General features: G+C 43.8%; 1 protein-coding gene across 1 annotated transcript; it reads right to left on the bottom strand.

Annotated features, from left to right (window-relative positions):
- Positions 1-64648: 64648 nt before the first annotated feature.
- HUS1 (HUS1 checkpoint clamp component) lies at positions 64649-125955 on the bottom strand. Its single transcript, XM_077491786.1, has 8 exons — positions 125782-125955; positions 125424-125551; positions 111787-111963; positions 99046-99153; positions 97312-97386; positions 86179-86278; positions 74799-74930; positions 64649-64960 (listed from the first exon to the last, which is right to left on the bottom strand). Exons 1-8 carry the CDS (start codon positions 125831-125833, stop codon positions 64878-64880), a joined length of 855 nt encoding a protein of 284 aa, XP_077347912.1. The 5' UTR covers positions 125834-125955; the 3' UTR covers positions 64649-64877.
- Positions 125956-144179: the final 18224 nt, after the last annotated feature.

Below are 144179 nucleotides of genomic sequence, written 5' to 3'. Positions count from 1 at the left end.
GGACTGCCTCTGACCTTGAACTTTTGAAGCAGACAAGGTAAATGTTTCAGCAGATGAAGTGTATAGATCAGGGTACATTGATCCCTTGGCGCTATCAACTTTGGAAGCTTTGATTCCTCCTGAGGCCTTATACAGGTGATCCAGAACTCATTACCAAAACCATGTAGTTCAAGGGCCTGCCTGATTGTATACAAATTGAAACTCTTAAGGTTTGACGTCATATTATATGGTTTTAGTAAATCTGAAGACAAAAATCAGCAGAAAATCTAATAGTGAGTATGGGGCTTAAGTCTATGAAAATCAAGCATTTCACATTTGTCTGGTCATGAGTGTACACACACGTTTATTGGGGAGGCACACATTGTTTTTTGGCAACAGGTTATCTTATTATTTATTTGGCTATGAGTACCAAGTTCTGAAACTGTGGTAGGGGAAATGTGGTATCCTTTAATTTTAAGGATTAGGGGAGTCAAAAACCTTGCAAAACTCAAGGAAAACTTACTTTTTGTTTGTCAGGAAGAAGAATGAGCACCCTAAAATTAAAGGGGGAGAGGGTTGGGGGGGGGGGGTAGGGGTTGGTCAGCAATAACTGACAAGCAGAAACAGTTCATATTGGGATTTAAAAGACATGCAGAAGTATAATTCTTCCCTGCGCCAATTCCACCCTTGCATATGGTGCAATTCAATGCCGGAGCTGATGGGTTTTTTGCAACTGAAAAGTGATCACACTTCTGTCCGGTACCAGACATGATGTTACAGTCAGAAAGGTTACTGTACCTTTAGGCTGGTTTCACACCTTTGCATTTTTATTGCAATAAGATGCTAACCAGCTATGAGTAAGCACTAGCCTTAGTACAAAACGTGTCAGGTGTTAACATCTTTCGCTGTTATGTCATTTGCTGTGTCCTAAATATTATTTGAATAAAGCATAGTTTTAGAATTGGAGTGCGGCCGTCCAGAGTTCTGTCATTATCCACACTAGAATGAATTGCAAACTTGATTCGGTGTAATGTAAGTAGAGGATACTCAGCAGCTGTTTATACATCTCGACTCAGAAGCACTAGTGTGGGACACCAGAGCACATTTTTTTTAGAGTGACCCACACAGGTGCTCCAGTGGATATTTGGGGTGTCTCCATGTGTGAAACTTGTCCAAATAAGGTAAGTATTCTAGCTTGGTTAAGGGAATTAATCATGTCTTCAACTTAGAACTCTGCCCAGACAGACAATTGTACGCCCCTTCCAAGTAATGTTTTCCATTCATATTTCTGTCCACAAATATCTGTGTGTTAAGTATACCTTTTTTTCATTCTCATAGGGGAGAAAAGACTCGGTCCGTTGGAGGACAACAGGAACCCCCCAACTCAGAAAGAAGGGGAGCAGAGGATTGTGGTACCTCAGGATGTGGAGGAAGGAGAGGTGGAAGAAGTGCTCGAATTTGGCACCACAACAGGTCAGTGTCAGACACCACAGATTCAGGTAATAGATGTTGTTGTGAATTCATTAAGAAAAAATAATAATAATAATACATTTAATATTTACTGTCAGAGAGGTGAGATTTGTTTAGGCCTCAAGAACAGATGAACCACAATTTTGCTATCATTGAACTGTTAGGCCGCGTACACACAGGCGGACTGTCTGGCCAACTAAGTCCGTCAGACAATCCGACAGACAGTCCGTCCTACTTTTGAATGAACGGACTTGACCACACACGATGAACAGACAGTCCGCTGAAAGCTTGCGCGATGACGTGTACAGCACGTACGACGGGACTAGAAATACGACGTCCAATACACTGCAATGCAACCTTCGGCCGTGTAAATCCTTTCTGAGCATGTGTCATACTTAGTCCGTCCAACTTGCCTACACACGAGCGGACTGTCCGCTGAAACCAAAGTTGGACGGACAATATTACGGAAATTCCGAAAGACTTAGTCCGCCAGACTGTCCGCTGAAAAAGTCCGCTGAAGCCCACACACGAGCAGACTGTCCGCTGAAACACGTTTCAGTGGACCAAGTCCGTCAGACAGTCCGCCTGTGTGTACGCGGCCTTACCCTCTTGGAGAACGCAAAATACATGATCTCATGTTTACTACATCAACTATTGAAAACTTTTACAAGCATGCATTGAGACAGAAACTCGCTGGAACAATTGTGTATCTCGTCACAAAACAAGGCGATATTTACCTGGTGTTAATGGATAAACAGAAGCGACAAATAAGAGCCATGAAGACAAAAGGTTAAACTATCGTGTTAGAGTAGCTAACACAACTCATTGTGTGAATTCTTAAAAACTGTTTGGACAAACTAAGTCCTCTTTAAACATCCATGGGACTGCTGAAAGTCCATCTCTACAGATGGTGTTAGAGAGATGTGAGAGGAAGATACAAATCAGACATATTTCAAAAATACTTCAAGTGATTAAAACTGTCTGTGATATTTGTGGGTCAACAAGGAGATATTGTGGTTTGGTATCTACTGATCTGGGGAACTTTGTCATGGAGAGATTATATATGAAAGTGTGATCATAAGTAGAAGTGTTTTAGCAACAAATTAGTATTATGAAAAACATATAATCATGATTATAACTGTATAAGAATTTAACCTATGTTTAGATAAACAAATATTGATTGGATACCCGAATTATACATGTATCCATATAGATAATAATTGTATGTGATATTGTTTGATATATATCTAACCTGGGTCCTTTCTAAATGGACTAAAGATTAACAGATATACATTGATATACATATATATCAATTGTTTGATATATATCTAACCTACATATATATCACTATTTTATGCAAGTGATTATTCTAAATTATGTTAAGCGTATTTTATATTATGCCATCATTCCTGAACACTCGAGATATATTCGTTAGAACATATATAAACAAGGAACGCATATTATAGAAATAAAAATATTAACTTAAAGAAATAAAACACCAAACACATGTGAGATACCTGGTGGTTGAAGGTGCTATTACCTTAAAATCACGAGACTACTGGGAAAGGTGATCATTAAGTCTGCCTGCCAATAGGAAAGGGACACATACCCTCTGGGCAGAACTTAGTATAATTTTATGATATTTTTGAGGATATTTAAGAAATGAAAAAGGAAAAAAAAAGAGAAAGCTGGGAGGAGAGCTGGGGGAAAGAGCTCAGGGGGAAGCTTAGGGACCCCCCCTTGAGAAGGGACACTGGAAGACTCCCAGACAGACTGACCCTCATGCACCATGCATGAATACACATTTTTACATTCATGAAGATCCCTGCTCCTTGGAACTCGGAGGTCACACAAAGTAATTCCTCTGTAAAAGGATCCATGTTGAAGCCACGGGCCATCTTAAACTTCCTGGTAACCAACACTGCACACTAATAGCCATATTGGAAATGGGTAAATATATGTTTATCATCTATTCTATGTTCTCTTAAATATTGATTTTCTTGAATATTCTATTATTGAAAATATTTCTCCCGAATCAATAACCGCCTTTTAGATTTTTCTCTAAATTTAATTTTTCATTATAAAATTCTTTTTTGCATAGATGTCAATTTTATTGACAAACAAATGTCTAATTTATTTCACATTGTTAACCACTTACTTACCTGCAGTATAGTAACGGTTGGACGTGTGAAATACAGACATTCTGTTTAATTGTCAGTTATCAAAAGGTTATTGATTCTACTGAGAAGTAATAATGGTGATAATTGTGTCCAAGGTACTACTACGCCCAGTTTGAGGGTGTTTCCATTAATTGTCAAAATGATCAAGTAATGCAATCTTTTTTTAATATTTCATGTAAATATTTGTCTTTTGTCAACCAATAAATGCAACTATTTTGTATGATCACTCGTCTCCGTGAATACGTTTCACATGTATAGACTGTGTCATATAGATTGATTTTGTATCTTAAAAATATCTTCGTTAAAAATTACTTAGTAAATATTGTGCGGGAAAATGTCCTTAAAAAGCACAACAATGTATTCCTGCATATTTATAATACACGGTGTGTATTTTTATTTTAGGTGATGTGCAGGTTGTGGTACCAAAATCGAGTCATTTCACCAGTGACAGTGCACAACAGCTTATCCAGGAAATCATGTCTTGTAGTCATGATTTGGACCTTATCAAAGAAAAAACCAAGGAGATTGAACAAAGACTGAAGAACATGATTGATGTACTAGGGAGAATCTAAATCTTAAAATTATTCCTGGGTTTTTATTTTATTTTTATACTAATTTTATCTAACGTTTTAATACAGTTTAAAAGTGAAATTTGGAAGATGCACACAGTGTGTCTGCCATCAGGGAATTTCAATGTACGCATTTTGTGGGTGCAACCCCTTCCCCCATGATGGGAAATAGCACATGTTGACATTAGGCCAACATCAGAAAGGAAATCCCCATTTTGACTCACAATTTGTGTGCATCTTCTAAATTTGGCTTTTATAGGGGTGACTTCACCTCATCTGATGATGGCAAGATCAAGACCCTTTTCACACTATAAAATGTCTGATGTTGCCTTCTTTTTTGCAATATTGAACTTTGTAAGTTCCAGAGTTGTGTATTTTATGTTTGGAAACATGTCTGTTTCTGTATTTTTTCAAAAATTTCAAGGTAAAACTTAAAAAAAAAGATGTTTTTTTTTACCACCAAAGATTTATAATGCACATGTGAATGTGCACGGAGTAAAAGGCTTTCTACTCAACAATGTCTGGCTTCTTCTTTCAATGCTCAACAACATTTTTTGTATTAAGTTGGTGACAATGGGTGTTCTTTAAATAATGCTAAAACCACTTGGCACTACAAGTGCACTAGGAGAACCTAGGAGACAGATAAAAGAAACACAAGCAGTAAATCCAAATCAAGATTTTATCATATCAATTTTTTTATTTGAAAAATAATTACAAATTAGCTGGCATAGCAATGGTCCCCCTACCTGTAAAATATTCTACATATTTTTCACACACTTCACGGGCGCTTTGGGGGGGGGGGGGGGGGCAAGCCAGGACGGACAGCTTCCAGGGCCGTCAGTGTTGATTCACAAAGTCCTGCCTCAGGCCCAACTGAGGCTATATAATTTTGCATTTCTTTTTAAAAAGTTGTGCAAGATGCAGCAGCATAAAACAATGTGATTCAGTTTGTACTCCACTAGGTTGATTGCCATTAGAAATAGGCGGAACCGGCTGGCCATTATCCCAAAGGTATTCTCCACAATTCTTCGGGCTCTGGCCAGCCAGTAATTAAAAACTCTCTTTTCTGGGGTGAGGGTCCTCTGGGGGAATGGTCACATCGCATGATTGGCCATTGGCTTCATCATCATCATAAAAACAAACAGAAGTCCTTCGACGTTCTCTTCCGCAGGTGTAAATCCTAAGCCACCACTCTGGAGACATCTGTAGAACTCGGTCTGGGCAAAGACTCCACCGTCCGGCCATTCTTCCCCACATCCACACAGATAAACTTGTATGTCGCAGACATCACCGCCATCAACATGATACTATGAAATCCCTTATAGTTAAAATAGTATAACCCCGAATGGGGTCATGGGATGTTGTGGACGTGCTTTCCATCTATTGCCCCTCCACAGTTGGGAAAGTCCCAAGGATGGGCAAAGCGGGATGCCACAGTCTGCCATTCCTGTGGTGTTGAAGGAAACTGTGGAGTCCAAACAGAAAAATAAAATTAGTAATTTTGCACATAAACATTGCAAGCAGATTAGACACGAACATTCTTGGCCAACATCAGTATAACATTGATTTTAATGCATATTTAAAGACAAAAAAATAAGGTCCACTTATCAGATTCCTCTGATGGCCCATTGTCCAATTTTTTTTTTTTTTTGGGGGGGGGGGGGCGGGGTTCTAAATGAGTTTGTGAGTGCAAAAAAAGCCTCTGACACTGCATGAATTTAAGGACAACAATAACATTTGTACACATTATAGGGGGTGTTTAGGGTAAAGCAGTACAATGGAGCTGCCAAAATACATTCTTAAGTGACTAGGCTAGGTGTGTATGGGCCCAGGATAGCATGCTGGAGAGGTTAGTGAAGGCAAATATGCATATAGTCCAAAAAAAAGCATTAAAATATTCCAGCATGCATGAGGATGAAGGGGACATTCACAGAATATTACAATCAGGCTAATTATGGAATGATGAAAGAAATACAAAACATTAGCATACATTAAATACATATAATGTGATTTTAAAGGATAAAACTTACCCTAATATAGTCCTTCTGCAGGACCTGAATAATAGCAGAACCGGTCTCTGGAATAATGATCCCCAGAGCCTCGGGGGGAGATTCCTGTAGAGAACTTGAGGTCCTGTAGACTTCTCCCGATCGCCAAGTACTGCAAGGTGGCGACTAGCCTCTGCTCGGGAGTGATGGCTTGCCGCATGCAGGTGTCCTGCCTGCTAATATAAGGGGTGAGCAAATCCAACAAATGATGAAAAATGGGGTTCGTCATCCGGGCAAAATTCCTGAAATCATCAGAGTTATTCTCCTGGATCTCTTGCAGCAGAGGCATATGAGAGAATTGGTCACGCTGCAGTAGCAAATTCTTGGTCCATGAACTCCTCCCCACCCTGTTCATGGACTGGGCTTGGGTCAAAGTAAGAACCTCAACACCAAGCCCCGCACAGCACGAACTGTATGACGAGTACGTAACTGCAACATGGCTTCATAGCGGTCAGCTGGTCAGAACGAACTAACCGACCACACAGAAGAACAGCAAGGCCTGTGAAGAGCGAGCTGAAAATCAGAAATGAGCGGACAAGAATGCACTGAAAAAACAGATACGAACTGACTACACACACTGAAAACCAGATACAAACCCACAAATTAGACAGCAGTAAAACGATTGGAATAAGTATGAGTCTGAAAAGTGCGAATCGTCTCTCACCAAACTTCTACTAACACGAGATTAGCAGAAGGAGCCCAAAGGGTGGCACACTGGGTATTGAACTTACTTTTTTTTAGTCCCTGTCGTACACGTTGTACATCACCGCGTTCTTGACGGTCGGAATTTGGTGTGACCGTGTGTATGCAAGACAGCTTAAGCAGAATTCCGTTGGAATTACCATCAAAGATTTTTACGACCAAGATTCCGATCGTGTGTACGTGGCATAACTCAATCACAGTGGTGTTAACAAAATGGCCCAGCCTCACAGGAGGAGCATCGGAAATTCCAAAAGATTGCTTTGGTATAGCAGAGCCAAGCCGTCAGAAAGAAAAAAAATTGCAGGGTTGAGCTAGCCTGGCTGATAGAAATTCAAAATGTGGTGTGGACACAAGCAATTAAGATCTCCACAAGTAGTGCCCAGCTATTGACAGACCATACTTAGTCCAACGCTATAATAAAGAAGCAGGTTCTCCTATTAAAGATCCCCAGACACAGTGCCCATCCCTTTAACAGGCCATCTTCCACAATAGCGCCCAGAGTCAGTGACAGGAGAACTTCCACAGCTTTGGTTCCAAAAACTCAGCAAGGAATTCCAAGACACATTGGTCTGACCTTTGAAGCAGAGTAATGTGCTAACTGGAACATAGATAGGTTGTCACTGCCAACCACAGGGCCGTTGCAGAGAAGACAACAATATACTGTACATAATGAACTAGGAACACCTGCGGTCCTTGCCTAATTGGAAAAATTTCCAGGATTTACAGAATCCAGCCTGAATCAACTATTAGCTGTTGACAGCAGAAATAGTCCTGCAATCAAGTGAAAAATGTAGTAGAAAAGAATGAGACACATCCTAAGCACACTAAGGCTCCATTTCCACAAGTGCGGCTTGTCATGCAACTTTGGACACAAAGTCACATGACAAGTCACAGCCCATTGATTTCAATGGCAACTTTGATCCAGAGACTGTAAAGTTGGATCAAAGCTGCACTCAAAAGTGACTTTGGGGTCGCAATAGTGGAAAAGTAAAATATATGAAACTAAGCAGGTGGGAGGGGTTAGAGCTTCAAGGGGTCTAGCCTTCAGTTTTCTATGTGCCAAGTGTCCATATCTTCTGAAAATAGTGTAAAGCTGGCCATAGACAAGTCGAAATTAAGCCAGTTCGGCAGGGACCAGTCGAATTTCAATCAATGTGTAGCCTTTCCTATGTGACACAAGTCGATCATTAGATCAGCTTCTGTCACGTACCTGGATCGCGAGCCTGAAGTAAAGGGGAGAGCCTCTCTTGCTGCACCGGCTTGTGAGCTCCTGAGGTTGGAACAGCAGCCACAGAAGCATGGTGATGCAGGAGTGCCTAGGTTCAGTCCAGTATCGGTAATGGCTGGATGCTCGTGGCTGGAGGTGCAGCAGGCAGACCGGTAGACCGGACCATGGCATACTGGATCGCAGATGGATCAGGAACAGGTGCAATTTGCAGAGCAGAGTTGCAGCAGGCTGGAGGAGTAGATACAGAGTCAGGCAGGCCAGGTCGGTGACGTTCTTGTGGATCAGGCAGAGCAGCAGGCAGAAGAGAAGTCCAAGAAACAATCCAGGGTATCAAGCAGACAGGGTTAGTAAGAGCAACCCGGGTCAAGGATCAGAGGTCAGCACGGATAACAGGTTTCAGGACACACAGAAGCTGCAGACCAAACAGCAAGGAGTCTTTGGTGTATTCACTTTAAATAGCCCCTTTGGCCCCAACATTGGTGACAGGAGCACGTGTGCTGCATGGCACGACCATGCAGCAATTCCTGCTGCCATTCGATCTCTCCCCTCACACTGTACAGATCTGTACACAGAGAAAAGAGAGGAACCGTCATCATGACGCCGGTTTGTTTACAAGTTATAAATGCCGATGGGTGCACCAAGATGGCCGCCGCTCCGGAACTAGGCTGAAGCCGTGGCCTTTGCAAACACAGAGACTTTGGCGCGTGCCGATCCAAGCGGGGTGACCCGTTCGGCTCACGAATCGGCGACGATCCGTTGCACCCCTAACATCCAGGGATGGTGAATCTTCCAAACAGAGGTACAGGTGTTCTAATCCTTCTCCACTCTATCCAAAACAACAACATACTGTTATACTGTTAAGTTTATCTGTATCCACATGGTTCCCCTTAGAATCTGGAGGCCTGAGCAGATGCCCATTCTGCCCTGATTGTAATCCATTGTTAGCACATATAGCTTGACAACAAAGTTGTCAAACTATACAACAAACAAAAAAAGATTTTTCTGACGGCTCCATGTCAGCACAGCTGGGTATAGGCTCCACCCCCATGCCTCCAGGACTTAATTCATATAACTTTGAGCCCACCCACAACCTTGGTGTTCTTCTTTTTTCCGCCTATGCGCAGGACCTATGTGTGCATCTCCTGTCCATCTACCTGGCTGGTGAGCTTGCCGGGCATGTAGCTTAGGCTGGATACAGTCCCCAGTGTCTCAGCTAAATGACCCATAATCCAGGGAGCTCTGCTGTTGGTCCTTGGGTGGCTTTTATCAGGGCTAACAGCCTGGTCTGGGGTCCACTGGGTCCATGTTAAGTGGGCAGCGATGTTGGCAGAGTCTCCCATATGCACACGCACCCGGGCTGTGCCGGTGTTTACGATTGGATGACAGAGGAAGGGTGAGACAAATGTGAAAAATGCTTTGTATCCAAATGAATGCTGCATTGCTGGGTATTGTTGTGCCTTTCTCCCTGCAGCCACTATGCATAGCCTGAGCTCCTCCACAGGGAGTACTCTGCATAACAGGAACACTTTGTCTGTTCACACATGGCAATAACCTGTTGGCGGCTTCTCATGTTTGCTTTACTGTTGTACCATTATGCCAACCCCCTCAAAAGACCAGCATTTCCAGAGAAGGTAGAGGAGTCACCTGTGGATGACTACTGGTCCAGCCATGGCCAGTTGAGGTATGGGATATGCTTTTATATTTCTATGTGCTCTCCGGTTTTTCATAAAAAAATAAATAAAAAAAGATGCATGTTTGAGGTCTACAATTCCCTTGGTTTGTGTACATTGCAGAATATTAGTGTAATTTTGTTGCAAATTCCTAACTTTTTTGTTGCTGTTCTGAACAAAATTTTTCATTATGTCCTGATTCCTGGCAGGGCAATGTTTAGCTCATTAACCATCAGGTGAATCAGGGCTGTAGATGGAGGCATCAGTCTCCCTCTAGCAGTGGTTAACCCCTTAAGGTTTGTTACTAAGCAAGCTATTTTACTGCATTTAATTATATTTTACAGGCTGGTTTGTTAATTGGCACACACAACCCTGTGGAAAGGTTATCTATTGGTAATTACCAGTCTCAGAACAAAACAGTCCTCTTCAGTCTCTTCAATAAGGAAGATGTGGATGAACACGACTGTGTGAATCATGCTTTGACTAAGCAACCAGAGATGAGGATGATGATACCTAACAGGTTGTCTTATTTATTAAACAAGTGGCCAATATACTCAATGGAGTTATTCCCACTTAGCCTGTGAAGAGGTTAAATTATTTAGCAAGGAGCAGTCTCATAGCTTTCCCAAGAAAACATCCCTCTTCAGACTCCAGAAGGGGAATACATGGATGGGCATGACAGTATGTATCCCACTGGCACAAGCAGCCAGGGATAAGGATAACACCTAATAGGATGTGACATTCAATAAACACATTATCAATACAATCTAAAGGAGTGGTTTCTGCTCACCCTTTGAAAGGATTATCTGCTCTGGCAATGAGAAGCTGCCTAGCCATACCAGGAAAAACAGCCCATTTTCTGAATTTCCAAATGGACATGACTGCATAAATTCTGCTTTGTTCCATAAAGATGACGACACCTAACAGGTTGTCACATTCATTAAGCCTGTTGTCAATACACTCTAAAGGAGTGTTTCACCCACCCTGTGAGTTACCGAGCAGTCTCCAAGCCTTCCCAGGCAAACAATCTGCTTCAGATTCTTCCAAAGAGAAGAACGACGAACATGATTGCAAGAATGTTACCTTGTTCAAGCAACCTAGGATAAAGATGATGACAACATCTAACCGGTTGTCACAATCATTAAGCATGTGGTCAATACACTCTAAAGGAATCTTTTCCACTCACTCTGTGAAGGGGTCATATATGGTTCCAATGAGTAATCTCAGAACCTCCTCAGGCAAATTAACCCTTGTCAGCTTTATCCCAAGTAGAGGTGAATAAACATGTGATTCCTACTTTCTTCAGGCAGGCTATGATTAAGATGATGGTGACCAAGTTGTCACAATTAAGCATATGGCCAAAACACTCTTAGCCCCTGTACACACGGTCGGAGATTTCGACAACCAAATCCGTCTGATTTTGTCCGTCGGATCTTGTCCGAAACTGTTGCATACACACGGTTGGACTAGGTTGTCGAAAAATCTGATCATTCAGAACGTGATGACCTAATTTCGTTACGATGGGACTACGTTCAGGCTAGTAGCCAATAGCTTTGATGTAGGAATTTGATCTGAGAATGCGTGGCACTTGGTCCGATCAAAATTCTCTACACATGATCGGAGTATGTCCGATCGAACCAGTTGGTCGGGAAATATTTCCAACATGTTGGAAAATTGGGTCCGACGGATATTCCGACGAAATCAGTCCGATGCATACCACACACAGTCGGATTATCCGACGACGCGGTCCGATAGGACACATTCCGACGGATTCTCCGACCGTGTGTACAAGGGCTAAAGGAATTGCTGAACTTACGGCAAGGGCCATCTATTCTGGCAATGTCCAGCCTTCTATTCAGGGCCTTCTCAAGCCAATCAATCCTCGTCAGTCTCTTCTGAACATGAAGATGACAACCTTTGTCCAGATTGTTGAAATGCCTTTGAGTAGAAGTGAAGCTTTGGAAATATTTTAAGTACCCTCAGAGAACAGCTTGACAATGTCCTTTATGTTGGATCGATCAAGTGCTTGTTCTACAACATTGGAATATTTTGTCACAGCAGGATGTCAAAGTTATGCCCTTTTGAACTGAAAGATGTCCAAGGGTTAGGATCACCCCTCTGGTCAGTGTGTGTGTGTGTGTCCCTTTTGGGATTGGCAAAAACATGACCTTACCATCAGAAGATGTTGTGGCCTTCAAGGACAAACACTATCACTGCATTTTTCTTGATCATAGAAGATCAAGCCTAAATTTAATAGTGGTCAGTTTGGCTTCCTGCCTCAAGATGAATGTCTGCCGAGTTAAAGAAGACCGAAAACTCAGGAGTCCGCTTCCGCGCTCACTCTTACTAAAGAGAGCTTAGCTTCTGCATTTCTGGCTGGGAGTCCAGGAAAAACTGGGAAGCAAACGCATAAACCAAGATGTCAGGATGCTTTCTGTTATTTTGGGATTGTGCCACCCACACATGCCTTATGGGCACTATGTGGCTCCTCTGTGGACATAGGTACGGCTTTGACACATGGTCCATTAAGGCAAGCATTTTAGGCCATATTTGGAGATATTTCATTCTTCATGACTTGCTCCAGCAGCTCTGGTAGGCTCCATTTAACTCTCGCTCCTGTTCAAGTCGGGTTTCTGGACCAGTGGCCTAAACTTATGGTTGAAGAAACGAAACGTCTACAATGTTCTGGGGTAAGCCTGTCCTGGTAAAGTTGCACAGCGCAACAACTGTGGCCAGGCCTGGATTTACTTCCTTTGCCACCCCAAGGCCGGGTCCTTCAATGCCGCACACACACACCACCATTCACGTCCTTTATCAATGACTGCTACAATAGATCAATTAAAAACATATCTCCACACAAGAGAACACTGCAGAAAATGCAGTTTAAAGATTATAGCAGTAAGAAACTCTGTACAATTTTTTAGTTCTAACTTTTCTTTTGGCAAACTCATCGGTAATATCTTTTTAGAACAAAGTATTTAAAAGTTATGACTCAATGGCAAGTAAAGCTAAACTGTTTAGTCTTTCTTGACCCAAAGATGATTGATAACGCTGCCACTGTGCCCATTAAATTTTAAAACTCTCTACTTTTCCAGTTCTACACATGGGGTGTAAAAGCCAGGAGAGGAGAAAGAAGACCTACCTTGTCCTCCTGGCCAGCTCAGCTCCGTATCTGATTAATTTTTCCACACTGATACTAGTTTCACTTGACCCCACTCCATTCTGCGCCATGGTCAGACTCCTCCTACCGAGGCCTCTGTTCCTCTGAGTCTGATCTTGCTTGCAGGTAGCATAGCAAGGGGCGGTGCCAGAGCATCAGTGGAGCTTAAGGCCCCGTCCACCCATGGCCTGCTCCTTGATCAAATAAAAGCAGCACTGGCACTGCGCGTGTGTGCTGCTCATGCCGGCTGTCTGATGACTGTCTGTGTCAGACAGTGGGGATTTTCAGCGCCGATTTGTGGGCAGCTCATGTGGCCAGGGCCTATCTAAGGGTCAGCTTACCAACTCCTCCCCTTTACAAATGTTTCTATGGCAACGGCTCAAACACAGAGATGCTCCTCTAAGTAGTTTTCATTACCCTGTCATGATCTTTTAACAATAAAGAAAATACAGGAAGAGCGTACACTAATGAGACCTGGAGGGGCGTCTCTCTGATGCACACAGAGAGGGCTTCTGTTAGAAAGAGCCCACAGACATAGTACAGGAGATGATCAGAGACTGCAGACATACTACAGGAGACGGCCAGAGACTGCAGACATACTACATGAGACGGCCAGAGACTACAAACATGGTACAGGAGACGGCCAGAGACTGCAGGCATGGTATAGGAGACAGCCAGAGACTGCAGACATGGTACAGGAGATGGCCGGAGACTGCAGACATGGTACAGGAGATGGCCGGAGACTGCAGACATGGTACAGGAGATGGCCGGAGACTGCAGACATGGTACAGGAGACGGCCGGAGACTGCAGACATGGTACAGGAGACGGCCGGAGACTGCAGACATGGTACAAGAGACGGCCAGAGACTGCAGACATGGTACAGGAGACGGCCAGAGACTGCAGACATGGTACAAGAGACGGCCAGAGACTGCAGACATGGTACAGGAGACGGCCAGAGACTGCAGACATGGTACAGGAGACGGCCAGAGACTGCAGACATGGTACAGGAGACGGTCAGAGACTGCAGACATGGTACAGGAGACGGCCAGAGACTGCAGACATGGTACAGGAGACGGCCAGAGACTGCAGACATGGTACAGGAGACGGCCAGAGACTGCAGACATGGTACAAGAGACGGCCAGAGACTGCAGACATGGTACAGGAGACGGCCAGAGACTGCAGACATGGTACAAGAGACGGCCAGAGACTGCAGACATGGTACAGGAGACGGCCAGAGACTGCAGACATGGTACAGGAGACGGCCAGAGACTGCAGACATGGTACAGGAGACGGCCAGAGACTGCAGACATGGTACAGGAGACGGCCAGAGACTGCAGACATGGTACAGGAGACGGCCAGAGACTGCAGACATGGTACAGGAGACGGCCAGAGACTGCAGACATGGTACAGGAGACGGCCAGAGACTGCAGACATGGTACAGGAGACGGCCAGAGACTGCAGACATGGTACAGGAGAAGGCCAGAGACTGCAGACATGGTACAGGAGACGGCCAGAGACTGCAGACATGGTACAGGAGACGGCCAGAGACTGCAGACATGGTACAGGAGACGGCCAGAGACTGCAGACATGGTACAGGAGACGGCCAGAGACTGCAGACATGGTACAGGAGACGGCCAGAGACTGCAGACATGGTACAGGAGACGGTCAGAGACTGCAGACATGGTACAGGAGACGGTCAGAGACTGCAGACATGGTACAGGAGACGGTCAGAGACTGCAGACATGGTACAGGAGACGATCAGACTGCAGACATGGTACTGCAGTTCCTATGGTGGTTAGTAGATAATGGCAGATTGGCCCTTTCACCTGACCCAGCAATACAGCAATGGTTCCTCTGATCAGGAGTCATCTCATGCTGAATTGCCCATGGTGACTCCACTGGGTAGCCCCAAGATCTGTATTCCTGCAATGACTTAATTCCTTTCTCTGCCAGGGATGGCACTAGGCCGTGTGGCTTTCTCTCTGGTGGTGCAGGGCAGCGGAGTTCTCTCTCTCCCTTTCTTGCTCTCTCCCTCAGTACAGACCCCTCGAGGACAAATCCCCCTTCATTAGTACAGACCTTCCCCCTCCATTTGGGTACATAAAAACACTGGGTGGCAGCAGGAGAGGATAGTGTGCAGCCACACCGCCCGGGTGGAGAGCAGTTGTTCACAGCAGGCAGGAGAGAGACACAGAGGAGGAGGAGAACATCTCAGGCATGGACTGCCCTGCCCCCTACGATGTCACTGCGTAGCTGCCACTGGTCTCGCTCCACACAGAGACCAGCCTCTCTGCCTCCGATCTCCCCTTGGCTGCTCTCCTCCTCTGAAAGGAGGAGGGAGCGGGGAGGGGCTTGAGCAGGAAACACAGTGGTGGTGAGTTGCAGAGAGAGCCGTCTCTGAACAAACAAGAGGAAAAAGGAAGGGAGCACTCTGGTGCTTCAGCGCCTCCACCTCTCTGGCGCCGGGTGCACTGCACCCCGAGCAGTCACCTAGGATCGGCCCTGCATGCGACGCTGCTCCTGCACCACTGCTGCCCCAAGGCCTTGCCTTGGTGGCCTTGTGGGAAATCCGGCCCTGACTGTGGCCTACATCTGGAAACAAGGCTCAGCCTCTCCTTTCTGAAGAAGGCTTTTTTAATTGTAGAATCTGTCCAAGTCAATCTTCTGCAGCTATCTGCGGACTGTGTGTCTGGTCAGAAGAATCTATGGGCAAACTATTTATTTGTCCAGGACAAGTCTGGACGACCATGAATGGTCCAGACTACTGCTAGTCATTCGAGAACAGAGCTTTGTATTTTTCTTCCAGAGGGAGACTGCTCACATCCCCAGTCAACACCAAGTTGCTGAAGTTCCATTCCAGGGCCCAGAATCCACAAGCATTTGGGATGGAGGTGCTGACTGCAGTGTTGACCTCCAAGACAGCTTATGCCTTTCTGCTGCTCCCTCTGATTCTCAGCTTCCTTGCTCATCCTTATAAGTGTAACGGGTTGACTCCCTCTGTATGTAAGATCAAATCTTCTCCAAAGTCCCATTCATTCAGCATCCGACAGGCTCAGGCTGATGGCCTGGGTCTAGAGAGGCAGAGGCTAATGGATTTGAATGCTCTGTGAAGATTGTAAATACTCTTACGAAAACAAACAAACCGTGCCTATAGTAGAATATAGTATAGATTCCCAGTATTATTGCCGATCAAGATTTTATGCTGGACTCTTCAGAAGTCTGTTCTGAAATGCCTGCAGGCGTGGCTTGATTTATGTCTATGCGTAAGTATGTTATATGCATACATTTCAGCTATCTCTGCCTTCACCGACATACAGTGGGCATCCAACACCTAATTATACTGTTTTTCAAGATGCAATTTGGTTGAAACCTCTAATTGTTTCAAAAATGGGATCTCCCATTGCTGTTGGATGTTATTGCATCAGATGCCTTCAATCACCCTGTGGTACCTCTCACTGAAAACTGCTTTACCGTTGGCAATAATATCAGCCAGAAGAGTCAGCATTGGTGGCCTTGGGGTTTAACCACTTGCTTACTGGGCACTTAAACCCCCCTCAGTCCCAGACCAATTTTCAGCTTTCAGCGCTGATGCACTTTGAATGACAATTGCGCGGGCATACAACACTGTACCCAAATGAAATTTTTATCATTTTTTCCCCACAAATAGAGCTTTCTTTTGGTGGTATTTAATTACAGCTGGAAGTTTTATTTTTTGCTAAACAAACAAAAAAAAAAAAAAAATTTGCAAACAGGTCATTTTTCTCCTTCATTGAAGTGCGCTGATGAGGCGGCACTGATAGGCTGCACTGGTGGGCACTGATAGGCTGCATTGGTGGGCACTGATAGGCATAGTTAAGGCGGCACTAATAGGCACAGGTAAGGCGGCACCGATGGGCACAGATAAGGCGGCACTGATGGGCAAAGATGGGCACAGATAAGATGGCACGGATGGGTGGCACAGATGGGTGGCACGGATGGGTGGCACTAAGGGGCACTGATGGGTACCACTGATAGATGGGACTGATGGGCACTGATAGGTGGCTCTGATAGGTGGCACTGCTAGGCACTGATGGGCGGCACTGCTGGGCACTGGTAGATGACACTGATGGGCACGGATATGTGGCACTGGGGTGCAGCACCTTTGTTGAGGCAGATTGTGGGCACTGCTGGTTGGCACTGTGGGCACTGCTGGGTGGCACTGACGGGGGGCACGTATTTTTGTATCATCTTTATTGATGAGGGGGCAGGTGGGCACTGGCAGGGGGCAGGTGGGCACTGGCAGGGCTGGCCGTGATCGGGACTAATGTCCTGATCACGGCCGCCGGTGATCGCCTTTTTTTTTTCTCCTCGCGCTGTCAGCGCGAGGAGGAATAATAGCCGATTACCAGCTCCGTTATATCACATGATCAGCTATCATTGGCTGACAGCTGATCACATGATAAGGGGTCGGGATCGACCCCTTGCTCTGATCGGTGATCAGGCGAGTCTCATAGACATATGAGTCTCATAGACTCATAGCGCAGGCCGCTCGTGCACGGGACTACGCCAATAGACGTAGTCCCGGAAAAGGAGATCCGCGCTGTAGCCGTCATTCGGCTATAGCGCGGGTCCCAAGTGGTTAAAGAACCCATACTCGTGTACTTCCCAGACAGGGTGGTACTCATGTCAGTGCTCAAATATTGTGCCTGAACTGACCTTCAGAGTCCATATCACACGAAGTTGTCCACCTATGTTCCTTTTGGGGAGTACTCAAGAAATTATCCCATTGGATATGGGCCAAGCTTTAAAATGTTTAATCAAGGCGACTTCTGCCATAAGGAAGTCGGAGCATCTGTTTGTCACTCCAGGTGGAACACACAATGATTTTACGGATTCCAGCAAGATTATTGCCTCTTGGTTGGTAAAGCTCATCTCCTTGGTCTACAAGTTGAAAGGGTTAGCCGTGCCAGGAGAATCACGGGCACCCTTCACTAGAAGGGTCTCCACCTTGAGTGGCAGCAGGCCGAGTGTTTGAAACTTTTTACAAGGCAGCTACGTGGGCACCAAAATATTCATATTCATGGCTTAATGACAGTTGAGTTTAGCAGAGGCATCCTGCCTTTTTTTGTCAGAATTGAGGAGTGTTTAACATTATCCCTCCCCTGATATGGCTAGTTGGTTCCCAGCTGTGCTGATATGGAGCTGTCAGGAAAATTGAAATTTTAATTCAAATACTTACTGTCACTTTCCTTTCCTGACAAGCTCCATAGCAGCACAGATCCCACCCAGCTTGGTAAGACTAGTTACAGAACGCCAAGGCTGTAGGTGGGCTCAAATTTATATGAGTTAAGTCCTGGAGGCATGGAGGGGGGGGGGGGGGGGGCTGTACCCATCTGCCGCCATTGAGCTCGTTAGGAAAGTAAAATTACGGTAAGTATTTCAATTCAATTTTCTGTTATGTTTCCTGCATAATACCAAGCAAAAAGAAAAGAAAATGTAGAATGCTTCCCTCTTGTGGCCAAATAGCAGAAGGCCTTTGCATTTTTAAGCACTTATGTGCATGTTTAATAGCTCCTTTTCCCACTCGTGCAGGTCCGTAGGAATGCAATTTGATGCAGCTTAGAAAAGGGTCAGAAACACCTGTGAAGTAAATGCAGATAGTTTTGAAAAATATCTCAAATGCAAGCAGAATGCACCTGAAAGAACATCTAAAGTACATAGTAAGTTAGTATGCCAATTTAATATCTGAATGGGCAACTAGCTGCTGTTAGTAGGGACAAAAGCGTCACTGTTGACTGGGACTGTAATCGTATCATACAAATCACAAACAACAATTAGTGCCAATACCTCCTGAAAAGATTTGATCAAAGACAGACCTCAGAATCTCTACTTGGACAGAGGTGCCACTTCATTCATATCGCAGCCAACGACCCCTCACATTTAATTAGGGAGGGGCAGTAACCAAAAACTTTACTTTGAAACCAAACAGTATAAAGTGTGATGTTTGAAATGCAATAACTAATAACTGTTCCTGATTCTGGTCACCCACCCAGTAAGTAGCTCGCTTTATGGCGGGTCAGTGATTGTCTTGTTGTTCTCTGCACCTTTGGCCCTACGTTATTTGATTTGTGCTGTGAGTAGCTTGCGCACTGCCCTAGGCATAAAAATTGGCGCATAGTTTGTGTAGCATTTTAACATGATTTGCAGTAAGGAAGGTTCTAAGTTCATTTCTGGCCTGGAAGATTTTATTGCTAATAGCTGGTGGGGGGTTTGATTTCTTTACTATTTCTTTCTTTCTTTTATATGAAGTATTTTTTTTTTATTAAACATTTTTAAATACAATGATGATTATAAAGCAGTATTGGGACAACCCCAAGAGTAGCACCCTATAATATACAATAATTTACATAAATTAAATGGAGACGAGTGAGGCTAAGATGGCCCCCACTCATCTCTATACCAAAGGAGGGCGGAAGCTACGTCAAAACGTCACTTCTGCCCATACCTCTTAAAGGAACATTTTTTCAATGTAATTTTTTCAAATGCCATTTTTTTTATTTTTTATTTTTTATTGCATTTAAGTCCAAATATAAGATCTGAGGACTTTTTGACCCCAGATCTCATATTTAAGAGCTTCATGCTTTTTTCTATTACAAGGGATGTTTACATTCCTTGTAATAGGAATTAAAGTGATCCATTTTTTTTTAAACAGTGTAAAAATAAATAAAATCAAGTAAAATAAATAAGAAAAAAAAAGTTTTTAAAAACACCCTATCCCGATAAGCTAGTGCGCAGAAGCGAACACATGCGTGAGTAGCGCCCGCATATGAAAATGGTAGTCAAACCACACATGTGAGTAATCGCCGCCAACGGTAGAGCGAGAACAATAATTCTAACCATAGACCTCTTCTGTAATGCCAAATATCTTATCTTTTACGGGCCAATGACAACAAAAGTATTGGTAAAGCAAATATTTACAAAGAGGTGGCAGCCTTGGTTTTCCTATCATTTACAAGTTCATCAAGTTCATCACAGCATAACCCCACAACCCAGACAAGACTCATTCTGAGAGGTGCAGGCACCGGCGTCAGTGGTAGGGGCTGTTCTGTAAGACCTTTGTGAATCCTTGCTTGCCCTTTGACAGCAGGCACTTTAACTGTTCCTATATACCAATAAGAAGAAACACGAGTTTCACTCCAATTTTGAGACACGTTTTCAGCCAAGGAAGCTGCCATCTTGTCCTTGTAAACTTGAAAAAATAAAATATTCTGTACCTTTAAAGCATGTTATACAGCACAGTGCTTGTGCTGTGTAATTTGGCCCCTTTTAACACCTGAAATACCTGGCTGATCCTACAAGTTTCTGCCCTCCACTTTGTAAACTGACCACAGTGTACTATGGCTGCTGAGCCCTGACACAGAGGTAAGTTTACGTGAATATTTTATCCGCTGCGTCTTCTGTCTCGCTTGTCCTCCTCTCTCCCCTCCCTGCTTGTCGGCTCCTGTGTCAGGGCCCACCCCCTCCCGCTGCTAAAATAGAAGTATATATGCCAGTAGTGCCCAACCAGTGGCCCGGGGGCCACATGTGGCCCGTGGAGCTCTCTGATGTGGCCCGCAACCTCCTGCTCTGGGATGGTGGTTTGACAAGCCCAGATTGCAGGTTGCCGACCCACCATCCCAGAGCATCAGTGTGGTGAATGAAGCTGGCGGTAGAGAAAGCAAAAAGCTGCAGAGCAGAGCCTTACAAGCTGATGGTTCTTGTATAGTGCCAGCTCCTGTCAGAGTCGATACCAAATGCACTCTGCCTGGGACAACAACAGCCGAGGAAAACTGAATGGAAGACTGAATGGAAGACTGTTATTAAAGGTGTGTTTGTTACTGAAATAAGTGTATATGTGGGCATATCTGTTCTTCATTGGTTACTAGGCTGCTGTTAAACTAATCCTGCACCTGCGGGTTATCTGCACTGAGCCATAGACTTCTGTTATTACCTGTGGGTTTGGTGCGCTTTCAGAAAGTGCACTACACCATCAGTATATAATAGAATTCTATGGCAAAGTGCAGCTAATCTGCAGGAAAACCACAGGTGCACGTGGCGCATCATTGTCAAAGACACCTTAGGACCCAGTCGGAACTCTCCATTTACCTCTATGTCCATTTACCTCTGCTTACCTTCAATCCGTCCCCTTCCGTCAGATTGAATTGGAGGGCCCATAGAGTAGCATGGGCTGTGTCCATATCCATTCTGCATATGCAGCATAGATACAGACCTGTCATCCGCTCATTACACTTATTTTGGAACGCGACTGGTTACCAAGTTGCTTTGATGGCCCTCGCTCTTCAAAAGATTGCGCACCCCTGATATAGGCCATTTCATGTTGTCCGTGCTTTATAAAAAAAAAAATGCCAATTATACCCAATTTCAGAGCATCTCTCAGCGCTCATGTGACCGGCCGGTTCTCTCCTTCCAACCAATGTCAGTGGGGGAATCTCGGTCCCGCCCACTGCATCTACCAGATGGAGTAAAGAGAGAGCCGGCCGGTCACGTGAGTGCCTAGCAGCGCTCTAAAATGAGGTTTAATCAGCATTCAAAAAAAAAGAGGACACAGGAGCACCTATCCTTAGGAAACGGACAGAATTATATGACATTTTTACAGTGGGTTAACAACCACTTTACCACTTAACCACTTGCAGACCGGACCATTTTGCTGGTCAAAGACCAGACCATTTTTTGCGATTCGGCACTGGGTCGCTTTAACTGACAATTGCGCGGTCGTGCGACGTGGCTCCCAAACAAAATTGACATCCTTTTTTTCCCACAAATAGAGCTTTCTTTTGGTGGTATTTGATCACCCCTGCAGTTTTTATTTTTTGCGCTATAAACAAAAATAGAGCGACAATTTTTAAAAAAACGCATTATTTTTTACTTTTTGTTATAATAAATATCCCCCAAAAATATACAAAAAAACTTTTTTTTCCCTCAGTTCAGGCAGATACGTATTCTTCTACATATTTTTGGTAAAAAAAATCGCAATAAGCGATTATTGATTGGTTTGCGCAAAAGTTATAGCGTTTACAAAATAGGGATAGTTTTATAGCATTTTTATTAATAATTTTTTATTATTTTTTTTTTTACTAGTAATGGCGGCGATCAGCGATTTTTATTGTGACTGCGACATTGTGGGGGACCCATCGGACATTTTTGGGACCATTGTCATTTATACAGTAATCATTGCTATATAAATGAAGTGATTCCTGTGTAAATGACACTGGCAGTGAAAGGGTTAACCAGTGGGTGGCAGTGTAGGGGTTAAGTGTTCCTAGGGGTGTGTTACTAACTGTGGGGGGGTTGGGCTTTCATTTAGTGAACACTGATCTCTGCTCCAATCACATGGAGCAGAGATCAGCATCACTAGTTTCTAGGCAGAATGGAGAAATGTTGTTTACACGATCGACTCCGCGGGTCCCGCGACCGGACTCACGGGGGTCCCGACCAGCGTGGGAGCGCGCCGCCGACGGCGCGCTCCCGATGGCAGGGTGGCATTGAATATTGGACGTACCTGTACGCCAATATGCCTGCCCGTGCCATTCTGTCGACGTACATCGTCGTGCGCTGGTCAGGAAGTGGGTAAAGAGGGATTCCACCTACAAAAAAATTATTAAAAGCCAGCAGCTATAAATACTACAGCTGCTGACGTTTAATAAATGGATACTCACTTGTCCCAGGGTCCAGCGATGTCGGCAGCTGAGGCCGATCAATCTCTCGGCTGCTGCTGACTGCCATGATGCTGCACATGTGATCAGTTATGACACCAGCCATCGGATGGTTTTACAGTTTGGTTGAGAGCACAACCAATGTGACAGTTAAATTTCCAGCATGTGCCGGGTTCACTTCCGCCTGAACTAAAAATATTCAGAATAATTTTTGAACAGAAGCATGGGGCGGTGTATTTTGATCATATTTGAAGATCTGCTTTAAATTATTAACTACGGTGTAAGAGGCACAATAACTCATTGGCTTCCCTCAATCTACTCTCTTCTCAAGCAATAAGGGTTCTATAGCAATGTATTTATCCCAGGATTCCCAAAATTTTACTGATTCATTTTTTAAGTGAGCGTTAAAGCTAAACAACGGAAGTTCCATGAAAAACACTCTTGCGGTGATCCCCTGTGGCTAGATGAAAGGAGCAATACTCAACTTATACCTTGCCGTGACAGGCTCCTTCCATCTGTATGTCTGCCCACCTCATCCCCAAAGCCTTTTCTCTGAGGTACTCTGGCTGGCAGTCACATACTGAGGTCATCAAGTACAATGCAGGACAAATAGCCCTGCACTGTATGTGCGGATGCCCAAGATCCACCCATAACCTATGCAGCTTATTCCTCTACCCTCAGACTCACCAAGTTCAGCTATAAATTACTTTTGAGTAGAAAAATAAAAAGGAGGGTTAGCGGGGACAACAAATATATTTTTCCTAAGCGTCATTTCAATTTTTTTGTTCTGCTGGGAGAACCACTAGCAGATTTCTAAGGACTGAAAATGTTAAATGCTCCCAAAATGTTATGAATAAATAGCCCCCCCCCCCCGGGCATAAAGGTCAATTATAGATTTTTGTACCAGAAGCATGTAGCCTTAACCCCTTATTAAAATGGTAGCAAACACCACTTTGTGACTTATACCTACAAATAAGATCATAATATACAGGTACAAGGAATATCTCCTAAATGCACATGTAGTTCTACCCCTGCAGGAGTCGCTTAAGTATGTTTGGTTCTGTACTCTGCCTCTCAACTCCAAGAACAGCCGCTGCTCCTCTGGCACACCTGGCAATAGTGCAAGGACCAATGAAAACACACACATTATGATAAAAAAAACACAGAAAGTGCCTTTACTGCAACATTTCTGTGGAAAAGGGTAACAAACAATACAGTATATAGTCAAGTAATCCAACATGGAGAGCAATAACTAAGATCAAGAGCAATATAGCTCAATACTGTACTCAGGCTGCTTTCAGGGGATTCCAAACCTGAGATCCCCAGGAGCAGAGGGACTGTAGTGGCAATTTTATATCAGACTGGTTACCTCTATATAAATTGGCTCTATGAGTCCAGGCAGGAGGAGAGCAGAGAAATTACCCTCTCTTATGTCAAACCTCTCTTCTATCCCCTGACACCACAGGCCCATCTACAAACACTGTACTCAAATCAGCATTAAATGGATCAGCCCCCAAGGTAAATTATCCCACACACCCACTAATACAAAGCCCTAAGTCTGTGTGGTGCATGCCCAAATGTCACCAGTAACTTCAATACCTTTTAAGAAGGATGAGGCTATAGATCTTCGGCTAGCCACTTTAGTTGGTGCACTTAAATTACTGCTTAGCAAAGTGTATCTGTGGTATACTGACAGTATCTGTATAACAAGGCAGACACTGTGACTGCTGAACAGGCCATTAACAAGACCCAGGTTCTGGTAAGTGTAGTCAAAAGTGAGGCCGCGTACACACGCGGGGACTGTTCGCCCAACTTTGTCCGTCAAACAGTTTCAGCAAACAGTCCGCTCAAAATTAGCATGGACGGACTTGCCCACACACGACGAACGAACAGTTTGCTGAAACCGTGCGCGATGACGTGAACGGCACGTACGACGGGACGGAAAATACAACGTCCTATACACTGCATTATAACTTTCGGCGTGTAAATCCTTTCTGAGCATGCGCGGAACTTAGTTTGACGAACAAGCCTACACACGAGGGGACTGTTCGCTGAAACAAAGTTTCAGCGGACAGTTTTACGGAATTTCCGAAAAACCTTGTTCAGCGGACTGTTCGCTGAAACTGTCCGCTGAAAGCCCACACACGAGCGGACTGTCCGCCGAAACACTGTTCAGCGGACAAAGTTGGGCGAACAGTCCCCGCGTGTGTACGCGGCCTGAGGCAACTCTGTCTATGTGCAGTGTGTCCTTGTTTCCTGCAGATGAGCACGTGCTTCTCACCAATCCTACAGTCAAGGCCCAATGATTGTCCTGGAATAGGCAGGCCTTCTGGTGAACCAGCTGGTCACCTCACACTGTAATGCTTCACACCGTTGGTGCAGATGGGCAGGGATCTGTGGATGGCTGAAATGTTGTGGTGGAGTGACCTGGGAGGCAGCACCTTTCCCGGGAGTCCAGTCTTTTCTCTTGCCACGTGGTGTCCAAAATCCCTCAGATAAGCAAGATGGAGTCTTTTGTTCGCTTACCCCAGAGCATGCTGGCTCTTGTAGTTCCTGCCCCTTTACAAGGATCCCAGGATCCTTTGCAGCTGCTGCTAAAGTTCTTCTGATTGGCTCCTGTGCTTGCTCCTGTAATTGGCTCTTCTACTCCTGCCAATAGGGTCACAGGGGAGGGAGCAGTGCAGGCGAATGCCTATGCAAGTCAGTGAGAAGAATAAGGGAGAGGGGAGAAATCCCTCGCAGACATTAACTGTCTCTCCCCCTCAGGAGAGCCTATGCACTCATGGCGGCCCGCTTCACAAAGCCGTGTAAAAAGTGGAGCACCCACTGCACACAGTTTAGGATATTCAATATTTCTGCAGCTGGTGAGGTCACTGTCTCATGTACACTGCGCTCTTAAGTATGCCATCCCTTCAGAGCGCTGTGCCATGATCGTGACTCCCGTGTGCATGCACAGGATTGGCATCATTGCGGCTCGGTCACTCATACATCCAAAGCCCGCAAACCCGAAGGAAAAAAACGTATGAAGATGGAAGACCTATCAGTGTGTGTCGTTGGAAGGCCATTATGCTCTTGACTTGTAAGGGTTCCTCCCTTTCCCTCTTTGCTAACTTTATTACCACTTTAAACTCTTGTTTTCATAAATTAGTTACTAAAAACATAATTTGCGGGGGCGTGGCTGCGGCATGAACGCGTGAGGACATGTGTCTGAGGAGCTCCGTCTGCCCGTCAGCCTAACAGCTTCCACAGCAGCCTTTTTAGGGGGAATTTCGGGCCCAATTATGCCTCCTAAGCGGCGGACGTCCCCGTAACCTCAACAGACGTCCCGACAATGATCTGGATCGCTGGATCTGTACTTTGCTGACCGGAGCCACGCCGCTCCGGAGAATTCCAAGATGGCGCCAATGGGCAAGTACAAGGCCGCCCCTATCCCCTCACCACAGCCGCCCTCTCCCTCACTCCCCCCTCCTGCCTCACCAGCCAGCTCCATGGCCCCCATGACTCTGGGTGAAGAGATGGGAGATGCAGATCTTAGGGCTCACATTCTGGCCCTACCCACAAAAGCAGACTTATGCCCCGTACACACGAGCGGACTTAAGTCCGACAGACTTCCAAAGGAGTTCCGTCGGAGTTCTGCTGGAATTCCGACGGAGTTCTGACAGACTTTTCGGCCGAACGGACTTGGCCACACACAATCACACTAAACTCCGACGGATTCGAACGTGATGACGTACGACTGGACTCGAATAAGGAAGTTCATAGCCAGTAGCCAATAGCTGCCCTAGCGTCGGTTTTAGTCCGTCGGAGTAGCATACACACGAGCGGAGTTTTCGAAGGGGACCGGGTCCGGCGGAGTTCCGTCGGGAAAATTTGAAGCATGCTTCATTTCTAAAGTCCGTCAGACTTTGGCGAATCAAAAGTCCGTTGCAGCCCACACACGATCGGATAGTCTGACGGACTCGGTCCTTCGGACTTTGGATGTTGAAAAGTCCGCTCGTGTGTACGGGGCATAAGAGCTATTTGCTACTAGGTTAGAGAAAGCCCTAATGCAGGACATTGAAGAACTGCAGGCGGACACTGCACACATTGGGGGCAGAGTGGAAGAGTTAGAGGCAAATTGGGATGAAATTTCACCAGCCCTACAGGGTCTCCAGGAGCGCTGCAAGAGACAGGATCACAGGGTTTACTTCCTCTTTAATTACCTTATCAGAGCAACCTTTACCTCTGAGGATCTCCTCCTCAAGAACCACAGTTGTCACATTGTCTGATAGGACTTGAACCTCTAAACCCTGAATCCTGTCTCAGAAGGCTCTCAATGCCTGGCCCACTGCCAGGAGTTCCCTGTGGTTGGAGGAGGTCCCGGCCTGAGAAGCAGTCCAGGCCCCTGGTGCCTGGATATCTGCCAGGTGAGCTCCCCAACCCCAAGCACTGGCATCTGTAGTGATTCTTGTAGGATTCCACTTATCCCAGCGGCGACCCAACGTGAGCCTGTCCTGAACCAGCCACCAGTCTAGGGAGGCCTCTGCTGTTGCTGGAATAGACACTTTTTCATCCAGTGATTCCCTCTTTTTCTCCCAGAAGGATAGAAGGAAGAACTGCAGCTCCCTTGAGTGGAGCTGAGCCCAGGGGACTGCTGGAATACATGAAGTCATCGGGCCTAAAACCCTCATGATATGCCTGCAAGAGAAATCCCTGGCTTCCTTTAAAGAGGAGACCGCTGTCACCACTTTCAGCCATTTTTCCTCTGGAAGAAACAGTTTCTGAGCTCCTGTATCCACCAGATATCCCAGAAACATCTTTACTTGTGATGGTGTCAGAGAAGATTTCTCTCTGTTCATTATCCAGCCCAAGGTTTCCAGGGTAGAGATCACTCTCTCTATGTCGAATTCCACCTGCTCTTGAGACTGGCTGTATACCAATAGGTCATCCAAGTAGGGTATAAGGGACACCCCTTGTAGATGTAAGTAAGCTACAGCCTCCGCCAGGACTTTTGTGAAAATCCTTGGGCTTGCTGTCAATCCAAAAGGGAGAGCTCGGAATTGCCAATGTTGAATTCCTCTGCTCGTAAGGACTGCAAACCTCAACAGGGACTGGTGTTCCAAGGCAATCGGTATTTGGAGGTAAGCATCCCTGAGATCTATCGTGGCTAAGAACGCATCCTTTAATAAATGCCTGCGCGCCATGTAGATATTCTCCATCCGGAAGGACTTTTGTCGCAAAAATTTGTTCAGCTTCCTGAGATTTAATATCAGATGAAATTTTCCTGAAGTTTTTTGAATGACAAAAACATGGGAATAAAATCCCTGGTAATGCTTTTGCGGTGGGACAGGGACAATAACTTCTTGGGACGCCAGTCCCTGCAGGCTGTCCAACAGCCCTGCAGCCCTTGCGGTCTCCTTGGGGAGACGGGTCAGGAAAAAGTTTTGAGGGGGAGGGGAGAGGAGTTCCAGACGGTAACCCTCTGACAAAATCTGCAAGATATAGGGGCTTCCGGAGATCTTGTTCCACTGAGGGACAAAGTGAGCCAGCCTCCCCCTACCCTGATGCTAGCGTCACTTGGACTGCTTGGTGGCATCTTTAGGTCCAGAAAAGAACAGGCTACCTCTTTGTGCGCTCTTTCCCTTCCCCCACCTTCTATTTGCGTCCTTTTTGTCTTTGAACTGACCTTGGTTAGAGGAGGGACGAAAAAACTTCCTGCACCTCTCTCTCTAATGCCGCGTACACACGATCGAACAATCGGGTGGAAAAGTCCGGCAAACTCAAGTCCGCCGGACAATCCCCCCGTGTGTAGCCTCCGGCGTACTTTTTTGACCCGAAAGTACAGCGGACTTAGAAAGTAGTTTGCACTCCAATCTTCCCGCCGGACTTGCATTTCGGCAGACAATCCGGCCGTGCGTATGCCAGTTCGCCGTACTTTTGAAATGAACGGACTTTTCCCGCCCGGAGAAAAGTCCGCTCATTTTGAGCACGTCTCCAGGTAGGCGGGGCCCGCAAAGGTTTCGTCGCTGGCCCCGCCACCTGGTATGGACTTAAAGGGGAACCCCAACGGCGAAAAAATTGGCGTAGGGGTCCCCCCAGGTCCACATCAGACCCTTGTCCAAGCACGCTACCCGGCCGGTCAGGAAAGGGGGGGATGAGCGAGCGCCCCCCTTCTGAGGCGTACCAGGCCGTGTGCTCTCAACATGGGGGGTACCCACCCCAAAGCACCTTGTCCCCATGTTGATGAGGGCAAGGGCCTCTTCCCGACAACCCTGGCCGTTGGTTGTCGGGGTCTGCGGGTGGGGGGCTTACCGGAATGCGGGAGCCCCCTTTAGTAAGGGGGCCCCCGGATACCGGCACCCCACCCTATGTGAATGAGTATGGGGTACATTGTACCCCTACCCATTCACCTGTAAAATAAAGTACAAAAAAACACAACACACAAGGGTTAAAATAGTTTATTGCACAGCTCCGGGGGTCTTCCGTCTTCGGGGGTCTTTTCGCCGGACTCTTCCGCTATCTTCTTCTAGCTATTTTACTAGCGGAGGAGCCCGGCTTTCTTCTTCGCCGTCGCCCTCTTCTTCCGACTTCGCCACCACGCCTTCTTATAGCTCTTTTACAGGCGGTGGCACGGTCTTCTGTCGCCGCTGTCCTCGCCGCCTTCTGTTCTTCTCTTCAGATGTTGCCTCGTCGCATCCTCCGCTCACAATGGCTCCGACGTGACGCGCAGTGACTTATATAGGGACATCACCGGATGATGTCCCCGCCCATTATGGTGTCACAGTCCCAGAGGATGCTGGGACTGTGACATCATAATAGGCGGGGACATCATCCGGTGATGTCCCTATATAAGTCGCCGCGCGCCCGGTCCCCATCATTGTGAGCAGAGGGAGCGACGAGGCAACATCTGAAGAGAAGAACAGAAGGCGGTGACGACAGCGGCGACAGAAGACCGGGCCACCGACTGAAAAAGAGCTATAAGAAGGCGCGGTGGCCTGGCAGAAGAACCGAAGAGGGAGACAAGACCCCCGAAGTCGGAAGAAGAGGACGGCGGGGAAGAAGAAAGCCGGGCTCCTCCGCTAGTAAAAGAGCTAGAAGAAGATAGCGGAGGAGTCCGGCGAGAAGACCCCCGAAGATGGAAGACCCCCGGAGCTGTGCAATAAACTATTTTAACCCTTGTGTGTTGTGTTTTTTTGTACTTTATTTTACAGGTGAATAGGTAGGGGTACATTGTACCCCATACTCATTCACATAGGGTGGGGGGCCAGTATCCGGGGGCCCCCTTATTAAAGGGGGCTCCCGGATTCCAATAAGCCCCCCACCTGCAGACCCCGACAACCAACGGCCAGGGTTGTCAGGAAGAGGCCCTGGCGTGGGGGTCCCCCCCAGGTCCACATCAGGCCCTTGTCCGAGCACGCTACCCGGCCGGCCAGGAAAGGTGGGGGCCGCGCGCCCCCCCTTCCCCAAGGCACCCCCCCCATGTTGAGGGCACGCGGCCTGGTACGGCTCAGGAAGGGGGGGGTGCTCGCTCGTCCCCCCCTTTGCTAGCCGGCCGGGTAGCGTGCTCGGACAAGGGTCTGATGTGGACCTGGGGGGGACCCCCTCGCCGTTTTTTTTTCGGCGTTGGGGTTCCCCTTTAAGTCCATACCAGGTGGCGGGGCTAGCGACGTCTCCTTCGCGGGCTCCGCCTACCTGGAGACGTGCTCAAAATGAGCGGACTTTCCTCTGCGTGTGTGGGCGAGTCCGTTCATTTCAAAAGTACGGCGGATAGTACGGCGGACTTAGTACGCTGTATTAGTCTGCTGAAAAAGTGCCGTGTGTGGGCAAGTAGCCCGTTCGGAAAGTCCGGCGGACAGTCCGGCGGGAAGTCCGTTGGACTAAGTCCGCCAGATAGTCGGCTACGTGTGTACGCGACATTAGCCTTAACTGGGAACTTTTTTCCCTTTTCTGCTCACCTTGATAAGACCTGATCCAGGTCAGGTCCAAAAAGTTGAGAGCCCTCAAAGGGTAACCCGCATAGTCGCGATTTGGACAAATGGTCTCCTTCCCATGACTTGACCCAGACAGCCCGTCTTGCAGAGTTAAGGAGGGCCGCAGACTTAGCCGTGTTCCTTACAAATTCTACAGCCGAATCTGCTAAATATACCACAGCTTTACTTAGTTCTAGTGAATTTGTGACTTCTTTCGAGTTACTTCCTCTAGGCACATGGCTGGAAAGTCTAACCATGCATCCACATTTCTTGCTACGCAAGCTGACGCCAAGGCAGGAGCCATAGCTGCGGCATTGGCATCCCATGCTCTTCTCAAGAGCATCTCAGCCCTTCTGTCCATTTGGTCTTTTAAGTTACCCGAGTCCTCAAAAGACAAATCAGATTTCTTAGAGACCTGAGACAGGGCTGCATCTAACTTGGGGGTCTTAAAAAACTTCTGTTCTTATTCCTCCCCAAAGGGAAACCTTCTCTTCCAAGTCTTGAGTCTAAGAACCTCTCTTTCTGGGTCTTTCCATTATTTTAATATCACCTCCTTTAGAGCCTGGTGGACTGGGAACACCCTGGTTTGTGGCTTTCCCAATCCCCTGTACATCTTATCCCTGACTGTCGCCTGAACCGGCAGTTCTGGGATATCCTCAGGGACATAGATTGCCCTGAGTAACTGCCCCATATCCTCCAAAGGAAAGATGTGGCTAATAGCTCTAGGACGGTCACTATCTTGGCTCTCAGCCTCCGAGTTCTCCCCCTCTTCTAACTAGTCCTCCTCAGACTCCTCAAACTCCTTGAAGTCCTCTACCCCTGAAGTCACCAAGGATGGGGTTTTCTGCGAGGTTTTCAGACCCTTGTCTGAAATACCTTCCTGAGAGGAAGTATCTCCTCTAGAGGACAAGATTTCTTTGCCATCCGTTCTCTGCACTTCCTTAGTTGCTATAGCTGTCTTGAGAGATTGAAGGGTAGCCAGCATCTCAGACTGTACTACAAGGAAATCCTTCATAACCTGTGAGATTTCCTTACTTGTCAGCTTATGAATGAACTTATAACAAAAAGTTTTAACATGGTCTGGTGGGAGCTTATCACTACAGTTCCCACACCTTTTTGTTTTGGGGAGGGGGATTTTTTTCCCCTAGTCTTGTGAGCCCCTTGAGCAGAGCCGCTAGGTTCTAAGGAGACAAAAAGACATAACACCCTTAGTAGTCTACATAGTCTCTCTCCTGCCTCCCCCCCCATGGTGTAAGTAAGAGCCCTCTTACCCCACCAGTATACCAACAGGAGAGAACTCACCACCTGCAGTCTCTTCCTGGGTTAAGGGTGCGACTGTCTCCTCCTCTCTATCCATACCAGTTGCTGCTGGTTCCGTACTGAGGATAATCCGTGAGGAAGGCGACTTTTGTGAGGACTCCACCTGTCTCTCCAGAGTCTGGCTGTGTCTGCCCCTCAGATGCTGGTGAACAGCGCCATTTTGTCGGAGGGCCGCCTTCGGAAGGAGAGTTTTGCCTCTAGTGCTTCTTTTGGTGTATACCGGAAACCGGAAGTGGCTGCACCCGGAACCGGAAATGGTTTTCCTTGCATGTCCCCCTCGGATTTACAGGGACTGCACTTCCAAGTGCACTTGCAGTGCACTTGTAGCGCAAAGTGGATTTTCCTTTTGTAAATAACCCCCAGTGTGTTTAAGGGAAGAGTTCTCCGCTAAGGCATGTACATATATCATCAAACTTAGTCTCTAGCACATCAGTATGTTCCCCCAATTGGTCCAGTTCTCCCCTCAATTCCTGAGATCTTTTCCCTACCTCCTGAGCATTGTTGTGGGTTATTCAATGTAAAAGGGTCTGGAGCTTTTCATCCAGCAGCTAAGGGGTTAAAAAGGATTGGGATGCAGGGATCTGTGAGGGGGTGAAACCGTGTGTGTGTATGTGTATCTCCCCTGCCGTGCCAGCATGATCTTGCTCGGTCGGGTCTGCTTGTGAACTCAAGGCCGGGGATGCAGGCTTAGTTAGGAAGTGATCCATGGTGGCGGAGGGCCGTGGCTCGGATTGAGATCAGGGAGTGGGTTTTGGGTACCCGATTTTTACCATGAGGTGTGCGGGTAAGGTTGCCACAGTTTCTTACTGTCAAACCCGAACACTTTAGTGACGACAATTTTGTATGTAGTATACACTATAGGATTGCAAAAGACCTTAAACACCTTATAATAATGCAGTGTGCTACACGCACCATGGCTAAGTGCGTGTATCCAAACTGAGTTAACAGATGGCAACAGATTTGTGTGTGACTATCTCTGTTACTTTAGAAGCCACAGTTCAATCTGAATAATATGTCTGGGTTTCAGGCGGATTGAAACTCAGACACATACTTTAAAACCTGGACTGTTCTAGTAAATTCCAGAGATGGGTGGCAATCCTACATGGTGCTCCAAACTTCCTTGGGTCGCTCTAATATCCATGGGTTACTCTGTTTATTGAGGCATTCTAAACTTCATGGGTCACTCTATATCTATGGGGTACTATGCCTATGGGGCATTCCAACCTCCACTCTAGCATCCATGGGGTAATCTGTCTATTGGGTTACTATAGCATCCATGGGGTGCGCCAAAGGTTATGGGGCGCTCTAATCACACCATGGGTTGCTTTGTCTATGGGATGCTCTAGTGCAGTGATATGCAATTAGCGGACCTCCAGCTGTTGCAGAACTACAACTCCCATGAGGCATAGCAAGACTCTGACAACCATAAGCATGACATCCAGAGGCAGAGTCATGATGGGACTAGAAGTTTTGCAACAGCTGGAGGTCTGCTAATTGCATATCCCTGCTCTAGTGTCTATGAGTCATTCTAACATCCCTGGGGTGCTCTAACATCTATGGGGCACTCTTATTTCCATGAGTTGCTCTAATGTCCATGGAACACTCTAAAATTTGCTTTGTCTATGGGGTGCTCTGACATTTATTGGTCACTCTAGCATCCATGGGGTGCTCTAACGCCTATGTGCAGCCCTAAGTCCGTCTTTTGCTGGATAACCAGCCATTCCTACCAATTGTTTTTGCGGTTTGCACAATGCATCCTTGATTATGCAAATATTTATCCAAAGGTTGGTTGAGTTTATAAGATTAATGATGTTGCACTACCCTTTAACCATGTGTAGTAACAGATATTTTACATAAATTGTATAAAAAAAAGTAGTAATTGAATCCACAATCCTGGTACTGCAAATGTATAACTACCAATAAAGTATATTCTAATCAGAAGATTTGTATGTGTATTTAATGATCACTTTTTATTTTTTTTAATACAATTTATTTAAAATGCTTTTGGCCTCCAAGTGCATTACTTTACATTTCTAAACATTAAATCTCATGTGCAATGTAGTTGCACCCCCCCCCCCCCCCAATATTTTATTGAGGTTTTCTTGTAAGGTTTCTATATCCTGCTGTGACATTATTGCCTTGCTTGGCTTTGTATCATCAACAAACACTGCGATTGACCTATTTATACCATCTTTCATTTATGAATAAATTAAACAGAATTTGTCCCAGGACAGAACCTTGGGGTACCCCACCTACCATACAAGACCATTCTGAGTGCACACTATTTTATTTATCACCACCCTTTGGTTGCGCCCCTGCAACCATTTTTTCCCCCCCTCCAAGTACATACTGTACTCTATGGTCTAAGCCAACAGACTTCAATGAATTAAGCGTTTATGGGGAATTGTATCGAATGAGATTTCAAAATACAGACACACCACATCCACAAACGTTCCTTTATCTAAATGGCAGCTCATTTGTAGAATGTTAGTAGATTGGTCTGATAAGAAAGATCTTTCACAAATCCACAAGGATTACTACCGACACTGTTTTCATGTGCAAATACTTGCATATAGTCCCTTATCACCCCTTCAATAGTTTACAAGCTATTGATGTTATACTGACCTTTAGTTTCCAGTAATATATCTTTAACCTTTTTTGAACATTGGTACTATGCTGGCCTTACAGCTGGTACCATTCTAGTCCTTAAGCTGTACATAATAATTAGAAATAATGAATGGTCTGGCTATTACCTGGCTAAGCTCTTTGAGGACTCTTGGGTGTAAGCCATCTGGTCCTGGTGATCTATTTTCATTCGGTTTTTCAAGTCTTTTTTTGGACACTGGCTTTCACTATCCACAAGGGTACATTCTGTGATGAGTTACTAACAATCCAGTCTTGATTACTATTCCCCTCCTTTTCCTTTGTAAAAACTGAGAACGCATTTAGTATCTGCCTTCTCCTTTGTCATTTGTAACCAACTTCCCCTGATCATCTTTTATGGGGCCTACATGCTTTGACCTTGCGTTCTTACTATTAATACATTTAAAAAAATGTTTTGTATTTTAAAAAAAAAAATCGTATTCACCTCTCCGATGTGCCTCTCGTAGTCTTTTACCGGTCCTGATCACGCTCTTATGCCGCGTACACACGACCTGACTTTCCGGCACACTAGGTCCGATGGATCAGTCCGTCGGACAATCTGATCGTGTGTGGGCTAATTTTCATTTAAAAAATCAGACGGACCAAGAAATAAACATGTTTCAAATCTGTTCAGACTCAATACCTATCGGGAAAACCGTTCGTCTGTATGCTGGTCCGAAGGAACAAATACGACGCAAGGGAAGCTATTGGCTACTGAACTTCCTTTTTTAGTCCCGTCTTACGTCATCACATTCAAAACGAACAGACTTATTCAGTTCGCATGCGGCCAAGTCCGTTCGTTCGGAAGTCTGTCGGAACTCCGCTGAAAGTCCGTCGGGAAGACTGTAGGGTCGTGTGTACGCGACATTACACATCAAATCACTACTTTATTAAAAGGTTAAAATTACTCACAAACGAAATGGGGTAAATAGGCAGCATTAGCACCAAAACAGTTCAAATCGACCGCTCTGGTGCGACCGGAAGTGACGCTTGCACCAGAGCGGTCGATTTGAACTGTTTTGCTGCTAATGCTGCCTATTTACCCCATTTCGTTTGTGAGTAATTTTAACCTTTTAATAAAGTAGTGATTTTTAAAAACATACTACACTATGGTTGCTCTTATACTTATTCTCTGAGCTATATTGGAACATCTTGCTGGAGTATACTGTGACGGAGATCTGAGAGTGACCCCCTGAGCCCCCCCCCTTCCCTGGGACTCCTGGTATATCCAAGAGGAGGCTGCATATACGCTATATTTTATATAGCGGGAAGGTAATTACCCAGTGTGCACACTTATGCGTGGAATCACCTATGTGGAGGAAGAACCTCTGAGACATTTCCCAGCACAGAATCACTTTAGATGTTTATGTGACATCATCACAGGACTGTGTTCACGTCATTAACAGCTGGATATAGTCCAATTTTTTGCACTCAGCACTTTCTGTTTATGGAGTTTTGTTCTATAGCTCAATTATTATATGTTTTTTTATTAATATTCTGTGTTACACTAAGCACTTTGTTTGCATTTTTTGCACTTTATTATTGTCACTAGTTTACGCTTACGTAGCCAGTAACTGTTTATATTTCAGTCACTTTGGTTTTGCTATGATGCATTCAGCACTTTCTGTCATAGAAGTCTGATTTATAGTTAGACCACTGTATGTGGCTTTGCACTTAGCACTATTTTTATATCATAGAGATATAAGTTGCACTTGGGATTGTGACAGTTATTATTGTGTACACACTGTTGCAGGCACTATTGATAGAAGAATTTCTACATTAGGATAAGAGTTCTCCCTTACTACTTTACCATACTAGTTTGAATATATACCATCTGACACATCTCCATCTGAATAATTAGCTCTATAACATTTTCGTGTAAGGTCCCATTTTTTTGGAAGCGCAGCACCACCATTTTTTCTTTTCCTGACACGGCCTTGCATTTTTTTTTTAGGGACATTTTTTTTCTTTTATAAATCAAATTACATTAACGTTTAGCCAACCAGGTTTAACCTTAGCGCTTTTCTATTCGTGGCCATTGGAATGCACTGGCTAATACCCTTATTTACAATCTTTTAGTATGGAATTCAGCTTAGAGTTGTTTTGAAATTTAGTGTTCTTGTAATACCCTCATGTTTCTGTTTACTATGAATTACATTGAATTACCCTGTGGTCACGGTTTCCAAAGTTTTCCCATAATTTTACATCTGTGATCAGATCTGTATTATTTGTAATTAGTAGATCCAGCAGAGCATTATTTCTAGTCAGGGCATCCACCAACTGAACCATGAAGTTATCCTGAAAAACATTTAAGAAATGGCGAGCCTTAAATTGGTGAGCAACTCCTTTTGCCCAGCCATTATATGGATAATTGAAGTCCCCCTATTATGATAACATTGCCTTGCTGCCATTCCTAACTGTAACAGGAGGTCAGACTCCTCCTCATCCTTCAAGTTAGGGGGCCTGTAATACCCACTATTTCTTCCCTTTTGAAGCTCTAACCACAAGGATTCTACCTCCTCCCTTGGCTCATTAGCTATGCCATCTATCATGTTCACTATCAAATCATTCTTGAAATACAAACACATACCCCTCTCCTTCATTCCCTGTCCCTCTGATACAAGGAGTACCCTTGGACAGTGGCAAGCCAGTCATGATCTGTCAAATAAAGTTTCTGATATTCTCACAAAGTCTAAATCCTCCTCTTGTATCAGCAGCTCCAGTTTTTCCATTTTATCATCTACTTTTCTAGGATTTGTACACATGCCTTTTAATTATGTACCAGCACATATTTTTATCCTCCTTCGTTGTTCGGAGGTTGCAATTGTGTTCTGCCAACCTACTTCCCTTAGGATTCTGCAGACCTCTGTACTCACAATCTTCCCAAGTTCTCACAGCCCTTAGTACCCACAATACTCCCAATTACTCTCAGCCCTCACTACTCAAACTCAAAATTACTCACAGCCCTTGGTACTATCAATATGCCCAATTACTCTCCGTACACTCTCAGGGTAATCGCAATACTCCCAATTACTCTCAGTACTCACAATACTCCTAATTACTCCCAACCCTAAATATGTGCAATAATCCCAACTACTCTCAGTACTCAATATTTCTTATAATCACAACCCTCAGTACTCACACTACTCTCATAGTCCTCAGTATTCACAACCCTCGGTATTCACAATGCTCCCATTTACACACAACCCCTCAGTACTCACAGATATCCTCTAACTGAACCTATGCCCTTACACATGCCGCTCCTGAATAAAGCACCGATGATCCTCAATGGATTCACCCCACTCTCCACTACAGCTTTGGCCCGCCATCTGTCAGATGCAGCGAGTGTCCTCTCTGTCCTCCTTTGCTGGATGAGGCGCGAGACCGCCAGTCAGATGCAGCTTCAGCCCGCACTCTTACTCCAGCGTCCGATGCATTGTCAGCCTGCTCTCTCTGATCTCCATTGGCCTGGATCTTTCCGGGTCTCCCTCTTTCTAGCGTGCCAGCATCTCCTCAACCCTGCGAAAAGACTGAGCCCTGATTCACATATACGCGATGTGGGAACCAGCGCAAATTTCCTGTGTGGGTTCCCACTTCGTATGTCACTTGCAGGCAGTTCACATTGCCCTCTGCGAACCTCTGGGGGGTGTCAATAGAAAGTTAAAGTGATGTTCCACACACCAAAAAAAATAAATAAAAAAATGCTTAAAATTCCAAAAAAAATAAATTAAAAAAAAAAACATTAGGAAAAAAAATAATTAACTCGCATCTAAATGCCTGTTGCTAGGGGGTCCCTCGTAGTCTGCCTTCTTCAATGCCTAGGCACCTGACGTCACTTCCTCTCGGCACAGGAAGGGCTCAGCACCACCCCCTCCCTCCTGTCAGTCATCTGTGACATGTGATAGCTCCCAGGTGACTGCGCAGCCAATCAAGGCGTGCGGCGCCACTCGTGCATGCGCAATGGGTGCCTGGCTTCGACCCCCCTGCATCGCTGGACCCTGGAACAGGTAAGTGTCCGATTATTAAAAGTCAGCAGCTGCAGTATTTGTAGCTGCTTACTTTAAACATTTTTTTTATGGATACTCCTCTTTAATGACACCCCCAGATTGGTTCGCAGATCACAGTATGAACTGTCAAATGGTACAGGAATCGGATCGCATGGGTGTGAACACCCACACGAGTCAGTTACAGTGTGGACCAAAAAAAGGGTCCTGCACCACATTGGTGAGAATGCTTTGCGTTTTTAGCCATAAAGTTTGTATGGCTGGATTTGCATCGCATAGACATTGCATGTGATCTGCACTGCAATGCGAATCACGTGAGATGTCTTTGTTCGCACCAGTGTGAACCCAGCCTAATGGTCTGTTTTGTGGCTAGCTGTAACTTCCTCAGATTAATGGTGTAACACATGTCATATAACGAGTCAAAACTAGGATATAAGACCAAAGTGAATTAAAAGGGACATACAGCACAAATCCATTAAACAATAAAATAAAGATCTATAAAAAGTAAATAATTTACAAAAAATTAAGTAATTAAGCTATCGTTTTCATATAGCACAAATACTAAAGAAAAACGGTTGCAATATGTATGTTGCAAGAAATTGGTACTTTGCAAGTTCTATAGACATTATTAAAACTTGATGTGAAAAGCCCAGAATCTATATCTTTAAAATTGATGATTGGAACTGTGAGGACAGTAAGATTTATATAAAAGTGAAAATTAGTAAACTGATTTAAAGAAGTCTCCAATGTAAGCAACAGTGTCCACAATCTTACTGCCTAAAAGAGGATGTGAATAACTGGCATTCACAAGATCCACAAAAAGTAGCAAGGAAACATAGGAAAATCAGAACCAGCACTTTCTCATACAATAATGCATGAGGGGAAATTAGTGGTGAGGGACCGTGTTCTCATCCAATACATAAGCAACAATTCTGTTGTATTTCTTTCAATTACTATCCATTCAATCCCAGTAGTATGCAGCGTTACGCCAATATCATCATCACTGTCATTCAACAGGCCTTTACGAATATTTTTGTAGCTGGAGGCAAAATAGATTAGTTCCTCATGTAGAGCAACTGGGTCTAGTTCTGGTATTACTTTGGATATAACAGTCAATTGAATTTTGTCTGAAGAGGCCAGTATTTCTTCAAACCCATTTGAATCCATGCAATAAATTTGCTTATAAAGTTCTCCTTTTTTCACAATAAGTTTTATTGAAGTAAAATTTGAGCATAACAATTATACATACAGTTTCCGTTGTATGTAACATATCAATAAGTATCTGAATTCACATGAATATGCAATAGATTGTAGACCTTTTGATATTGATATGAAATTTCTTTTTGTTTAAATGTTATAAGGAAAGTCTTCAACCTTGCAGGATTCCCTGGCCACTATGACCAGTCTCCCAACAGTGTAGGTTTTATTCATAAAATGGTTTGCAACTTTAAAAACTGTTATACCAGCTGTAAAAGTTCTAGTTTTATGCAACCTTACGGTTACGAAAGATAGAGGAAACAGCATGTGTCAAAGAAAGCAGACTCATGAAATCCAAAAAGTTTTTCAGAATATTTGAATATGACCCATAATCTCCACATTGTATTACATTTCTCAGTTTCATTAGCTTTGTCATTAGTTTCTTTCATGCCATAAATGTGGTTCACATAAAAAATCCACTCTTTAACTGCTTCCTAACCGCCTCACGCAGATATACTGTGGCAGAAGGGCACATACAGGCAGATTAACGTACCTGTATGTTGCCCTTCAAGAGGCCTTGCGCACCCGCCGGGAGCTCCGTGACCAAGATTGCGGGGATACCAGCGATCATCTCACGGTCAGGAAGAACGGGGAGATGTAAATGTAAACAAGCATCTCCCCATTCTGCCTAGTGACACTCTCACTGATCAGCAATCCCTGTAATCGGGAGCGCTGATCAGTGACGTGTCACACGCAGCCCCTCCCCCCCCACAGTTAGAATCTCTCCCTAGGACACACATAACCCCTACAGTGCCACCTAGTGGTTAACCCCTTCGCTGCCCATGACATTTTTACAGTAATCAATGCAATGTTTTTAGCATTGATAGCTGTATCAATGCCAATGGTCCCAAAAATGTGTAAAAATTGTCTGCCATAATGTCGCAGTCACGATAGAAGTCACTGATCACCGCCATTACTAGTAACAAAAAAAAAATAATTATCAATAAAAATGCCATAAAACTATCCCTATTTTGTAAACGCTATAACTTTTGCGCAAGCCAATCAATAAACACTTATTGCGATTTTTTTTTTTTTTAAATACGTAGATTAGAATAAGTTTCGGCCTAAACGGAGGAGAAAAAATGTTTTTTTGAGGGGATATTAATTATAGCAAACAGTAAAAAATAATGCGTTATTTTTTCAAAATTTACGCTATTTTTTTTGTTTATAGCGCAAAAAAAAAAAACCACAGCGGTGATCAAATACCACCAAAAGAAAGCTCTTTGTGGGGGAAAAAAAAGGACGTCAATTTTGTTTGGGAGCCATGTCGCATGACCACGCCATTGTCAGTTAAAACGACGCAGTGCCGAATCGCAAAAAGTGCTCTGGTCAGGTGGGGGGTAAATTCTTCCAGAGCTGAAGTGGTTAATTGTGGGTGTGATCGTGGTTTTCCAATATCTTGGAATTAAGGCTTTCGCAGCTGTAAGTAAAAACCTAGTTAATGAGCGCTTGTATTTTTTCTCATTCGGCCTTTAAGGCTGCATTCACACCTGGGCATTTTGTAGCTTGAAGCCTGAAGCTACAAAACGCTAGAGGGGAAAAAATATATTATTCTCAATGGAGACGGTTCACATCTCCACTCCAGGTCGAATGAAGCCAAACGCCTGACGCTCAAACAAGACCCTTTTTTGTCGCTCGAATCAGGCAGATTTGGGCGTTTTTCTTCTTTTTCTATTGGTGACTCTTTGCCCTGCACAAAATTGTGGAAAAACGCTGCAAAATCATGGTAAAAAACGCAGAAAAATCGCTGTAAATTTCTGCCTGAAAACGCTATGCTCAGGTGTGAATACAGCCTTAGAGATATGCAATAGGCGGCAGGCCACCCTCAATGGTGAGGTGTCCGTAATGTGTTTTATAACGTTGCAGACTTTTTGCCAGAATGGAAGTATCAGGTTGCATAGTACCTTTCGCCCCATTATATCTCCAACATAGGTCTGAAGCAATTGGAAACCATTTGTGGATTTGAATTGGTGTGTTGTACCAGTTTGTCAGAAGTTTATGAGGTTTCTTGGATACTTGTGCTGATTGAGCATTTGTGCGCAAACACACATGCATGTAGCCATTGATCCTCATTGAAAGCGACATTTAGTGCATCTTCCAAAAATCTTGTGTTTAGTTCCGTGGGACCCGAGGACTGCAACCATGTATATGCCAAAGAGATGGCCTTTTCAGCTTTTAGGCATACCTCTTCAAATGGTGACAAAGGCCTTATGAAGTGTTTATGTCTATTGGCGTTGGAGATAAAGCTATAAATCTGGCATTAATCCCAGTTTGATAAAGCTGTCTGTCCTCTTACTTTATTAATTTCTAAAAATGATTTAACATTGCCATTTGTAAAACAGTGTGTTGCTAGTAGGGGTTTTACCCCATCTTCACTCCCCTCTAATCATATTTTCAGGCCTATCGGTGTCAATGGGCCCGGTGATGAGATTAGGTCAGTAACTTTTGATAACCTTCTGTACAGCTTTAAGCGTAGCTCCTACTATTGGATGGTTGTTCAGTTGTTTAGGACAAGCTTCCCAAGAGATCCAGGGTGAGAATTGGGATAGGCCCAATATGAGTGGAAAATGTTGACTTTACACTATGTAACAGTTTTAAGGATAACAATGTAACATTTCAAAATGTTTCTTATCAGTACCTTCTGCAGTTCTTATGGATCTTAGTTCAGAGAAGCTCTTTATCAAACAGATGTTTTCACTTGCCAATTTCTCATTTATAAAATCGATAAATTCAGTTGTTGATTGCAAAACTCCAGCAAAGTCTCTGCATATTTTATTCAAATGCTTTACATCAACCACCATTCTCTATGCCTGGATAAAATCAAGGCCTGTTGATTGCAAAATCTGATATAGGGGTAGTGATGTAAAAAAATGTGAAGGTAAAAGATACCAAGATGGTTTCAAATTTACAGAGATTCTCCATTAATTTCAGAGCTTCGTGGTGAACAGGTTAGATAATCAGGGGATTTTCTTACTTGTTTTAAGATAATTATGAGATCAGAGCATAACTCTTTGAAATGATCAAAGCTTCCAAATAGCTTTCTAAATGCTTTAGCTCTGCTTGACCACCTTTTACTGCCAATATTTTCGAGCTTTTGAAATTTAGAACTACCAGTCTTTTTTTTTTTCAATCTGGTCTTCCCAAAGTTTCATCCTTTTGTAGGAATCCAAGAAAAATGTTGATAGGTTTCTAAGGAGCCCAAATAGACTAATTGCTGGAACACACACAGTACTTGCATCGCCAATAACCAAGTTGAGTACATATGCGTAACACCATGTGTGAATGTGCCTAGGGTGAACTTCCTTCATGAACGCTTGCAAGCCCAAGTAGGTTCCACTCATATTAGCTGCTTCATCAAAAGAATCACCTATGCACTTTTCTAGGTTAAGCCCTAAAGCAGACATTGATTCAGTGAGTAAGGCATGTAAGCTTTTACTGCTGGACTCTTCAATAGTAAAAGACATAATAATCTTTCCTTACATTTATCACCAGCAGCATACGAACAACAATAGCACACTGATCATGAGTTGACACATTTGTGTGGAGTCCATTTGAATTGAAAATAGTCCAGAATTCTCCACTTCTGTTACCATTTCCTCCTTTATCATGTTACCAATAATCACAGATAACTTTCCTATATAGATCTACTAGAACAAAATTCCCTTTTTCTCTGGAACACGGTTCTTTGCTTTCTCTACAATATTAGTTAAGTGCTTTTTTTTAAAGACTGGACTGTAGTCAGCAAGAAGTTTCACAATCTCCAAAAAACAACCTTGATTATCAAGATGATCCTCATTAAAAACACACTTACCACAGACTCTACATGACTGCTTCTGAAAGGCAATACTTGAACACTAATGAAAAACAGTATTGATTATGTGGCTTACAACAGCACAATATTGTAGTAGTTGCTGGGTTCTTAGAGACATCTGACTACTTAATTTGTGCTCAATGGATTTGCCACTCATATTAACAAAATAAGCATCACTTGCAAGTTCTATGGCATTGAGAGTTTTCATGTTCCATTAATTTTGTTGTGATGTGTCTCCAGTCATTGCAATTAACGGAGTCTGCTTATACTTTTCCTGGCCATAATATAAGTAAATGGAACAATGCATACTGTTTTTTTTCTCATTAAGAGTGACCCATTTTCTTTGAACGCTGGACCCTTGCATGCCTTTTCAGTAATAAACAACATTACCATTAAATGATGTTTTCTATGGGCTGGTTAGGATGGAAGTCACACAATATTTCCATGGTAAGTTCTGCTTTATGCAAGTCTTGGGAAAAGAGAAAGTAGTCTTCTTTTTAATGGTGATTTCTCCAATCCAGATGGCATTTTGGCAGGTAGAGGTTCCCGTGTATTTGCTCCAGATTTCAAAATTTTTCTCTATTTCAAGATCTACAACATCTTCTTCTGCCACTGATTCCAATGGTTCATCAGCATCTTCATGAGGAACATCATCTGTGTTTTATTTTTTTTACCGAAGAACGAATCAATTTTGCTAGTAGATACCTCATTTTGTCTTCTTTGCCTACTTAATTTTCTTTTCATAGCACAACTTTTATGTTTAGAAGTTCCAGATATTGCCAATTTTTTTTTATACCGGACGATAAAATATGGAACAAGTATCCCTTGTTATGGACAGTTGTGAAAAAAAATAATTATAACATGCTTAACCACTTGCCAACTAAGGGTTATCTGGCACTTTTTATTTACATCAGTATTTTTTGCTAGAAAATTATTTAGAACCCTCAAACATTGTATTTTTTTTTTTCTAGCAGAGCCCCCAGGGAATAAAATAGCGATCACTGCAATTTTTTATGTGACTATAGTATTTGCGCAGCGGTTTTTCAAACGCAATACTTTTGGGAAAATAAACACATTTCAATGAATTCAAAAAAATACTATATGCCCCAATTTTTTTTATAAAATGTGAAAGATGATGTTATGCTGAGTAAATAGATACCTTTGGCAACAAACTACGGTACTTAAAAATCTCCATAGGCAATGTGTTAAACACCTTTACAGGTTACCTGTTTAGAATTATAGGAGGTCTATCGCTAGAATTATTGCTCTCACTCTAATGTTTGCGGCGATGCCTCACATGTGTGGTGAGAACACACTTCTGCACAGAGGGATGGAAATGCTTTACATTTGTTTCCTATTTATTTTTACACTGTAAATGACCCTTGTAATAGAAATAAGAATACAGGTCCTTATACGCATTTTTTGTGTGTTTTTTTTTTTTTGACAGCTCATATTAATATATGTATATTTCATGGATGGCAGGTCCTGTAACCCTACTTAACGTGCTCAAATCACCAGTCAGTTTTCATATACATGTTGACCTGTTTGTGTCATACATGTACAGAATTTTACTATTCCTTATGTTTCTCTTATTTATGTTCATATTCACCTATAGTGTTTGTACAATACTCTTTATTACTTGGTGTAGTATTTACTTTGTGTTTGTGTTCATTACCTTCATGGCACTTTTTTTTTTTTTTTTACTAAATAGTTTTTTTTCTTTCGTTTTTATATGCTCTCCTTTTTTATACTCCTTTATTAACAATTTCTTTAACCACTTCAATACGGGGCATTTTCACCCCCTTCCTGCTACACTGTACCCAAATTAAAAACATTTATAATTTTTTTCCCCACAAATAGAGCTTTCTTTTGGTGATATTTGAACATCTCTGCTTTTTTTTATTTTTGCGTTATAAACAAAAGAAAAGCGACAAGTTTGGAAAAAAAAAAACAAAAAACATTTTTTAAACCTTTTGCTATAATATACCATTTTTTTTTTTTAAGTTTAGGCCGCTATATATTCTTCTTCATAGTTTTGGTAAAAAAAAAAAAAAAAAAAAAAAAAAAAAAAAAAACGCAATAAGTGTATATTTATTGGTTTGCGCAAAAGTTATAGCGTCTACAAAATAGGGGATAGTTTTATGGCATTATTTTATTTATTTTTTTACTAGTAATGGCGGTGACTGACATTGCGGAAGACAGATCGGACACTTTTGACACCACTTTGGCGACCATTCACATTTATACAGTGCTATACAAATGCAGTGAAGGGGTTAACTGTTGCCTAGGGAGTGATTCTAACTGTAGGGGGTGGGGACTCACAAGGGGAGGAGACAGATCGGTGTTCCTTTGTACTGGGAACACACCATCGTTCTCCTCTCACCAGACAGGACGTGGAACTGTTTACAAACACATCCACAGTCCTGCTTGGTTAACCGCTTCGCGCCGGCCCTATAGCTGAAAGACGGCTACAGAGCGGACACCATCTGCCGGGAGGCTGTCCCTGGACGTCCTGCTGTTTACTTCTACAATGCATGCTCCCGGGAGCGTGCATCGGGGAAGTTCTGTGCTGGCCGTGTCCCTCGCGCGATCGGCCTATCCAATGAGAGATGATCTCATATGTAAACATATGAGATCATCTCTCAGCGCCGCTCTCCCTTCTCACACAGACAGCGTGCAAGAAGGGAGAGATGAATGGCTGCAGCGGCCGTAAGTGGGAAAAAAAAAAAAAAAAAAAAAAAAAAAAGTGCCATCCTCCCCCAGTGCCACCTGTTAGTGCTATCTGTCCCCAGTGCCACCTGTTGTCAGTGCCATTTGTCCCCAGTGCCATCTGCCATCAGTGCCACCTGTCAGTGTCACGTGTCATCAATGCCACTTATCAGTGCCATCTGTCATCAGTGTCATGCGTCATCGGTGCCACGTATTAGTGCCATCTGTCATCAGTGCCACGTATTAGTGCAATCTGTCATCAGTGCCACGTATAAGTGCCATCTGTCATCAGTGCCACGTGTCATTAGTGCCACATATAAGTGTCATCACTGCCACGTATCAATGCCATCTGTCAGTGTCACGTGTCATTGTCCTGGTGCTCCAGGGCCTTCAAAAGTGTAATAGGTAGTGAACAAGTTAGATGTGTAATTTATGCTCCTAGAACACTTGATGGCGCTCCCTGCATGTTGGGCCTCTCTATGTGGCCAGGCTGTGAAAAAATCCCACACATGTGGTATTGTAATACTCAGGAGGAGTAGCAGAATTTTTTTGGGGGTGTCATTTGTGGTATACACATGCCATGTGAGAAAAATAACCTATTACAATGACAATTTTGTGGGGAAAAAAAAAAAAAAATCTTAATTTTGCATAGAATTGTGGGAAAAAAATGACAACATCAAAAAGCTCACTATGCCTTACTAAATACCTTGGGATGTCTACTTTCCAAAAAGGGGTAATTTGGGGGGTATTTGTACATTCCTGACTTGTTCGGGTCACAAGAAATGAGATAGGCCACCAGTACATCAGATGTGATAAATTTTGTATGATTCGCACCACAGCTTGTAGACTCTCTAATTTTCACAAAGACCAAATAATATCCACTAATTTGGGTGATTTTTTACCAAAGATATGTAGCAGTATAAATTGTGGCCAAAATTAATGAAGAAAAATTAATAATTTGCATAATTTTGTCACAGAAACAAAGAAATATGCGTTGGTTTTCTAAAAAAATTTCGGTCTTTTTTCATTTATAGCGCAAAAAATAAAAACCCCAGAGGTGATCAAATACCACCAAAAGAAAGCTCTACTTGTGGGAAAAAAGGACAAAAAACTCATTTGGGTACAGTGTTGCATGACTGAGTAATTGTCATTCAAAATGTGATAGCACCGAAAGCTGAAAATTGGTCTGGGCAGGAAGGGTGTTTAAGTGCCCAGTAAGCAAGTGGTTAATCGACAATTGCAAGTGCTCGGAGGACATCGCGGCCGCCGGGCATGCGCATTGGCTCCCAACTGACACGGCGGGGGGGGGGGGGGGGTTTGGCACGCGCCCCCCAGATGGCTGGACAGGACATCATATTACACCCGCCCAGGATGAGAGATCCCTCCTGCGGACGTCATATGTACGTGGGTGGGATGTGAAGTGGTTAACATATGTATATCAATCTTGGATGTGACATATGGGTAAACTCGATATATGATAGATTATGCCCCTTTGTGGGTTTGTTTATGCATTACTCATTAACAATATAAAATTTTTCATTCTATTCAATAATGCATTCGTGTGTGTGTAAAATATATGTTGCACTTTTCTTTATATGTATTCACTTGCGATATGTGCTTATATGCATTTTTTTTATACACAGTTCACTTTTTTGAGGATAGAGTTGTTGTTTTTTTTAATATATGCAATTACTGATCATGTTGTATAGCTGCTGCTTGTTCTGACTGCCTAATGAACAGCTGTTGATGTTGGGGTGGTCTTATATAAGCTTCAACTTTTAATATAGCAGCTTCCCGACCGGCACACGACGATGTACATCGGCAGAATGGCACGGGCAGGCAAATTGGCGTTCAGGTATGTCCATTTAAAATTGCCGCAGTGCCATCGCATGTGCCGGTCGGGACCCCAGTGAGTCCAGTCACGGGTCCCGTGGACTCGATCGCCGCAGGGATACCCACGATCGTCTCACGGGGAGGTTGAATAGGGAGATGCGTAAGAAAACAGCATCTCCCGTTCTGCCTAGCAACAAGTGCCACTGATCTCTGCTCCCTGTGATTGGAGCAGAGATCAGTGTTCACTAACACACAGCCATGCCCGCCCCCCCCCCTCCCCAGTTAGTAACATGCCCCTAGGACACACTTAACCCCTACACTGCCACCCCCGGTTAACCCCTTCACTGGCAGTGTCATTTACACAGGAAACAGTGCGTTTGTATAGCACTGATTGCTGTATAAATGACAATGGTCCCAAAAATGTGTCAAAAATGTCCGATGTGTCCGCCTTAATGTCGCAGTCACAATAAAAATCCCTGATTGCCACCATTACTAGAAAAAAAAACATAAAAAGGAATATGCCATAAAACTATCCCCTATTTTGTAAACGCTATAACTTTTGTGCAAACCAAAAACTTATTGTGATTTTTTTTTTTACCAAAAATATGTAGACGAATACATATAATGAATTTTTTAAATTGTCACTTTTTTGTTTATAGCGCAAAAAATAAAAAAAATTGCAGGGGTGATCAAATACCACCAAAAGAAAGCTCTATTTGTGGGAAAAAAAAGGATGTAAATTTTGTCTGGAAGCCACGTCGCACATGCTCTGGTCAGGAAGGGGGTAAATTCTTCCAGGGCTGAAGTGGTTAAAAAATTTTTTTTACTTTCAGCTTGGAGTGGAAGTGATGATGTCATGACAATGCCCCAGTTCTATCTACTCCGTGATCGCCTATGGAAGTAGCCGGTGGCACAGTTGTTTGGTTGGAATTGCCAAGTTGGAAGTTTAAGTGGTTTTCACCTGTCTCTGAATAGGTGGTTCTGCACTGTTAAAAACATAAGCCAGCGACAGGAAATATAAAACACTAGAGTGCACAATAAACTACACAGAAGCTTAGAAACTCCTATAAATAATCATGGAATATCTAGTCCAGAGTGACAAAACTGAAAAAAAAAAAACTCCAATTCAGTTTTTTTTTCTAAATGATCTGCCTTTGACCAGACTTTGTAATGCCCTTAAAGGATAAGTTCACCTTTGGGAACCTGTTTCATGTTCCACCTGTTTTAAGAGTGTAACATGTTCCCAATGCCTCAGCTGCTCCTGGCGGACCCACTCCGAAAAAAAGTGTGGTGTATAATTTAGTCAATATGTAAAGCTTTAAAAAAAAAGGCAATTTATTCTTAAATATCTCTATATGCAGTGGTAAATACTATTAGGAGAGATATACTGTATATAATATTAGAAGAGATATACTGTATATACCAGGGATATGCAATTAGTGGACCTCCAGCTGTTGCAAAACTACAAGTCCCATCATGCCTCTGCCTCTGGGTGTCACGATTGTGGCTGTCAAAGTCTTGCTATGCCTCATGGGACTTGTAGTTCTGCAACAGCTGGAGGACCGCTAATTGCATATCCCTGGTATATACTATTAGAGGAGAGATATACTGTATATACTATTAGAGGGGATATAGTGTATAAACTATTAAAAGAGATATACTGTGTATACCTTTAGAGGAGAGATATACTGTATATACTATTAGAGGAGAGATATACTATTAAATGGTCAATCTGGTAAATCTGGTAAATAACATCAGACTCCTTAACTTTAACCGAATTTTGTTACTGGTCGATTAATCGATTATGAAAATAGCAATTGATTAATTTCATAATCGATTCGTTGTCGATTAATTGTTTCAGTCCTAGACAGCAGTAAGGGGAGAAGTTTGTTTGATTCACAGAGCTCTGTGTATGGATGAACTACAAGTCCTGACATCCTTTTTGGCTTGTAGTTTTCAATAAACTATCACGGTGCTGTTGAGCTCGGTGATAGTTCATTGAGTCTTCCTGTCAGTGTGAAACTGCCTGCCTGTATGATGTACGGCCAGACAGCTCACACTGACAGTCCGCAGGAGCCCTGCATGACATTAGCAATCTGCTGATCACTGGTGTAATGCTTTACAGGCTCCTGCAACAAAAAAATAATAAATGCATTTTTTTTACCTTCAAAAAAAGTGAATTTATTATATTTTTTTCTGAAAAAGGTGATCTTATCTTTTAACAATTCACCTCATTGAATAAAACAGTTAATACATCTATTACTGAATACATCTCATAAGTAATTATAACTCCATACTGTCAGTTAGTGCCCCCCCCCCCCAGCCAGTGTTAGCACCAGATTGCCCACCGCACTATTACTGTCACAATATAAGTTGCTGATCATAGCCATTTCAATATAGCTGCATAAAATCCAGTATATACAGGTGTGCTGATAATTTTACATACCCTGGCAGAATTTATGATTTCTTGGCCATTTTTCAGAGAATATGAATGAAAACACAAAAACATTTCCTTCACTCCTGGTTAGTGTTTGGCTGAAGCCATTTAACCACTTGCTTACTGGGCACTTAAACACCCTTCCTGCCCAGACCAATTTTCAGCTTTCGGTGCTCTCACACTTTGAATAACAATTACTCAGTCATGCAACACTGTACCCAAATGAATTTTTTGTCCTTTTTTTCCCACAAATAGAGCTTTCTTTTGGTGGTATTTGATCACCTCTGGGGTTTTTATTTTTTGCGCTATAAATGAAAAAAAGACCGAAAATTTTGAAAAAAACGCATATTTCTTTGTTTCTGTGACAGAATTATGCAAATTATAAATTTTTCTTCATAAATTTTGGCCACAATTTATACTGCTACATATCTTTGGTAAAAATAGCCCAAATTAGTGGATATTATTTGGTCTTTGAGAAAGTTAGAGAGTCTACAAGCTGTGGTGCGAATCACACAAAATTGATCACATCTGATGTACTGGTGGTCGATCTCACTTCTTGTGACCCGAACAAGTCAGGAAAGTAGACATTCCAAGGTATTTAGTAAGAGGCATGGTGAGCTTTTTGATGTTGTCATTTTTTTCCCACAATTCTTTGCAAAATTAAGATTTTTCATTTTTTTTTTTTTTTCCACAAAATTGTCATTGTAATAGGTTATTTCTCTCACATGGCATGTGTATACCACAAAGGACACCCCCAATAAAATTCTGCTACTCCTCCTGAGTATTACAATACCACATGTGTGGGACTTTTTCATAGCCTGGCCACTTAGAGAGACCCAACATGCAGGGAGCGCCATCACGTGTTCTAGGAGCATAAATTACACATCTAACTTGTTGACTACCTATTACACTTTTGAAGGCCCTGGAGCACCAGGACAATGACACGTGACACTGATGACAGATGGCACTGATACGTGGCAATGATGACACTTATACGTGGCACTGATGAGAGATGGCACTAATATGTGGCACTGATGACAGATGGCACTTATACGTGGCACTGATGACACGTGGCACTAATACGTAGCACCGATGACGCATGACACTGATGACAGATGGCACTGATAAGTGGCATTGATGACACGCGACACTGACAACAGATGGCACGTGACACTGACAGGTGGCACTGATACCTGGCACTGACAGATGGCACTAATATGTGGCACTGATGACAGATGGCACTGGGGACAAATGGCACTGACAACAGGTGGCACTGGGGACAGATAGCACTAACAGGTGGCACTGGGGACAGGTAGCACTGGGGTGGATGGCACTTTTTTTTTTTTTTTACACTCACGGCCGCTGCAGCCGTTCATCTCTCCCTCCTCACACGCTGTCTGTGTGAGGAGGGAGAACGGCGCTGAGAGATGATCTCATATGTTTACATATGAGATCATCTCCCATTGGACATGCCGATCACGCTGTAAACGGCCGCTGTGATTGGCCGTTTACAGCGATCTGTGTTTGCCTGTCTCCGGGGGACACGGCAAACACAGAACTTCCCCGATGCACGCCCGCGGCGGCACGCATTGCGGAAGTAAATAACAGGGCGTCCAGGGACGGCCTCCCGGACTAAAGCGCCTGCTCTACGGCTGTCATTTGGCTATAGGGCGGGCGCGAGGAGGTTAATATCAATCAACTGTGTTTACGTTTTAAACTATAATCACAACAGAAACTACCCAAATGACCCTGATTAAAAGTTTACATACTCTGGTGATTTTGGCCTGATAACATGCACACAAGTTGACACAAAGGGGTTTGAATGGCTATTAAAGGTAACCATCCTTACCTGTGATCTGTTTGCTTGTAATTACCGTATATACTCGAGTATAGGCCGACCCGAATATAAGCCGAGGCCCCCAATTTACCCCCAAAAAAACTGGCAAACTTATTGACTCGTGTATAAGCCGAGGGTGAGACATGCCTGTCCATCCCTGTGTGTGTGTCCGTCCCTGTGTGTCCGTCCATCCCTGTGTGTCCGTCCATCCCTGTGTGTGTGTGTGTCCATCCATCCATCCATCCCTGTGTGTGTGTGTCTCCATCCATCCATCCATCCCTGTGTGTGTGTGTCTCCATCCATCCATCCATGTGTGTGTGTCTCCATCCATCCATCCCTGTGTGTGTGTGTCCGTGTGTGTGTGTGTGTGTGTGTGTGTGTGTGTGTGTGTGTGTGTGTGTGTGTCCAGCCTACCTGTGTCCCGAGCCTCCGTCCCGTGCCTTGCCTCCGTCCCGTGCCGTGCCTTGCCTCCTTGCCTCCGTCCCGTGCCTTGCCTCCGTCCCGTGCCTTGCCTCCGTCCCGTGTCGTGCCTTGCCTCCGTCCCGTGCCGTGCCTTGCCTCCGTCCCGTGCCTTGCCAGGATCGCCGCTCTTCGTCGGCGCCTCGGCGGACATACTACAATTCGAAAGCCGCGCCTCCGCCTTCGCCTGTGATAGGCGGAACACTGAATTTCCCAGCAGCCTGTGTTCCGCCTATCACGGACATCGTCTCATCCTCATACTACGGACGAGGATGAGACGATGTCCGTGATAGGCGGAACACAGGCTGCTGGGAAATTCAGTGTTCCGCCTATCACAGGCGGAGGCGGAGGCGCGGCTTTCGAATTGTAGTATGTCCGCCGTCTGTCTGCTCGATACGCTGATCGAGCAGTCAGACGGCGATGACTCGAGTATAAGCCGAGGGGGGCACTTTCAGCCTCAAAAAAGAGGCTGATAATCTCGGCTTATACTCGAGTATATACGGTAGTGTGTGTGTGTGGTGTGTGGTGTGTGTAAAAGGTCAATGAGTTGCTGGACTCCTGACAGATCCTTGCATCTTTCATCCAGTGCTGCACTGACGTTTCTGAATTCTGTGTCATGGGGAAAGAAAAAGAGTTGTCAAAGGATCTGTGGCAAAAGGTAATTGAACTGTATAAAACAGGAAAGGGATATAAAAAGACATACAAGGAATTGAGAATGCCAATCAGCAAATGAGGGGTTCTGTTGAAACCAAACCACAGTCAGGTAGACCAACTAAAATTTCAGCCACAACTGCTATGAAACTTGTTTGGGATGCAAAGAATAACCCACAAATAACTTCAGGCGAAATACAGGACTCTCTAAAAACATGTGATGCGGCTGTTTCAAGATGCACAATCAGGAGGCACTTGAAGAAAGATGGGCTGTATGGTCGAGTCGCTAAAAGAAAGCTATTACTATGCAAATGCCACAAAGTATCCCACTTACAATATGCCAAACAGCAGAGACAAGCCTCAAACCTTCTGGCACAAAGTCATTTGGAGTGATAAGACTAAAATTGAGTTTTTTGGCCACAAACATAAACACTACATTTGGAGTCAACAAGGCCTATGATAAAGGGTATGCCTTTTCCTACTGTGAAACATGGAGGTGGATCACTGATGTTTTGGGGATGTGTGAGCTACAAAGGCACAGGTAATTTGGACAAAATTGATGGCAAGATGAATGCAGTATGTTATCAAAAAATACTGAAGGAACATTTGCATTCATCAGCCAGGAAGCTGCGCATTTTACGTACTTGGAGATTCCAACACGACAATGATCCAAAACACAAGGCCAAGTTGACCTGTCATTGGCTGCAGCAGGATAAAGTGACGGTTCTGGAGTGGCCATCCCAGTCTCCTGAGCTCAAGATGAATATTGAATGTGAGTGTGCAATGTACAGGGATAGGGACAATTGTAGACACCTCACCCAGGTTGAACTGGATGGACTGGTGTCTTTATTCAACCTTACTAACTACGTAATTTCTTTGAGCCACTTCTATACAAGTAACAAGCTGATATTAGGAGCACTCGCTAAGTGTTGGTTCACACCAGATGCAGTTCTGTGCGCTTTTTTTATGCACTAAAAATGCATGCAGTGTTTTTCATGTATTCAAATGGCTCTAGTTCACACCAGTGCAGAAAAAAAAAAAAAGTAGAACATGCTGCATTTTTTCTGCACAGAACTGTACTGGAAGCAAGGGCAGATCCAGTCTAGTCTCGGGAGGGGCACTGCCATATAATAAGGCTACTTTCACACTGAGGCAGGTGGGTGTCGGCGATAAAGCGGCGCTATTTGGCCACTAGCGGGCGGTTTTAACCTCTGCTAGCGGCTGAAAAGGGGTTAAAACCGCAGCTAGTTCTTAAACTCCTCTCCAAAAAGGGCAAGGATCCATTACAGCCGGGGTCCTATAGGCCCATCTCCCTGCATAACCTGGACGTGAAAATCCTGTCCAAGATAGTGGCCTCAAGACTTGCTGCCATTCTCCCGCAACTCATCCACCCAGCTCAACTCGGCTTTGTAAAGGACCACACAGCCACTTTGAACATCCGAAAAGTTTTATTAGCCCTTGAGAAAGCCAAACAAGACCCCAAAGGCGATTATGCCATTATCACTTTAGACACTGAAAAAGCCTTCGATAATGTCAGCTTGGAGTGGCTCTCCATGTCCCTCCTCAAAATGGGTTTCTCTGGCCCTTTCTGCCATCTCATCAGTTCAATGTACACATCCCCCTCAGCAAAATTAGTTGCAGCGGGACTTCTCTCACAGGGCTTCCGTCTCCACAAGGGTACCAGACAGGGCTGCCCACTGTCGCCCCTTTTGTTTAATATCGCTTTGGAGCCACTCTCTAGGTACCTGTCCCAAATTGTCCCCCTACATGGTATCATGATAGATGGCAGGGAACTCCGTATGTCTCTCTTTGCCAATGATGTTCTTATCTTCACCTCCAACCCTTCTACAGATATACCTTCCATTACACAAGTATTTGATGAATTTTGGCTCTGCTCTGAGGCTTCGTATAAATTATTCCAAAAGTGAAATCCTTCCCATCAGGACCCATGCCACCCCTTCCTGGACTAGTCAATCCATATTTGCAGTAGCCCCCTCTCACATGACCTACCTGGGCATTTACGGGTGTTGAAAATGATCGCCGCATCAATGCATCACGATTTTGCCCTTTACGATTTGGCATTGATGCGGTTAGCCAGGGAAATTGATTATGTATGACGTCATTCTGGTTCCTCCCCCCTCTCCGCACAGCAGGGTCTTTGCCGGTGTTCTGGCAGATAGTGTCCTGCCATCATATAGTGTCCGCCCCGTACTGCGCATGTGCAGTACGGAGCAGACGAAGATGAACGGCGTCTGCGCCGTGAGTCGAGGTGGTGGCCTCACCATCCAAGCGGACATAGGGCTGGGAAAATTTGAGGGCCCCTCGCGGGCTCGCCACACTTCAGGCACGGCATCGCTGCGCTCGGCTCTTTTCTATTCCAACTCTATGTCCACTTGGATGGTGGGGCTAGAACCTGGACTCACGGCGCAGGCGCCGTTCATCCTCTGCTATTTTCAGAATCTGTGTGTGCTGTGTACTGCACATGCGCAGTACACAGCAGACACTATCCGATGGGGGACAGTATATGATAGGACACCGGTCATGACAAGCCACCAATCGGCTGGCTGAGCCTTTCCCCATCAATGATGTAGCCTAAGCATGCTGCCCCCACCCCAGGCTCTCCCCCCTCCTCGGGATTTGGAGCTGTGGATACAGAGTAAACCAAAAATGTTTTTTTGTGCGTTGCGCTGCTGGATTATATATGTCCAGGATGGGGGGAGGGGGGGGAAAAAGGGGGGAGGTTTGTGGGGGGAAAAAAACGGAGGGGAGAATGGGATGGGGAAATGGGGGTATCTGCTGTGGTTTTTGGTGTATAACAGATTTAGGGTTTCAGATCTGCTGATCCACAGAATTTTTGCAGTTCTTAGTGAATATGGCAGAAAATATGGCAGATGATAGTAAATAGGTAGCTGGCAGGTTTTTGATGCAGAATCATAGGTTATAGTCAATAGTTATAAGGATAGCCATAGGAAAAGGAGGATTTCTTAGCACAAGCAGGTAGGCAGCATGTTCAAGGGTAGAAGGCACCTTTAAAAGATATACAAACAGAAGAAAAACAGCGCCAACCTAAGTGCAGTATTTTAGATCACAGGTATTTATTTGAAAAGTAGTACACTCACTCTCTATCGGAATGTTTCAGGCACATCACGTTTTACGTGTAGGAAAAGCTTTTGGGGGACATCACAGGGCTCCCGGGGAGAAGCGGTTCCTCTTTCAGCTGTTTCTTTCGTCCGGTGGTTCCCAGCGTCTCACGGCCCGGTGTCGCAGCGTCAGGGAGGTCCGTTCGTTGGTCGTGCGGAGTCGCGCTGTGATGAAATTCGTTGCACGCGTTCGGAGCATGCGTGCTCCTTCCTCAGGCATATCGACCATCATATTGGAAGTGGTCAAATAGGGAGAAGGCAGTTCTGATTGGTCCATCAGGTTTGGGTGCCACCCTCTGTGGGGCGGGGTTATTTCAGCCAGGTCCTAGTGTTAGTAGGCTATGTGTTGCAGGCTGGCTGCATATCATTGTGCGTGTACCTATGTAGAGGACTTGGTCATTGTGAAAAAACCTTTTTAGGAGTGGTATATTTGTGAAATAAAAAAGTTTTATTTATGAATATATGGGTAAAAAATAATAATATGGGTAAAAAATAAAACTAATAGTAAAAAATGATAAGATGGAATTTTTATTATTAAAAGCAAGGGGATTTTTGCAAAGAAAAATAAAAATCAAATAAAGTAAAAATAAAAATAAATCTAAAAATAGAAGTAAAAATAAAAATAAACAGATGAAAATTATATGAGTAAAAATAAAAATAAAAACAAGAACAAAAATAAAACTGAGTATACACCTTATTGAATAAAAAAAGGAGCAAAAAAGAGTCACCAAGGATGTAAATTTTGTTTTAAAATTATATACAAACACACACACACACACATATATATATATATATATATATATATATACATACACACACACATGCACACACATGTGTGAGGGATATGAAATAAGAGAAAATATATGGGAACATAGATATATGCAAGATGGAATTAATTGTACATAAGGGAAAGGAGGGGGGAGTACTTTGGATGATAACCGAATAGTGTAGAATAGGTAGAATTGGTAGGTAGGTTGGGTTCAGATGGTGTATATATGTGCCCACTATGTATATACACACTCATGTACGTATATGAACATGTGGGTGGGACCAGGAGGTATACAGATATACACATATACACTCTATATAGGAGTGCACACGTGTATATAGTAGCGCACGGAAGCACTCCTCATATCATCTTCACATTGTCTTCGTTCTCGCGTGTGTGTGTGTATTTATATATGTATATGTGTATGTGTGTATATCTGTATACCTCCTGGTCCCACCCACATGTTCATATACGTACATGAGTGTGTATATACATAGTGGGCACATATATACACCATCTGAACCCAACCTACCTACCAATTCTACACTATTCGGTTATCATCCAAAGTACTCCCCCCTCCTTTCCCTTATGTACAATTAATTCTATCTTGTATATATCTATGTTCCCATATATTTTCTCTTATTTCATATCCCTCACACATGTGTGTGTATTATATATATATATATATATATATATATATATATATATATATATATATATATATATATATATATATATATATGTGTATATATGTATGTGTGTTTGTATATCATTTTAAAACAAAATTTACATCCTTGGTGACTCTTTTTTGCCCCTTTTTTTATTCAATAAGGTGTATACTCAGTTTTATTTTTGTTCTTGTTTTTATTTTTACTCATATAATTTTCATCTGTTTATTTTTATTTTTACTTCTATTTTTAGATTTATTTTTATTTTTACTTTATTTGATTTTTATTTTTCTTTGCAAAAATCCCCTTGCTTTTAATAATAAAAATTCCATCTTATAATTTTTTACCCATATTATTATTTTTTACCCATATATTCATAAATAAAACTTTTTTATTTCACAAATATACCACTCCTAAAAAGGTTTTTTCACAATGACCAAGTCCTCTACATAGGTACACGCACAATGATATGCAGCCAGCCTGCAACACATAGCCTACTAACACTAGGACCTGGCTGAAATAACCCCGCCCCACAGAGGGTGGCACCCAAACCTGATGGACCAATCAGAACTGCCTTCTCCCTATTTGACCACTTCCAATATGGTGGTCGATATGCCTGAGGAAGGAGCACACATGCTCCGAACGCGTGCAACGAACATCATCACAGCGCAACCCCGCACGACCAACGAACGGACCTCCCTGACGCTGCGACACCGGGCCGTGAGACGCTGGGAACCACCGACGCCACCGGACGAAAGAAACAGCTGAAAGAGGAACCGCTTCTCCCCGGGAGCCCTGTGATGTCCCCCAAAAGCTTTTCCTACACGTAAAACGTGATGTGCCTGAAACATTCCGATAGAGAGTGAGTGTACTACTTTTCAAATAAATACCTGTGATCTAAAATACTGCACTTAGGTTGGCGCTGTTTTTCTTCTGTTTGGAGCTGTGGATACCCCTCATCTCCCCATTGATGGGTGCAGAGCCCCACGGAGCTGTGAGACAGATCATTGTAGCTGTCTGTCTGATCCTGCACTGTGGGAGGGACAATGCAGTGTTTCCAGCCTCCCATTATCCCTGTGACAGTTAGAAAAAAAACAGACCGATTTCTCCCGTCCGTAGGACAGGAGAAATCAGTGTGTAAACTTAGGGGCTGGTGGCTGCAGCTGAGTGGAGTATCTCTGACACTCGTCTCACACAGCCCAGCGAAGTTCACCCCACCTCCCAGCAACGGACCAATGTACTGCATACAGCTCCTCCTCCTCCTCCTCCTCCTCTCTCCCCCCCGTGTCTGCCTTGCCCGCCCACTCTACTATCCCGATTTTACAGCTGTGAAGAGGAGGGGGGGGGGGGGGGAATAAGTGAGCTCTTAATTTTTCATTACACATTGATAACTGAACTGTCCCTTTCTCTCCCCATCTGTCTCCCCCCCGTTCTTCCAAGATCCAGTTACCACTAAGCCACTTATGCAGTCCATATATTGATGGCTCTTTTTTGTCATTACACTGGGAAAAAAACATGATCCAATTCCCTCATCTACACATTCCAGGTGGATGGGGGAAACCTCCAAACAACCAGGGTTGCTGCTGCCTATGACACCCAAGAACACCATCAAACATGGAGGTGGAAACATGCTTTGGGGTGTTTGTTTTTCTGCCAAGGGGAGAGGACAACTTCCCTGCATCAAAGGGATGATGGACAGGGTCATGTACCTTCAAATCTTGGGTGAGAACCTCCTTCCCTCAACCAGGGCATTGAAAATGGGTTGTGGATGGGTATTCCAGCATGACAATGACCCAAAACACACAGCCAAGGCAACAAAGGATTGGCTCAAGAAGAGCACATTAAGGTCCTGGATTGGCCTAGACCTTAATGCCATAGCAAATATGTAGACGTAGCTGAAGGTTTGAGTTACCAAACATCAGTCTCGCAACCTTAATGACTTTCAGAGGATTTGCAATAAGGAGCGTTACAAAATCCCTCCGAGATGTGTGCAAACCTGGTGGCCAACTACAATGAACATCTGACCTCGGTGACTGCCAACAAGGGTTTTGCCACCAAGTACTAAGTCATGTCTTGCGAAGGGGCCAAATACTTTATTTCACTCAATAAAATGCAAATCAATTTATAACTTTTTTGAAATGCGTTTTTCCAGATTTTTTTTGGTTATTCTGTCTCTCACTGTTAAAATAAACCTACTATTAAAATTATAGACTAATCATTTCTTTGTCGGTGGGCAAACGTACAAAGTCAGCAGGGGAAAAATTACTTTTTTCCCCTCACTGTAGAAAAATACAGTATGCTCTGGTCATGAAGGGGGGTGAAAGCTTCCGCAGGTCAAGTGGTTAAACAGAATTTTAGTGCACACAAACGCATCGTACCCAATTATTTGGTAAAGTATAAAAGATTGGGTTGCGTCGAGTAAATGGATACCAATCACGTCAAGAACTAAAATTCAGCACACCTGTGGAATTGTACAAAATGATGGTACCCAAAATTCTCCAAAGAAGATGCTTAAAAGCCTTTTCAGGTTATCAATTTAGAGTTAACCATGAATTATGGCCCTAAAATTTCTCTCACTCCAACGTTCCATAGGATACTATACATGTCTGGCTCCATTGTTTACTGTACATACATGTGCTCGTCATACATAATGCTTTTTTTAAAATAAAATGTGCAATGGGTGTGCTTTACATTTTTTTTTAAGAATTACGTTTATTTACGTTATAGAATTTTCCCTACCAATGTAAGGGGGCATTCCTCCCATTGACCACCATTGTAAGGAGCATTCTATGTAAGGGACATTCTTCCCACTGACCACCAATCTAAGAAACGTTTCTCCCACTGACCACCAATGTAAGGAGCATTTTTCCCACCAGCCACCGATGTAAAGGACATTCTTGCCATCAACCACTAATATAAGGGGCATTCTTCCCACTGACCACCAATGTAAGGAACATTCTTCCTAGACTACCAATGTAAGACATCTTTTCACTGATCACCAATGTAAGGGACATTCTTACTGACCACCAAAGAGGCATACTGCCCACTGAAGTGTACAGATGCCAGTGTTAGGGAAAGGTGAGTACTAAGTATCAGATTAACCATCAGTATGCCAGATGGAGTTCTGTAAGTTAGTGTTAGAGGAGGAGAAAGTGTGCATATAGACTGTATATAGGAAGAGTTGTTACTGAAGTTGTTCCAAGTCTAGTGGGCATCTCAAATTCCCAATCCCTATCCAAGTAGTAATCCCTCAATAAAACAAAACACTGGACTGTTTCCTGACTATGGAGTGCCTGTGAAAATTTGGTGTGCCTATCTGTGCAGGGTGGGGATCCCAATTCATCAGCAGCTCCTTAGGGGGTGCGCTACACTTGTATACTTCAACAGCGAGGACTCCCTGTCATAATTTCTACTCTTTTCCTGCCCATATGGGAGCATTGGGCATTCCCACCCTTTTGGTGTATTCAATCGCCTTCTGTTTCATTTTAGATAGTTTCATTATCACACTTATTTCCTATATAAATTATCACCCTCATAATGGTCACAGCAGATGTGCAGACCTAGAAACTCAAAACAGAAAAAATTGGGAGGTTGTTTTAACTTTTCATAATCTACCAAAAACTGAAATACCAGTTAAGGGCTCGTGCACATAGGACGTTTTTACAGTTTTTTTTTTTTCAACTGCCTCTAAAAGTCCCTCCATGTTAGCCTATGTGTCCATGCACACAAACTGTTAGAGGCGTTTGGAGGCATAAGTGTTTAGGGGCAAAAAAAAAAAAAAAACATCTACCAGAAGTAAAAAATTAAAATTTGCAAGCCACGTTTAGCCACATTTGACGTTTTTACATTATAAAGTGTTTTTAATTAAAAAAAAAGTGGGAAATGCGTAAAAACGTGCAATAATGCTAATGTAAAAACACGGCTAAACGTGAAAAAACTGGCGTTTTTAGTGCTACTGTAGCGCTGTCTTTTTTAAACATCCTGTGTGCAATCACACTGTTGTGTTGCACCCCTATGCAGTTTGCAAACGCACCTGTTACTTATGTAGTTTGGTGCAAAAAGAGCCCTAGGGTGCAGTGAGCAAAAGCAATGCACATAACATACCCTCGACCCATAACAATCAATATTCACAGGGCTTTTTGAACTGATTATATTTTTGTAGGGGTAAGTGCACTTCATACATAAAAAAAAAAAAAAAAAAAAAAAAAAAAAAGTTAACTCAACTACGTACATGCTAATGAAACATTTAATAGGGGAGGGCAGGAGGAGTTAGTTTCCTTTCCAAGTGTCTGAAAAAGTTGAAGTCCTGGAAGCATTGGACATGTACTTACATCTGTTTGCTGCCAACTCCGCCCCAAGTATTCCACTTTGAACACAATATTACACACGGCCCTGCAGCTGCGCTGCACACAAGGCAGGTCAGGGTGGTGGTGGTGGCTAGCTAGCTCCGTGACGATGACTCCCTTCTGTCTGCACTCTGTAGCCTCCAGCGATCTCTCCAGCTGTTGCCCACAGCAGGGATGTGTGGCCCCGTCCCTCAGCTGAATTCCTCCGGGGGAGAGGTGGCCAGAGCACCTGCACTGCCATCATCCCCACACAGCTCTGTGATTGCTCTCTGATCCTGGCCAGCACTTGATTCCTCCGATTTGGGTGCCTTTGATGCTTGTGTACTGTATAGACTATACATAGGTATGTGCTACCTTGCTGGCTGCTTGGTTTGCAGAGAAGGGGGGGGGGGGCATGTAAGGAGTGCACGTTACTGAGAAAATTATCTGGCCTAGTGGTACACCTCCAAGAGCAACACTAAAAGGATTGGATGTGCTTCCTATTTTGCAGGCGCTAGCTATAAATTCTTCCTGCTCAAACATTTGATAAATTAGAGGCTGTGCCAAAATTACCTACCTCCAACAAAAAAGTATCTTTTTGTCAGGGAAGCTCTGCTGACCAGCATTGTAACCACAACATATGCCTCAAAAGGACAGAGTGAGAGACTTGCCCCCTCCATAGCCTGGAGCTTCAGTGAGCTCTGGAGGGGTAGAGCAGACAGCAGGTGACTGACAGTCACCGCTCTCTGCTCAGTGAAGTGAAGATGGTCAGCAATCATGTAATTACTCCGTTCTTGATCTTGGTCCCGGCGGGGGGACAGCAGCAGCATTGGACTGATGCTGCAGCCTCATAGGTGAATTTCTGAGTTTGTTCTTTATTACCCTGCGCACCTTTCCTTTAGAATTAACATTTTTGTAGCATCGGAAGACAACACTAGGTTCATTATCTAATGACAGGCCAGAGTGCCTGTCACTGCCATCATCCCAATATGGCTCTACGATTGTTCTCTGATCCTGGCCAGCACTTGAGTCCTCTGACTCCTCTCACAGCCGCATACACCGCCTGCAAGAATTCCCTAGTTCGCTGCCTCCTTGGGGCATAAACATCCTCTATTCTGCATTACAAGCTGCAGGCACCTCCAGGGTCGGACTAAGCCTTTCATGAGGTCCCCCCCTGACCCCAGGCCCTCGGGCAGTGCCCGAATGATCAGTCTGCCTCTAATGTCATTGGTCTTTTAATAAATCTTTCCTTGAAGTGGATGTAAACCCAATGTCATCCTTTCTAAACTACTGCCATAGGGGTTATCTATAAGGATATACATGCCTCCTGCATGCATCTTTACCTGTCAAATGTCTCCCCTCTGTCTGCTATGAGACCCGAAAAACTTCCATAATCTGTGGGTGGGTCTGTTGTCTGGAGCTCGGTGGGTGGAGTCGTGATGTCAGTAGACTCCGCTCCCACCTCTACACTCCCCTTGTCAATATGCATATTATTCGCCAGCCCAGTGTATTTCTTACACTGAAGTTCTGCTATGATGAGTAACATCCAGTGAAAAGACAGGAAAGTAACCACATGGACTTCAGCATGCCCAATCATGTGGTGGGGATCATCCAATCCTGGCAGCGCAGAAGAAAGGAGTGGGAGGCAATTAAAAAATAATGCATGTCTCTTAGGCTAGTGCACGAGATATGTAAATCACCTGTCACTCACAGCAAGGGGGAGGATTTTACAACGTTTTTCTGTTTGTCAAGATTTATCTGACTGAACAATAAAAGGATTGCTCAGAGCTGGATTAACTCTGAGGCAAGACTGGGCTCAAATGACAGGAAATCTTATACTCTACAATTTTTTTTTGGTTTACATCCACTTTAACCAAACACTACTGTCATCAAGGTTTCTCATTATGTTACGGTTCCCAATGCTACATTCGAAATCTATCTGCATTATCTGCGATAATTGTCACCTTTGGACTTTTTGAGCTGCTACACATATTGCTAATGTCACACCAATTCTAAGCCCAGGTTTGGGATCAGCCTCAGCTGATTAAGTATTCAATCTGCCTAGGTTTCCCAAATTATAAAGAACCTTTGGTTAATAATAAAGTAAATTATTTTGAATCAAGGAGGAGCACAGCCATTTTACCAAAACTATTTTATTATGCAGCAAATTTCCTGTAATTTTACATTCTCAGAATGTAGAAAAAAGTGTTTTGGTCAAAACAAAAAACAAAGATAAAAACTGACACATTCAACAATTGGTGCATTATTTACGTAATTTAAAAGGCAATAATTCCAGAATTATTGTTGTTCATCTTTATGAAAAAAAAAAAAAAGTCTGTCAAACTGTTTTAAGTGAGTTTTTTTTTTTAAGCAAGGGCTGGGATAAAGTACTGCAAGGTGGCATCATCATGAAGTAAAATGAAGTGGACCATTCGTTTATGAACAATATCTGCAAAAAATAAACACAGAAAATCTATTTGGTATGTTCAAATGCATTAGAAAATGAATTTACCAAAAAAAAAATAAAAAATAAAAAATGTCCCACTAGGTCTCCCCTCACCAAACTCAAACTTGGATATGAAAAATAGAGAATTCCTGGGAAGGAAACAATTGCTACGATGCAGAGAATTGAGGACGTGACCCCCCTGGAGTGCCCTGCTGGCATCACTGATTCTAAGAGTGGAATATGAATACAGATACCCATTATGGTACGTATTAAAAGGATATTAAACTCTCAGTTTTTGAATCACTGAGTATGCAGCTTCTTCATCTTTTAAGCACTTGAGCTCCGGAAGGTTTTACTCCCTTTTATGACCAGGGCATTTTTTGCAATTCGGCACTGCCCTACTTTAACTGGCAATTGCGCAGTCATGCAACACTGTATGCAAATTAAATGTCTTTTTTAAAAACAAATAGAGCTCTCTTTTGGTGGTATTTGATCAGCACTGCATTTTTTTATTATTATACATGTATAAATGAAAAAAGATGGAAAATTTTATTTTGCTACAAAGCATATCCAATAAAAATAAAATCCAATTTCTTTATAAATTAAGCACAAAAAAAAGCATTCTGTTACATGTCTTTGGTGAAAACAAAAATCCCAATAAGTATATAAGTGATTCGTCTGCGTGAAAGTTATAGCATCTACAAGCTATGGCATATATAATGGAATTTGTATTTATTTTTAAGTAATGGCAGTGATCAGCAACCTATAGTGGGACTACGATAGTGCCGTGGGAAATCTCACACTAACTGACATCACCATTGACACTAATACAGTGATCAGTGCTAATGCTATACACTGTCACTGTACTAATGATACTGGGTGGGAAGGGGTTAACATCTACGCCTGGGGAAATTAAAGTGTGTCCAATAATGTGTAATGTGAGTAATGTGTGATACTTTTACTAAGAGATGTGGTTGTTTTTATTTGCTGCTTTGCAGAGAGAGAAAACAAACAAAAAAAAAAAAACAGCCACATCTCTGCTCTGTACTATAATTCCCTAAGCAGATTCAGCAGGTCCCAGCCATAAATCACCGGGACCTACTGGCCGACTTGTGCTGTAGCAAATGACAGCACAGATGGGGGTGCCCCCTACCTGGAAATTCCGGATCATTTACATGATCCAGCTCAGAGCAGCCAACCCGCCACAGTAGTTATACATAGGGCAGTCCACAAGCAGTTAATCACTGTTCCAGTGTAAGCTGGTGCCATGACTGCTGCCTTAGGTTTCCCATTTCAGGGTGGCTCCTTTTTCTTGCAGCATCCTTTGTCGCCACCCTTGCATGTAGATACTAGAGCTGTGTCTTCCTACACTGTGACACCTACAGTACCAAAGATGGCAAGGCAATCCCCTGCTCTTCCCTCCTTCTCCTCGATAACAGACTGGCTCTAGGCTGCACGGTCTACTGTTAACTCTTTCTAATGAAAACCAGAAGAAGTTCAGGGAAGCAGCACTGGGAGAGCAGTATCCAGCAGCATTGAAAGTAGCAAACTGCAAGTGCTGGGATAATAATTTTAATAATTATACTGGGGTAAGTTTCTCTTATTGCACTAAATGCATTAGTGATATTTTAATTTAAAAAACTCACAAAAGTTTAACAAACATTTCTGTACTTACCTGCTCTATAAGCAGGTTGCCCTGATCCTCTTCTTCTGGGGTCCCCTGCCGGCACTCCGGGCCCCTCTTCAGCGGCTGCCCCTAAGCCACTTTCCATGGGGGCACCCATGCGTGCTCACACCCGCGCCCTGCCATGTCCATTGATAGACAGCTAGACTCGCCCCCACCCGTGTCACAGCATTTGATGGACAGCAACGGGAGCCATCTGCCCAAAAGGGGGGGGGGGGGCAGCAGTGGGAGCCACTGCTCTCATGCACATCGCTGGATTAGAAGGGAGGACGGGGAGCTGCAGCACAGAAGGTTTTTCACCTTAATAAATATAATCCGTTAACCACTTGCCGACCAGCCGCCGTCATACTGGCAGGCCAGCGCGATCCCACGAACCGTCACAGCTGTACGTCGGTCCCTTTAAGCGAGATAGCAGGCATGCACGTGCCGATACTTGTGACTGGTGGTTGCGGGCACAAGAGTCAGAACAGGGACGTGCGTGCGTGCATATAAACACACACATCCCAGTTCTGTGAGGAGAGGAGAGAGAGATCATGAGTTCCTACGAGCTGGGAACCATGCTCTCTCATCTCCTATAGTCAAGTTCCATCCCCCACAGTTAGGGGGGACACATAGGAAACACAGTTAACCCCTTGATCGCACCCTGGCGTTAACCCCTTCCCTGCCAGTGACATTTATACAGTAATCAATGCATTTTATAGCACTGATTACTGTATATTGTCAATCGACCCAAAAATGTGTCAAAAGTGTCCAATGTGTCCGCCATAATGTTGCAGTCTTGATAAAAAACGCAGATTGCGGCCATTACTAGTAAAAAAATAAAAATAAAAAATAAAAAACACAATATTTTCCCCTATGTTGTAGTTGCTATAACTTTTGCGCAAACCAATCAATATACACTTTTTGCGATTTTTATTATCAAAAATATGTAGAATACATATCGGCCTAAACTGAGGAAAAAAATTTGCTTTTAAAAAAAATTCAGAGATGATCAAATACCACCAAAAGAAAGATCCATTTGTGGGGAAAAAAAAGGACATCAATTTTGTTTGGGTACAGCGTCGCATGACTGCGCAATTGTCAGTTAAAGCGACACAGTGCCAAATCGCAAAAAAGCCTGGTCATTGAGCAGCCAATTCATCCGGGGGTGAAGTGGTTAAGGTTAAAAACCTTAAGGCTTTAGAATCACTTTAAGCTAAGAATACTTATTTAGGCTCTGTTTCCACTACTACAAGTTGTTGTGCGACTTGACACATGTGAAGACAAGTCAAAATCCATGTATTTCAATGATCCTTGTTCTAATTGGTGTGACTCAAGTCGCAGCGACCCCAAAAGAGGTTTTTGTACTACTTTGTTCTGACTACGGTGTGATTTGCTCTCGCATGGCTCTCACTGGTCGCATGACATCACATAAAAAAAAAAATCGCATTGCAAAGTCGCACTGTACATCGCATGACTTTGAAGTCTCGATAGTGCAAACCTAGCCTTAATACTACTCTACATATGAATATACTTTTTGGTCTTCTGATGCCTCAGTCACTCGAAGCAACTACCCATTTTATCACAAGTGCTAGGGCCTCCCATGCGGAACAAAGCTTCTTTTATTTTCTATCCAACAGGCTTATTAATGAGGCAGTGCATAGTATAGTGCTACACTGAGAAGCACTGCAACCCACAGTTGTCAGTCGGATTCTAGTTTAATACATTTAAATGGGGTTAGGGGGCCATACGAGATTGCAGAATGCTGTAACTTAGAGTAACCAGTCAGTCACAATATTTTGAACTCGTTTAAGAATTTTGAGGCTGTAAACAGATGGCAGAAAAGGAAACAACAGATGAGGCAAACAGGTAAAGGAGAAAAAAACAAAACAAAAAAAAACACAGTATTGGCTCTTATACTATTATAATCAAAAGTTTGCATACCCTGGCAGAAATTGTGAAATTTTGGCATTGATATTGAAAATATGACTGATCATGCCAAAAAAAAAAAAAAACAATCTTTTATTTAAGGATAGCAATCACATGAAGCCATTTATTATCACATAGTTTTTTGGATCCTTTTTAAATCAGAACAGAAAACACCCAAATGGCCCTAGTGTACATACTCTGCAATGTTTGGCCTTGGTACAGACAGAGGTGGTGGCACACACAGGTTAAAATGACAAAGTTTACTTTCCCACATTTGTGGCTTTTTAAATCACAATTAGTGTCTTTGTATAAATAGTCAATGAGTTTTTTTAGCTCTCACATGGATGTACGAAGCAGGCTAGACACTGAGCCATGAGGAGGTAGAAAAGAACAGTCAAAAGACCTGCGTAACAAGGAAATTAAACTGTACAAGGATGGAAAAGGATATAAAAAGATATCCAAAGCCTTGAATATGCCAGTCAGTACTGTTCAATCACTTAAGAAGTGGAAAATTTGGGGATCGCTTCATACGAAGCCAGTGTCAGGTAGATCAAGAAAGATTTCAGCCACAACTGCCATAGGAACTGTTCGGGATACAAAGAAAAACCCACAGGAGAAATACAGGCTGCTCTGGAAAAAGATGGTGTGGTTGTTTTTAAGTAGCACAATGCGATGATACTTGAACAAAAAAGAGCTGCATGGTTAAGGTGCCTGAAAGAAGCCTTTAATGTACAAGTTCCACAAAAAAGCCCAGTTACAATATGCCCAACACCACCTTGACACGGCTCGTTTTTTTTTGTGGCATTGGCGCAGTAAAGGCTTCTTTATGGCAGCTCAACATGGAGCCCTTTTTTGTTCAAGTATCATTGAATTGTGCTCCTATATATAAATTGGGATAAAATCTTAGGAACAAAGAACACGGAGGAGAGATGGGTTTGCTTTAGGAGCATTTTAAATAAGGGAATTACCCAGTGGGAAATGAATTTAAAAAAAGAGCGAACAAAAGTCCTGGATGGCTTAACTCCAATGTAAAAATGCATATAAAAGGAAAAGGAGAAGGCCTTTAAATAATACAAGGCAGAGGGATCATCATCAGCATTCAGACTTTACAAAGAACGCAACAAGAAATGTAAGGGTGCAATTAGAGTAGCTAAAACAGAACACGAAAGATAAATAGCGGAGGAGAGCAAAAAAAAAAAAAAAAAAAAAAAAAAAAACACCCCAAAAATTCTTTAAGTATATAAACAGTAAAAGAGGAAGGACAGACCATATTGGCCCCATAAAGAAGGAGGAAGGGAATCTGGTTACAAAGAATGCTGAGATAGCGAAGGTATTGAATGTATTATTTTCCTGAGTTTTCACGGGAGAATTGGGGGGCTTCAGTAACCAAAACTGCAGTGTTTATCCTCATGACACATCACAGGAAGCACCTCCATGGTTAACAGAGGACAGAATTAAAATTAGACTTTGGAAACACAACATTAATAAATCACCGGGACAAGATGGCTTGCACCCAAGGGTACTTTCAGAACTCAGTCAAGTAATTGCCAGACCATTGTTCCTAATTTTTACTGACAGTCTACTGACTGGAATGGTACCAGCTGATTGGAGAAAAGTCAATGTAGCACCAATATTTAAAAAAGGGCCAAAATATATCCCTGGTAATTACAGACCAGTTAGCCTAACATCAATAGTATGCAAGCTCTTGGAGGGGATGATAAGGGACTATATACAAGATTTTAGTAGTGACAACGTTATCATTAGCAGTAATCAGCATGGATTCATAAAGAATCGTTCTTGCCAAACCAATCTATTAACCATCTAAGAGGAGGTGAGCTGCCATCTAGATAAAGGAAGGCCCATAGATGTGGTGTATCTGGATTTTGCAAAAGCATTTGACAGTTCCCCATAAACGTTTACTGTACATAGTAAGGTCAGTTGGCATGGACCATAGGGTGAGTACATGGATTGAAAACTGGCTACAAGGGCAAGTTCAGAGGGTAGTGATAAATGGATAGTACTCGGAATGGTCAGGGGCAGAAAGTGGGGTCCCCCAGGGTTCTGTCCTGGGACCAATCCTATTTAATTTATTCATGAAAGACCTGGAGGATGGAAACCGCTCAATCTATGCATTTGCGGATGATGCTAAGCCACGCAATAGCTTCTCTGCAGGATGTGGAAACCTTGTAAATAGATCTGAACAAATTATTGGGGTGGGCGACTACATGGCAAATGAGGTTTAACTACTTAACGACCGCCTCATGTAAATATACGTCCTCTTTTTGAAGAGGGATATCTCGGTAACGGCAGCAGCAGCTGCTGCCACAACCGAGGTATCCCTCTTTACAGGAGGCGGTCCTGTGTACGATAGCAGTGGTCTCCGTGTGGGTCCTGTCGATGGCCGGGTATGGAGACGAGTGAGGCTAAGATGGCCCCCACTCGTCTCTATACCAAAGAAAACGTCACTTCCGCCCATACCTCTTAAAGGAATATTTTTTTCAATGTCATTTAAAAAAAAAAAATTGTAATTGCATTTAAGTCCAAATATGAGATCTGAGGACTTTTTGACCCCAGGTCTCATATTTAAGAGGACCTGTCATGCTTTTTTTCTATTACAACGGAGGTTTACATTCTTTGCAATAGGAATAAAAGTGATCCATAATTTTTTTTATTTTTTTTTAAAGTGTAAAAATAAATAAAATCAAGTAAAATAAAAATATAACCCCCGTCCCGACGAGCTCACGCACAGAAGCGAATACATACATGGGTAGCGCCTGCATATGTAAACGGCGAGCAAACCACACAGGTGTGGTATCGCCATGATCGGTAGAGCGAGCGCAATAATTCTAGTCCTAGACCTCCTCTAACGCAAAACATGCAACCTTTAGAATTTTTTAAATGTCGCTTATGGAGATTTTTGAGGGTAAGAGTTTGACGCCATTCCACGAGCGGGCGCAATTTTGAAGCATGACATGTTGGGTATCAAAAAATTGGGCTAATTTTACTGTCTTATTTTTTTATTCAAAAAAGTGTCTTTTTTGCAAAGTGCGCAAATACGGTGTGAAAAAAAGTATTGCAATGACCGCCATTTTATTCTCTAGGGTGTTAGAAAAAAAAATATATAATGTTTGGGGGTTCCAAGTAATTTTCTAGCAAAAAAACTTTTAAACATGTAAACGCCAAATCTGAAAAAGAGGCCTGGTCCTTAAGTGGTTAATGTGGAAAAATGTAAAATAATGCATTTGGGTGCCAAAAATATGAATGTAATCTACTCACTGGTGGTGGGGGGGGGGGGGGGGGGGGGTGGCAAGAACCGCTGGGGGAATATCAAGGATGGAAAGGGACCTGGGGGTCAGAGTAGCTGATAGGCGATAGGCTCAGCAATGGCATGCAAGCTGCTGCTTACAAAGAAAACAGAATATTGGCATGCATTAAAAAAGGGGCTTGAGAGGGGATATGATTTAAATTTACAAATACCATACTAATGACCCCACAATAAGGATAAAACTTTTCCACAGAAGGGAGTTTAATAAGACACGTGGCCACTCATTAAAATGATAAGAAAAGAGGTATAACCTTAAACTGCATAGAGGGTTCTTTACTGTAAGAGTGGGAAGGATGTGGAATTCCCTTCCACAGACGGTGGTTTCAGCGGGGTGCATCAATAGTTTCAAGAAACTATTAGATAAGCACCTGGGCGACCACAACATACAGGGATATACAATGTAATACTGACATAAAATCACACATAGGTTAAACTTGATGGATTTGTCTTTTTTCAACCTCACTGTGACAGACCTAGCCAGGACAGAGGCTGTTGGAGGGGACTGAATGCCAGCCTCTTGCATTGCGATTATGGGCCCTGGCATTTGGGGGAACGGTGCTCTTTGTGAGCTGTATGCCTGGGGACCCGAGGTGTTACTTGGATTTAGGTCCATGCCGCCCCCCAAGACACACAGACTCTGGATATGTATATGCCATATTAGCAATAGACTGAACCACACTGTTGGGACACAAACTGTTAGATGCTAATGTCATCAACTCCACTCACCTGTCTGTTGTGTAGTGTAAATGAGTCTAGTCTGGCTTGTAAGAATATTCAACACAATGTTGTTGTGCCAATTAACCCTGTGCTGATGTTTATGGTAATGTGCATTGCAGGGCTCAACAAACCCCGGGCGCCAGGTCGCATTTGCGACTAGAATTAGTGACCCGATCGGCGCCTGGTGCAGCACAGCTGGGGGGTATCAAGTCTCCTTGCATACCCCCCCTTTGAGGCCTTCTGCGGTCCTACGATTCCTTCTGGAATCTGTCGCCCTCTTGTGGTGGCTGTTGGTATGACAATGCATCAATGCTAATGGAGCTTCCCCTGCCTATCTCCTTCCCTTTACTTAGAATAAAAAATATATGTAATATTTAGTTGTTCTAACACCCTAGAAAATAAAATGGCGGTCGTTGCAATACTGTCTGTCACACCGTATTTGCGCAGCGGTCTTACAAGCGCACTTTTTTGGGGAAAAATAATTTAATTAAAAAAATAAGACCATGGTAAAGTTAGCTCAATTTTTTTTTATATTGTGAAAGATAATGTTACACCGAGTAAATTGATAACCAACATGTCATGCTTCATAATTGCGCCCGCTCGTGGAATGGCGACAAACATTTACCCTTTAAAATCTCCATAGGCGACGTTTAAAAAATTCTGCAGGTTGCATGTTTTGAGTTACAGAGGAGGTCTAGGGCTAGAATTATTGTTCTCCCTCTACTAATCAGGGCGATACCTCACATGTGTGGTTTGAACACCACTTTCATATATGGGCGCTACTCACGTAGGCATTCGCTTCTGCATGCGAGCTTGGCGGGACAGGGCACGTTTAAAATTATTTTTTTCTTATTTATTTTAACTTTTATTTTTAAATTTTTCACCGTTCTTTAAACAAAAACAAAAAATATAAAATTGTGCCACTTTTATTGCTATTACAAGGAATGTAAAAATCCCTTGTAATAGAAAAAAGCATGACACGTCCTCTTAAAGCGGGATTCCACCCTAAAGTGGAACCTCTGCTGATCGCATCCCCCCCCCCCCCTCCGGTGTCACAATTGGCACCTTTCAGGGGGGAGGGGGGTGGAGATACCTGTCAAAGACAGGTATTTACACCAACTTCCGGGCATAGACTCCCGTGGGAGTCTACGCCATTTCCTGCCCTGCCGCGCTGTCTGCTGGGACACACACGGGTCCCAGTGACAGCGCGGAGATTTCCTATTGCGCATGCGCAGTAGGGAACCGGGAAGTGAAGCCGATTCGCTTCACTTCCTGATTCCCTCACCTAGAATGGTGGCGGCAGCAGCCGAGGGCCGAGCAATCGATCGGCCTCGGCATCGCTGGAACCCGGGACAGGTGAGTGTCCATTTATTAAAAGTCAGCAGCTGTAGTATTTATAGCTGCTGACTTTTAATATTTTTTTTTTTGGTGGAATCCCTCTTTAAATATGAGACCTGGGGTCAGAGAGACTTCACATCTCATATTTACACTAAAATGCAATTAAAAAATGTTTTGTCATTTGAAAAACATAAATAAATAAAATGTCCCTCTAAGAGCTATGGGCAATGACTTGGAGACAGGTGGGGGGACCCGATGGGCCCCGCCCATCTTCCCCTCACTCGTCTCCATGCCAGGGACAGTTCCGGATCGCCGTTACCGACCTGGCTCCTAACTTTTTTAGCCGACTCCTAGATTCCAAGCAAATTTGTCAAGCTCTGGTATATTGAATAGTCAGTCAGTGAGCTAGGAGATGTACCCTGGAAAGTCTCATCTCTCAGTCACTTAGTCTGGGTCAATGATTAGATAATTAGCTCATGCTAATTAGGTTAGGTTTTCGTCATCTTGCTGTATATATTTGTGGGAGATCTCAAATAAAAGGCTATTCCTGATGTACTCAAAGACTGGTGTTGTCTAGTTCTTGGGGGTTCCTATAGCCAGATCCATTGGCGTCGTGTTCCGGGAAGAGGTATACTGACGGAAACACTCAAGCGGAGTGTGGGGGACGTTCCGTCACACTCACCTACCATGCAACCATGTAATTATGGATTTAAAAAGGATCCAAAAAACTATGTGATAATAAATGGCTTCATGCGATTGCCATCCTTGGCACGGTCATATTTTCAATATTAATGCCAAAATTTAACAATTTCTGCCAGGGCATGTAAACTTTTGATCACGACTGTATACATTTTGAAAACATAACTTACTACATATAGCTTTGTTAGGATTTACTTGCTGCCCAGCAAGAAACTGCAATAGTTTTTTAATGTCAAATCTGGCTTCTGACATAAGATCTGTGTCTCGTTCCGGAGTGCTATTCTGTGAAGCGTCATCCGAAACTGCAATAGAAAGAAATAGAGATTTGGCACCATAAAGTTATTCAGCATTTTTATTGTTAATTATGACTTCATAATAAAATACTTTACTGATGTCAATATATAGCTGTAAAAACTTACCTTGCCCACTTTTATGAAAGTAACTGATAAACCCCAAACTTTTACGGTTTTACCCTAGCCAAAACTACCGTATTCATTTTTGTTTTGTATAAAATAGGTAAAAAGAGTATAGGTCAGGTTTTTCATTGCTGTCCAATCCTTGATGTCATCTAGACAGTAAGTAAAATAAGTAAAGAAAATCTTTAACAGAAACAGACCACAAAACAATCTGGCAAGGTTCTACCCTTTCCTATTTTTTTTTCCTTAATAGCCAGATTTTAAATTTTTGTTGGTCTTGACATCGCTATTGTCAGAACAGGAAAATAGAGGAAATCTTCTAAAAAAAAGTAAAGACAGATTCTAACCTTTACCTGCTCTATCTGCAACTAAAATATGTGACCTGGAGACACACCTACAAGGCCTCCCTTTGGGTTGGCCATCCTTAACCACTTGCCCTCCGGAAGGTTTTACCCCTTGTTCTGCCATATAGTGTCCGGCCATCAAACAGTGTCCGCTCCGTACTGCGCATGCGCAGTACGGAGCAGACGAAGCTTCGGAAAATCTCCGAAGGTGAACGGTGCCTGCGCCGTGAGTGGAGGTGGTAGCCCCACCATCCAAGCGGACATAAGGTTGTGAATTTTAGAGGGCCCCTCGCCGGCGAGCTTCGCTCGCCACGCTTCGGGCTTGGCCTCGCTGCGCTCGGCTCTTTTTTATTCTAACTCTATGTCCACTTGGATAGTGGGGATAGAATCTGGACTCACGGCGCAGGCGCCGTTCATCCTCGGCAATTTTCGGAATCTGTGTTGCTGTGTACTGCGCATGCGCAGTACGCAGCGGACACTATCCGATGGAGGACGTTATTTGACAAGACACCCCTTCATGACAAGGCCATTTTTTGCTATTTAGCACTGTGCTACCTTGCACTGCACGGCCATGCAATACTGTGCCAAAATTAAATTTATATATTGGGAAAGAAAAAAAGAAATAAAAAAAAGAAGAAGAAATTTACATAATTTTGTTCACATAAATAGAGCTCTCTTTTTGTAGTATTTGATCACCGCTGTTTCATTTTTAAATTTTATTTGATAAAATAAAAATAAAAAAAAGAACGAACAGTTTGAAAAAAAAAAAAAAAAAAAAAAACTCAATTTCTACTTTGTTATAAAATATAGCCAATAAAATTAAATGACTTCATAAATTTAGACCAAAATGTATTGTTACATGTTTTTGTTAAATAAAAAAAATAATAATCCAATAAGTGTATGTTAATTGGTTTGTGTAAAAGTTCTAGCATCTACAAACTATGGTATGTATATTTGAAAACTGATCAGTTCTAATCTACCAATCAGGTCAGGCATCTCACTGACACCTGTGTTGCCATTGTGCTGGGTGTTTCAGTGTGCTCCTGTACCTTTAAAAAGGGGTGGCTCCCCTTCAGTCCACCAGCTCTCACCTATTCATTAGAATGCATGTGCCTCCACTGTGGGGACACTTATAAGTTGGTGTTAGGTACCACAGATACTGGGGTGCCTTGGCGGGGCTCTGTGGCTTGCGCATGCATTTGCAAATGTGTGCAGACTAAACCCCTGTTTTTAACGAATACTGTTAGACAGGTTATTTGGTTGTCTGTGGGCTGGTGGTAAGTAAAGCTTGTTTTTTTTCCCGTTTATCCTTGGGTTTGTTTGTATCTAACCTACCAATGGCCATTTCTCATCTCTTGAGACAGGTTGTTTACACTTGTATCATATGATTGATATGACCAATAATAGCGATTACATGATACCCGGTGACAGTAGCAGTCAAAGGAGGAGCATGCTGCACACCCCACCAGGTTGCTGTGCGCACCTAACCCAGAAAGGCAGAATCACATATAAATATGTGACTGAGCCTGTAGCTACAGCCCTGCTCAGTAAATGTATTGTGGCAGGGCCGCAAGTGGTAAAAGGAGAAGTCCAGCCATAGCTCGTTTGACTGGGTTTCTCCTATGGATCACAGGAGTGCAATTCGTTTTACGCTCCTGTGACCCGTTTTCAGCAGAGAGTGGTCTGAAGTCCGCTCTCTGCTGACGTCACAGAAATCAGTGTAGGCACCGCGTCATCATGACAATAAGGCCTCATGCACACTGGACATTAAAATAACGTTATAAAAATGGCAGTAGCTTTGCAGTAAGTTTTTCAACATTTTTGCAATAGCCTTTTTTATCTTAAATTTCATGTTTGCTTTTTATCACAGCGGAGAGCTGCGAGAACCGAGCCATTGGCGACGTTCGAACACTTGGTTCTCAGTGCAGAGGCGCCGGGGTACAGATGCAGCATCAGACTAATTCTGCATCCACCCAAGTATGAAATGGGGAAAAAAAAAAAAAAAAAAAAACACACTTCTCTTTTAAAGTATAAACTATTATTTTTAAGATTTGGATAGAGACGTGGGTAGATGGAACCACTGTCTGTTTTTTTTTGTCTTTTCTGTCTCCGTATGGGGATCTGTTCTCTCCAATTGTTACTAATGTCACAGTGAATTAAAGTGAAGGTAAATTCAAAATTTGGAGTTGCCACTAGAACAGGAATAGAGGGGAAACCTTCCAATGGGGTCAACTGTTGCCAGAAACTGAGAGGATGTTTACAAAGTAAGGAAAATCCCTTCAAGTCTACAGGGCAGGAAATGACAAGAAAACTCCCTAATGAAACAGGAAAAAAAATAAAAAACCCTGCTCTATTTGAAAAAGAAAAAAGTTTTAGCTTTAGATATACTTTAAAGTAACACTTTTCCAACAGCAATATAGAGGCAGCCATTCCTGCCCCATGCTCTCTCCCGAGTCCCGCTGCTGCATCCATTGACAGAGGGACTCAGCCTCACCTGCCCAAAGCTAATCACTCCTGCTGCTATCAATCTGTCCAATGAGGAGAGAGACAGCGCTGGGGTGGATGGGCTCAGGTAGGGAAAGGGCAGCTGTAGCACACAAGGTTTTTTTTAATGCATTAAGGTGAAAAACCTTAAGGCTTTAGAACCAAGAACCTCAAGAGCGGATTTTGGCCAGCTCAGTGGCGATTTAAAAAAAAAAAAAAAAAAAAAAAAAAAGGCCTGGATTCTAAATGTACATAATATACCTGGGTACTAACATTTACAGGTAGAGTTGATCCAGGGAAAATCAGATTGCCTCTCAGGGGATCAGGAAGGATTGTTTTCCTCTGCTGGAGCAAATTGGATCATGCTTTGCTGGGGTTTTTTGCCTTCATCAGGATCAATTCTGGGTATGAGATTGTCTATAGGACTGTACGTGTTGTTTTTTTCCCCATTTATTGGTTGAACTAGATGGACTTGTGTCGTAATGCCATATTTATCCATTAAATTAATTTTGGGCTTTAAGGCAAATGTTACAGCGGTATGCAGTTTGGCACCGCAGAGTGGGCCAAATTTCTCCACGGCGATGTGACACTCCAGTCAACAGCTACAGAAAACATTTAAGTTTAAGCAATTACTCATTGAAAATATTCATTTAGTTATACACACCTATCATTGCACATGTCATAATCTTATGAATCAAGGAAATGACATGAAAAAGATAGAACAGGTTTCTCCCTAAGGCTGCACTCCTATATTTTAATCCACTTGCAAAGCAGACACTGAAATATGTGTTGAAATTTGCCAAGCGGTTCTATAACCACATTTCCTTCACCTATTTTTAGCACTTTAATGAATTCCTAGACTTCTGCAACCTTTAAATACTACATGTTCTGATTTCATAATTGTGGCTTTACCCTGTATTTCTTTATAAGCCAAGGCAGAACAGTAATGTATTGCATTACAGTAGATTTATGGTTTCATATATCATTTACAATTACTGAATCTACTACTATATAACCAATTTACTTTATTCAGCCTTCAATGCTATATTGTGTAATTTCAGAGAAAATAGGTACAACTGTTTGTTATACACATTTGTTGTGCATCACCTTAAATCGCAAAAGCAAAACAGTGGGTGTGCGTGCCGCCGCTGGAGCGTGGCCGTGGGTCCCGCGGACTCTGCCGGTGGCCCGCAATCTCTGTGAGGAGAGGCAGAACGAGGAAATGCCTATGTAAACAAGGCATTTCCCTGTACTGCGTAGTGGCATGACAGGGATCTTTTGTTCGCTGTCATTGGGAACAGTGATCTCTGTCATGTCAGTGGTAACCTATCCCCCCTACAGTTCTAAAACACTAAGGGAACACCCTTAACCCCTTGATCACCCCCTAGTGTTTAACCCCTTCCTTGCCAGTGACATTTATACAGTAATCAGTGGCTATTTACTCTGATCACTGTATAAATGTCAATGGTCCCAAAACAGTGTCAAAAGTGTCCGATCTGTTCGCCGCAATGTCACGGTCCGTATAAAAAAAAATCGCAGATCACGACATTACTAATTAAAAATGCCATAAATCTATCCCCATTTTGTAGACGATATAACTTTTGCGTAAACCAATCAATATACGCTTATTGCGATATTTTACCAAAAATATGTAGAAGAATACATATCAGCCTAAACTTTATATATATATATATATATATATATATATATATATATATATATATATATATATATATATATATATATATATATATATATATATAACAGCAAAAAGTAAAAAAAATAGGATTTAACAGCTTACCTGTAAAATCCTTTCGGTTTGAAGTACATCGGTTACTATGTGGGTTATAGGCCACCCTCAGGTGCTGGACACTGGCACACCCTAAACATGAAGTTGCCTTCCTATATAACCCCTCCCATACCGAGAGTACCTCAGTTTTGTAGCAAAGCAATATACGTGTATACTAGAAAGAGGGGCGGCACCCTCTGTGTCTCGTGATGTACTCCAACTAAAAGGATTGTACAGGTAAGATGTTATAAAAAAAAAATATAGGATTTTTTGTACTCACCGTAAAATACCTTTAATTCACCGACCAACACAGCTCTTCTCTAACAAAATGGGTTGTTAGCCCTATCATTGGAGATTACTAGGCAAAGTTGTAATACAACACTTCAGAACTTTAGTCCCTTAGGCTGCAATCCCCCACACTCTGCCCTAGCAGCCTCAGTACGTCAACAAGCAGTATAACCTAAAGAGAAAAAAGGAGTGGCGGGTGCTGTGTCAGTCGGTGAATTACAGAGAAAAGGATTTCACTGCGAGTACAAAAAATCTTATTTTCTCTTATATTCACTGACTGACACAGCTCCTCTCTGTAACAAAATGGGACATCCCCAAGCAGTGCCAATCGAGGGGTGGGAAAAACAGCATAAAAACATCATCCACCATGGCAGGTGGGAACTAGTGAAACTAAACCCACAAAAAAAAACAGCAGTGTGTGGAAAACCACCACAAAACAACAGGGTATCCTCAACAGGAGTGATCCCCAAGAACGCAGCCAACTGCGGAAGTAATGCAACAGTGCATTAACATAACAGTACTGCGTTTTTTTCGAAAAACCAGGAAAAAAATATCAGTTGCATATTCAATTGCAACTACACGGCCGCCTGCAAAACTTTGCGGCCAAAAACAGGCATCAGCCGATGCACTGACGTCTACCTTGTAAAATTTGGTAAACGTATGGACAGACAACCAGGTCGCCTCCTTACACACGAATCTTGGCACCTTCCGATTGAGACGGGAGGCCAGTAGATCCACATCTGGTGTGCCCCACGTCAGGCAGAGCAGCCTGAATGTCTCCGGATGCAATGTCCATTCTCCTGGGTCCAGCATCTGTCGACTAAGATAGTCCGTGTGCCAGTTCTTCACTCCTGGGATGTAAATGGCCGTCAGGGCTGGTACGTGTCACTCTGCCCACCGCAGTATGCGAGTGACCTCCCGTGCAGCGGCTGAACTTCTTGTTCCCCCTTGGTGATTTACGTATGCCACAACCGTGGTGTTGTCCGACTAACGATTTTCCGGACTGAATCACCGGGGACCTCAACCACCAGATCAGTGAGTCCCTGACTGGCTGGCTCACCTGCTTCTGTCGATCCAGGGACAAGTCAGATTTGTCCCATTTTGACAAGATCTCCTTCTGCAGAACTCTGGTGTAGAACTGGGCGAAAGGCACTGCCTTGAAGGAGGCTACCATGAGTCTCAGTACTCGCATGCAAAACCGGAGCGATGACCACATGCGGTTCATCAGTAGTTTGACCGCAGATCTGAGGGTCTGCAATTTGTCTGAAGGGAGAAAAACTCTTGCTTCCCTGGAGTTCAACAGCAAACCTAGGTACTCCAGATGCTGGGTAGGCACATTCACAGACTTCTTTAGGTTCAACAGCCACCCAAATTCCTGCAGGATCTACATGGTGATCGCCACATCCTCCTCTAATTCTGAGGTGGAAGATGCTCTCAGGAGATTGTCTAGGTAGCCCACGATCGCGATCCCATGTTGTCGCAGCAACGCCAACACTGGAGCCAGTACCTTGGTAAAGACCCGGGGGGCTGATGCCAGACCAAAGGGAAGAGCCACAAATTGGTAATGGTCGTCCCCGACTGCAAAACGCAGAAACTTTTGATGCCGAAGGCATATGGGTATGTGCATTTATGCATCCTGGATGTGTAAGGACGCCAGGGAGTCCCCTTGATGGAGCGCAGCAACTACTTAGCGAACTGATTCCATTTTGAACCTCTGCACTTTCACAAAGCGATTGAGGGCTTTTAAGTCCAAGATTGGACGTACCCCTTCCTTCTTGAGAACCACAAACAGATTTGAGTAGAATCCCTGGAAGCGTTCCAAGTCCGGAACCGGTACAACCACCCCGCGATTCAGCAGGTCCCTTACTGCCCCCAAGAGGGCCTCCCAGCGAGCCAGGGATACGGGTATGCTGGAGGGGAAGAATCTGTTTGAGAGAAACTATGTTGTAGCCTGTGTAAATCAGATCGCAGACCCATTGGTCGGATAACTGGGAGGACCACCGGGCTGTAAACTCCCGAAGGCGACCCCCCCACCCGAGACAAGGGTGGGGGCAAACCTTCATGCGGTAGCACTTTTATTCGCAGGCTTATTAGGCTTGCGATTTCAGGGACGTTTATGACCGTCTGTGGGCGTCCTGTCGGGCTGGGGACGTTTAGTCGAAGCTCCGGGTGGATGAAAAAGCCATTTGTGAGCGGAAAAAGAGGGCCCTTGCCTACGGCATGGCTCCTTAGCTTTCCTGGCCTGTGGGAGTAACGTACTCTTACCACCAGTGGCATTTTTGTCATCTAACGAGGCTCCAAAGAGCCGGTCGCCAAGGAAAGGAAGATCCGTCAGGGCTTTTTTGGATGCCTGGTCAGCAGACCAGCATTTTAGCCAAATGAGGCACCTCAGAACCACAGCTGACACTGAAACCCTGGATAACAGAGGGAGAGTATCCAGGGTCGCGTCACAGACATACTGAAGGTCTTGCACTAGTTGGTCTGCTAGTTCCACGCAGACAGGGGAAGCCTGTTGCTCTCCCAATTCGCGGTGCAAAAGTTTTGCCCACTCAGTGTCTGCGACTCAAGTGCAGATGCAAGTACAGGTCGCACGGCTGACCCCACGACCGTAAACAAGGAACGAGCCACCGCTTCGGCCTTCCTGTCCGTGTGATCCTTGAATGCAGGAGTCCACTCAACTCAATGGACTGGAGGAGCCGACCACTTTTTGAGAAGGCTTTCCTCAAAGGGGTAATGCACCGCCATGTATTTGGGGACCGAAAAGGTCGGTTGCCGGCGACCCCATTCCTTGTAAATTAACTTGTCAAAATAAGTCAGATACGGGAACACCTTAGGTCAGTGATGGCGAACCTTGGCACTCCAGATGTTTTGGAACTACATTTCCCATGATGCTCAACTACACTGCAGAGTGCATGAGCATCATGGGAAATGTAGTTCCAAAACATCTGGGGTGCCAAGGTTCGCCATCACTGCCTTAGGTGAACGTGCTGGCTAGCTAGGGTCTGCTCACGCTTGATGGCCAGGCTGGGGAGACTACAAGGATCTATATTAGCCAGTCTGTCACCCAGCCGGCTGTTGATAGTAGATCACAGGATCAAAAATTGTAGAAAAAAAATCCCAGGACCAATGGTCCCCTCAGGGAGCCAGGTCCTTCTACATGAGAAAAAACTGAGCTGCAGGAAGCAGGGTGAGGGGTTATAGCCAGAGCGACTGCTCCCTGGGCAATGCAGTGCAGTCTTGCTGTTTTTACATGCGTTACATGTTGTCTAGTCCTCTCCTGAAATGGCGTGATAACCATAAGGTCAAGAATTAAAGGAGCTGTGTCCGTCAATGAATGAAAGAGAAAAACCTTTTTAGAAATATAGGCAGGGGCTGCAGTGTTGTAAACAGTTGCAAACATTCCATGGCCCCTGAAGGCTTACTCTGACCAGCCACCCCCTCTCAGAGGAGGATGCCATTGTAAAGAGGAGTTTTAGGCTTTTAGAGCCTGAGGGAGATCCCTTTAGCCTTCTTTTGGGGTGTCTCTACCTTCCCTTCTGACCATAGCCCGATGCATAAATGCAAAGGTACTACCAGAAGAATCGCATCAACTGCTTTGAGCAATAGTCCAGCCACTGCAATTAACGTTCAGTCTGACGCAAATAGTAAATGCATCAATGGGAATACCTGTGTCACCAAACCTTTTACATGCCCATCTTTGCTCTTGTGTCCCGACAACTTGCAGCAGCAAAAATGTAGCACTTTTAAACACACTCCCGCGCCGAACGTTGGAGGACACCAACGCCGCACTAAGACCTGCCCCCTCCATTGCATCACACCCCCTTCCTCTCTTTCAAAAGAGTTTTCCTGTGCAAGCGCAGGCCTCTGATCAAACGTGATCAGCTTGTGTGTGGGGGAGGGATGGTGAGAAGATCTAGACAAGCTGCCCTGCAGGGGCGGTAGGAAAACGGACGGCTTGCTGATCGTTAAGCTTTTCCCTTTCCAGGCAGAGGGGGAGAGCTTTGTCCATGTGGAGGGTGTCTGATGGAAACACCCACCCTTGCTAGCCGGAGGAAAAAGCCTGCTGCTTCCTGACTCAGCGTAATCTCTGAGGAAAGCATGAGAAGGTACGTGCTCTATACAGCCCCAGGTGGTGACTCTTAGGCATGACATTTACTTTATTTTTTTTTTATTTTTTTAAAGGAGACATTTCGTAAGAAAATTAAAACATTCCTTAAAAAAACTCCACTTAGCTTTCCTGTCGCAGGGTTTCTGTGGTAAAACCGACTCAATCTTCACCCTTCCCGGTGGGTTCAGTTAACAAACCTTACCGGGGACCCTCTGGGAACCCACACTCCTGGACCCGTAATAGCACTCCGCCAGGAAAACTTTATGGCTGAAAATATCAAAGTACTGGATCTCTAAAAAGACAGGCAAAGCCTTGTTTCTTCAGACATGATGCCCGGGTAACATTCAATTCGGCCTAAAAGACACTTTGAATGGATCCGGCTGCATAGCTAATCCCAGCAAGGATTGCTCCAGTGGAGTTCAGCACAGCACACCTTTACTCGTGACCAACACCTTAGACACTGGCGAAAAAAAATGGAGGTACTCCCGGTATAGGAGGGGTTATATAGGGAGGCAACTTCCTGTTTAGGGCGTGCCAGTGTCTAGCACCTGAAGGTGGCCTATAACCCACATAGTAACTACTATGGCTCTGTGTCCAGTGATGTACGATTAAAGAAATATTGATTTTTATTTAAAAATTTTAGGTCTTTTTTGTTTATAGCACAAAAAATAAAAACCGCAGAGGTGATCCAATACCACCAAAAAGAAAGCTCCATTTGTGGGGAAAAAAAAAAGTACGTAAGTTTTGTTTTGGGTACAGTTTTGCACAACCGCGCATTTTTCAGTTAAAGCGGCGCAGTGCTGTATCACAAAAATGCTCTGGTTTTTAAGGGGGTAAAATCTTCCGTGACTGAAGTGGTTAAAGAGAATCTTTGGACAGACTAAGGACAGTCAATTAATTCCCACCCTACCAATGTCAAGACAATATGGAAGCATTGTGATCACAGTGATATGCTCCTCTGGAGAACAGTGCAGCAGGATCGGAAGACCAGGAACTGATCGATTCAGCTCCTGACCTTAGTGCAAGACATCACCTATCACTGAAAGCCTGCAAGGGCAACACAAACTGCTATGACCAGACACAAAATGTTGTTATCCCTGTGCAATTTTAAAACATTGCTCGGGAATCACGGATTTAAATAAGTGATATGCTTTGAAGATATAATTGCTTACTGAATAATTGCTTAGAACATAGGACTGGGGTTGATTTGTATCTGCACAAAGTGCAAAGTCTTTCTTTATAAAAAAAAATAATAATACAGCTACTTTTAGAAGTCTGCAGGTTTTTTGAAGAAGGGAATCACTTAAAAGCAGTGAAGGCTTTTTTTTTTTTTTATAAATTCATATACGTTATACTTACCTGCTCTGTGCAATAGTATTGCACAGAGCAGACTCGGAACTCCTCCTCTGGCGCCCCTCTTGGCTGCTCCTCTTCTGTTTGTGCCCCCATAGCTGCTATGGGGGTAAACCTGGGGGCTTGCTCCTAAACTGGTCCATTTGCGTTGGGTGCTCCCCCCCCCCTTCTTACAGGATTTGAATGACAGCAGCAGGAGCCAATGGCTCCAGCTGCTGCCTCTGTAAAGAAAGGAACACAGACCAGCCCCGGCGTAGCCAGAAACAGTGCTGGTTCAAGAAAAGTAAGCAGGGAGGGGAAGGTGGCAATGGGGGAGAAATACATTTACTAGGACATTTGTACCCTAATGCAGCGAATGTATTAAGGTTAAAAAAAAAAAAAAAGTGACGCATTTAGAGCCACTTTAAAGCAAACATAAAATTAATCTTTATCCCCTTGCAAGTGCTGCGGGCAGATTAAATCTGATATTCTGTTCTCCCTCCATAACTAGTATAAGCTGCCTGAACATAGTTTCTCCATTGACTTGAATAAAGTAATCTTCATACTAGGCATCAGTGTTTACTGCAAAACTGTCAAATCTGTAGACCAAGGCAACGGAGTAACAGGGATAATTTGCTTTTTACTTTTTTTCCCCCTAGTCACCCTGCACATAAAGCTTTTTGTTGAATTATCCTTTAATGAAGTGGATGAATATTTAATAGTACTTTCCCATCTCCACAAGAAAAACAGTGTACATTGTCTGAAAGAGATTAATATTAAATCACTTACCCCAAGGAGGATTTCCTAAATCTTTGAAGTGCGTTGAAACAGATACCAAGTCAGTTTCTATTTTTAGGTTCATTTCTCCATTTCTATTTGCCTCAATAACCTTTGGAAAACACAAATATAACAAATATTGTAACCTGCGATAACCAGTACTGCAATTTCTAAGTATTATCACATACTGGGGTTCATTTAAGAACATTATTATTCAGGATTTATATACAGTGCCTTGAAAAACGTGACATTTTGGGATTTTTTGATAGACCAACAAAAAGTGGCACATCATTGTGAAGTAAAAGAAAAATGATAAATGGTTTTCAATTTTTTTACAAATAAAATATGTGAAAAGTGTGGAGTGCTTTTGTATTCAGCCCCCCGAGTTAATACTTTGTAGAACTACCTTTAACTACAGTTACAGCTGCAAGATAGCTTAAGCTCTGTCAGATTGGATGGAGAGTGTACGAACAGCAATTTTCAAGTCTTGCCACAGATTTTCAGTAGGATTTAGGTCTGGACTTTGACTGGGCCATTCTAAACAAATGAATATGCTTTGATCTAAACCATTCCATTGTAGCTCTGGCTGTATTTTCAGGGTCATTGTCCTGCTGGAAGGTGAACCTAGCAACAAGGATGGGAAGTGTTATAATGGGGGATTATAGTTATCCAGACACAGACTTGGTGGAGGGAACAACGCATTTGCCTAAGGCTCGCCAGTTCCTAAATGTCTTGCAGGACAATTTCATGAGTCAGATGGTAGAAGCATCAACTAGAAATGAAGCGTTACTGGATATACCGCTTAACAATACAGACCTGATCCCAGATGTGAAAATACAGGGCAATTTAGGAAACAGTGACCATAGGTCAATTGGCTCCAATATAAAAATCACACAAAAAGGAAACAAAAGGGGGATACAAAGACACAATTTCAAAAGAGCCAATTTCCCTAAACTACGAACCTGGTTAGAAGGCATGAATTGGGATAAACTCTTAGGAACAAAGAACACAGAGGAGAGATGGGTTTGCTTTAAGAGCATATTAAATAAGGGCATTAGCCAGTGCATCCCATTGGGTAATACATTGAAAATGGCGAACAAAAGTCCTGGATGGCTTAACTCCAAAGTAACAGTGGAGAGGAGCAAAAAAGAAACCCAAGAAATGAAGTAACGTATTTATCAGCACCCCAAGTTTAGGAGGGAAGTTTAAGGGAGAGAAAAAAAAAAAAAAAAAAAACTTACATTTAAATGCCCATCAATGCAGCCTTATCATTGTCCATAGGCAGCCTTGTCCACCACTGCAGCCTTGTCAGTGTCATAGGCAGCCTTGTCCACCACTGCAGCCTTGTCAGTGTCATAGGCAGCCTTGTCCACCACTGCAGCCTTGTCCACCACTGCAGCCTTGTCCACCACTGCAGCCTTGTCCACCACTGCAGCCTTGTCCACCACTGCAGCCTTGTCCACCACTGCAGCCTTGTCAGTTTTATTTGCCTCTTTTTTTTTTTAAATGCCGCCGCTGAGATACAGAGCCGGATGTCCTGTGTATCTCGGCCGCCTTCGGCTGTTCTCGGCAGCTTTCGGCCGCGGAGAACAGCCGAAGGCAGGCGGAAGCTGGCGAGAACGGCTGGTAGCCGCCGAGATGAGCTGAAAGCCGCCGAGAAGAGCCGATGGTGGCCGAAAGCTGCAGAACTGCAGGGGATCGGCGTATAACATGCACCCGCAATTTTACCCTGCTTTTAAGGGGAAAAAGTGGGTGTTATACGCCGATAAATACGGGGGAGATGGCATAGGTATTGAATTTATTCTCCTCAGTCTTCATGAGGGGATCAGGGGGCTTCAGTAACCAAAACTGCAGTGTTTATCCTCGTGACACATCACAGGTAGCACCCTCATGGATAACAGAGGACAGAATAAGAATTAGACTGGGGAAACTTAACATTAATAAATCACCGGGACTAGATGGCTTGCATCCGAGGGTACTTGGATTTGGATTTGAGACAGCAGTTCTAGGATGGAAAAGGACCTGGGGGTCCTAGTAGATGATAGGCTCAGCAATGGCATGCAATGCCAAGCTGCTGCTAACAAAGCAAACAGAATATTGGCATGCATTAAAAAGGGGATCAACGCCAGAGATAAAACGATAATTCTCCTGCTCTACAAGACTCTGATCTGGCCGCACCTAGAGTATGCTGTCCATTTCTGGGCACCAGTCCTTAGAAAGGATGTACTGGAAATGGAGTGAGTACAAAGAAGGGCAACTAAGCTAATAAAAGGGTCTGGAGGATATTAGTTATGAGGAAAGGTTGCACGCATTGAACTTATTCTCTCTGGAGAAGAGTCGCTCGAGAGGGAATATGATTTAAATTCATAAATACCATACTGGTGACCCCACAATAGGGATAAAACTTTTTTGAGGAAGGGAAGACACATGGCCACTCATTAAAATTAGAAGAAAAGGAGGTTTAACCTTAAACTATGTAGAGGGTTCTTTACTGTAAGAGCGACAAGGATGTGTTATTCCCTTCCACAGGTGGTGGTCTCAGCGGGGAGCATCGATAGTTTCAAAAGACTATTAGAGAAGCACCTGAACGACCACAACATACAGGGACATTCAATGCAATTCTGACATATAATCACACATATAGGTTGGACTTGAGTCTTTTTTTTAACCTCATCTACTAGGTAACTATGTAACCCTAACAGGTTTTCTTCGAAGATTGCCCCATATTTGGCTCCATCCATTAACTCTGACTAGCTTTCCTGTCCCCGCTTAAGAAAAGCATCCCCACAACATGATGTTGCCATCACCATGTCTCATGGTGGGGATGCTGTGTTCAGGGTGATGTGCAGCATGTTAGTTTTACATCACACATAGGGGTTTAGTGGGCAAAATGAGTCACAATTCTGCAGAGAAATCAATCGGCTTCTAACCTCAGCTTGTTTGATTAGGCTTTAGCAATAAAACCCGGAAGCCGATTGGTTTCTCTGCAGAATTGTGACTAATTTCGCCCTCTCTAGCATTAGTAAATAAACCTCATAAGTGCACTTTTTTTTACCTTTAGGCCAAAAAGTTAAATTTTGGTCTCATCTGACCAGAGCACCTTCTTCACCATGTTTGTTGTGTCCACTACATGGCTTCTCGCTAACTGCAAACAGGTGATCTTATAGCTTTTTTCAACAAAGTCTTTCTTCTTGCCAATCTTCCAATAAAGGCCAGATTTGTGGAGTGCATGACTAATAGTTGTCCTGTGGACAGATTCTCCCACCTGAGCTGTGGGTCTCTGCAGCTCATACAGAGTTACCATGGGCCTCTTGGCTGCTTCTCTGATTAATGCTCTCCTTGCCTGGCCTGTCAGTTTAGGTGGACGGCCATGTCTTGGTAGGTTTGCAGTTGTGCCATACTCTTTCCATTTTCAGATGATGGATTGACAGTGCTCTGTGAAATGTTCAATGTTAGGGATTTTTTTTATTTTTATAACCCAACCCTGTTTTAAACTTCTCCACAACTTTATCCCTGACCTGTCTGGCATGTTCCCTGGCCTTCATGATGCGGTTTGCTCACTAAGGTTCTCTAACAAACCTCTGGGGGCTTCAGAGAACAGCTGTATTTATACGGAGATTAAATTACACACAGAGGTGGACTCTATTTACTAATTAGGTGACTTCTGAAGACAATTAGTTCCACTAGATTTTAGTTAGGAGGTATCAAAGTAGGAGCATGGGTCACTTTGTGTTGGTCTATCACATAAAATCCCAATAAAATACATTTACGTTTTTGGTTGCAACATGACAAAATGTGGAACATTTCAAGGGGTATGAATACTTTTTCAAGGCACTGTAGCAGCAACAGTTTGTGCAGCACTTTAGCTATACCAGAATTTAAAAGAATTTACTTTGCAAAGTGAATTTTCTCTTATCGTAAATGAAATAAGTAGAGCTGCGGAAAGTAACGATTAATTGTTCGATTAATCGTTAAATTTCTTTGATCGATCAAAATAATTTTGATCGAGGATGATCCACGGAGTGAGCTCTGTGGTCTCTCCCATAGGAAAGGCCGCGGCTTCAGCCTAGCTCCGGAAGCCGCGGCCATCTTTGTCCACCCGACGGCGGCTTAGTAGCGGCGCGCTGACGTCATTATCGCCCGCCTGCTTGTGCCGTCTACTCTGAGGATGGAAGGGTCTGCTTGCTGTCTATTCCGGACAGAGCAGCCAATGTTGAATATTAAGGTATGGGGGAGATGTGGACAGTACAGTATGGGGGAGATGTGGATATTACAGTTAAACTAACTTTCTAAGTTTAACCACTTGCCGCCCGCCCTATAGGCAATTGACGGTGGCAAAGTGGTTTCATAATCCTGATCGGACGTCATATGACGTGATCAGGATTATGAGCCGCTGCGCGCCCCCGGGGGCGCGCATCGCGGCGATCGTTGTTGCGGGGTGTCAGTCTGACACCCGGCAACTACGATCTCGGTAAAGAGTCTCCGACGGAGACTCTTTACCACGTGATCAGCCGTGTCCAATCACGGCTGATCACAGTGTAAAGAGGAAGAGCCGGTGATCGGCTTTTCCTCACTCGCGTCTGTCAGACGTGAATAGAGGAGAGCCGATCGGCTGCTCCTCTGACGGGGGGGGGGGGGGGGGGGGGTCTGTGCTGATCGATTATCAGCACAGCCCCCCCGAGGATGCCCACACTGGACCACCAGGGATGCCACCAGACCACCAGGGATGCCCAGCAAAAGGTAATCCTCCCTAGACCACCAGGGATGCCAGTCAGCACAATGGATGCCAATCAGTGCCCATAATGGATGCCAATCAGTGCCCACAATGGGCATCACTGATTGGCATGCATTATTGTTTGGCACTGATTGGCATCCATTAGTACAGTATAACACCAATGCTGCCTATGAGTGCCCACCCGTGCTACATATCAGTGTCCATCAATGCCACCTCATTAGTGCCCATCAGTGTAGCCCCATCAGTGCCCATCAGTGAAGGAGAAAACGTACTTATTTACAAAGTTTTGAAACTGAAACAAAAAAAAACATTTTTTTTTTCTAAATTTTCGGTATTTTTTTATTTGTAGCGCAAAAAATAAAAACCGTAGAGGTGATCAAATACCACCAAAAGAAAGCTCTATTTGTGGGAAAAAAAATTATAAAAATTTCATTTGGGTACAGTGTAGCATGACCGCGCAATTGTCATTCAAAGTGTGACAGCGCTGAAAGCTGAAAATTGGTCTGCGCAGGAAGGTGTTTAAGTGCCCGGTATTGAAGTGGTTAATAAAAAAATTGTAAAAACTGTATGTGTGTAATAATTGATCGAAATTAGTCGATTAATCGCTTAAAAAAAAAAAAAAATCGATCAATCGAACAGGAAAATTTTCATCAGTAACAGCCCTAGAAATAAGCAATTATAAAAATACATCACTCAGTTAAATTATGATAGAAAAACATGTTCTCTGCTAGCATGCTACAGAGTAGGACTAGAACCCTTAGTGCCCGTTCACACTACCGCGACTTGTCAGGCGACTTAGCCGCCTGACAAGTCGCGCTCCGTTCTGTACTATGGAACCGTTCTAATAGGAGCGACTCAAGTCGCTCCGACTTAGAAAAAGGTTCCTGTAGTATTTTCGGGGCGACTTCAGGCGACTTGCATTGACTTCTATACAGAAGTCATTTTGCAAGTCGCCGCTGAAGTCGTGTGCAGGTTGCGTCTGTGAGACGCGCTGCAAGTCGCGTCGCCCCTGTGTGAACGGGCACTTACACTCTGTTTAGAAAGAGTGGTCTCACACCCCTGCAAGTCAGACCGCTACATTATACAATTTTCTTTAGATTTACCTTCAACTATGGTATGTAGTGCAAGGGCCTGCCCAATTGCATACAAATTGAAAGTGTTTAGGTTTGACCTTCATATGATATGGTTTTGGTAAATCTGCTATCAACAGGGAATGTGTTGGACACTTTGAAAGGAGAGCACTGTCTCCCTATGAAGAGCAAATGTCATTTTGCAGCATGCCGACAGGACACAGGCTTTTCTACTCTAGGGGTAGCAGGCTGAGGCTGTTCATAAAGAAAATAAACTAATATTTTAAACATTTTGTTTAGATGTATCGGGAATGTATTTGACAGATTTAACTACTTCCAGTCTGGGCCAATTCTAGCACTCCTCTCCTACATGTGAACAACATCTCATTTTGCTAGAAAACAACTTAGAACCCCGATCATTAAATTTTTTTTTTTTTTTTTTTTAGCAGAGGCCCTAGAGAACAAGGCATCGTCAAACCTCTACTCAAGAAACCAAACCTGGACCCTCAGGATCCAAACAACCGTAGGCCAATTACAAGCCTCAACACCATTTCTAAGATCATGGAGAAAGCTGTAGTACATCAGCTACAACTTCACCTGGATACTCACAAACTCCTGGACCCGCTGCAATCAGGCTTCCGCCCGGGTCATGGAACAGAAACAGCTCTCCTCAAGATTTGGGATGACGCCCTCGAAGCAGCAGATGACGGAGAGCCGTGTCTCCTCGTACTGCTAGACCTAAGTGCAGTGTTTGATACAGTAGATCACAATAATCTACTCGTCCGACTCACAGAAGTAGCCGGAGTCCAAGACATAGATCTCCAATGGTTCGCGTCCTTCCTAGGAAATCGGTCACAGACAGTGAAACTAGGAAAATTCCTCTCCGAAACTCGGGCAGTCACCTGCGGAGTCCCTCAAGGCTTTCCTTTGTCACCCGTTCTCTTCAACATTTACATTCGCCCACTCCTCCAAATCATCAGATGCTCAGATCTCTGCTTCCACTCTTACGCTGACAACACGCAACTTTATTTGCGGATCAATGGAAAAAAAGATCACCAACAACAACTTGAAAACTGCCTCAAATCAATAGAGGACTGGATGACCACCAACTCCCTCCAGCTGACCGAATCAAAGACAGAGCTTCTTATCTTACACCCAAATCATAAGCCCGCAACCAAAACCTCCTGGTCTCCACCAACCGTCTTTGGGCAGACTATCTCCCCAAAGACCAAAGCGAAGAGTCTCGGGGTTATTTTAGACGCACAAATGTCAATGGATGCGCAAATAGGATCTGTAGTCAGTGGATCTCACCATCTGCTGTGCATGCTTCGCAGACTCATCCCTTTTATCCCAAAGAATGACAAAGTGGTAGTTGGAACAATCATTAATTCACGACTGGACTACGCAAATTCGCTTTACATAGGATTACCACAATATCAACTTGAGCGATTACAACTGATCCAAAACACGGCGACAAGGCTGATAACAGGAAAAAAACCCTGGGAATCCATCTCTCCTTCGCTGAGGAGCTTACATTGGCTAACCGTAAAAAAAAAAAAAAAAATCGGATCACGTTCAAGACCCTTTGCCTCACCCACAAATGCGTGCATAGAGAAGCTCCGCAATACCTAATGGAGAAAATAAATCATTACACACCAAACCGCAGTCTTCCATCAGCCAACAAAAACCTCCTCCTCGTGCCCAAAGCCCAGTATAAATCCAAGGGGGATCGGAGATTCGCTGTCCAAGGGCCTCGGCTATGGAATGCTCTACCAATCAACATCCGCCTGGAAGAAAATCACCTGGCTTTTAGGAAAAAACTCAAGACCTTCCTCTTTTAGCAGATGATCAAAGCTCGCCACAGCGCCTAGAGGCGATTCAGTTTGCATTGTGCGCTATACAAGTATTTCATTCATTCATTGAGAATAAAATGATGAGCATTGCATATGTTTATGTCATACGACATTTGTGTACCAGTTTTTGAAAAAAATACACTTTAATCCATTTTAAATGCACAAAAACATATTATCACACCCCACTGTTTGGTAGAATAATAAAAAAAAAATATGTCATACTTTAACCACTTGCCGACCGCCGCACGACGATGTACGTCCTATTTTTGAAGAGGGATATCTCGGTAACGGCAGCAGCTGCTGCCACAACCGAGATATCCATCTCTTCAGGCGGCGGTCGGCTGTACGATAACGGTGGTCTCCGCGGCGGATTCGCCGCGAGATCACCGCTATCGGCGGCGGGAGAGGTGCCACCCCCCCTCCCGCCGCCCTCCCGCACCTTCCGCCGCTTACCGGAGCCGTCGGTAGCGGCGGAGGCGATCGGGTCCTTCCATCTGCTGGGCATAGAGACAAGTGAGGCTAAGATGGCCCCCACTCGTCTCTATACCATAGGAGGGCGGAAGCGACGTCAAAACGTCACTTCCGCCCATACCTCTTAAAGGTATATATTTTTTTTAAATGTCAGATTTTCTTTTTTTTTTTTTTTTTTTTTTTTGCATTTTAGCCCAAATATGAGATCTGAGGACTTTTTGACCCCAGATCTCATATTTAAGAGGACCTGTCATGCTTTTTTCTATTACAAGGGATGTTTACATTTCTTGTAATAGGAATAAAAGTGATCCATTTTATTTATTTTTTTAAAACAGTGTAAAAATAAATAAAATCAATTAAAATAAATAAGAAAAAAATCTTTTTTTTTTTAAAAACACCCGTTATGACGAGCTTGCGCACAGAAGCGAGCGCATACGTGAGTAGCGCCCGCATATGAAAACGGTGGTCAAACCACACATGTGAGGTATCGCCACGATCGGTAGAGCGAGAGCAATAATTCTAGCCCTAGACCTCCTCTGTAACGCAAAAAATGCAACCTGTAAAATTTTTTAAATGTCGCTTATGGAGATTTTTGAGGCTATCAATTTACTCGGCATTCCATTATCTTTCACAGTATAAAAAAAATTGGGCTAATTTTACTGTTGTCTTATTTTTATATTCAAAAAAGTGAATTTTTTCCAAAAAAAGTGCGCTTGTAAGACCGCTGCGCAAATACGGTGTGAAAAAAAGTATTTCAATGACCGTCATTTTATTCTCTAGGGTGTTAGAAAAAAAACAATATAAAATGTTTGGGGGTTCTAAGTAATTTTCTAGCAAAAAAAAAACTGTTTTAAAACATGGAAACACCAAGTCTGAAAAAGAGGCCTGGTCCTTAAGTGGTTAAAATTGGGTCTGCCTGTAGAACGGTGCCAAATTACGGTACCTAAAAATGTTCAGAGGCAACAATTTAAAGGGCTTTACAACTTACCAGTTTAAAAGTTACACAGGAGGACTGGCACTAAAATTATTGCTCTCGCTCTGACGCTTGCAGCGGTGCCTCACGTGTGGTGCAATCGCTGTTTACATATGTGAGTGGGACCTACATGCATGTTCGAAAAATGCACATAAGTGCAGTGGAACAGGGGTAGTTTATTTTTATAAAATTTTTATTTTTTTAACTGTCACTTTTTTTTCCCCCAACTTTATTGCTATTACAATCATATCCCTTCCAATAGCATGGGGCATGAAGTCACGTGACGAACACACGTCGGGACACTAAGCGACCGGAAGTGACGTAGACCGAGCCTGCAGCTCGTTTGTACACTGTCTATACAGACTCTGTGTTTGTGAGTATTTTTATACATTTTTAAATAAATAAATCTGACTGTTGAAACATTTCACACTATGGAGTATCCTTCCTCCATGTCTGCTTAAACCCACATACACGCTATACCATTGAGGAACCCTGACTGCAATACCCCAGCAAAATCCCTTAAAGGGACCACACCATTTGTCAGGACCTGGGAATTCCACACTAAAGGGAAACTCCGCCAAAGGATCCTAAAGATCTGTATACGCGCCGTTACCTTACAGCGGTAAGGTAAGGGGACATCCATCATCGGTATACACGGAACCACGAAGGATATATCCCCTCTCACCAGCACCACTGCCCTCTCCATTGCAATATTGTTCACAGATTACCATGTTGAAGGAGTCACACCCTGTGCGATTATAGGAATAATCGCAGCACTTTGCACTTGAAACTGACTTTTGTCTGATACACCAGTATTGTTTGTCACCATATTCCTGTTTATATTTGAAGGTTTGCCTATGCGCACCACATTAGAGCACCTGTACTTTATGCGATTTTTGTGATCGCAACACTTTGGAATTGATATTGCTTATTTTTTTACCGTTGTTTACTGTATTTTATTTATCAATGTTCTGGATTATATATTAGCAGCAATAAGTATTATTGTTTAATATGCCACACAGGCACATATTTTTATTATATTCTTATTTGTATTAGTTTTTTTAAACTTTATTCTACACCTCCTAACTGTGGATTCAGTATATTGCCCTTACCGATAGGCACACCCCTCCGACGTACAGCGCACCACTATCATTCTTACTTATGGGGCATGACAGGTCCTCTTTATGGAGAGAACTGCGGTCTCCTCTGGCCTCCAATGCAGCCGATCAGACACAGATTAGTCTGATCGGCTGCTTCCCTGGCCGGTAACGGCCAGATAAACAAAGACCTGAAACAGGAAGTGACTAAATCCTCATTGCATTCTGTTTCTGACGTCACACAGTGGGAGGAATAACATCCGTTTCTCTCACTGTGTGTCTAGAGCTGGATGCTGCTGGGTGCATCCTTACTAGGCTCTCTGATAGCACTGGATAGCCCAGTTAAAGCTGCAGGAGGAGGGTGGGACCCCGTCCGTCGCCTCTAAAGGTAACCCAGTAGCTTGTTAGCCGCTCAGATTACTTTTAGTTTGTGCAAAATCACTGGCCCTAAATGAGGATCTCTCGATCATTGCTGCAGAGATAGCCAAGATACTACCCTTCCCATCCAAGGACGTTTATAAATATACCATGGACAGGAAGTGGTTAAACTAAAAGTTCAATTGTTATTGCATTCTGACAATGGGTAAATTTTCCCACCATCAAAATACACTCACACTGGTCAAGTGGAAGTTTGAAAGGCTGATAGAACTCTCGATCGACTTCTGTCAAACCAGCCTGCCCATAAATGGATTGAAATTTGGCCAGTCCCTGCTCAACTGATTGAATTGTGATCCATCTATGGCTGACTTTAGTCTGCCAAATGAACTGCTTCAAAAATAGATCTAGATGTATTTTATAATAATAAAAATAGTATTAATATTTGTAAAAAATAGCAATTTGTGCATTTTTTTCCCCGACTTTGATGGATGTATACCTTTTTTCAAACACACAATATGCTTGTATTCCAATTACTAAAACTGAAAATCACCAAGTGAGCAGAACTTACTATAAAATTGCTTAAATTCTTCATTCTCTCAACAACACTCTTCATAGTTTTTACTGCTGGCAAATATATGCTTACCTAAGTAGATGAAAAACAAAAAATGTAGTCAATACAGTAAAATATAGCATTAAAATGGTTTCATTTACATGCCTTTCAAAACCTAAAGTCCAACTTTGTTAATTTTTGGGGTTTTGTTTAGTAAATACTAAGTTGGATTAGATTAGTGGTCGTCAACTTGAAATCAACAGAGGGCCTCAAGTGAGGCCCCCAGAGAGTTCCAGGGTGCCACACAATAGCCATGCCTCTTTGTGCGTTGAGGTGTACTGCTTCTATTTAAACAGCCCATTCAAAATTAATGAGTTTTACAGAACCTCAACAGCCTAAAGCTGTGGTCCTGCTGTATTTTTTGCAGCGTACCGCAATGCAAACTGAAGAAAAAGTTAGGGTCATCATCGATGTCAGTGGTGCATCGTGTCAATGGACTACAGGAAGATTTAGACAATGGCAAACAAAAAAAACAGTGACTAATCTGATACAACCCCTCCCACTCCCAACAAGACTCAGCTTCCATAGAACAGGGTTCTGGAAAAAATGAAGGTTGAACAATATCCAGGTTTAGATAAAAAAAAAAAACACCCGATACTACCTTTGCTAAAAGGTTATGAGGACGCAATACTACCTTATCCTTGAATAATAATGATATGGCGGTTTACAAGAAAGAGAAGCCAACTCTGTTTTTTCTAGTAACCATATCTTCTGCAAGAAGGTTATCAAACAGTTTCCTTGTCAAAAAGGACCAAGGGAATATGTCATATCGCCTCAAAAAAGGCTGTTTTTGTAATGTCGATATAACTAAATTAGTTCCCCAACCAGGTTAGACCTAACCAGGGGATTAAGCCGCGTTACCCCCTGAATAAAGCTATGAACCAGAGAATGTGAAGCAAGTGGTCGTTTAAAGTGGTTGTATAGTCAAATTTGGTACTTTAACCTACAGGAAAGCCTATAATAAGGCTTACCTGTAGGTTAAAAAAAAATATATATATATATATATATCTTCTAAACCTGTACGGTTTAGAAGATATTCCCCTCGCAATGTGCCACTGACTGCAGAGGCGCATGTGCACAGGGGATTCTCGGCTGAAAGTCCGGCAGACGCCAGACCCTGCCGGAGAGAAATCTCCCGCGCGCTGTTTTTAAAACAGACGTTTTTAAAACTTTTTTTGCATCGATACATGTCCCCTGGGGCAGGACCCAGGCCCTCAACCCCTTTTTATGACAATATCTTGCATATTAACCTTTAAAATTAGCACTTGATTTCTCCCGTAGACTTTTAAAGGGTGTTCCGCGGCTTTCAAATTTGCTGCGAACACCTCAAATTGTTTGCTATTCGGTGAACAGCCAATGTTCGAGTCAAACTTATGTTTGACCCAAACATAAAGCCCAACCCTAATCCTAACCAATTCAAAACAGTTTTTATGTCCAATTAAAATCTGTATAAGAATATTTCATGAATCCAATCTACATTAAAGAATAGTTTGTTACTGTAAACAAATAAGTTACAGCATCAAATCATTATCATACTATTACATTTTGCTTTTTTTATCATGCTTTTTGTAGTAAGATTGTCAAGAATCTTTTTCAAGTTCCAAAAAAAGTAACAGCAGCAATTCACAGTAGATTATTTAAATGTCATGCTCTTATCAAAGTAACGGTAAGAAAACCCAAAAAGGTACTCACATCAAAGTCTGGTACAGTAGGTTCTTTAAAGTCATTCCACAGCCTTCTGGGAATGACGCTTACAGGAATGTCATGTGTAACAATACGACTGTTGAGTGATAAAGAAGGCTACAAAGATAGAAAGAAAAAACAAACTGGAAAATGAAACAATTTCACAATATTTATAACATCAAATGACTTCTAAAGCCTGAGAGCATTCAGAACTTTGGTTAACGTAAAAAAATAGTTTTAGCAATTATTTACTAGCTGTATATGCGATTTTAAAGTATTGCCAGTGGTTTCTTCTGTACTCTTTGCTTTAAATTTAAACAGCTAATGAACTAAACATTTCCACCTTGTCTGTCCAAATGTGGCTTAACCACTTCAATACCAGGCATTTTCACCACCTTCCTGCCCAGGGCAATTTTTAGCTTTCAGCACTGTCGCATTTTGAATTACAATTGCGCAGTCATGCAACACTATACCCAAACTAAATTTTTTTTTTAAACAGATAGAGCTTTGCTTTTGGTATGTATTCACCACTGGATTTTTTATATTTTGCTAAACACAGTTACATAGTAGGTGAGGTTGAAAAAAAACAAGATTTTTATAAAGGCTTACTTGTAAAATCCTTTTCTTTGATGTACATCAGGGGACACAGAGCCATAGTACTTACTATGTGGGTTATAGGGCCACTGGTGGTGGACACTGGCCACTCCCACTACTGGGAGTCCTCCGTTTTGTAGCCAAGCAATACAAGTGTATACCAAGAAGGGAGGGACCTCTGTGTCCCCTGATGTACATCAAAGAAAAGGATTTTATAGGTATGCAGTTATAAAAATCCTGTTTTCTTTTCTTACATCAGGGGACATGGAGCTATAGTACTTACTATGCGGGATGTCCCACAGCAATGGCAACTGAAGGAAGGGAGACACAACAAAAAAAAGTAGGGCAAAAAGGAGGCCAGAGGACTCACACTGCAGCCTGCAGTATACTGCGCCCAAAAGGCAATATCCTTATGACCTTTAATAACGATTTGATAAAATCTGTTAAACGTATGAACCGAAGACCAAGTCGTGGCCTTACAGATCTGAGCCATAGAGGCCCGATGATGCATCACCCCAAAGGCACTAATCGCCCTCTATGAGTGTGCTCTAACATGAGAGGGAAGAATTTTCTTCTTTAAGCCGAAGCTTGAACAATCACTTGATGAATCCATTTGGAAAATAGTGGATTTTTGATGCTGCCTATCCACATTTTGGACCCTCTGGCAGTACAAACAAAACATCCATTTTGTGAACCTGAGCAGTCACCTTTAAATAGAATGTAGTGCCTTCTCTTCCCTAGATTGAGGCTCTGGGGAGAATGTAGTGCCTTCTCTTCCCTAGATTGAGGCTCTGGGGAGAAAGAAGAAACAGAAAGAAGGAAGAATATCTTGGTTTAAATGAAAACCTTTTACCACCTTTGGTAAGGAATTCAGGGTGAGACATAAAACCACCTCATCCTTATGCATGATCAAATATGGCTCTTTACAAGACAGAGCCGCTAGTTCCGATACTCTTCTAGCAGAAGGAATGGCAACCAGAAAGATTATCTTTCTTGTCAAAAAGAACCAAGGGAATTTCTCGTAAAGGTTCAAACAGCTGATTCTGCAAAGCCAATAAGACCAAAATTTAAATCCCAAGGATTTGGAGGTGCCTTGATAGGGGGATTAATCTGTGTTACCCCGTGAATAAGCTACACACCCAGAGTGGGAAGCAAGAGGTCATTGAAAAAACACTGACAAGGCCGGGATCTGGCTCTTGATGGAACTCAAGGCCAGCTTCATTTCAGATCCCGTCTGCAGGAAATTAGGGATCCTGCCTATGACATACTTCCTGAGGTGCCAACCCCTGGATCCACACCAAGAAACATATGCCTTCCAGACTCTATAGTAAATTATTCTGGAATCCAGCTTCCTGGCATTAATCAAAGTAGACACTACCGAAGGAAATTGCCCACGATCCTTTATAAAGTGGGATTCAACAGTCAAACCTGTTAAATTTTTCGTCCGTTTTGTGCGAGAAGGTTTTGCTATAACGGCAGAATCTGGAGGACTCCTACTGCCATCTTTATGATCTCGGTAAATCAAGATCTTCTAGGCCCCACTGGGGGCCACCAAAATCACCTCCTTTCGTTTCTGCTTGATCCTGCGGAGAAGGCGTGGAAGTAGTAGAACTGGAGGAAACGCATAGATCAGTAAAAAAAAAAAAAAAACTGATCCCAAGGGAAGACTAATGTGTCTGTTCCACCTGCTAGCGGATCCCTTGTTCGACACAAAGTTGTCGAATCTGGACGTGAATAGGTCCATGTCCAGAATACCCACTCTCTGACATCACTAGGAAGATGTCAGGGTGAAGAAACCATTCTCCCGGAAATAAAAGGGGTGTTCTCCCGGAAATAATTATTAGCGACTCAAGTAGTCCGCCTGCCGATTCTCTATTCCTGGAATGAAAAATTGCCGATAGGCAAGGAATGTTGTGTTCTGCCCAAGCTAGAACATGATTCACCTTTTTTTTGGGCTGCACGACTTCTCCTGCTCCCCTGGCGATTGATGTAAGCCACAGCCATGGCCTTGTCGGACTGAATCCTGACAGAACAGTACCATAGTCTGACCGTCCAAGATTCTGGGGCCAGACGTACTGACCGAATCTCCAAAATGTTGATAGGCAAGGTCTTCTCTACCCTGGACCATCTCCCCTGGACAGAATCTTCTTCCAGGGCTGCTCCCCAGCCTACAAAGCTGGCATCTGTTGTTAACACTTTCCAGGATACAGGTAGAAAAGATTTTCCCTTTTGCTTGATAACAACCACCAATTTAAGCTCCAACTTACGTTGGGAGCCAAGCGTATTGGAAAAATGCAAGGCCTGAATATTTTAATTCCAGATCGACAGGATGGTGTTTTGAAGCAGTCTTGAGTGGAAACTGCGAGCAAGGGACGGCCTTGAAGGAGGCCCCCCATTTCCCCTAACAATCTCATGCACAGCCGAATGGAAGGATTTTTCTTTGTTTTGATAAGTTGATTTAGTCCCATAATGGAACGGATTCTTGTCTGGGGTAAGAATACCTTCTTCTGTACGGTATCTCTAACCAGCCCCAAGTACTGTAATCTCCTTGATGGTTTTAAGGAGGATTTTTCTAGGTTGAGTATCCAACCCAGAGATTCTAGGTAGTTTACAGCTGTGATCAGACTGGTTTAGACCAGAGACTGAATGGTCTATTAAAGGTAGATCGTCTAAATAGGCTAGGACCTTGAGCCCTTAATCTGGCTAAAGGAGGTGCCAGAATCTTTCAGAACACCCGTGGTACTGTGGCTAAACCGAATGGCAGGGCCACAACTGAAAATTATGATTTTATATTTCAAAGAGTGGGAAATATTGGCATATGGAGATATGCAACTTTGATATCGATTGAAGCCAAAAACTCCCCTCCTTGCAGGATGGACACAGACGATCGTATTGACTCCATGCGAAAGGATCAGATGTTTAAGTACCGATTCAGATCTTTGTAATCTAGAATGGGTCTTACCTCTCCATTTGGTTTTGGAACTGTGAAAAGGTTGGAATAAAAATCTGTGCCCTGTTCCACTAAGGGAACCTCTGATATCACCGACTGGGATAATAGATAATTCAGAGCCAGAAAGAAAGACTTCTGTTTCTCTGGATCCTAGGGAACCTTTGACCTTAGAGAGAAAAAAAAAAAAAAAAAAAGGAGACTGAAACTCTCGGAAGTCTAGTTGTAACCTAGAGAAAACTGCAGAAGCCACCCATCTGTCTTGACATTGTTCCTGCCAGATGTTTGAGAATTGCAGGAGCCTTCTCCCCACCTGAGTGAGGGGGCGCCCCTTCACAAGGAGGCTTAAGAATTCTGCTTTGTGGGCTTTTTGCCCCAAAGATCTCTTCTGACCCTGGTGCTGCCCTTGGGGGTCTTCCCTTTGAACCCGACGGTTGAGGCAGTCGAGACTTCCTAGAGGCTGATGCCCCTGGCACAGGAGAGGCAGCACGCTTAAAGGAGAAATATTTGAACTTCTTCTTTACTGGTAAGAGAGCTTTTCCCATTAGAGATCCTTTGGATGTATTTATCCAGATCGTCTCCAATAGCCGTTCAGCATGAGAGGGGAAACTGGCTAAGAGCTTTTTACACAGTGCTTCGGCTGACCAATTTTTCAGCCACAGAACTCTGCAAAAATGCACTAGTCCAAGCATAAGCCGTGAGGCTTGAATGATAGAATCTTTCATAGCATCTACTGTGAAACTTAGTGCGTCTGATACACCAGCCCATTGTTGGGCCTGCTGATCAGGGAGAATTTTAAGTTTTTCCACAAATTGTTCCTTAATGGAATGGGATACACCAATTGCAGCAAGAACCAGCTGCGCTACTGAATTTGCAAAAGACATATTGCTTTTAGAAAGAAGTTCCAACTTTTTATCTGTTGGATCCCTTAACATCAGCACATTATCCACCGGACATTCTTGTTCACTGAGGCGATTGCAGCAAATTGCTGGAACCCCCCATTTTTTATAGAACCAATTTAGTAAGAGTGCACAAGCAATCTGCCTTGTGATGCTACTCCTCTATACTAAGATCCTCGGAAGAGGATAAATAAGTATCTTCCAAATCTTTGGGAAGATCTACCCGATTCTCCAGCCTCCTGCACCTCAATAAGAGGGTCCTGAGCACTAGATGGGGGATCTGCTATGTTTGGCCTCACTATGGAGAGACATAGCATCAATCTTCTTTTCCAAATTACAAATGGTAGAAGACAAAACCTCTTGTGTGATATATACAGGGACTGAAGTGTCAAGCGCAGCTGCGACAAGAGTTTCCCCAGACAGCTCAATCTGACCATTCTCTCAGAGAAGGATGACATTCTTTTGGAAATGGATTTTGTTTATTGTGAAACCACTGACCCCTCAGAATCCTTAGAGGAGTTCCTGTCCCATTACCACTCATAGCCTGAAGCACAAAGCACAGACACCAGCAAAAGAATGTACACTGCTAGGTTATAGTCCAGCGCCAATAGCTGCCATTAAAACCTAGCCTGGTAAAGTACAATGTGTCAAAGGGAAGGCCTGTGTTACCAACCTGAAACAAGCCATCCTCCTGCTCTGCCCCTCCACAGCCAGCAGAAACCACACACACAGTGCTTTAACAGCTTCCTCCATGTGTGGCCGGCATCTGATGCCGTTAGCCACGGCCCAGCGCCAATTACGCCCCCCTTTGTTTCAAAAGAAAGGGTTTTCCAGCGTGTGCGGCACCTTGCGAACAGCCGATACAGCGGCGGTGGGGTTAAATCCACCACCGAGCGGCCGCGCGGTCTGTCTTTCTTTTTTTTTTTCAAAAAAGAATGCTTTTGGAGTATAAGTCCCCTGAAAGGGAAAAAACCATTAGGGGCGCAGGAGGAGCACCAGACACCCCTTCTTACCGGAGGATCTGCTTGTGGTCGGAGGAGAGGAGAAATGAAGGCTTCTGATACAGCACTTTTTCCAGCATCAGGCGGTGAGTGCTCAATACAGCCCTCCATGGTGACACATAGGCATAACAACATTATACATAAAATTAGAAATTCTTAAGAAAATCTCCCTTACCTTTCCTCGCAGTAGGGTTATCTGAGATAACCCAATCTTCACTTCAGGAAACCTTCAGGAACAGGGGAACCTCTGGTTACCCACAATCCTGGACCTGCAACACTGCCAGTAAAAACTTTATGGCCTTACTACCAAAAAGTACTGGATCCCAGGGTCCAGCTATCAGTGGCCCTATAACCCACATAGTAAGTACTATGGCTCTGTGTCCCCTGATGTAAGAAAAGACACAAGTCCAACCTATGTGCGTTATATGTCAGTTTAACATTGTATAACCCTTTATGTTGTTGTCGTTCAGGTGCTTATCTAAAGCCACATACACACAATTTTCTGCTGATTTTTTTCCTTCAGATTTGCCAAAACCATATAATATGGAGGTCAAACCTTAGGCGTTTCAATGTGTGTGGGATCAGGCAAACCCTTGCACTACATGGTTTTGGTAAATTCGAAGGAAAAAAAAAAAAAAATCTGCAGAAAATGAGTGTATGGGGCTTAATAGTTTTTTTGAAACTATTGATGCTCCCCACTGAGACCACTGCTTGTGGAAGGGAATTCCACCTCCTTGCCGCTCTTACAGTAAAGGACCCTCTACGCAGTTTAAGGTTAAACCTCTTCTCTTCTAATTTTAACGAGTGGCCACATGTCTTATTAAACTCCCTTCTGCGGAAAAGTTTTACCCCTATTGTGGGGTCACCAGTATGATATTTGTAAATTGAAAGCATATCCCCTCTCAAACGTCTCTTCTCCAGAGAGAATAAGTTCAGTACTCGCAACCTTTCCTCATAACTTATATCCTCCAGTCCCTCCTTTATTCGTTTTGTCGCCCTTCCCTGTACTCGCTCCATTTCCAGTACATCCTTCCCGAGGACTGGTGGACAGAACTGGACAGCATACTCCAGGTGTGGCCAGACCAGAGTCTTGTGAGTGGGAGAATTATCGCTTTATCTCTCGAGTTAATTCCCTTTTTAATGTCAGTCTTCTGTTTCCTTTGTTAGCAGCAGCTTAGCATTGCATGCCATTGCTGAGCCTATCCAATAGGACCCACAGGTCCTTTTCCATCCTAGATTCCCCCCAGAGGTTCTCCCACCCAGTGTATAGATTGCTCTCATATTTTTGCCACCCAAATGCATTATTTTACATTTTTCTACATTAAACCTCATTTGCCATGTAGTTGCCCATCCCATTAATTTGTTCAGGTCTTCTTGCAAGGTTTCCACATCCTACGGAGAAGTTATTGTCCTGCTTAGTTTAGTATCATCCGCAAATTCAGAGATTGAACTGTTTACCCCATCCTCCAGGTCATTTATGAACAAATTAAATTGTATTGGTCCCAGCACAGAACCCTTGTGGACCTCATTTTCCACCCCCTGACCTTTCCGAGTGCTCCCCATTTATCACCACCCTCTGAACTCGTCTTTGTAGGCCAGTACTCACCCTATGGTTCATGCCAACAGACCTTACTGTGTACAGTAAACATTTATGGAGAACTGTGAAAAAAAATGAGTTGCGCTAAACCAGTGAAACAAGTGAATTGTGAATAAATCATTGGCCTCACCTATAAAACAGAGCCACATTGGCCAAGAGTGTAAAACCTTCGATTAGGGTTAATAAAACAACATATTGAACTTACAAAAACATGGATGTCAGAGGCCTTAAGTCCGGTGCGCCGTCCTTCCTGGATCCTTCAGCCGCAAACACGAGGTGACGTCAGCACGTCGCTCCAAGTTACGTCCTCCAGGCGCACCAGACTTAAGGCTTCTGACATCCATGTTTTTGTAAGTGCAATAGGTTGTTTTATTAACCCTAATAAATCAAGGGTTTTACACTATTGGATCCTCTATATCTTTTCATGCAATCTATACTCATCCATGAGCCTTGATCCACGTGAGATAAGTTGAAGAGTGTCGGGTCTATTTCTTACGTTTTGGAGATTATGCTAATCAGCGGGATGGTCTGAGGGTCCAGGAGATTGTAATATCCTCATATGCTCTCTGTGATCCTCTGTAACGGGGAGGTCATAGACTTCTGGTAAGAAGTAAATCTTTGCACAGTGGTGGTGGATTGAATACAGCTCACATTCTGAAGAATTTTTATGGATGGACTTTAATGTTAAACTTTTCACCTTTGTCACGCACGGGTGCATGTTATTAATTTTTTGGACTGTATTTAAAAAGGGACATCACTTTTCATATAATTTTATTTTTCATTATTGTGTGAATTTTTAGTCACCGTTTGTTGAAATATGATTACGTATATATGATCCATTGTGCTCATTAGTTCTTTGGTGTTTAGTTTAGATTATCCATTTTGTGTGCCTCCCCTTTGCCAATTTAGGTTCACGCTGCCCTGGTTAACTCTCGGCCAGTGTGGCTCTGTTTTATAGGAGAGGCCACGGATTTATTAACCATTCACTTGTTTCACTGGTTTAGCGCAACTCATTTTTTTGTTTTTCTTCTGTAGTTATGTTATGCAGAAAAGTTGCTGCTTCCAATAGGTCTTTATAGACCTTTCATAGTAGTGTATTTTGTGCACTTTTACACCATAGTGCAGTTTCTTTTTCAGTTTCCCATTATGGAGAACTGTGCCAAATGATTTTGCAAAAGCTAGATACACCACGTCTACAGACCTTCTTTTATCTAGATGGCACCTCCCCTCCTCATAGAAGGTTAATAGATTTGTTTAGCAAGAACGATTCTTCATGAATCTATGCCGATTACTGCTAATAACGTTTTCATTACTAAAATCTTGTATATAGTCCCTTATCCCCTCCAAGAGCTTGCATACTATTGATGTTAGGCTAACTGGTCTAATTCCCAGGGATTTATTTTGGCCCTTTTTAAAATATTGGTGCTACATTGACTTTTCTCCCATCAGCTGGTACCATTCCAGTCAGTAAGAATTAGGAACAAGGGTCTAGCAATTAAATTCCCTAAGGACCCTCGAGTGCAAGCCATCTGGTCCCGGTGACTTAATAATGTTATGTTTTCAAAGTCTAATTCTACCCACTGTTAGCCATGAGGTGCTTCCCGAGATGTGTTATGAGGATAAACACTGCAGTTTTGGTTACTGTAGCCCCCATTCTCCCCCCACCCCCCTATTCCCTTGTGAAGACTGAGGAGAAGAATACATTTAATACCTTTGCCATCTCTCCATCCTTAGTTTTTTTTTTTTTTATATGACTTGTGTGTGACCCCAGATCTCATATTTAAGAGGTCCGGTCATACTTTTTTCCCCCTATTACAAGGGATGTTTACATTCCTTGTAATAGGAACAAAAGTGAATAAAAAAATAAAAAAAAGACACAGAACAGTGTAAAGGGAAAAAAATAAAATAAAAATCAAAAAAATCAAGCTTGCTTGCAAAAGCGAACGCATACGTGAGTAGCGCCCGCATATGAAAACGGTGTTCAAACTACACGTGAGGTATTGCCGCGATCGGTAGAGCGAGAGCAGCAATTCTAGCCCCGGTCCCCCTCTAACGCAAAACATGCAACCTTGTAGATTTTTTTTAAACATCGCCTATGGAGATTTTTAAGGGTAAAAGTTTTTCGCCATTCCACAAGCGGGCACCATTTTGAAGCGTGACATGTTGGGTATCAATTTACTCGGCGTAACATCTTTCACAATATAAAAAAAAAATTGGACTAACTTTACTGTTGTCTTATTTTTTATTTCAAAGAAGTGTATAAAAATTTTTTTTTAAAAATGCGCTTGTAAGACTGCTGCGCAAATACAGTGTGGCAAAGTATTGCAACGGCCGCCATTTTATTCTCTAGGGTGTTACAATTTTATTTTTTTGTTTTTTTAGGTTGAGGGGTTCCAAGTAATTTTCTAGCAAAAAAAAAAGTTTTTTTTTTTTAACTTGTAAGCAAATCTCAAAAAGAGGCTTGGTTCTTAAGTGGTTAAAGAATTTCTTGGGATTTTTTTTACTCTCCTCCACTATGCGTTTTTCATGTTCTATCTTAGCCGCCCTAATTGCACCCTTGCATTTCTTGTTACATTCTATGTACGTTGATGATGATCCCTCAAGCCTTGCATTTCTTGAAGGCCTTCTCTTTTGCCTTTATATGCATTTTTACATTGGAGTTAAGCCATCCAGGACTTTTGTTTGCTCTTTTAATTTTCCCAATGGGATGCATTGGCTAATGCCCTTAATATGCTCTACAAGCAAACCCATCTCTCCTCTGTGTGCTTTGTTCCTATGATTTTATCACAATTTATATCTTCTAGCAAGGTTCGTATTTTAGGGAAGTTGGCTCTTTTGAAATTTTCTATTTGTGCGATTTATACTGAAGCTAAATAACCTGTGATCGCCGTTTCCCAAATTGACCCTTATTTCCACATCTGTGATCAGGTCTGTATGGCTCGTAATCAACAAGTCTAGTAATGCTGCGTTTCTAGTTGTTACGTCTACCATCTGACCCATGAAATTGTCTTGCAAGCCATTTAGAAACTTTAGGAGTCTAAGCCCTTGTACACACGGTCGGACATTCCGACAACCAAATCCGTCGGACAAAGTTGTCAGATCGTACTTAACATGATTATGTTTTTTCGTTGGGACAGGACTACGTTCAGGCTAGTAGCCAATAGCTTTGGTCTAGGAATTTGATCTGAGCATGCGTGGCAATTTGTCGGATCGGAATTCTCTACACATGATCGGACAAAGTCCGATCGGATCACGTTGTCGGAAAATGTTATAGCCCAGCTGGAAAACTTGGCCCGTCGGATACTCCAACGGAAACAGTCCGATGGAGCTCACACACTGTCGGATTATCCGACAACACAGTCCTATCGTACATTGTCCATCAGAATGTCCGACGACGTGTACAAGGGCTTAGACAAATGTGCGGTTCCTTCCGCCCAGTCTATGCCTGGATAATTAAAATCTCCCATTATGACACTTCCAATGCTTGCTGCTAATCCAAATTGTGATAGGAGGTCCATCTCCCCCTCCTACCTCAGGTTAGGGGGTCTATAGCATACTCCCAGTATTATTTTCTCCTTAGTTTAACGCCTTTGGAGCTCTACCCATAAGGATTCAACCTCCTCCCTAGCTCCCTTGATAATGTCATCGCTCACATTCACTTGTACATTATTCTTGACTATCTATATATTCTCCCCTTTTTTACCCTCTCTAACCCTGCGATAAAGGGAATAGCCTTGAATGGTTGCCAGCCAATCATGAAAACTGTTGAACCAAGTCTCTGAAATTCCCACAAAATTTTAATCCTCCTCGTACAACAGAATCTCTAGTTCTACCATCTTGGCTCCTGGCATTTGTGAACACGACACGTAGTTTAAACTGGTCGCATACTGTTCTCTTATTGGGTGTTCCAAGATTGCAAATAGGACTTGCTACTATACTTACCTTGGGTGTATGTGCTTTTCTCAACCTACCACTTGGAATATGTTCCGCACTGACTATCTCTACCTCTGGACCCTTCCCCCTATTGCCTAGTTAAAAAGCCCCCTTTAACTTTTCAGCTATATGCACACCCAGAAGATCTGTACCCAGAAGATCTGTACAGTTCTTTTTCCTTCATTTAACGCTGTCTTTTTCCCCTGTTCTTCCCTTACCTCTATGCACTTCCTGTATACATTCAGGACTTCACCGGTTCTACAAAGTCTCTTGATTTTTTTTCCCTCTGGTTTATTTACATACTTTGATTTATTTTACCTATACAGTAGCTGTATTGTTACATGCTTCCATCCTTCTATACTGGATGTACATTAATTGCTTGTTTTATACCAATAAGCCAACAATAAAGCGGACATATTTATCTATGGAGACTAAATTTGATAAATGACTGGTACAAGTATAGTTATTGTACACTTGTGTAACATTAAAGCGATTCTAAAAAGGTATGTGTGTTTTTCAGAGTTATACTTTTTTCAGAGACGAGTGGTTTTACAGCTGAAAAACTCCTCTTAAGGAAGACTATCCACAAGGTTTAGGAATGTGTCTATGGGGATGTTTGACCTTTCTTCCAGAAGTGCATTTGTGAGGTCAGGCACCGATGTTGGATGAGAAGGCCACAAAGCAGTACTGACCATCTAAAAATAGCTCATAAGCTAATATGAACATGGCTGTGCAGACAGTTGTATTAACGCTAAACTTTTGTTTGTAGACCCAAATTTTCACTAAGCTAAGACCTGATGTTTATTTGAGTTGCAGTTATAAAGGCAATTTAAACTGCCATAACTTATCTAAACAATATGGCTTAAAGCTGAACTCTAGACATGCAGTTGAAATGCACATGTATGAACTATATTACACAAATATTTCTAATTCTGTGGCCACAGGCTCTGCCTGGCCCTCAGATCCTGGCATAGTAGTCTAGTTTTCCACTCATGTGCAAGTACACGGAAGGTTTGGCTCATGCATGGGAAACCCTACACGTGTGCAGATGGCTGGGGAAACTGTCACCTGCGCAGATATGGCCCAGGTGTCTCTCAGGGTCCAAGCCCTGCAACAAATCTGCGCACATGCAGGGGGCAGAGAAAAAAAAATAAATCTCCCCTGGGCGAGAAATGTGGAAGTGCTGCTTTATAAAAATGAAAATGCAATAAAATAAACACATAAATAAATGTACATTTGTTAGGGACAGAGAGGAGAGGGGGACGGGTAGCACAACATGATGTTTAGGGTAAAGGTCCACTTTCATAAAATCCACTTTTAAAGTGACTGTGCTGTATCCCTTTATTTCTCACCATAAAAAAAAAAAAAACAACAATCACCACTGCATGCAAAGTTTGTGTCTCCCACATCGATGCTTGCCTAAATCTGTCACCTCTTAACCCTCAACTTAAAGCGCAACTTCACCCAGAAGGGATAGTTCCACTTGTCTACTTGTCTGCCGCCGCCTCCTCCTCTATCACTTTTGGCACTTTCTTTTTTTTTGTGGAAGTGTGTGTACCTGGTTTTGCAAGTTCAGCAGCAAGCGCTTCCCCTGCCTCTTCTGCTGTGTATTGATAATTACTCTACTTGTCTTCAGCGTTAGCTCTGATGTCAGGAAACAAAGCTCTGAAGGATGGCTGCCTCCAAACAAACATGGCATTAAAAGTCAGTATGCAGTTCTAACCTATATTCAGTACATTTAGAACAGTGAGTACCTTGAAAGGTAGTTAGTTTGCTTACCAGCTCTACTGCCACTGTGAGACAAGGGCAATGCTTATTTGTAAGCTTGATTTTTACAGCCTTGGCATTTTGCGCTGTTTTTAAAGCTCGGGAAACATTTTCAGGTATCAGTTCCAAATAAATCTCATTTTGCTCCTGGGATACTCCTTCCATTTGATATTCATCAAAAAAATTTGCCTGAAAAAGGAAAAGAAATTAACTTTAACCATTGCCTGACAAGCTTCTGCAAACAATGAGAGCTTATTTAAAGGTTTAATCAGTTGTTGACAGTGGTAGTGCTACACATGCCCAAAAAAATAATCAAAGTACACAGGGCATGCGTAATATGGCCTGTCCTTTTGCCTCACTGCCACTTCCCCGTACAGTTGTATGCAAAATTTTAGGAACCCCTGACAATTTCCATGATTGTCATTTATAAATATTTGGGTGTTTGGATCAGCAATTTCATTTTGATCTAAGAAATAACTGAAGGACGCAGTAATATTTCGGTAGTGAAATTAGGTTTATTAGATTAACAGAAAATGCGCAATATGCATCAAAACTAAATTAGACAGGTGCATAAATTTGGGCACCCTTGTCATTTTGTTGATTTGAATACCTGCAACTACTTAGCACTGATTAATTGGAACACACAATTGGTTTGGTGAGCTCATTAAGCCCTGAACTTCAAAGAAAAATGCATCCAATCACGAGAAAAGGTGTTTAACCTCCTCAGGCATGCCCGCCCACCGTCATATGACGCGACTGACTTTGAGCGGGTATATCTGAATGATGCCTGTATCTACAGACATCATTCAGATATTGCCATTTTCAGCCGGTGATTCCCTACACCGCAAGAATGATCATAGCATCTGTTCCACCGCATGGTCATTCTTACAGGAGACGAGAGGGGATGTCCCCCCTCCCCCCCGCCGTCCTCCATTGCTTCTACCGACTCACCGAGCAGCGAGTCAGACAGAGGATCCGTCAGACCTGGATGATGACCATAGAGATTTCCAGCGGACCAGATGGTTGCTGGAGTCTCTATGATCGTTGGAGGCCGGGTGCGATGTTATAACACCCCGCCCGGCCTCTGAATTAAAAAAAGGGCGCTGCTTCGGCTGGGAAGCGGTGATTGGTTTATTTTTTTTTTTTTTTATTTCAGGCTTCCCGGCCTAGTGGTGAGATGTGGGGTCTTATTGACCCCATGTCTCATTATAAAGAGGACCTGTCATGTCATATTCCTATTACAAGGGATGTAGAAAAAAGTGCTCATTGTAAAGGTTTATATGCAAATTGTCATAGAAAGTGTTTAGGGACCCGGGTCCTGCCCCAGGGGACATCAATTAAAAAAAAAGGTTTTAAAAGACTGCTTTTTTCGGGAGCAGCGATTTTAATAATGCTTAAAGTGAAACAAAAATGGAAATGGGATTTTTATAACGGCTTACCTGTAAAATCCTTTTCTTTGAAGTACATCATGGGACATAGAGCCATAGTAGGTACTACGTGGGTTAATAGGCCACCTTCAGGTGATGGACACTGGCACGCCCCAAGACAAAAAGTGCACTCCCTATATAACCCCTCCCACTACTGGGAGTACATCAGTTTTGTAGCAAAGCAATACACATGTATACCAAGAAAAGGAATTTACAGGTAAGTCGTTATAAAAATCCTATTTTCTTATCATACATCACGGGACACAGAGCCATAGTAGTTACTATGTTGGATGTCCCATAGCAATGCCAGCTGAAGGGAGAGAGACAACAAAAGTAGGGAACTAAGAGACTAGAGGACTTATACTGCAGCACACTGCGCCCAAAGGTGATATCCCCATGACCTTTTACATCTACTTGATAGAATCTGGTAAATGTATGCACTGAAGACCAAGTTGAGGCCTTCCAGATTTGAGCCATGGAGGCTTGGTGATGCATTGCCCAAGAAGCACTAACAGCCCTGGTGGAGTGCGCTTTATAATGAAAAGGAGGAATTTTCCTTTTTAAACCAAAAGCTTGAACAATCACTTGACGAATCCATTTAGTGATAGATTTCAACGCTGCCTGTCCTCTTTTACGACCGTCTGGCAAATACAAACAAAACATCTGTTTTGCATCTGAGTGGTCACTTTCAAACAGACCTTGACTGCTCTCACCACATCATCAAGAGAATGTAGTGACTTTTCTTCCATAGAACGAGGTTCTGGAAAAAATTAAGGCAGAACAATATCCTGGTTTAAGTGAAAACCTGACACTACCTTCCGTAGGAAATTAGGATGAAGCCGCAATACAACCTTATAATAATTATGAATAATTAAATATGGCTCTTTACAAAAATGAGCAGCCAACTCTTATACTCTGCTTGCAGAAGATATGGCAACCAAGAAAATTTGTTTCCTCTTTAACCACTTGCTTACTGGGCACTTAAACCCCCCTCCTGCCCAGACCAATTTTCAGCTTTCAGCGCTGATGCACTTTGAATGACAATTGTGCGGTCATACAACACCGTACCCAAATGAAATTATCATTTTTTTTCCCACAAATAGAGCTTTCTTTTGGTGGTATTTAATTACAGCTGGGAGTTTTATTTTTTGCTAAACAAACAAAAAAAAGATGCAAAATAAAAAATCATGTTTAAATAGTTTGTTATAAAATTTTGCAAACAGGTAATTTTTCTCCTTCATTGAAGTGCGCAGATGAGGCGCACTGATGGGCTGCACTGGTGGGCACTGATAGGCATAGTTAAGGCGGCACAGATAAGGTGGCACCGATAGGCACAGATAAGGCAGTACTGATGGGCAAAGATGGGCACAGATAAGATGGCATGGATGGGTGGCACTAAGGGGCACTGGTAGGTACCACTGATAGATGGGACTGATGGGCACTGATAGGTGGCTCTGATGGGCACTGGTAGATGACACTGACAGGCATGGATATGTGGCACAGGGGTGCAGCACCGTTGTTGAGGAAGATTGTGGGTGGCACTGTGGGCACTGCTGGGTGGCACTTATTTATTCCTGAGGGGGGCAGGTGGGCACTATTAAGCGGGCCGTGATCGGGACCGATGTCCCGATCACGGCCGCCGGTGATCGGCTTTTTTTTTCTCCTCCCGCTGTCAGCGCGAGGAGGAATAATAGCCGATTACCGGCTCCGTTGTATCACATGATCAGCTGTCATTGGCTGACAGCTGATCACGTGGTAAGGGGTCGGGATCGACCCCTTGCTCGGATCCGTGATCAGGCGAGTCTCAGACTCGCCGATCACAGAGCGCGCTGCGCCCCTCAGGGGGCGCGCAGGCCGCTCGTGCACAGGACGACATCATTAGACGTAGTCCCGGCAAAGGAGGTCCGCGCTGTAGCCGTCATTTGGCTATAGCGTGGGTCTCAAGTGGTTAAGAGGGCCAAGGGAATATCTTGAATTGGCTCAAAAGGCTGTTTTTTGTAAAGCCGACAGGACTAAGTTTAAGTCCCAAGGGTTCAGGGGTGACCTACCTGGGGGATTAATCCGCGGTACCCCCTGAATAAAGTTACAAACTACAGAGTGTGAAGCAAGTGGTCGTTGAAAAAAATACCAATAAGGCCGACACCTGGCCCTTGATGAGTACTCAAGGCCAGCTTAATTTCTAATCCCATCTGTAGGAATTCAAGGATCCTACCTATGACATATTTTCTGGGGTGCTAATCCCTGGATTCACACCAGGAGACATATGCCTTCCAGACTCTATAGTATATGACGCTGGAGGCTGGCTTCCTAGCAAGTAGAAACTACTGAAGCTGACAGCCCACAGTCCTTTAGAATGTGGGTCTCAATAGCCAAACAGTTAAATTTAGCGTTTGTAAAATAGGATGGAATACCGGACCTTGTGAGAGAAGGTCTGGCCACAGTGATAAGGTCCAAGGGTCCCCTATCGCCATCTTTATGATCTCGGCAAATCAAGATCTCTTGGGCCATGCTGGGGTCACCAGAATCACTTCCTTCTCTTCTTGCTTGATCCTGAGAAGAAGAAGATGTGGAAGCAGGACAATTCCGTAGTCCAGGCGTATTGCCCAAATCTCTAGAATATTGATGGGCAAGGTCATCTCTCATTTGGACCATTTCCCTTGGACAGACGCTTCTTCCAGGACTGCTCCCCAGCCCAGAAGGCTGGCATCTGTTACCACCTTCCAGGTAACTGGTAGAAAGAATTTCCTTTTGAAGATTCTTGGATATCAACCACCAATTGAGGCTCTGACGCACATTAGGGGATAAACACATTGGGAAGTCCAGAGCTTGGACCTTCTTGTTCCAAGTTGACAGGATACGGTTTTGCAGCAGTCTTGAATGAAAATGCACATAAGGAACGTCCTCGAAAAAAGCCGCCATCTTTCCCAAAAACTTCATGCAAAGTTGAATAGAAGGATTCTTCTTCGTTTTGACCAACTGAATCAGTTCCTTTATGGAAATGATCCTTTCCTGGGGCAAAAATACCCTCTTCTGAGCTGTATCTATTTCTCCTTGCTGGTTTTAAGGAGGATTTCTCTAAGTTGAGAATCCAACCTAGGTATTCCAAGTAGCCGACTACGGTGACCAAAGTTTGGTTTAAGCAGGCTACCAATTGATCTATCAAGAGTAGATAGTCTAGTATTGTTATACCTTGAGCCCTTAGCCTGGCTAAAGGAGGAGGCCAGAACCTTTGTAAACACTGGAGGTGCATTAGCTAGACCGAAAAGGCAGAGCTACACACTGGAAATTAAGATTTTCTACCTCGAAGCGTAGACATTTCTGGAGACCGGGGAAAATCAGCACATGAAGATAAGCATCCTTGATGATGTCGATTGATGCCAGAAAATTCCCCCCCTTGTAGGATGGAGACTACTGATCGGATTGACTCCATGCGAAAAGAACGGATATTCAGAAAACGGTTTAGATCTTTGAGATCTAAAATGGTTCCGACATCCCCATTTGGTTTTGGAACCATGAACATGTTTGAATAAAACTCCAAACTTGCTCTTCCAATGGGACCACAGATATTCTTTGAGACAAGAGATGATCCAAAGCTAGTAAGAGCTTTTTCACTGGATCTCTGGGAACGTTTGATCTGAGAAAACGAGGAGACGGGAACTCTCGGAACTCTAGTTTGTAACCTAGAGAAATTGAGGAAGCCACCCATCTGTCTTGACATTGTTCCTGCCAGACCTTTGAAAACTGTAAAAGCCTCCCCCCCCATTCAAGCGAGAGGGGGCGCACCTTCCGACTGAACCTGCGAGCAAAACAGTTTTTAAAAAAGGAACACCAACTTCTTATTCGTTGGATCCTTTAGCATACGAGCATTGTCTACTGGACAAGTCAGGTTTTTATTTACAGATTCCTTATAAACTCTTCCTCCATAGGATAAAGTATTGAAAACTTTTTCGGAGGAAAAAACTGTTTATCTGGGTGCTCCCACTCAGAATACATTAGCTTCCTTAGCGATGAATGGATAGAAAAGGAACGCACAGATTGGGCTAGTGAACCCAAACCAGAAGTGGGCTCATCGACTGACTGCGTTATTGGCAGTAAAAACGTGGAGCAGACTAATTCACTTAGAGACTGTACCAACAATCTTTTCTGCGAACCTGACACTTCCATATCAGGTTCTTCGGAAGAGGTTAGAATTCAGCCTCTTCCTGGTCCCTTGAAAGAAATTTGCCAAATCTTGTTCCTCAGCAAGAGGGTCCTGGGCGATGGACGGGGATCTGCTGCGCTTAGTCCCACTCTGAGATGCATTAAAGCATCAATTTTTGGTTCCAAGCTTAAAATGGTTGAAGAAAAAAAAAAACCTCCTTAGTAATATACACAGGGGCAGCAGTGTTAAGAGCAGCCATAACACTTGCCCCTCCCAATGGCTCATTTTGGCCAGCCATATTACTCCAGGGAGGATGCCAGCTTTACTGGGATGGATCTAGGCTTCCATGTGACTGTAGCAGTCCTTCTAGAGCCCTTTTTTAAATTTTTTTTTTTTTTAGGAGTTTTTCACCCCCCTTCCGACCATAGCTCAATGCACATAGAAGAGGTACTACCAGAAGGAATGCATCCACTGCTTGAGCAATAGTCCAGCCCTGTCGCTGCTATTAATGCTCAACCTGATGCAGTAGTAAATGTGTCAAAAGGAATGTCTGTGTCACCAAACCTCTTAAATGCCACCTTTGCTCGTGTCCCTCCTGCAGCATGTAACAGCACAAATGGTGCCTTTTAAAACATACCTTCCCGCGCTGGACGTTGGAGGATGCCAACGCCGTGCTAAGCCCCACCCCCATTGCATACGGCCCTTCCCCTCTTTTTAAAAAAAAAAGAGCTCTTTCCCACGTGAGCGCGGGCTCCTGATCCTATAGGGTCCACAGGGAGGAAGGAGATATGGCGGGGGGGGGGGGGGGGGGGGGTCTGGAAGACGCCAAGCGGCATGCCATTCACGCGTTATTTTTTTTTTCATTTCTTGTGGCTCTTTTCCCCAAGAAGAGGGGAAGAAGAAACAGTACAGGGGGCGTCTGGTGGGGAGAGGGAACCCCCCCCCCCCCAGACTTAAAGGCAGTCCACTGCTTGGCCAGAGGAAGAAGAAACTGCTGCTTCCTAGACACAACGTGGGCTTTTTTTTTTTTTTTTATAAAATTTTTATTGAAAGAGTTAGAACAGTACATAATATCATCATTAGCAGGTATAAGTATAAATTTTTTCATAAAGTACAGTATACAAGGCAAAATAAGACAATAAGACGAGGCTCGCATCATCTTAAAAAAGCATAAAAAAGAAGGAAAAGGAATAAAAGGAACTTAATCGAGAGCGGACACTAATCCCCTCCCAAGTATGACTAGAAAAATATGAGGAGGCTATAGCTGGATGGATCTAATGACCATAAGGCTCTAAACTAACCTCATATGTCTAACAACAAATGCAGTACATAACAAAAGGAAGGATGGGAGAGGGGTGGGGGAGGAAAAAAAAAAGGGGGGGGGGGGGCCTAAATCCAATACTCCATTTTGAGGGAAAAACATCCAGTAGTAGAAAGGGTCATGTTCGACAAGGATCTTTGTAGACAAAGGAGAGTTCGTCAAGGTGAGTTCGGTCGTGTGGAGAGAGCTGCGCCCTAATAAAGAGGTCCCATCTGTCGTGGAAGCGTTTGGAAGCCTTCTGTTGGTCCAGGTTGGTATTGATCTTGTCCCGAAAAAGGAGCTGTAGGAGGTCTCTTTCGAGCTGGGAGATGGAAGGCTTGGAACGTGGGCTTTCTGAGAAGCATGAAACGATAAGTGCTCAAGACAGCCCCCAGTGGACGGTGGGTTCCGTTAAACCTTCAGGAGCAGGGGATCCTTGAGGAAACTCACAATCCTGGACCTGTAATAGCACCACCACCAGTAAAAGCTTTATGGCCTCAATACCAAAAAAAGTACTGGATCCCAGGGTACAGCTCTCTAAAAAGAGAAGCATTACAGGCAAGCCCTCATTTCTTCTGTCCAAAAAGACACTTTGAATGTATCCAGCTGCATGGCTAGCCCCAGCAAGCATTGCTCCAGTGGAGCTCAGCACAGCACATCTTCACTCGTGACCAACACCTTAGACACTGGCGAAAAAACTGAGGGAGTGCACTTTTTAATTTAGGGGGCACCAGTGTCTATCACCTAAAGGTGGCCTATAACCCACATAGTAACTACTATGGCTCTGTGTCCGGTGATGTTCAATAAGAAATATTCCTTTCAATATCGTGCCTGGAAGTGTCTATAGTATACCTGAATGGCGCAGTTTTCCTGCGTTTAGAACAGTACCGCAGCAAAACTGCATTTCTAAAAGGAAAAAAAAAAGTAGTTTAAAACTGTTTGCGGCTGTAATGAATTGTCGGGTCTCGGCAATACAGAAAAAACGAATTGAAAAAAATGGCATGGGTTCCCCCCCCCCCAGTCCATTACTAGAAACGAGAGAACGCCCCCCTCCCCTTCCTGAACCGTGCCAGGCCACGTGCCCTCAACATGGAGAGGATGCTGTGGGGTCCTCAAAGTATCTTGTCCCCATGTTGATGCGGGCCCGAACCAATGTTCCATGTCTAAATGGACACACACAGCTGCAGCTCGGGTGCCCCCATAGCAAGCTGCTTTTCTGTATCACTTAAGGCTGCTTTCACACTGGAGCAGGCAGGCGTTTAGCGGCGCTTTACGGCTGCTAGCGGGGCACTTATAAGCCAGCCAGTGGCTGAGGAAGGGGTTAAATGTGCCAGTGAAGCGCCGCTGCCAAATCGCATTGCAGGCGCTTCGGCAGCGGTGCCCATTCACTTCAAAGGGCAGGAGTGGTGGATAGAGCTGCCACGACGCGTCGACGTAATCAACGTCGACTAAGAAAATACATTGACGTGCGTTCTGGGCATCAATGCGTCACAGTGGGGGCAGTGCTTAGTATCTAGCGCTGGCCTCCGTGCCGCCGTCCCCCTCTCTTCTCCCCCGCCGTCCCCCTCTCTTCTCCCCCGCAGTGCCGCCGTCCCTAGGGGTGCAACGGATCGTCACCGATCCATGATCCGAGCGCACATGCCGCGCTCCGCGGTCTCGGCCTTAGGAGAGGCCGCGGCTTCGGCCTAGCTCCAAAGCGGCGGCCATCTTTCAACACCCAGGCGTTTACAATGTGATCGCTCCGACGGAGCGATCTCTTATAAACAAACTGGCGTCATGACATGACGCCGGTATCTCTCTCCCCTCTCTGTACTGATCTGTGCAGTGGAGGGGAGAGGTCGGATGGAAGCAGCCATCCCTCCAGCCCGATACTCTGCCAGACTCTGCAACGCAATGCAATACTCTGCAACGCAATGCAATACAATACTCTGCAACGCAATGCAATACAATACTCTGCAACGCAATGCAATACAATACTCTGCAACGCAATGCAATACAATACTCTGCAACGCAATGCAATACAATACTCTGCAACGCAATACAATACAATACTCTGCAACGCAATACAATACAATACTCTGCAACGCAATACAATACAATACTCTGCAACGCAATACAATACAATACTCTGCAACGCAATACAATACAATACTCTGCCCGCCAATACTCTGCCAGCCAATACAGTACAATACTCTGCCCGGCAATACTCTGCCAGCCAATACAGTACAATACTCTGCCCGCCAATACTCTGCCAGCCAATACAGTACAATACTCTGCCCGCCAATACAATACTCTGCCCGCCAATACAATACTCTGCCCGCCAATACAATACTCTGCCCGCCAATACAATACTCTGCCCGCCAATGCATTGCAATACTCTGCAATGCAATACAATACTCTGCAATGCAATACTCTCAAGGTTATCCAAAGGATTAATTAGCTAATCAAAAAAAAAACACTAGATTCATTAAAAAATAAAAAAAATTATCGGATAGTCGTTGACTAATCGAAAAAATAATCGATAGATTAGTCGACAGACAAATTAATCGTTAGTTGCAGCTCTAGTAGTGGAGCAGCGGTATACACCGCTCCAAAGATGCTGCTTGCAGGACGTTTTTTAATGTCCTGTCAGCGCAATCGACTCTGTGTGAAAAAAATAAATAAATAAATCGCCATCATATAACAGCCATCGGCCACCGCGATTTCTACATATCGGCATCAGCCAGAGAAAACCCCATATCGGTCGACCTCTAATTATGTAGCATGAAGCTGTATATTTTGCAATATTTAAATTTTTGGTAATCCCATTTAATGAATCCAACTTTGCAAGCTAAGATAACATGCACTGCATTGATGCATTCACACAATTTCACAGTAACCATAAGATAAAACAAAGTTCAGGAATATTCCTTTATCCCATTATTTTGCAAATCTATGTACACTACAAATTGATTGAATTGGTTCTGATATCACTGTTTTACTAACCTGACAGCTTATTTTAAATTCTAAATAGGAAACTTTCATTTTGTTTGCAAATATTAAAGTGGGAGTTCCACCGTTTTTTGTTTTTAAAAGTCAGCAGCTACAAATACTGCAGCTGCTGTCTTTTAAAATATGGACACTTACCCGCCCAGCGCGCCCACGATGTCGGCACCCGAAGCCGATCTCTTGATCGGCTCTCGGGTGCTGCCGCCGCCATCTTCGGTATGGGAATCAGGAAGTGAAGCCTTGTGGCTTCACTTCCTGGTTCGCTACTGCGCATGCTCGAATCGCGCTACGCAATAAGGATGGTCCCTGCTGTCTCTGGGATACATGTGTTTCCCAGCAGACAACGGGGGCCCCGCAGGAAGTGGCGTAAATACCCGCAGAATCTGCGGCTATCTATGCCCGGAAGTGGGTGCAAATACCTGTATTATACAGGTATCTGCACCCCCTCTCCCCTGAAAGATGCCAATTGTGGCATCGGAGGGGGGAGGAGGGTTCCAATGAGCAAAAGTTCCACTTTAGGGTGGAGCTCCGCTTTAAAAGATTCTAACTATCAGCAAGAATAAGGCCTTACATTTGAAGAGCACCTGTCATTTCAGATCCATCATGGCAGCGCCTGTTAGCGGGCATCCACTCACCTGCTGCCGCAACGCCCCTCACCTTGTTTTGTCACTGCTGCATCACATTAAAGTGAATAGGGCTGTCAGTGAGTCAACGGAGGAGGAGTCACTGTGATACAGGGATGACAGCTGCTCTTTAAAATTTAAGTGCACATCAGTGAAGGATAAAAATTACTTTAGTTTCTGTCACAAAAATGTGTAACCAAGAAAAAATTTAGTTTTCCAAAATTTTTGGTTTATTTTTGCTTTTCTAGCAAAAAAATAAAGAACCCTGTGATGATTAAATACTACCAAAAGAAGCTCTATTTGTGTGAAGATAACGATACAAATTTAAATTTGGGTACAGTGTTGCATGACCGCGCAAATGTCATTCAAACTGTGACAGTGCTGAAAGTGGTTAAGGAAAGAAAATAAACTGACACTTTAACCGCTTGCCGATCAGCCACCGTCATACTGTGGCAGGTCAGCTTTTTTTCCCCATTAACTGCCGTACTGGTACGGCGGTCCTTTTAACAGCTATAGCAGGCATGCCCGCTGCACAGCGGGGGAGCTGATGTGTGTGATCAGTGGCTGCGATGTCCGCCAGCCACCCGCGATCACTCCACAGAGCCAGAACGGGGATCTGTCAATGTAAATAAACAGATCCCCGTTCTGACAGGGAAGTATAGAGCGATTGTCTGTCCCTAGCGATTAAGAACGGTGATATCTCTGTACTCCTAGTCACTCCACTCACCCCCCCAGTTTGGACCGATAGCGTTTTTCAGTGCCGATACAATACTGATATTTTGGCCACCTCTCCTGCCAATAGCCAATATTTTTTCCATTTAAAAAAACATTTTTTACACTGTCATTTAAAAAAAAAAAAAATTCACGGTTATTGCTGTCACAAGGAATGTAAACATCCATTACGACAGTAATAGGCAGCGACGGGCACTCTTTATGGAGGGATCGGGGATCTATAAGACCCTAAACCCCTCTTCTGCACTTCAAAATATTCAAATACGTCAAGATCTGCGTTTTTGAAAACTTTATTTTTAAAAACTGGTGCCTTTAAAGTTACCAGTAATCCAGGAAGTGATGTCATGACATTGCTTCTGGATTACTAGATCCGAGACCCAAACAAAGCATCTTCTTTGTTCGGGTCTTCGGCCAGCCAGTGGACGTGCTGGCTGGTTGCTCGGGCCTCCTGGTGGGAAGGAAGGGCCCAGGCGATCGGCGGAAGGCAGTGGGGGAGCGTCCCCTTCCGCTGCTTGTAATAACAGCCGAGTGGCTGTTGAGCCGCATCGGTTGTTATTACAATAAAGCCGACCATCCACTCTAAATTGTACCAGAGTGATGCATGCAGATGCACGTAGATGCACGCATCACCCCGGTAAAACCCCTTGAAGCAATAGCGGTAATATCGGTCAGTTTTTTTGACCAATACTTCTAAAAAAGTGAATATTGGCCATTCCGATAATCGGTCGATCCCTAGTTAACCCCTTGCCTGACAGTGTCATTTGTACAGAAATCAGTGAATTTTTATAGCACTGATCGCTGGTCCAAAAAAATAAAAAAAAAATTGTCTGATCTGGTGCAATATCGCAGTCCCACTAAAAATTGCTGATCACTGCCATTATTAGTAAAAAATATACGCTTATCGTGATTTTTTTTTTTTTAACAAAAAAAATGTAGAATACATATTGGCCTAAACTTAGGAAGAAGTTAGCTTTTTTGGATACAGTGTCACATGACTGTGCAATTGTCAGTTAAAGCGGTGCAGTGCCGTATCGCAAAAAATGGCCCTGTCATTAACCAGTTCCCGACCAGCACACGCCGATGTACGTCGGCAGAATGGCACGGGCAGGCATATTGGTGTACAGGTACGTCCAATCTTTAATGCCGCCCTGCCATCTCGAGCGTGCCGCTGGTGGCGCACTCGTGTGCTGGTCGGGACCCCCATGAGTCCGGTCGTAGGTTCCGTGGACTCGATTGCCGCGGGCATACCCGCAATCGTCTCACGGGGTGGCTGAACGGAGATGCCGTTGTAAACAGCATCTCCCCGTTCTGCCTAGCAACTAGTGACGCTATGTGATTGGGGCAGAGAACAGTGTTCACTAAATGAAAGCCCAGCCCTCAACAGTTAGTAACAAGCCCCTAGGAACACTTAACCCCTACACTGCCACCCGCTGGTTAACCCCTTCACTGCCAGTGTCATTTACACAGGAATCACATTTATATAGCAGCGATTGCTGTATAAATGACAATGGTCCCAAAAATGTCCGATGTGTCCACCATTTGGGAGCCACGTCGCACGACCGTGTAATTGTCAGTTAAAGCAACGCAGTGCCGTTTCGCAAAAAGTGGTCTGGTCTTTGGTCAGTAAAATGGTCCGGGGCTGAAGTGGTTAACCTCCCTGGTGGTCTGATTATGTCAGTATTTTTGAATGACAAAGTGGTGCAATTCTTTGCATGCAACAGTAAACAGAACTTATACAGTGAAATACAGCATTTTCAAATCCATCATGTCAAATCAGCAAACCTGAGATCTGCATCAAATTCAACATTTAAAAGAGTGTCACATATTTTAGTATATAAAGCTCAGTTTATTGCTACAAATACGTTTGAAATGCAAAACTCCGGTGGGTGTTGCCGCCTTCTCACTGTATCTGTATTGTGGACAAGTGTGAGGTGTACCAAGATGGCGGAAATAGAACGTCACTTCCGTTACAAGATATGACAGGTCGCCTGCTATGGACAAGTGCAAGGTGTACCAAGATGGCGGCGATGGAACGTCACTTCCGTTACAAGATATGACAGGTCACCTAGAGTTGCCACCTCACCCCTTTGAATTACACAGGTTCTGGGGCTAAGTAAATGCAGATAAGGCACAGAGTTTAATTACCACCTTAATCAGCCACAGAATCTGCATACATAATATGTGTTTGGGTTTAACGGGGTGAGGTGGCAACCATAGTCGCCTAATCTGACAGAACGCTGGAGGACACAGCGGATCTCAGGGACAAGGTAAGTAATCCTGAGTGTGGTTCGGGATTACCGCCAGGAAGGTTAAGGGGGCAAATCCTTCAGGGGCTGAAGCGGTTAAGCAAGGTACCTTTTTTTAAGCTAAACTTTCATTGGGTAGGAGTAAAAGTAAGTAGTGGAGTCAGACAAAAATATATTTGTTTTGCGCAATACCTGGCAAAGCTCGCACCACATGCTGACGCCTCCATTGGCCACCTTGTCGGTGAGAATGAAGTAAAGGTTGTCCGGTGTAAGTCGTAAGGTGCAGGACTTGGTCAGCTTTGCAATCGTGTTCACAACCCCTGTACAGGAAAGAGTGAGAGAGAAATGAAGATCCTCAGAACACACTGCACTTCTTCCTACACATAAGAAGCTGCTTCCCTTCATCTGCTTCCTATAGTTCCCAGTTCTAGTAATCAGTATGAAGCCATCGCCATATATTCAACAAGCAACCCTATGAGAACGAGTGAGGGGATGTGCTCATAGATTACTAGGAATAACAAGGCATTAGGTCCCAGCAATGGATACACACGTGTGAAGTGGTTCAGGCAGCTGACATCTACGATCTTGCAGCGGAACCTCATGGCGGCATTAAGCCCTTCTTCTTCCACAGGTGTCTTACCGCTGTTACATTTCACTACACCAAATACATAGCGATGTGTGCACTACTCTGTACTGCCGTGAGCGGCAAGGGGAGATGACGTCACTGCCCTGTGACCAAGTTCAGCAGAGGCCACGTGGTCTCCTGTTATCCTGTGTGAGCAGAAGAGGGAACAGGAGTGCAGAGAAGCTCTATGATAGGGATGCTGGGGATGGGGTATTGGTAAGAGTGGCTATAGAGAGTTGAAATATATGATACAAAGTGAATGACGAGGTAGTAGTACTATGCCGGCTCTCAATGTGTATCTAAGTCATACATGGCACACATAATTCACACGTGTAAATTACACAGGTTCTGTGGTCCATTGTGGAGTTAGTCATAGAACCCATGTTAGGTCTACTTCATACCTCCCAACTTTTTGAGATGGGAATGAGGGACACCTATCAGTAAAAGTATGCAGGCATAGGACACACTCCCTGCCATGCCCCTTAAAGTGGTGCTGCCACCAAAAAATAAAAAAAAAGTGTTTAAAATTCTTAAAAAAAAAAAAAAATTGGAATTTTTTTTAATTTTTTTTACTAGCCTCTAAATGCCCATTGCTAGGGGGTCCCTCGTTGTCTGCCTTCTTCCTTGCTCGGGCTGGTGACATCACTTCCCCTCACGCCGCACAGTCATCTTGGACCTGTCACGTGTCTCAGATGACTGTGCAGCGTATCACAGTGCCCTGCGCCGCTCGCGCATGCGCAGTGGGTGCCCGGCTGTGAAGCCAGGTGCCCACAGTACGAATAAAGTCGCCGCGAGCGGGGAACGAGGGGGGGGGGGGGGCTTCGTTCCCCTGCATTGCTGGACCCTGGGACAGGTAAGTGTCCGATTAATAAAAGTCAGCAGCTGCAGTATTTGTAGCTGCTGACTTTTATTTTTTTTAGGGGGCACCCCACTTTAAAGGAGAATTTCATGAGAAAAAAAAATGCAGCAATTTATAAATCAGATGAAAGGTTTAGCACTGGGAAACACTTTTTGATAGATAAAAAGTGCATTTTCTACACATCGATATAGATCAGACCAAAAGGAGGAGGAATGACAGACTCGAAATCAGGGACAGTCCCTCGAAATCAGGGACAGTTGGGAGCTATGCTAGTTTACACTTGTAGAAACAGGCAGTTGAGCCACAGGGCTCATTCACACCTGTTTTGGACTCTGAAGCAGTGTTACCAACCAATTCGATTGAAATTTACTGACAAGACACCTGAAATTTACTAGCACGGCCAAGTTTTTTTTTTTTTTAATATGTTGTTTATTGAGACACTTAGTTATGATACAACAATTGTAGCAGAGACATTGCAAATAATACAATGAGATTGATAATATCAGGTCTAACCCACAATAGTAAGGGTCTAATACAGCCTTTCTCAACCTTTTCAACACAGAGGAACCCTTGAAATAGGTCTCGGGGAACCCCTTCTAAAAATGAGAAATTTTCAACTCATGCTACATTAATGTGATGATCATTGGGAAGAATGGTCCTTACACTTGTAGTCATTGGGAATAATTACCTCCTTACAGATAGCTAAAAAGATTAACGGTGTGAGTGGGAACTTATCTGAGAGGCAGAAATTGCCCAATGCTGAAGGAACCCCTAGCAACATCTGGAGGAACTCTGGTTGAGAATCACTGGTCTAATATGTAGGGTAATCATTTTTTTTTTCCTTTAACAGGTGAGGGAGGGGGAAGAAGGAGATCAGAAAAGTGGTAATGGAATAGAATGAGACAGTATGTAAAAATTTTAGCAATATCATCTTATGTTCTACATTGTACAGGAAGTAATGGTCTTTCCCGGATGACTTAACTCGGGGAGGGTGATTAGGCAGGTAGATAACCCTCTATAGGGAGGGCCATCAGATAATAAAAAGGGACTGGTGGTCTTGCAAGTGGTTAAGAACATGGTGCAGCTTGAGGATCTGACAGCCAATATTGCCAGTGATCGTAGAATTTATTCACTTTCAACTGTGATTTGGCAAATATGAGTTCCATAGAGAGATAATCATTTAGGATATTAGTAGTATGGTTCAGAGTGGGTGCACTGGTCTGTTTCCAGAACCTATCAATGGAAAGGCGAGCCGCGATTAGGCTATGTGTGATAATGAGGTGAAAATTTTGGGTACCAGTTTGATAGTCCCAGACCGAAGATAGCCATCCGAGAAGTTATCCCTTTCATGACTAAGTCTATTTTTGACATTTAGTGTTTACAAGTTAAAATCCGTATTTTTTGCTAGAAAATTACTTAGAACCCCCAAACATTATATATATATATATATATATATATTTAGCATAGAATCTAGAGAATAAAATGGCCATTGTTGCAATATTTTATGTCGCACAGTATTTGTGCTTTAACTACTTAAGGACCGCCGCATGTAAATGTACGTCGGCACAATGGCACCGACAGGCACAAGCACGTACATGTACGTACTTGCCTTCCAGCGGGTGGGGGTTCCAATCGGACCTCCTCCCGCTGGCTGCGGCGGTCCGTTTCGCTTCAGGAGCGATCCGGGATGAGGGGATGGCCGTTGGTTTCTGGCCATCCCCTCTTGATCGCTCCTGGTGAATGGGAAGCTTCCCCCGCCTGTGTAGTGTAAACACAGGCAGGGAGGAAGTGATGTCATTCTCCTCGGGGCGGTCTTTTTGACCGGACTGCGAGGAGAGCAGAGATAGTAAGTGCACCTACACTACACTGAGATGTAGGTACACATAGGCACACAAATCACTGGTGCCGCTAGGTAGCTAGTTATTTTTTTAGGTTCACAGCCAGGTTTTTATAGCATTAGGTACCCCCATATACTACCCAATAAAGGTTTTAACCCCCTGATTTCCCCTAGAGTTAACCCTTTCACCAGCGATCACCGTATAAGTGTCACTGGTGATGCTGGATAGCCAGTTAGTTATTTAGTCATTTAGGTTCCCCGTCAGGTTTTTATATAGCGTCCGTGACCCCCATATACTACCTAATAAAGGTTTTAACCCCCTGATTGCCCCCAGGTAACCCTTTCACCCCCTTTTGCCAGTGTCACTAAGCGATCGTTTTTCTGATCGCTGCATTAGTGTCACTGGTGCCGCTAGGTAGCTAGTTATTTTTTATGTTCACCGTCAGGTTTTTATAGCGTTAGGTACCCCCATATACTACCTAATAAAGATTTTAACCCCCTGATTGCCCCTAGAGTTAACCCTTTCACCAGCGATCACCGTATAAGTGTCACTGGTGACGCTGGTATGCCAGTTCGTTATTTAGGTTCCCTGTCAGGTTTTTATATAGTGTCAGGAACCCCCATATACTACCTAATAAAGATTTTAACCCCCTGATTGCCCCTAGTTAACCCTTTCACCAGTGATCACCGTATAAGTGTTACGGGTGACTCTGGTTAGTTAGTTTGCTTTTTATAGCATACACCTCCCGTAGTGGTATAGTATCTGAACAGATCAATATCTGATCTGATCAGATCTATACTAGCGTCCCCAGCAGTTTGGGGTTCCAAAAAAATGCATTGTTAGCGGGATCAGCCCAGATACCTGCTAACACCTGCATTTTGCCCCACCGCCCAGCCCATCCAAGTGCAGTATCGATCGATCACTGTCACTTACAAAACACTAAACACATACAGTGGTGTGAAAAAGTGTTTGCCCCCTTCCTCATTTCCTGTTCCTTTGCATGTTTGTCACACTTAAGTGTTTCGGAACATCAAACCAATTTAAACAATAGTCAAGGACAACACAAGTAAACGCAAAATGCAATTTGTAAATGAAGGTGTTTATTATTAAAGGTGAAAAAAAATCCAAACCATCATGGCCCTGTGTGAAAAAGTGTTTGCCCCCCTTGTTAAAACATACTATAACTGTGGTTGTCCACACCTGAGTTCAATTTCTCTAGCCACACCCAGGCCTGATTATTGCCACACCTGTTCACAATCAAGGCATCACTTAAATAGGAGCTGCTTGACACAGTAAGGTCCACCAGAAGATCCTTAAAAGCTACACATCATGCCGAGACCCAAAGAAATTCAGGAACAATTGAGAAAGAAAGTAATTGAGATCTATCAGTCTGGAAAGGGTTATAAAGCCATTTCCAAAGCTTTGGGAATCCAGCGAACCACAGTGAGAGCCATTATCCACAAATGGCGAAGACATGGAACAGTGGTGAACCTTCCCAGGAGTGGCCGGCCGCCCAAAATTACCCCAAGAGCGCAGCGACGACTCATCCAAGAGGTTACAAAAGACCCCACAACAACGTCCAAGGAACTGCAGGCCTCACTTGCCTCAGTTAAGGTCAGCGTTCATGCCTCCACCATCAGGAAAAGACTGGGCAAAAATGGCCTGCATGGCAGAGTTCCAAGGAGAAAACCACTGCTGAGCAAAAAGAACATCAAAGCTCGTCTCAATTTCTCCACAACACATCTTGATGATCCCCACGACTTTTGGGACAACATTCTTTGGACCGATGTGACAAAAGTGGAACTCTTTGGAAGGTGTGTGTCCAAGTATATCTGGCGTAGAAGGAACACTGCATTTCATAAAAAGAACATTATACCAACAGTAAAATATGGTGGTGGTAGTGTGATGGTCTGGGGCTGTTTTGCTGCTTCAGGACCTGGAAGACTTGCCGTGATAAAAGGAACTATGAATTCTGCTGTCTACCAAGAGATCCTGAAGGAGAATGTCCGACCATCTGTTCGTGTACTCAAGCTGAAACGAACTTGGGTTCTGCAGCAGGACAATGATCCTAAACACACCAGCAAGTCCACCACCGAATGGCTGAAGAAAAATAAAATGAAGACTTTGGAGTGGCCTAGCCAAAGTCCTGACCTGAATCCTATTGAGATGTTGTGGTATGACCTTAAAAAGGCCGTTCATGCTCGAAAACCCTCTAATGTAACTGAATTAGGACAATTCTGCAAAGATGAGTGGGCCAAAATTCCTCCAGGACGCTGTAAAAGCCTCATTGCACGTTATCGCAAACGCTTGGTTGCAGTTGTTGCTGCTAAGGGTGGCCCAACCAGTTATTAGGTTTAGGGGGCAATCACTTTTTCACACAGGGCCATGATGGTTTGGATTTTTTTTCACCTTTAATAATAAACACCTTCATTTACAAATTGCATTTTGTGTTTACTTGTGTTGTCCTTGACTATTGTTTAAATTGGTTTGATGTTCCAAAACACTTAAGTGTGACAAACATGCAAAGGAACAGGAAATGAGGAAGGGGGCAAACACTTTTTCACACCACTGTAACTGCAGCGTTCGCAGAGTCAGGCCTGATCCCTGCGATCGCAAACAGTTTTTTTTGGTAGCATTTTATATTTAAATCCTGAAGGCGGTGCTTGGTTTTCAGGGTCCCTTACATGGCTAGGCTCCCAAAAAGTCCCCCACATGTGGTATCCCCATACTCGGGAGAAGCAGCAGAATTTATTTTGGGGTGTAATTTCACTTATGCCCATAGCATGTGTGAGCAATATATCATTTAGTGACAACTTTGTACAAAAAAAAAAGTTTGTAATATTCCCGCAACTTGTGACAAAATATATAATATTTCATGGACTCAACATGTCTCTCAGTAAATAGCTTGGGGTGTCTACTTTCCGAAATGGGGTCATTTGGGGGGGGGGGGTTTGCTATTTTGACATTTTATGGCCTTCGAAACTGTGATAGGTAGTGAGGAGTGAAATCAAAAATTTGCACCCTTAGAAATCCTGAAGGCAGTGATTGGTTTCGGGGTGCCGTACGCGGCTAGACTCCCAAAAAGTCCCACATATGTGGTATCCCCGTACTCAGGAGAAGCAGCAGAATATATTTTGGGGTGCAATTCCACATATAACTATGGCATGCGTGAGCAATATATCATTTAGTGACAACTTTTTGTAAACTTTTTTTTTTGTGTCATTATTCTTATATTATTTTATCACTTGGGACTAAAAAATAAATATTCAATGGGCTCCACATGCCACTCAGCTATTTTCTTGGGGTGTCTACTTTCCAAAATGGGGTCATTTGGGGGGGGGGGGGGTTTACTGCCCTGCCATTTTTGCACCTCAAGAAATGAGATAGGCAGTCATAAATTAAAAGCTGTGTAAATTCCAGAAAATGTACTCTAGTTTGTAGATGCTATAACTTTTGCGCAAACCAATAAATATACGCTTATTGACATTTTTTTTTACTAAAGACACGTGGCTGAATACATTTTGGCCTAAATGTATGACTAAAATTTAGTTTATTCGCTTTTTCTTATAACAAAAATTAGAAAATATCTTTTTTTTTTCAACATTTTCAGTCTTTTTCCTTTTCTATCGTAAAAAAGATCGCAGAGGCAATCAAATACCATCAATACCATCAAAAGAAAGCTCTATTTAAAGCGGGATTCCACCCTAAAGTGGAACCTCCGCTGATCGGACCCCCCCCCCTCCGGTGTCACAATTGACACCTTTCAGTGGGGAGGGGGGTGGAGATACCTGTCAAAGACAGGTATTTTCACCCACTTCCGGGCATAGACTCCCACGGGAGTCTACGCCATTTCCTGCCCTGCCGCGCTGTCTGCTGGAACACACACGGGTCCCAGTGACAGCGCAGAGATTTCCTATTGCGCGGCTCGCGCATGCGCAGTAGGGAACCGGGAAGTGAAGCCGATTCGCTTCACTTCCTGATTCCCTCACCTAGAATGGCGGCGGCAGCAGCCGAGGCCCGAGCGGTCGATCGGCCTCGGCTGCCGGCATCGCTGGAACCCGGGACAGGTGAGTGTCCATTTATTAAAAGTCAGCAGCTGTAGTATTTATAGCTGCTGGCTTTTAATATTTTTTTTTTTGGCGGAATCCCTCTTTAAGGAGCTTAAGTGGTTAAAGACATTTTTTTTCTTATTTATTTTATTTATTTTAAAATTAATAAATGAAAAAAAAATAATAATACATTTTTGATCACTTTTATTGCTGTCACAAGGAATGTAAACATCCCTTGTGACAGGTACTCTTTATGGAGGGATCGGGGGTCTAAAAGACCCCAAATCCCTCTTTTGCACTTCAAAGTATTCAGATCGCCATTTTCGGTGATTCTGAATACTATATATTTTTTTTAAAACCGGTGCCATTGGCAGCCAAGTAAATGGGAAGTGACGTCATGACCTCGCTTCCGTGTTTACAATTAGGAGACTGGAATGAAGCCACTTACAAATTCAAGCTAGTCTGTTCCTAGCCGCCAGAAGCGACGGTTTGATGATCGGGGCTCCCGATGGAACGGGAGCCCCGGTAAGAGCGGCAGGAGGCGGCGGGAGGGGAGGTCGTCCTCTCCCGCTCCTCCAGTATAACAGCCGAGTAGCTTTTATAGTTTTAAGTGCAAATTTCAGTATTTAGGCTACATAAAAAGTACAGTATGCAATATGTAATTTAAGGTAGATATTATGGCAAAGAACATAGTTCTTGTTTTATTTTCAATATGATAAGTAAGTAGCTCAGGGACAGGGGACAAGAAATTAGAATGGACGGGCACACATGAAATTGACTCTCACGGTGACGCTGACAGCAGCACAGATCACCGACAAGTACCCTCCTAAGTCACAGTGACAGTCTCTCTCCATGCCAGATGGTCCCTTCAACCCACTGTAGTCCAAACGGCACTGACAGTCCCTCTCCCGGCTTGCCTTGCTTTTGTTTTGCAGACCCGCACACAGGGTTCCGGCCGCTCGGCTCCCTTGCACCATGACATCACACAACGCGCTCGGACACCCCCTTTGCCAGGTCCCCCCTCCCAGCAGTGGCACAGACATATTTTTTACTGGCAACCTTTTCCTGGCACTTACTGGCAGGAGAAAATGCCCATTTTTTACTGGCTGCCAGTAAAACTACTGACAGTTGGCAACACTGCTCTAAAGTGTGTTCTTGGACTGCTGTTCATAGAGGTATGAGGGGGCTTGTGTTGCCAGTTCACTGCCTGCTTTAGGCCTGATTCCCACCTATGCATTTTTAGTGCTTTTTGCATTTTGCAGATTGGCACTACAGCCCATTTAACATGGTTTCGTATGGAACACATTCTGCAGAGCAAATCTGCAAAATGCAAAAAGCACAAAAAATGCATAGGTGCGAATCAAGCCTTAAAGCGTAACTCCACTTTTTTTGAGCAAAAAGTATTCCCACCTTAGGCAATCTATAGTGAGGAGAACAAAAAGTATTTGATCCCCTGCTGATTTTGTACGACGCGCACTGACAAAGAAATTATCATTATATTATTTGGTAGGTTTATTTTATTAACAGTGAGCAACAGAACAACAAAAATATCCAGAAAAATGCATTTCAAAAGTGATTTGCACTTTAATGAGTGAAATAAGTATTTGACCCATTCGCAAAACATGACTTAGTACTTGGTGGCAAAACTCTTGTTGGCAATCGCAGGGATCAGACCTTTCTTGTAGTTGGCCACCAGGTTTGCACACATCTCAGTAGGGATTTTGTCCCACTCCTCTTTGCAGATCCTCTCACAGTCATTGTGGTTTTGAGGCTGACATTTGGTAACTCGAACCTTCAGCTCCCGCCACATATTTTCTATGGGATTAAGGTCTGGAGACTGGCTAGGCCACTCCAGAACCTTAATGTGCTTCTTCTTGAGCCACTTCTTTGTTGTCTTGGCTGTGTGTTTTGGGTCATTGTCATGCTGGAATACCCATCCACAACTCATTTTTAATGCCCTGGTTGAGGGTAGGAGGTTCTAACCCAATATTTCCCCAGACCGAGGAAGATTGACAGTTATCTTGTGTTTCTTCCATTTGCGGATAATTGCATCAACTTTTGTCACCCTCTCACCAAGCTGCTTGCCAACGGTCTTGTAGCCCATTCCAGCCTTGTGTAGGTCTACAGTCTTGTCCCTGTCATCCCTGGACAGCTCTTTGTTCTTGGCCATGGTGGAGAGATTGGAATCTGAATGCTTCTGTGGACAGGTGTCTATTATACAGGTAACGAGCTGAGATTAGGAGCACTCCCTTTAAGGGAGTGCTCCTAATCTCAGCTCGTTACCTGTATAGAAGACATCTTGGAGCCAGAAATCATGCTGATTGATAAGCGATCAAATACCTATTTCAATGATTAAAATGCAAATCAATTTATAATTTTTTTTTAAATGCATTTTTTTCTGGATATTTTTGTTGTTATGCTGTCTCTCACTATTAAAATAAACCTACCATTAACATTAAAGACTGATCATTTCTTTATCAATGGGTGAACATACAAAATTAGCAGGGGATCAAATACTTTTTCTCTTACGTTCACCAACTGACACAGCTCCTTTCTTAGACCATCGGGTTGTTACGCCACCTTCAGGAGAGGACTAGGCAGAACATGTTAATATGTTGTAACAAAACTAGAACTTTTTAGCTCCCCCCAAGGGGCAGTCCCTTATGTAACAACCCCCCAGCCTGCTCCTTCAACTTCAGTTTTTTTCTGCCTAGTGTAGGAGAAGGACCTAGGAACCCTGGGGGCCCATCAGTCCGTGGATTTTTTTTTGCAGAAGTTTGCCTTTTGAGCAAGATTAAAGATCCTGTGATCTGCTATCAACAGCCGGCTGGGTGGCAGGCTGGATACCCTTATCCTTGTAGTCTCCCCAGCCTGGCCAGCGAGCATGTGCAGACCAGAGCTCCGCACTGGGTCAGCCACGACAGCCCCCCAGCTCCAGGGGCGGCCGGTGGGCGTAATGCCCCGGGGCACACATATGACTGGGCTACTGATGTCTGCATCACAGTGTGCCGGGCCAGCAGCCACCCCGTACTCATCGGAGAGTGGGTCTGTGATGGAATGTTCCCCAGCTCATCAGCACTGGTAAGTACAGCTCTCCCTGCCTCGTGCGGCTGAACAGCTGGACATTCCCTGGGAGGTTGATTCGGGGGTCCCTCACCTCCCTCTCTTCTCTTCCTATCCCTATCTTTCCTCCCCCCTTCCCTGTGCGGGATGCTGCATGGACTGCTGAGCGGTGTGTGTGCCATATACGGGGGCTCCCCAGGGGGGCTCTCACCTGGGGTGAGGACTGCGCTGTTTACCGCTATTTTCTCTTCCCTGTGATTATGTCCTTTACACTGGAAGCTCGGTGGCCATTTTGTTGAAGCCTGAACACGTTTTTCATCTTCAACACTGTACAGTGGAGCTCAGCACAGTGTGATTTTCTCTCAATAGGCATCTGGGAGCTGACACAGGCACACCTAGCATGACAGCGCAGAACTCGGTCAGGGTGGTGAGTCCTGCGGTGGGGGCTGCTCAGCCTGCAGCAGTTAGGAGGGTGTGACCATCACTGTCCTAAGTCCCCAACAGGTGGCAGACAGGGTAGGGTCAGCATGGCTTCAGAAACTCGTGTTTCTTCCCATGAAATCCAGGCAATTGCAACCGGTTCGCCTGCAGACAGTGTAGTGCCTCTGGACGCTTTGTCATCGGTCCAAAATACGTTTGTTGCCAAGATGGAGGCGGTGCGTGGGGACAAAGGTGGTAAAAAAATGGCCCCTCTGCTGATGTAGTGGTCCCTATGTAAGCCAGCCCGTACACCTAAGGTGTTTCCGTATCTGACTTATTTAGATAAGTTCATATGCAAGGAATGGGGTCAACCACAACGGACCTTCTCGGCCCCCAAATACATGGCGGTGCGATACCCTTTTGAGGAGAGCCTTCTCAAAAAATGGTCGGCTCCTCTGTTCGTGGACCCCCCAGTATCCAGGTTAAACAAAGTAACCACGATCCCGGTAGAGGGGACTCCTGCCTTTAAGGATCCCACGCACAGGTAGGCCGAAGCAGTGGCTCACTCCTTGTTTACGGTTGTGGGGTCAGCAATGCGACCAGTACTGGCATCCGCACTTATGTCGCAGACACTTACTGAGTGGGCAAAACTTTTGCACCACGAATTGAGGGAGCAACAGGCTTCTCCTGTCTGCGTGGAACTAGCAGTTAGTGCAAGGCCTTAAGTATGTTTGTGACGCGTCCCTGGATACTCTCCCTCTGTTATCCAGGGCTTCAGTATCAGCTGTGGTGCTGAGGCACCTGATTTGGCTAAAATGCTGGTCGGCTGAGCAGGCATCTAAAAAAGCCCTGATGGATTTACCCTTCCTTGGCGAGCGGCTCTTTGGAGCCTTGTTGGATGACATTATTAAAAATGTCACAGGTGGTAAGAGTACTTTACTCCCACAGGCCAGGAAGGCTAAGGAGCCAAGCCGTAGGCAAGGGCCCTCATTTTCCACTCACAAGTGGCTTTTAGTCCGCCCGGAGCTTCGACTAAAGTCTCCAGTCCGACAGGAAGACCTCTGAAGTACAAAAGCGTCCCAAGAACCGCAAGCCTGCAAGTAAAAGTGCTACTGCATGAAGGTTTTACCCTGTCCGCAACACGGGTGGGGGGTCGCCTTTGGGCGTTTGCAGCCCGGTGAGCCTCTCAGCTGTCCGACCAATGGGTCTGCGATCTGATTTCCTCCGGCTACAAGATAGAGTTCCTCTCTTGGCCACCAAACAGATTCTTCCCCTCCAGCATACCCGTACTCCCGGCTCGCCGGGAGGCCCTGATGGGGATGGTAAGGGACCTGCTTAGTCGCGGGGTGATGGTACCTGTCCCGGAGCCGGAAAGATTCCAGGGGTTCTACTCCAATCTGTTTGTAGTCCCCAAAAAGGAAGGGGTACGTCCAATCTTGGACCTAACAGCCCTCAATTATTTTGTAAAAATACAGAGGTTCAGAATGGAATCAGTTCGCTCAGTAGTCGCTGCACTCTATCTGGGGGACTCCCTGGCATCTCTGGATATCCAGGACGCATACTTGCATATACCCATGTGCCTCAGGTATCAGAGGTTTCTGCGGTTTGCAGTAGGGGAAGAGCACTACCAGTTTGTGGCTCTCGCCTTTTGGTCTGACATTAGCATCTTTACCAAAGTATTGGCTCCAATGTTGGCGTTGCTGTGACAACGTGGGATCGCAATCGTGGGTTACCTAGATGACCTCCTTCTGAGGGCAGCTTCCACCTCAGAATTCAGGGAGGATGTGGCGATCACCATGCAAACTCTACATGAGTTTGGGTGGATGTTGAACCTCAAGAAGTCGGTACTGGTGCCTGGAGTACCTAGGCTTACTACTGGACTCCGTGGAAGCGAGAGTATTTCTCCCTTCAGACAAACTGCAGACTCTTCGAGCTGCGGTAAAGTTGTTGATGAACTGCAGGTGGTCGTTGCTGCGTTTCTGCATGTGAGTTCTGGGCCTCATGGTAGCCTTCTTCGAGGCGGTACCGTACGCCCATTTCACACCAGAGTCTTGCAGAGGGAGATACTGTCCAAATGGGACCAATATGTTAGGCCGATTTTTATTTTATTTTTTTTTCCTTTTTTTTCCCGCTTCATCTCATAAAATCTAAGTTAGATACCTTTCACACTGGGGCGTTTTTCAGGCGCTTTTGGGCTAAAAATAGTGCCTGTAAATTGCCTTCAAAACGTCTCTCCTGCAGTCTCAGTGTGAAAGCCTGAGTGCTTTCACAATGAGGAGATGCGCTGGCAGGACGTTAAAAAAAAATCCTGCAAGCAGCATCTTTGGAGCGGTGTAAACCGCTCCTCCACCACTCCTGACCATTGAAATGAATGGGCACCGCTGCCGAAGCGCCTGCAATGCGATTTGGCAGCAGCGTTTCACAAGCGCATTTAACCCCTTCCTCGGCCACTAGCTAGGTTTTAAGTGACCCGCTAGCAACTGAATAGCGCCGCTAAAATGATGATAAAGCGCCGCTAAAACTAGCAGCGTTTTACAGTCAATGCCTGCCCGCTCCAGTGTGAAAGCAGCCTTCAGTAATAAGTGATACAGAACATTTCTTACATTTAAACATTTATTAACCACTTCCCACCCGGCCAATGCATATATACGGGTGGGAGCCGTCTACTCCTGATAGGACGTTCAGGAACGTCCTTCAGGAGTAGCGGGATCGCGCGCGCGCCCGCGCAGCGGCGCGATCCCGATGTGCTCGTGTCACCCGGACACGGCACATCTCAGATCGGCAGGAGGGCTCTGTGATTGGCCCTCCTGATCACATGACGGCCGTGTCCAATCACGGCCGTCATGTGATGTAAACAAACAGCCGGTTGCTAGGCAATCGGCTCTCCTCTCCTCACACGGAAGTCACCGCTGAGGAGAGGAGAGCAGAACGCTGCAGCCGGCTGATGATCAGTGAGTATGGGCTGCTTTTTACAGCTTTTTACTCACTGATCATCAGTGTAGTGTAAACACACAACACACCACACAATACAAACACAGTCCCCACATATGTCCCCAAAACACACATGTCCCCAAAACATACATGTCCCCAAATAATAAAAACACATGTCCCTAATAATAAAAACATGTCCCCCACATATGTCCCACTAAAATCACATGTCCCAATGATTATCTGCACACATATGTACGTGATCACCTGCACACATATGTACATGATCATTTGCGTACATATGTCCGTGATCACACAAACCAATTATTATACACTTAACGGAATTTTTTTTACCAAAAACATGTAGCAGAATACATTTTGGCTTAAATTTATGACAAAATTTGATTTTATTGGATTTCTTTTCAAATAGAAAAAAGAAAATATTGTTTTTTTTCCAAATTTCCGCTATTTTTGCGCTTATATCGCAAAAAAAAAAAAACGGAGTCGTGAATAAATAACACCAAAATAAAGCTCTATTTGTGCGAACAAAATGATAACAATTTCATTTGGGTACAGTGTAGCATGACCGCGCAATTGTCACTGAAAGCGCTAGAGCGCTGAAAGCTGAAAATTGGGCTGGGAAGGAAGGGGGTGAAAGTGCCCTGTATTGTAGTGGTTAAACAAAAGAAACCACCAATCAGTTCACTTGTATGTATAATTTAGATTAAAAATAAAAAACAACTATATATTAAATACACAAAAACAGGTAATCAAAACCTTTGTACGAAAAAAAAAGGGGCTAACTTTACTGTTTTTTTTTTTTTTTAAATCGGTGTATTTTTTCCAAAAGAATTGCGTTTGAAAGACCTCTGCGCAAATACCGCGTGACATAAAATATTGCAACAACCACTATTTTATTCCCTAGGATCTCTGCTAAAAAAATATATATAATTCTTGGGGTTCTAAGTGATTTTCTAGCAGAAAATACATGATTTTTACTTGTAAGCAACAAGTGTCAGAAAAGATTTAGTCTTTAAATGGTTAAACTCTATACAAGGAGTTCAGTCCATTGAAGAAGAAACATTGTATCTCTTTGATCTTTTCTTGGCAGACTGCCCAGAGAGGAGGAAAGTAGCTTCACTGATAAACTTCAGGCAACTTACATTGACTTCTATTACAGAAGTCTTTTGTAAGTCGCGCTGAACATATAATCAGCCTTTTTATCAGCACAATGGGCCAATGCCGATTAATTAAAAAATGCCAAATATCGGCCGATATATCGGTCGACCTCTACTCTTCATTGGACAGTGATCACAATGGATGCCAGCCTGACCGGCTGGGGTGGAGTGCTGGGGGTACACTCTGGTCATGGGAGGAATCCCAGTTGCCGATCAATGTGCTTGAGCTTCGAGCGATTAGGATATGTCTCTCCACATGGTCAATGAGGCTACGAGGGCATCCGATCAGGATCCAGTCAGACAACACCATGGCGGTGGCATGTGTCAACTATCAAGGAGGCACAAGGAGCTTGGCTGCAGCACGAGAGGTCGCTCACATCCTCCGGTGGGCAGAGCGACACGTATCGGCCCTGTCGGCCATATACATCCCGGGAGTAGAAAACTGGCAGGCGGACTACTTAAGTCACCAGATGCTGGACCCAGGAGAATGGTCGTTGCATCCGGAGGTGCTCAGGCTTCTTTGCCTGCGGTGGGGCACACCAGATGTGGATCTACTGACCTCTTGGCTCAATCAAAAGGTGCGGAGGTTCGTGTCCAGGACAAGAGATCCTTGGGTGGATGCGTCAGACGCGTTGGTGACTCCATGGGAGCAGTACTGGCTGATTTACGCCTTCCCTCTGCTCAAACTGTTGCCTCGTCTGCTTCGCAAAGTGGAGGCCAAGGGGATTCCAATGATACTGATTGCCCCAGATTGGTCCTGGTGACCTAGTACACCTGGTCGTGGATGCTCCTTGGAGGTTGCCGATGCGAGAAGACCTTCTATCACAAGGTCCGATACTCCATCCTGCTTTACCGTCACTGGTTTTAACGGCATGGCTGTTGAAAGACAGGTGCTAAGCAACCGAGGTCTGTCGGACTCAGTAATCTCCACTATGCTGAGGGCCCAAAAAAATCGAAGTTACGCACCGGTAACATTTTTTCCAGGAGTCTTTCAGGACAGCACATTTGGGAGACCTCGGCTCCTCCCTTCTCAGGAAACACTGCCTCCACCAGATCTTTAAAACCATTCCTTCCCTCCAGCCCTTCAGCTTTTGTACGAGCACCTCCGGCCAGACTAGGGAGACATAAAGATACATCATAAAAAATTAAACATACCTGATGCTCTAATGTCCTAATGGTAAAGACCTTATTTTGGGTGGGTACCGGTGCTGTCCTGAAAGACTCCTGGAAAAAACGTTACCGGTAAGTAACTTCGATTTTCCTACTTTCGTCTTTCAGGACAGCACACTTGAGAGGATAAGCGAGCACTTACCCTAGGGTGGGACCACTGCTTGCAGGACCTTACGCCCAAAGGCCTGGTCCTGGGCAGACAGTAAGTCCAATCTGTAGTGCTTAACGAGTCTTAAAACTTGACCACGTTGCTGGTCTGCAGATCTGCTCGGGTGCAGCACCAGTCCGCTCTGCTTGTGACGTAGCCATAGCCCTAGTGGAATGGGCCCTAATACCTTCTGGGACCTCCACCCCTTTTGCTATATATTCCTGACTGATTGCCAACCTAATCCACCTGGCTATAGTATTTCTAGAGGCTTTAGAACCCTTCCTAGTCCCTGAAAAAGAAACAAACAAGGAATCGGACTTCCTGAATTGCTCTGTAACCTCCAGGTATTTTAACACACGCCTCCTGACATCTAACTTGTGGAAGACATGTTCCTGTTCCCTCACAGGATTCGAACAGAAAGTGGGCAAACAGATTTCCTGACTTCTATGGAAATTTGAAGATACCTTTGGCAAAAAAGGCCGGATCAGTTTTAAAAATAATCCGATACGGAAAAACCTGAAAGAAGGGTGCTCTCCTTGAGAGGGCTTCTAACTCACTGACCCTTCTTGCGGTAGTGATAGCTACCAAAAAAACTGTCTTGAGGGTCAAAAATTTTACCGTACAAGAACTAATAGGCTCGAAAGGATCCTCTGTAAGAGCCTGCAAATCTAAGGCCGCGTACACACGCGCGGACTGTTCGCCCAACTTTGTCCGTCAAACAGTTTCGGCAAACAGTCCGCTCAAAATTAGCATGGACGGACATGGCCACACACGACGAACGAACAGTTTGCTGAAACCGTGCGCGATGACGTGAACGGCACGTACGACGGGACGAAAAATACGACGTCCTATACACTGCATTATAACTTTCGGCGTGTAAATCCTTTCTGAGCATGCGCGGAACTTAGTTTGACGAACAAGCCTACACACGAGCGGACTGTTCGCTGAAACAAGGTTTCAGCGGACAGTTTTACGGAATTTCCGAAAAACCTTGTTCGTCAAACTGTCCGCTGAAACTGTCCGCTGAAAGCCCACACACGAGCGGACTGTCCGCCCAAACACTGTTCAGCGGACAAAGTTGGGCGAACAGTCCGCCCGTGTGTACGCGGCCTAAAGATAAATCCCAAACTGGAAAAGGATGTAAACTGACTGGTCTCTGTCTACTTAAACCTTTAAAGAATCTGGAGACCCAAGGATTCGCTGCTAGTTGCTGTTCCAGAAAACACTTAAAGCAGAAACCTGACCTTTAAGAGTACTGAGCGCCAGTCCCTTATCTGTCCCCCTCTGTAGGAACTCCAGCACTGCCACTGGACTATGAACGTTAAAGGAGCTCTCCGCACACCAGGAATTGAATTTTCTCCATACCTTCAAATAAATCCTGCGTGTTTCTTCCTTTCTAGAATTCAGAAGAGTCGCTATTAACCTTTCAGAGAACCCCTTGCTTTTCAGCATCTCCTCTTCAGTAGCCAGGCTGCCAGACTCCACCTCTCCACCTGAGGGCAGCAGATTGGGCCTTGGAAAAGTAGATCTTCCCTGACCGGAAGCATCCAAGATGGTTCTACCGCAAGCTTCTTTAGTACCGAAAACCAAGGCCTCCTGGGCCAGTGTGGGGCCCAGGAGGATCAGAGTTGTATCCTCTAACTGGAATTTCCTCAGAACTGCCAGCAACAACACGGGAGGGGGAAAGGCATAGCACTTGGTAAAAGGCCATCTCTGATAAAGAGCATCCACTCCTATTGCTCCGTCCCCCCGATTCAGAGAGAAGAAAAGAGGAGTTTTTGCGTTTTCCCTTGACGCAAAAAGATCCACAGACAGTCTCCCCCACCTCTGGACAATCAACCTGTAGATTTCCAGATTCAGGACCCAGTCGCTCTCCCTCAGCTTCTTCCTGCTGAGGAAGTCTGACTCTGATTTAGCTCTCCTTTTAGGTGTACTGCTGATAGAGAGCGAACTGTTACCTCCGCCCAGCTGAATATTGCTTCTGTTAGAGAGGGAGCTGCTTCTTGTGCCCCCTGTCGATTGATGTAAGCAACCGCTGAAGAATTGTCTGAACGGACCTGGACATGATGTCCCCGGAGTTCCTGCTGGAAAAACCTTAGAGCCAAGAAGATGGCTCTCAGCTCCCTCCAATTCGAGGACCTCCTTGGGACTCCAAGATCCTTAGGCGAGACCTTTCTCCAGGTGTGCCCCCAAACCCGAGCCGCTTGCATCCGTTGTGACGACCCTGGACACTGTGAATACCCATTCTAGACCTTGAGAAAGATTTTCTGCTTTTCTCCACCACCAGAGGGACCTCTTTACTTTTATTGGAATGAGAACCGTGGAGTCCAGAGAACTCTGAGTACAATCCCAAACCTCCAAAATGAAAAGCTGCAAGGGGCGAAAGTGTGCTCCTGCCCACCTTACTGCTGGAAGAGCCGATGTCAGCAGTCCCAAGGCTGACATGGCCTTTCTTATAGAAATTTGCTGATTGCTTTGAAGAACTGCCAAAGCCCTGTCTATTTTGCAAATCTTCTCCTCTGGGAGAAAAACTCGCTGTTGAGTTGAGTCTAGGACGTACCCTAAGAAGGTCACTCTCTGCGATGGAACCAAGTTGGATTTCTCCAAATTTAAGAGCCATCCCAATTGTTCCAAAACATTTCTTGCTACCTGCAAATCCTGAACCAGCTG

Source organism: Lithobates pipiens, unplaced genomic scaffold, assembly GCF_037356315.1.
Source record: "Lithobates pipiens isolate NorthernLeopardFrog02 unplaced genomic scaffold, aLitPip1_a1.2 Scaffold_19, whole genome shotgun sequence".
Taxonomy (NCBI): Eukaryota; Metazoa; Chordata; class Amphibia; order Anura; family Ranidae; genus Lithobates; species Lithobates pipiens.
This window is presented reverse-complemented; position numbering and strand designations above follow the sequence as displayed.

What these genes read in the sequence shown, in the direction of transcription:
- HUS1 (XM_077491786.1), bottom strand. Translation starts at nt 125,833, where the DNA reads ATGAGGTTCCGCTGCAAGATCGTAGATGTCAGCTGCCTGAACCACTTC. An exon ending in TCACAGTGGCAGTAGAGCTG is followed by an intron (nt 99,154 to 111,786) that starts GTAAGCAAACTA and finishes CTATCTTTGTAG; the next exon opens with CCTTCTTTATCACTCAACAG. An exon ending in AGAATTTAAGCAATTTTATA is followed by an intron (nt 86,279 to 97,311) that starts GTAAGTTCTGCT and finishes TGTTTTCCAAAG; the next exon opens with GTTATTGAGGCAAATAGAAA.